This window comes from Amblyomma americanum, chromosome 3 (assembly GCF_052857255.1).
Source record: "Amblyomma americanum isolate KBUSLIRL-KWMA chromosome 3, ASM5285725v1, whole genome shotgun sequence".
Lineage (NCBI taxonomy): Eukaryota > Metazoa > Arthropoda > Arachnida > Ixodida > Ixodidae > Amblyomma > Amblyomma americanum.
In genome coordinates this window covers 51,717,256-51,861,434 of record NC_135499.1, presented here as the reverse complement: position 1 = coordinate 51,861,434, position 144,179 = coordinate 51,717,256, and the positions used below count along the sequence as shown (strand labels likewise).

The following is a 144,179-nucleotide window of genomic DNA, read 5'->3' as shown; positions in this document are numbered from 1 at the left end:
TTCTGAGGCCATAGCACTATGCATGAGATATGAACGGCGTCGTGTATAAAAAATTTCTACGCTGATTTTCTCTGCTTGGTAAAAAAAAGTTACACGTGCTAGACAAAAAATTGTGACCACGACTTCCCACTGCAGCGTTTTGATAGTCTATATGTGGGTTTGTTAAGTAAAGATCAATATTTTTATATTGATCGGCACCATGTTCGCACACTTATTGTAAGCCACAAAGTCCATTTCTAAAATGTCTAGTAGGCTGTGTAATTACGAGACCCTGTGTGCTAACAGACATCACTGGGCACAAATGACTAACGGGCACTTTACAAGCGGAATCACTTTTTGCTCATAACTGTCTAGTAGCGACAGGCCTTATTATGGCAAACGTGTATATAGCATGTGGTGCTTGGTTACTGACGGTGGATGAGGGCTGGGGATATTAAAAAAAATGCATCAAATTCAGTTTTATTCAGATTCTTTCCGCCATAATTCCTTTTTACACCCGTCAGTGGCGTCATTCTCCTACAGTTTACACACTAAAAAAAAAGGAAGAAAGAGAGTCGTATGAAATTTTATTAAAGGTCAGTACCGAGCAGATACACGGAAGGGCGTGTTTGGGGTGAAATCTGTGCAAAGGTCATGTTCATCTCGCACTTCTATTCGTAGTGTGCTGTCTGTTACGGACGCCTGGCAGAGGAAAACTGACAAGGTACTGTCTCAAAGTATATTGCGTTTGCGAAGGTTCTATCCTTTCTTGGCGCCATCTTTCTTTCTCGATTATTTCAGTTCGAGTCATACAGGCTCAAAGAGCAAATGCAGAGGGAATATCAGCAAACTAGCGCATAACGTTTGCTCCATAGTTGCCCTTAGTGGGGCCTCGATATTGGGAATTGCAGCTTCAACGCAGTACTTTTACCAGGACGTGTCCGGCAATCTGGGCAGAGAAAGCTCGCAGATACCAAGAAAGCAAAGGGACTTCCTTGTTTTAATTCTCTTTGTGACTGCATACTACAGCACCGTAAAGAGCTCCTGGGGCTGCGGCTAGAACATTCACGTCGGAGCAATACGAAGCGCTGCGCTGCTTGCTAGCTAAGACTTGACTGCGGGGAATGCCTTCTGCGCTCCGTGTTCACGGCAAGGGCGAGTCACGTTGCCGCAACTTCGATTCCTGAATGGTGCCGGTCGAAGGACATAAATCGAGGAAGTACTTAAAAAGAAACACCTTTACGGTAGTATTACCATCTCGGAGCAACAAGGACGGGCTGCCTAACCTTGAGCTGTGAACGCAGGTGAAAGATTAAAACAAATACACGAACTACCCACCACTTTCTGCTAGGCCCTTGAATAGACATGCCTAGAATACTAAGTGGACTATATCGTGGCTTTTTTTCTGATTCAGAACTTTGTGTTAGTAGCGGTGCGTATGCAAAGCGTACCGATTGTCCCCCGCAGTGCACTGTACTCAGCGCGTGGCGTCCCGAAAGCAGTAGTAGACACGATCATAGCCTACGGCTGCTTCTTTAAATGCTGTGTGGCCAACCGAATTACGCTGGGCGTAAACGTGACTGTTGTTAGTGCTGATAGGAAAAGTCTAAGGCATGAAAAGATAACAAGTGACAATACTGAGATCGTTTCTTTTTATCATAATGTTGTGTTCTGCATACGCCTGTTGACAAGCTGGAGAAGGCGAAAATAGCATGTTTTTTTTTTCGTAATGTCCCAGATTCTTGTACTGAGATTGAGATAGCCACACTTAAAGTAAAGCGCCTGCGGCGTTCCCTTCCTCCAGCAGCTGCAGCTCAGTTTAGCATCATCGGTTTCCTATTGACAGCAAGCAGAATGCGAATGTGAGATTATCTGAAATGCCCTAGAGATTTACGTTTTTGATAAAAAATGATTGCTGGGGCAACACAACCAGGGAGGCACGCAGAAAGCGGCCTGTTCACTCAAAAAGCTAAGTGGTTAAGACGTGCAACATTTGTAGAATGGTAGCCTGCATGAATGTCATTCACTCAAACCATGCACGGCCTAAAGTGGTTGCCGCCGTCACTGCATTCACTCGAACTTCACGCAGCTGCTAATTCCCATATAGAAAAGTGCGATAAGCAGACGAAAGAACTAACAAGCAGTTAACTTACATTTTACCCAGTTTCAGCTAGGACAAAACTAACTCACTCCTGTTCCCTGACTGACTCTTCCCTTTGATTGTCTCTTTACGTTGATCTTATTTTCGATCCTATAGTTTTCGGCATGGTCCTCAGCTGACTTATAAGACTCTTTGTTAGCCTCCACGTTTCTGCCCCGTACACGCAAGATGGAATTAATAATTGAATGCCTGCTTTTCGCCTACACTCCTAGTTATTTACGCTGTATTTTTATCGCATTGAAAGGTACCTCTGGTTACGAACCTAGTTCTAAAACTGTGTGTCATTTCGCATTTGCAAGCGCTGTATAACACACGTGTGGTCCAGTTCAAAGCGGTAGATCTTGTCGCTGCCGCTTGAATGACAAGTCTGTATTTAAACCGAGCTTTACCAAAAGCTTCCTTACAGGTGGGTGGCCCTGCAGCGCTGTTTGCCGAGTTTTGCCTGCCGCTGTGCACAGTGTACAATACTGCAACTTGTATGAAAAGCTTTAAGCTATCCTACCAACCGCCGCGTCGACTCGGACCAACGACGGCAGCGGCGGGAGATCTAGCTTGCGAGACACGAGAGAACGCCGCTGCCGGCGTCCAAACCATTGGTCACGGTCCTCAAAGCCAACACGGCATGTCATTGTGCCTGAGGCGTAAGTTGCTAGAACGCTTTGAGTGCTATGATACGCCAAGCTAGGAGTCAGTACACGCCACAGCGTCAAGCAGAGGGGCTCGCATGAGGAAAGAAACCTTCGCCGATTTAACTTTGACCTCGGTGCAGCGCAGAGCGTTTTAACGGGGTGCGCAGGAAAGTTTGAGCAGAGGCTGCCACGGTTCGGAGGATTTCGGTCACTGCGGCCGCAGCGTCCTTCTCACGACAGCCGCCGGCTGAGGCGGCACCGAAAGGAGCGCCGCGAGATCCGTAATCCCAGCTCTTAATATTTAAACGGCACCGCCTCGCCCTCATTGAGGGGCACGGTCGGGGCGCGAACACACTGTGGGCTGCTTGCACCGTACACAAGAAGAGTTACCAGATCGCGGAACTGCGTACTACGAGCAATCTGTCAAATTCGACACGTTAATAACGAAGTGTGAATGCTGTTTCAAATGTCCTATGTTACATTTAGCGAGAACACGTAATCACATTAAGAAAACAGCTCTCTCATAACACTGCAGCGTCAGCAGAGCTTGTCATTGTGGTGCACCTAATAGCCCTATTATAAATTGTCTTTATATATACAGCGGCGAAAGCATGTTCGATGCCACAATAACAGGCGTGTGGTTAGGGATCTTTTTTTTTCTGTGCCCAGGTTTGGTGGTACAGGGTGAGCTTGTAAAGAAAACATGGAAACAAAGTTTATGTACTGTAGGCTTGCTGCAGTGCTAAAGTTCTGTCTCCGGTTGATCTTGTGCAAAAACAAAAACTACAGAGAATGTTTACTACATTCAAATCAGCGCAAAAGCACGAATTTTTGCTACGTAGACTACAATAATGAGCGGGTGGTGCCGCGAGACGAAGCGCTAGCGGTAGGCCAGCTGCGAACAAACAACAAAACAGAGAATGGATGATTAACTCGGGGATGGTACCCATCGGATTAGTGCTTATACGCACTAATAACTTTAATAGCCGTCGTGAGTAACACTCCAGCCTTACTTAGAGCGAGTGTCATAGCGCCACGATGCCAAGTCGGGTTTAAAGCAATCTTTCATTGCAACAGTTAACGCACTTGTAACAAAAAGGCTATGGCGATTTTACTATCCCTTACAAAATTCTTACGATTAGGAGGTAAGGTCTGCAACAGCAGCTTTAGCTGCTCTTGTAAAGGACTCAGCTTCTAGGAGACCTTCATAAGAAGTGTTAAGCAAGTACGCTAAATACGAAAGAAAAAAATGGCTGTGATTTAGCTCTGGTTAAACATGTAGTGATGCGATAGCTACATCTGGCTGAGTGGAACTCACTGAGTTATGAAGAGAACACAAAAAACGTTCGTTAGAATTTCTTGACACACGCATAAATTTACACTTGTGAAGATTCAGTTCTATTAACCACAAATTATACCACGCAGAAACGGCGTTAAGGTCTGATTGGAGCCTCGTTACGTCGTCATCAAAAGTTATTTCGGTGTACATTACACAGTAATCAGCAAATTACTGAATCTGGGAGAAGATGCAGGTAGGTAAGTCATTAATGTAATTGAGAAATAAAAGAGGCCCAAGCACAGAGCCTTTTGGTGCACCCGAATGAACTTGGCATTGCTTCGAGGTTAACTCATTAGCTGAGACAAACTGAGCGGTTAGTCAGCAAAACTTCAAGCCAGCGCAGAATTTTGGTATCAATGTTTTGTTGATGCAGTTTGTAGATTAATAAACGATGACACACCTTATCGAATGCTTTTTAAAAATCTAAAAATATTATGTCAGCTACTGAACGTGATCAGGTATTAGGCGCAGTATATGCGTGGACGATACTAGCTGGGCTTCACATGAGTATTTTTTTGCGAAAGCCGAGCTGAAATTGTGAGAAAAATGAGTTCGCTTCTAAAAAGTTGGCGGTCTGAGAAAAGATATGTTAAAAAAATTGTGCATATATACTGGTCAAAGAGATGGGCCGATAATTAAGTGGGCAATGTTTCATGCCTGATTTCTAGAGTGGAATTACCTTCTCAACCTTCTATTCAGCAAAGCAGTGAACCTTTGTCAAGTGAACGCTGAAAAATCTTTGAAAGTATCTCGTAGTTATCTCGGTGAGCGCATGAAATTGACTGTATTTCGTACGTATCCTTTAGAATATGAAACTGAAAAGCCGACTTCTGTTATAAAAATCATCAACCTTTTGCAATAAGTCCTTCAATGCGCCGTACGTGCCTTCACACTGTTTTCTTCAGGTCGTTACGGTCAATTTTTGCACCCTCTAACTGTTGCATAGTCGGTTCTAAGCTCGCGGTCCCTTTTCTTAGGTAATCTGAAACTGCCCTACTTTCATCTTGCCTTGTTGCAAAGGCTTTGAGCATGGATTTCTTTTCCCTTTCTGTTCATCCAAAATCATTGCTAAAGTGTCCTGTCTATTGGGTGTAGGTTTGAAGTCGGTGTCGCCGCGCAAAAGAAAAATGGAAATTAAAAGCATAAACACACAGGAAAACAAAACGCCTCCGGGAAGTAGAATTTACACCAAGAAGCTGTGTAACAGTGAATACAATCTGGGGTACAACTGGCAGGACATACACATGAAATTGACAGTAATGACAGCAACTGAAATTGACAGTAAACAACCACCAACCTGCGCAAGAACAAATTGCGCGTAACACAGCAGCATGTCTGTGATGGATCAACGCCCGAAGTTGTCCCTTACGTCCTTTTGTATAGCTTCCTATATGGCGATGCTCTTGCCATTGTTCGTAGGACGACAGTGGAGACTTGCTGAACTTAGGTGTAGGAAATGTACGACCGACGCAACAGTTAAAAATTCAAGTCCACGGCCGGTAGCAGATGCTGTCGAAGTTTCCGACCACAGAGCGCATTTATTGCGGTCGACGAGAAGCGACCGACAGTGAACCCTCGTGCGTGGGCAAGCAGCAGAAATTGCCTATCACGCAAAGGCAAGACTGTTCTGGTTGCAAGCCCTAACAATGGATCCGAGAAAACTGCCGTCGTCGTCGGCGTCGTGGATGTGAAATTCGATGGGTGTGCGTGACTGTGCGTCGGTGTCTGTGCACTTATGCCTCGATTTGCACACTATCGTACGGTCTAACTGTTGTAGGTGGAGGCTTCGTAGTGCCAGGCATCCTGACGGTTTTGGAAGGTTGGCCAGCCAACACAAGGGGTGGTAGCCAGTGACCAATTTGAAATGGCGGCCAGAAAGGTAAGGCCAAAAACGCCGTTGGCCTTTCGATATCGAGCCCTTCCTTTCTATTGTAGGGCAGTTTGCTGGTGCGGCTGGTGTAAGGTATACCACTTTTTCGGAGCATCTTACCATTGTACGAGTACAGCGCCAACACCGATGCTGTTGGCGTCAATATGTATCTCCGAATGGGCTTGCTCGCTGAAGTCGGCAAGAATAGCAGGCGACTGAAGGCACAAATGTAGGTCAGTGAGAGCCGTGCTAGTGGCTGCACTGTTTAAGCACCCTTCAGTCATTTTCGGCTAACCGTCATTGAAAACCCTGACAATACATGGTTGTCACAGTTATTTTTACGGCGCATTTCACGTTTGTGATGTGGTCAGCATGAGAACGCAGGATCTGTGTCACATCGTTTATTCTGACTGTAACAAGATGAAGATCGCTTAAAATTTATTCCTCGCACAAACAGCAAAGCGGATTCTTGCGCAGTGGTCTGAAGTGTGATTAATGAGCACAACACACAGCAGGCGGGCACATTTTCGACGCGAGGTCAGTTATTCGGGTTCCCAAGCATGACGTAAGGATTGCAGGCGGCATGTGCCTTTCCTTCAAGGGCACCGCAGCAGGGTGTGGGATGGTGATTATATGAACTAGCATTATCACGTTAACACTAAATTTCCAATGAACGAAGCAGCCAGCATAACTCTGTACGGAGGAATAGCACTGCCCTCTGGAGTGTCCAAATGTCGACTCCTCCCGAGAAAATATAAATACTTTAAGAGCGAGATCTGACTTCAAATTGCAAAATACCTTATGCTGATGCTAGTCGAAGCAAATAACATATGTGGCACAGTGAACTGTTTCCACTATCAGCCCGTTGTGTCGCAAGACGGGGAGGGCAGGCCAATTGTTTTTTTTTCTTTATCACAATCTAACCTCTGTCGGAAGTCTTAACTGCAATAACGTGAGACCGAATCGCTCACACAATTGACTACAGGCGAGCTCTGTTCTCTGACAGTCTTTCCTACCGCTTTATAATAAGTTTTTTATTGTATATGCGTGGAAGCTTCAGAGATGTGACTAGTACAATATAACGTTTTTCTTTGTTCCATTCTGTTTCATCCTTATCGTAATCCCTGAGGACCGGCAAACCTAAGAACAATTCTAAGAACAAGAGATAACAAGGACATATTGTCAACTGTGCCAGTTATAAGTGTCAAAATAATAACACCAGACTTGGTGGAGAGGAGAAAAATTCTGTTTATGTCGTCCCAGCGCTCCCGCAGCTGTACCGCCATCATTGTATTTATCACTGTGGCGGTGTCATTAAAACAAACGACAATTTAAAAAAGGTAGAAGGAAGTGTGTTGCTAACAACTAGTCTCGGACTTCATTTTATTTCAATTTCGTTATATTTTTCTCTCTTTCTCTGATCGGCAGAAGCGACAAAACATCCCCGTGTTCCCGGCAAGCCCAGCACAAGGTTTGTTCTGTCACCGCTTGAGCCTATTGCAAACTGCAAAAAGAATCATTCGAGAATGCAGATTAAGTCATTGTATTGTGCTGAGCTCACACTTTTTGATACTGATGGTTCTGACTGCTATAGATGTGCGGCCCACCAATAGTATACATGCGCAGAACATAATACCACAAACGCAATTATGTCTCGAATCCATTGCAGTTCTGTTCTTTCCTTGAATTATTATTTTCACCCATCGTCATTGTATCAAACGATGTCCACTCTTCCACTCTGTCCACTCTTCCTGTGATCGGCTACTCGCCGCTGCGGCGATGGTAAATGAATAGCATAGAAGGAAAATAGTCTTGACTTTACATCAGCCTGCGTCTGTTGCCACTAACGCGGAGAATAAAATTTCTATGAACGCCTGGCACTCATATTTTCAGAAAGCCAGAGCTCCAAACACTACCTCATCATTGACAAGAAGTTTCTTTGGAAGTTTTCTCACCCCCGCCGCGGTGGTTCAGTGGTTAGGGCGCTCGACTACTGATCCGGAGTTCCCGGGTTCGAACCCGACCGCGGCGGCTGCGTGTTTATGGAGGAGAAACGCTAAGGCGCCAGTGTACTGTGCGATGTCAGTGCACGTTAAAGATCCCCAGGTGGACGAAATTATTCCGGAGCCCTCCACTACGGCACCTCTCTCTTCCTTTCTTCTTGCACTCCATCCTTTACCCTTCCCTTACGGCGCGGTTCAGGTGTCCAACGATATATGAGACAGATACTGCGCCATTTCCTTTCCCCAAAAAACCAATTATTATTATTATTATTAAGTTTTCTCAAACCACCCACCATAGTTCTAATAAGTGGCTCATAATATATACGCCGTCTGTACATAAGACTTGTCCATCGTTGTTTAAATGTGATGCCTTAAAGAAAATGTAAGCCTGCAGGATGATGCATAGCTGCAGTACTGTTGGGCGCAATGCCCTCTACGTGTTCCGTATTTGTACCTTTTATTTGTATTGCGTAGCATTACTTATTCTCAAGAAAATGATAACTAGACTACACCTAATCGAAAACAGGCAAGCTTTTTTGCGTATCCCAATAGGGCTATAGTTCGAGTCCAGCGCCGTTGATCTTTTTACTCCATTTCATACACTTCTTGTCAATCACTTAGCCAAGTGGCTGCTCCTGGTGAGAGCAGAAACGTGGAAGCATTTCAGCCAGTGTTTACCCGCCGCGGTGGCTCAGTGGTTAGGGCGCTCGGCTACTGATCCGGAGTTCCCGAGTTCGAACCCGACCGCGGCTGCTGCGTTTTTATGGAGGCAAGACGCTAAGGCGCACGTGTGCTGTGCGATGCCAGTGCACGTTGAAGATCACCAGGTGGTCGAAATTATTCCGGAGCCCTCCACTACGGCACCTTTTTCTTCCTTTCTTCTTTCACTCACTCCTTTATCCCTTCCCTTACGGCGCGGTTCTGGTGTCCGCCGATATGTTACAGATACTGCACATTTCCTTTCCCCCAAAACCAATTATTATTATTTCAGCCAATGAGAAATGCTAGGATAACATAAAATCTAAATCGAGTCAAACTACCTCATTCGGGATTTAAAAAGGCGAAAGGAGGTTCTCAGTTTTTGAAACACAAGACCATGGATGGTATCAATGGACCATCAGCAGAATGTACGCTGTTCGTTTATGAAAAAACGCGATCAACTTACGGTGCCATTGTTGCGCAACGACGAGCCGAAGGATTTCTTAGACTGAAAATACGACGCAGTACTTTAATTACCACTTCTTTGTTGCCTTCGCGAATCTGAACTACCACATCACTTCGGCTGTATGTACCTCATAATTTTAGTTTGAGAAGGAACGTCAGAAAATGTGTTCCCTAACGAAGAAGCTGCTCGACATAGAGGCCTTAGTTTTGCACAAAACATAGAATTGAATAATAGTGTAAAGGGGAATAGTTCGGCTACTTGGTACGTTTTCATGGTTAACAAGCGCTAAAAAAGCCGACGGTAGAGAAGATGACAACTCAACAAAGCCGTTTGAGTGGATGAAGCGCACAAAAGACGCGGCACATAGGCAAAGACGGACACGACACAGGCGCTACCAGTGCAGGTTGAGGTTGACTTGAAGAGACACATAGAAAAGGGCCCACTGTAGAAGAAAGGTATTGTAGTAGAACACGTTCTTGGGCAAGTTGGTTCATAGCTTGAGTGGATGAAGCGCACAAAAGACACGGCACATAGGCAAAGACCGACACGACACAGGCGCTACCAGTGCAGGTCGAGGTTGACTTCAAGAGACACATAGAAAAGGGCCCACTGTAGAAGAAAGGTATTGTAGTAGAAAACGTTCTTGGGCAAGTTGGTTCATAGCTTGAGTGGATAAAGCGCGCAAAAGACACGGCACATAGGCAAAGACGGACACGACACAGACTCTACCAGTGCAGGTAGAGGTTGACTTGAAGAGACACATAGAAAAGGGCCCACTGTAGAAGAAAGGTATTGTAGCATAACACGTTCTTGGGCAAGTTGGTTCGTAGCTTGAGTGGATGAAGCGCACAAAAGACACGGCACATAGGCAAAGACGGACACGACACAGGCGCTACCAGTGCAGGTTGAGGTTGACTTGAAGAAACAGATAGAAAAGGGCCCACTGTAGAAGAAAGGTATAGTAGTAGAACACGTTCTTGGGCAAGTTGGTTCATAACTTGAGTGGATGAAGCGCACAAAAGACACGGCACATAGGCAAAGACGGACATGACATAGGCGCTACCAGTGCAGGTTGAGGTTGACTTGAAGAGACACATAGAAAAGGGCCCACTGTAGAATAAAGGTATTGTAGTAGAACACGTTCTTGGGCAAGTTGGTTCATTGCTTTAGTGGATGAAGCGCACAAAAGACACGGCACATAGGCAAAGACGGACACGACACAGGCGCTACCAGTGCAGGTTGAGGTTGACTTGAAGAGACACATAGAAAAGGGCCCACTGTAGAAGAAAGGTATTGTAGTAGAACACGTTCTTGGGCAAGTTGGTTCATAGCTTGAGTGGATGAAGCGCACAAAAGACACGGCACATAGGCAAACACGGACACGACACAGGCGCTACCAGTGCAGGTTGAGGTTGACTTGAAGAGACACATAGAAAGGGGCCCACTGTAGAAGAAAGGTATTGTAGTAGAACACGTTCTTGGGCAAGTTGGTTCATAGCTTGAGTGGATGAAGTGCACAAAAGACACGGCACATAGGCAAACACGGACACGACACAGGCGCTACCAGTGCAGGTTGAGGTTGACTTGAAGAGACACATAGAAAAGGGCCCACTGTAGAAGAAAGGTATTGTAGTAGAACACGTTCTTGGGCAAGTTGGTTCATAGCTTGAGTGGATGAAGCGCACAAAAGACACGGCACATAGGCAAACACGGACACGACACAGGCGCTACTAGTGCAGGTTGAGGTTGACTTGAAGAGACACATAGAAAAGGGTCCACTGTAGAAGAAAGGTATTGTAGTAGAACACGTTCTTGGGCAAGTTGGTTCATAGCTTGAGTGGATGAAGTGCACAAAAGACACGGCACATAGGCAAAGACGGACACGACACAGGCGCTACCAGTGCAGGTTGAGGCTGACTTGAAGAGACACATAGAAAAGGGCCTACTGTAGAAGAAAGGTATTGTAGTAGAACACGTTCTTGGGCATGTTGGTTCGTAGCTTGAGTGAATGAAGCGCACAAAAGACACGGCACATAGGCAAAGACGGACACGACAGGGGCGCTACCAGTGCAGGTTGAGGTTGACTTGAAGAGACACATAGAAAAGGGCCCACTGTAGAAGAAAGGTATTGTAGTAGAACACGTTCTTGGGCAAGTTGGTTCATAGCTTGAGTGAATGAAGCGCACAAAAGACACGGCACATAGCCAAAGACGGACACGACACATGCGCTACCAGTGCAGGTTGAGGTTGACTTGAAGAGACACATAGAAAAGGGCCCACTGTAGAAGAAAGGTATTGTAATAGAACACGTTCTTGGGCAAGTTGGTTCATAGCTTGAGTGGATGAAGCGCACAAAAGACACGGCACATATTCAAAGACGGACACGACTCAGGCGCTACCAGTGCAGGTTGAGGTTGACTTGAAGAGACATATAGAAAAGGGCCCACTGTAGAAGAAAGGTATTGTAGTAGAACACGTTCTTGGGCAAGTTGGTTCATAGCTTGAGTGGATGAAGCGCACAAAAGACACGGCACATATTCAAAGACGGACACGACACATGCGCTACCAGTGCAGGTTGAGGTTGACTTGAAGAGACACATAGAAAAGGGCCCACTGTAGGGCCCCATGTGTCTCTTCAAGTCAACCTCAACCTGCACTGGTAGCGCCTGTGTCGTGTCCGTCTTTGTCTATGTGCCGTGTCTTTTGTGCGCTTCATCCACTCAAGCTATGAACCAACTTGCCCAAGAATGTGTTCTACTACAATACCTTTCTTCTACAGTGGGCCCTTTTCTATGTGTCCCTTCAAGTCAACCTCAACCTGCACTGGTAGCGCCTGTGTCGTGTCCGTCTTTGCCTATGTGGCGTGTCTTTTGTGCGCTTCATCCACTCAAGCTTTGAACCAACTTGCCCAAGAACGTGTTCTACTACAATACCTTTCTTCTACAGTGAGCCTTTTTCTGTGTGTCTCTTCAAGTCAACCTCAACCTGCACTGGTAGCGCCTGTGTCGTGTCCGTCTTTGCCTATGTGCCGTGTCTTTTGTGCGCTTCATCCACTCAAGCTATGAACCAACTTGCCCAAGAACGTGTTCTACTACAATACCTTTCTTCTACAGTGGGCCCTTTTCTATGTGTCTCTTCAAGTCAACCTCAACATGCACTGGTAGCGCCTGTGTCGTGTCCGTCTTTGCCTATGTGCCGTGTCTTTTGTGCGCTTCATCCACTCAAGCTATGAACCAACTTGCCCAAGAATGTGTTCTACTACAATACCTTTCTTCTACAGTGGGCCCTTTTCTATGTGTCCCTTCAAGTCAACCTCAACCTGCACTGGTAGCGCCTGTGTCGTGTCCGTCTTTGCCTATGTGCCGTGTCTTTTGTGCGCTTCATCCACTCAAGCTATGAACCATCTTGCCCAAGAACGTGTTCTACTACAATACCTTTCTTCTACAGTGGGCCTTTTTCTATGTGTCTCTTCAAGTCAACCTCAACCTGCACTGGTAGCGCCTGTGTCGTGTCCGTCTTTGCCTATGTGCCGTGTCTTTTGTGCGCTTCATCCACTCAAGCTATGAACCAACTTGCCAAAGAACGTGTTCTACTACAATACCTTTCTTCTACAGTGGGCCCTTTTCTATGTGTCTCTTCAAGTCAACCTCAACATGCACTGGTAGCGCCTGTGTCGTGTCCATCTTTGCCTATGTGCCGTGTCTTTTGTGCGCTTCATCCACTCAAGCTATGAACCATCTTGCCCAAGAACGTGTTCTACTACAATACCATTCTTCTGCAGTGGGCCCTTTTCTATGTGTCTCTTCAAGTCAACCCCAACCTGCACTGGTAGCGCCTTAGTCGTGTACGTCTATGCCTATGTGCTGTGTCTTTTGTGCGCTTCATCCACTCAAGCTATGAACCAACTTGCCCAAGAACGTGTTCTACTACAATACCTGTCTTCTACAGTGGGCCCTTTTCTATGTGTCTCTTCAAGTCAACCTCAACCTGCACTGGTAGCGCCTGTGTCGTGTCCGTCTTTGCCTATGTGCCGTGTCTTTTGTGCGCTTCATCCACTCAAACTATGAACCAACTTGCCCAAGAACGTGTTCTACTACAATACCTTTCTTCAACAGTGGGCCCTTTTCTATGTGTCTCTTCAAGTTAACCTCAACCTGCACTGGGAGCGCCTGTGTCGTGTCCGTCTTTGCCTATGTGCCGTGTCTTTTGCGCGCTTCATCCACTCAAGCTATGAACCAACTTGCCAAGGAACGTGTTCTACTACAATACCTTTCTTCTACAGTGGGCCCTTTTCTATGTGTCTCTTCAAGTCAACCTCAACCTGCACTGGTAGCGCCTGTGTCGTGTCCGTCTTTGCCTATGTGCCGTGTCTTTTGTGCGCTTCATCCACTCAAGCTATGAACCAACTTGCCCAAGAACGTGTTCTACTACAATACCTTTCTTCTACAGTGGGCCCTTTTCTATGCGTCTCTTCAAGTCAACCTCAACCTGCACTGGTAGCGCCTGTGTCGTGTCCGTCTTTGCCTATGTGCCGTGTCTTTTGTGCGCTTCATCCACTCAAGCTATGAACCAACTTGCCCAGGAACGTGTTCTACTACAATACCTTTCTTCTACAGTGGGCCTTTTTCTAAGTGTCTCTTCAAGTCAACCTCAACCTGCACTGGTAGCGCCTGTGTCGTGTCCGTCTTTGCCTATGTGCCATGTCTTTTGTGCGCTTCATCCACTCAAGCTATGAACCAACTTGCCCAGGAACGTGTTCTACTACAATACCTTTCTTCTACAGTGGGCCCTTTTCTATGTGTCTCTTCATGTCAGCCTCAACCTGCACTGGTAGCGCCTGTGTCGTGTCCGTCTTTGCCTATGTGCCGTGTCTTTTGTGCGCTTCATCCACTCAAGCTATGAACGAACTTGCCCAAAAACGTGTTCTACTACAATACCTTTCTTCTACAGTGGGCCCTTTTCTATGTCTCTTCAAGTCAACCTCAACCTGCACTGGTAGCGCCTGTGTCATGTCCGTCTTTGCCTAAGTGCCGTGTCTTTTGCGCGCTTCATCCACTCAAGCTATGAACCAACTTGCCCAGGAACGTGTTCTACTACACTACTTTTCTTCTACAGTGGGCCCTTTTCTATGTGTCTCTTCAAGTCAACCTCAACCTGCACTGGTAGCGCCTGTGTCGTGTCCGTCTTTGCCTATGTGCCGTGTCTTTTGTGCGCTTCATCCACTCAAGCTATGAACCAACTTGCCCAAGAACGTGTTCTACTACAATACCTTTCTTCTACAGTGGGCCCTTTTCTATGTGTCTCTTCAAGTTAACCTCAACCTGCACTGGGAGCGCCTGTGTCGTGTCCGTCTTTGCCTATGTGCCGTGTCTTTTGTGCGCTTCATCCACTCAAGCTATGAACCAACTTGCCCAAGAACGTGTTCTACTACAATACCTTTCTTCTACAGTGGGCCCTTTTCTATGCGTCTCTTCAAGTCAACCTCAACCTGCACTGGTAGCGCCTGTGTCGTGTCCGTCTTTGCCTATGTGCCGTGTCTTTTGTGCGCTTCATCCACTCAAGCTATGAACCAACTTGCCCAGGAACGTGTTCTACTACAATACCTTTCTTCTACAGTGGGCCTTTTTCTAAGTGTCTCTTCAAGTCAACCTCAACCTGCACTGGTAGCGCCTGTGTCGTGTCCGTCTTTGCCTATGTGCCGTGTCTTTTGTGCGCTTCATCCACTCAAGCTATGAACCAACTTGCCCAAGAACGTGTTCTACTACAATACCTTTCTTCTACAGTGGGCCCTTTTCTATGTGTCTCTTCAAGTTAACCTCAACCTGCACTGGGAGCGCCTGTGTCGTGTCCGTCTTTGCCTATGTGCCGTGTCTTTTGCGCGCTTCATCCACTCAAGCTATGAACCAACTTGCCCAGGAACGTGTTCTACTACAATACCTTTCTTCTACAGTGGGCCCTTTTCTATGTGTCTCTTCAAGTCAACCTCAACCTGCACTGGTAGCGCCTATGTCGTGTCCGTCTTTGCCTATGTGCCGTGTCTTTTGCGCGCTTCATCCACTCAAGCTATGAACCAACTTGCCCAGGAACGTGTTCTACTACACTACCTTTCTTCTACAGTGGGCCCTTTTCTATGTGTCTCTTCAAGTCAACCTCAACCTGCACTGGTAGCGCCTGTGTCGTGTCCGTCTTTGCCTATGTGCCGTGTCTTTTGTGCGCTTCATCCACTCAAGCTATGAACCAACTTGCCCAGGAACGTGTTCTACTACAATACCTTTCTTCTACAGTGGGCCCTTTTCTATGTGTCTCTTCATGTCAGCCTCAACCTGCACTGGTAGCGCCTGTGTCGTGTCCGTCTTTGCCTATGTGCCGTGTCTTTTGTGCGCTTCATCCACTCAAGCTATGAACACACTTGCCCAAGAACGTGTTCTACTACAATACCTTTCTTCTTCAGTGGGCCCTTTTCTATGTCTCTTCAAGTCAACCTCAACCTGCACTGGTAGCGCCTGTGTCATGTCCGTCTTTGCCTAAGTGCCGTGTCTTTTGCGCGCTTCATCCACTCAAGCTATGAACCAACTTGCCCAGGAACGTGTTCTACTACACTACCTTTCTTCTACAGTGGGCCCTTTTCTATGTGTATCTTCAAGTCAACCTCAACCTGCACTGGTAGCGCCTGTGTCGTGTCCGTCTTTGCCTATGTGCCATGTCTTTTGTGCGCTTCATCCACTCAAGCTATGAACCAACTTGCCCAAGAATGTGTTCTACTACAATACCTTTCTTCTACAGTGGGCCCTTTTCTATGTGTCCCTTCAAGTCAACCTCAACCTGCACTGGTAGCGCCTGTGTCGTGTCCGTCTTTGCCTATGTGCCGTGTCTTTTGTGCGCTTCATCCACTCAAGCTTTGAACCAACTTGCCCAAGAACGTGTTCTACTACAATACCTTTCTTCTACAGTGGGCCTTTTTCTATGTGTCTCTTCAAGTCAACCTCAACCTGCACTGGTAGCGCCTGTGTCGTGTCCGTCTTTGCCTATGTGCCGTGTCTTTTGTGCGCTTCATCCACTCAAGCTATGAACCAACTTGCCCAAGAACGTGTTCTACTACAATACCTTTCTTCTACATTGGGCCCTTTTCTATGTGTCTCTTCAAGTCAACCTCAACATGCACTGGTAGCGCCTGTGTCGTGTCCGTCTTTGCCTATGTGCCGTGTCTTTTGTGCGCTTCATCCACTCAAGCTATGAACCAACTTGCCCAAGAATGTGTTCTACTACAATACCTTTCTTCTACAGTGGGCCCTTTTTTATGTGTCCCTTCAAGTCAACCTCAACCTGCACTGGTAGCGCCTGTGTCGTGTCCGTCTTTGCCTATGTGCCGTGTCTTTTGTGCGCTTCATCCACTCAAGCTATGAACCATCTTGCCCAAGAACGTGTTCTACTACAATACCTTTCTTCTACAGTGGGCCTTTTTCTATGTGTCTCTTCAAGTCAACCTCAACCTGCACTGGTAGCGCCTGTGTCGTGTCCGTCTTTGCCTATGTGCCGTGTCTTTTGTGCGCTTCATCCACTCAAGCTATGAACCAACTTGCCCAAGAACGTGTTCTACTACAATACCTTTCTTCTACAGTGGGCCCTTTTCTATGTGTCTCTTCAAGTCAACCTCAACATGCACTGGTAGCGCCTGTGTCGTGTCCGTCTTTGCCTATGTGCCGTGTCTTTTGTGCGCTTCATCCACTCAAGCTATGAACCATCTTGCCCAAGAACGTGTTCTACTACAATACCATTCTTCTGCAGTGGGCCCTTTTCTATGTGTCTCTTCAAGTCAACCCCAACCTGCACTGGTAGCGCCTTAGTCGTGTACGTCTATGCCTATGTGCTGTGTCTTTTGTGCGCTTCATCCACTCAAGCTATGAACCAACTTGCCCAAGAACGTGTTCTACTACAATACCTGTCTTCTACAGTGGGCCCTTTTCTATGTGTCTCTTCAAGTCAACCTCAACCTGCACTGGTAGCGCCTGTGTCGTGTCCGTCTTTGCCTATGTGCCGTGTCTTTTGTGCGCTTCATCCACTCAAACTATGAACCAACTTGCCCAAGAACGTGTTCTACTACAATACCTTTCTTCAACAGTGGGCCCTTTTCTATGTGTCTCTTCAAGTTAACCTCAACCTGCACTGGGAGCGCCTGTGTCGTGTCCGTCTTTGCCTATGTGCCGTGTCTTTTGCGCGCTTCATCCACTCAAGCTATGAACCAACTTGCCAAGGAACGTGTTCTACTACAATACCTTTCTTCTACAGTGGGCCCTTTTCTATGTGTCTCTTCAAGTCAACCTCAACCTGCACTGGTAGCGCCTGTGTCGTGTCCGTCTTTGCCTATGTGCCGTGTCTTTTGTGCGCTTCATCCACTCAAGCTATGAACCAACTTGCCCAAGAACGTGTTCTACTACAATACCTTTCTTCTACAGTGGGCCCTTTTCTATGCGTCTCTTCAAGTCAACCTCAACCTGCACTGGTAGCGCCTGTGTCGTGTCCGTCTTTGCCTATGTGCCGTGTCTTTTGTGCGCTTCATCCACTCAAGCTATGAACCAACTTGCCCAGGAACGTGTTCTACTACAATACCTTTCTTCTACAGTGGGCCTTTTTCTAAGTGTCTCTTCAAGTCAACCTCAACCTGCACTGGTAGCGCCTGTGTCGTGTCCGTCTTTGCCTATGTGCCATGTCTTTTGTGCGCTTCATCCACTCAAGCTATGAACCAACTTGCCCAGGAACGTGTTCTACTACAATACCTTTCTTCTACAGTGGGCCCTTTTCTATGTGTCTCTTCATGTCAGCCTCAACCTGCACTGGTAGCGCCTGTGTCGTGTCCGTCTTTGCCTATGTGCCGTGTCTTTTGTGCGCTTCATCCACTCAAGCTATGAACGAACTTGCCCAAAAACGTGTTCTACTACAATACCTTTCTTCTACAGTGGGCCCTTTTCTATGTCTCTTCAAGTCAACCTCAACCTGCACTGGTAGCGCCTGTGTCATGTCCGTCTTTGCCTAAGTGCCGTGTCTTTTGCGCGCTTCATCCACTCAAGCTATGAACCAACTTGCCCAGGAACGTGTTCTACTACACTACTTTTCTTCTACAGTGGGCCCTTTTCTATGTGTCTCTTCAAGTCAACCTCAACCTGCACTGGTAGCGCCTGTGTCGTGTCCGTCTTTGCCTATGTGCCGTGTCTTTTGTGCGCTTCATCCACTCAAGCTATGAACCAACTTGCCCAAGAACGTGTTCTACTACAATACCTTTCTTCTACAGTGGGCCCTTTTCTATGTGTCTCTTCAAGTTAACCTCAACCTGCACTGGGAGCGCCTGTGTCGTGTCCGTCTTTGCCTATGTGCCGTGTCTTTTGCGCGCTTCATCCACTCAAGCTATGAACCAACTTGCCCAGGAACGTGTTCTACTACAATACCTTTCTTCTACAGTGGGCCCTTTTCTATGTGTCTCTTCAAGTCAACCTCAACCTGCACTGGTAGCGCCTATGTCGTGTCCGTCTTTGCCTATGTGCCGTGTCTTTTGTGCGCTTCATCCACTCAAGCTATGAACCAACTTGCCCAAGAACGTGTTCTACTACAATACCTTTCTTCTACAGTGGGCCCTTTTCTATGCGTCTCTTCAAGTCAACCTCAACCTGCACTGGTAGCGCCTGTGTCGTGTCCGTCTTTGCCTATGTGCCGTGTCTTTTGTGCGCTTCATCCACTCAAGCTATGAACCAACTTGCCCAGGAACGTGTTCTACTACAATACCTTTCTTCTACAGTGGGCCTTTTTCTAAGTGTCTCTTCAAGTCAACCTCAACCTGCACTGGTAGCGCCTGTGTCGTGTCCGTCTTTGCCTATGTGCCGTGTCTTTTGTGCGCTTCATCCACTCAAGCTATGAACCAACTTGCCCAAGAACGTGTTCTACTACAATACCTTTCTTCTACAGTGGGCCCTTTTCTATGTGTCTCTTCAAGTTAACCTCAACCTGCACTGGGAGCGCCTGTGTCGTGTCCGTCTTTGCCTATGTGCCGTGTCTTTTGCGCGCTTCATCCACTCAAGCTATGAACCAACTTGCCCAGGAACGTGTTCTACTACAATACCTTTCTTCTACAGTGGGCCCTTTTCTATGTGTCTCTTCAAGTCAACCTCAACCTGCACTGGTAGCGCCTATGTCGTGTCCGTCTTTGCCTATGTGCCGTGTCTTTTGCGCGCTTCATCCACTCAAGCTATGAACCAACTTGCCCAGGAACGTGTTCTACTACACTACCTTTCTTCTACAGTGGGCCCTTTTCTATGTGTCTCTTCAAGTCAACCTCAACCTGCACTGGTAGCGCCTGTGTCGTGTCCGTCTTTGCCTATGTGCCGTGTCTTTTGTGCGCTTCATCCACTCAAGCTATGAACGAACTTGCCCAAGAACGTGTTCTACTACAATACCTTTCTTCTACAGTGGGCCCTTTTCTATGTCTCTTCAAGTCAACCTCAACCTGCACTGGTAGCGCCTGTGTCATGTCCGTCTTTGCCTAAGTGCCGTGTCTTTTGCGCGCTTCATCCACTCAAGCTATGAACCAACTTGCCCAGGAACGTGTCCTACTACACTACCTTTCTTCTACAGTGGGCCCTTTTCTATGTGTCTCTTCAAGTCAACCTCAACCTGCACTGGTAGCGCCTGTGTCGTGTCCGTCTTTGCCTATGTGCCATGTCTTTTGTGCGCTTCATCCACTCAAGCTATGAACCAACTTGCCCAAGAACGTGTTCTACTACAATACCTTTCTTCTACAGTGGGCCCTTTTCTATGTGTCTCTTCATGTCAATCTCAACCTGCACTGGTAGCGCCTGTGTAGTGTCCGTCTTTGCCTATGTGCCGTGTCTTTTGTGCGCTTCATCCACTCAAGCTATGAACCAACTTGCCCAGGAACGTGTTCTACTACAATACCTTTCTTCTACAGTGGGCCCTTTTCTATGTGTCTCTTCATGTCAGCCTCAACCTGCACTGGTAGCGCCTGTGTCGTGTCCGTCTTTGCCTATGTGCCGTGTCTTTTGTGCGCTTCATCCACTCAAGCTATGAACGAACTTGCCCAAGAACGTGTTCTACTACAATACCTTTCTTCTACAGTGGGCCCTTTTCTATGTCTCTTCAAGTCAACCTCAACCTGCACTGGTAGCGCCTGTGTCATGTCCGTCTTTGCCTAAGTGCCGTGTCTTTTGCGCGCTTCATCCACTCAAGCTATGAACCAACTTGCCCAGGAACGTGTTCTACTACACTACCTTTCTTCTACAGTGGGCCCTTTTCTATGTGTCTCTTCAAGTCAACCTCAACCTGCACTGGTAGCGCCTGTGTCGTGTCCGTCTTTGCCTATGTGCCGTGTCTTTTGTGCGCTTCATCCACTCAAGCTATGAACCAACTTGCCCAAGAACGTGTTCTACTACAATACCTTTCTTCTACAGTGGGCCCTTTTCTATGTGTCTCTTCATGTCAATCTCAACCTGCACTGGTAGCGCCTGTGTCGTGTCCGTCTTTGCCTATGTGCCATGTCTTTTGTGCGCTTCATCCACTCAAGCTATGAACCAACTTGCCCAGGAACGTGTTCTACTACAATACCTTTCTTCTACAGTGGGCCCTTTTCTATGTGTCTCTTCATGTCAGCCTCAACCTGCACTGGTAGCGCCTGTGTCGTGTCCGTCTTTGCCTATGTGCCGTGTCTTTTGTGCGCTTCATCCACTCAAGCTATGAACCAACTTGCCCAGGAACGTGTTCTACTACACTACTTTTCTTCTACAGTGGGCCCTTTTCTATGTGTCTCTTCAAGTCAACCTCAACCTGCACTGGTAGCGCCTGTGTCGTGTCCGTCTTTGCCTATGTGCCGTGTCTTTTGTGCGCTTCATCCACTCAAGCTATGAACCAACTTGCCCAAGAACGTGTTCTACTACAATACCTTTCTTCTACAGTGGGCCCTTTTCTATGTGTCTCTTCAAGTTAACCTCAACCTGCACTGGGAGCGCCTGTGTCGTGTCCGTCTTTGCCTATGTGCCGTGTCTTTTGCGCGCTTCATCCACTCAAGCTATGAACCAACTTGCCCAGGAACGTGTTCTACTACAATACCTTTCTTCTACAGTGGGCCCTTTTCTATGTGTCTCTTCAAGTCAACCTCAACCTGCACTGGTAGCGCCTATGTCGTGTCCGTCTTTGCCTATGTGCCGTGTCTTTTGTGCGCTTCATCCACTCAAGCTATGAACCAACTTGCCCAAGAACGTGTTCTACTACAATACCTTTCTTCTACAGTGGGCCCTTTTCTATGCGTCTCTTCAAGTCAACCTCAACCTGCACTGGTAGCGCCTGTGTCGTGTCCGTCTTTGCCTATGTGCCGTGTCTTTTGTGCGCTTCATCCACTCAAGCTATGAACCAACTTGCCCAGGAACGTGTTCTACTACAATACCTTTCTTCTACAGTGGGCCTTTTTCTAAGTGTCTCTTCAAGTCAACCTCAACCTGCACTGGTAGCGCCTGTGTCGTGTCCGTCTTTGCCTATGTGCCGTGTCTTTTGTGCGCTTCATCCACTCAAGCTATGAACCAACTTGCCCAAGAACGTGTTCTACTACAATACCTTTCTTCTACAGTGGGCCCTTTTCTATGTGTCTCTTCAAGTTAACCTCAACCTGCACTGGGAGCGCCTGTGTCGTGTCCGTCTTTGCCTATGTGCCGTGTCTTTTGCGCGCTTCATCCACTCAAGCTATGAACCAACTTGCCCAGGAACGTGTTCTACTACAATACCTTTCTTCTACAGTGGGCCCTTTTCTATGTGTCTCTTCAAGTCAACCTCAACCTGCACTGGTAGCGCCTATGTCGTGTCCGTCTTTGCCTATGTGCCGTGTCTTTTGCGCGCTTCATCCACTCAAGCTATGAACCAACTTGCCCAGGAACGTGTTCTACTACACTACCTTTCTTCTACAGTGGGCCCTTTTCTATGTGTCTCTTCAAGTCAACCTCAACCTGCACTGGTAGCGCCTGTGTCGTGTCCGTCTTTGCCTATGTGCCGTGTCTTTTGTGCGCTTCATCCACTCAAGCTATGAACGAACTTGCCCAAGAACGTGTTCTACTACAATACCTTTCTTCTACAGTGGGCCCTTTTCTATGTCTCTTCAAGTCAACCTCAACCTGCACTGGTAGCGCCTGTGTCATGTCCGTCTTTGCCTAAGTGCCGTGTCTTTTGCGCGCTTCATCCACTCAAGCTATGAACCAACTTGCCCAGGAACGTGTCCTACTACACTACCTTTCTTCTACAGTGGGCCCTTTTCTATGTGTCTCTTCAAGTCAACCTCAACCTGCACTGGTAGCGCCTGTGTCGTGTCCGTCTTTGCCTATGTGCCATGTCTTTTGTGCGCTTCATCCACTCAAGCTATGAACCAACTTGCCCAAGAACGTGTTCTACTACAATACCTTTCTTCTACAGTGGGCCCTTTTCTATGTGTCTCTTCATGTCAATCTCAACCTGCACTGGTAGCGCCTGTGTAGTGTCCGTCTTTGCCTATGTGCCGTGTCTTTTGTGCGCTTCATCCACTCAAGCTATGAACCAACTTGCCCAGGAACGTGTTCTACTACAATACCTTTCTTCTACAGTGGGCCCTTTTCTATGTGTCTCTTCATGTCAGCCTCAACCTGCACTGGTAGCGCCTGTGTCGTGTCCGTCTTTGCCTATGTGCCGTGTCTTTTGTGCGCTTCATCCACTCAAGCTATGAACGAACTTGCCCAAGAACGTGTTCTACTACAATACCTTTCTTCTACAGTGGGCCCTTTTCTATGTCTCTTCAAGTCAACCTCAACCTGCACTGGTAGCGCCTGTGTCATGTCCGTCTTTGCCTAAGTGCCGTGTCTTTTGCGCGCTTCATCCACTCAAGCTATGAACCAACTTGCCCAGGAACGTGTTCTACTACACTACCTTTCTTCTACAGTGGGCCCTTTTCTATGTGTCTCTTCAAGTCAACCTCAACCTGCACTGGTAGCGCCTGTGTCGTGTCCGTCTTTGCCTATGTGCCGTGTCTTTTGTGCGCTTCATCCACTCAAGCTATGAACCAACTTGCCCAAGAACGTGTTCTACTACAATACCTTTCTTCTACAGTGGGCCCTTTTCTATGTGTCTCTTCATGTCAATCTCAACCTGCACTGGTAGCGCCTGTGTCGTGTCCGTCTTTGCCTATGTGCCGTGTCTTTTGTGCGCTTCATCCACTCAAGCTATGAACCAACTTGCCCAGGAACGTGTTCTACTACAATACCTTTCTTCTACAGTGGGCCTTTTTCTATGTGTCTCTTCAAGTCAACCTCAACCTGCACTGGTAGCGCCTGTGTCGTGTCCGTCTTTGCCTATGTGCCGTGTCTTTTGTGCGCTTCATCCACTCAAGCTATGAACCAACTTGCCCAAGAACGTGTTCTACTACAATACCTTTCTTCTACAGTGGGCCCTTTTCTATGTGTCTCTTCATGTCAATCTCAACCTGCACTGGTAGCGCCTGTGTCGTGTCCGTCTTTGCCTATGTGCCATGTCTTTTGTGCGCTTCATCCACTCAAGCTATGAACCAACTTGCCCAGGAACGTGTTCTACTACAATACCTTTCTTCTACAGTGGGCCCTTTTCTATGTGTCTCTTCATGTCAGCCTCAACCTGCACTGGTAGCGCCTGTGTCGTGTCCGTCTTTGCCTATGTGCCGTGTCTTTTGAGCGCTTCATCCACTCAAGCTATGAACCAACTTGCCCAGGAACGTGTTCTACTACAATACCTTTCTTCTACAGTGGGCCTTTTTCTAAGTGTCTCTTCAAGTCAACCTCAACCTGCACTGGTAGCGCCTGTGTCGTGTCCGTCTTTGCCTATGTGCCGTGTCTTTTGCGCGCTTCTTCCACTCAAGTTATGAACCAACTTGCCCAGGAACGTGTTCTACTACAATACCTTTCTTCTACAGTGGGCCCTTTTCTATGTGTCTCTTCAAGTCAACCTCAACCTGCACTGGTAGCGCCTGTGTCGTGTCCGTCTTTGCCTATGTGCCGTGTCTTTTGTGCGCTTCATCCACTCAAGTAATGAACCAACTTGCCCAAGAACGTGTTCTACAACAATACCTTTCTTCTACAGTGGGCCCTTTTCTATGCGTCTCTTCAAGTCAACCTCAACCTGCACTGGTAGCGCCTGTGTCGTGTCCGTCTTTGCCTATGTGCCGTGTCTTTTGTGCGCTTCATCCACTCAAGCTATGAACCAACTTGCCCAGGAACGTGTTCTACTACAATACCTTTCTTCTACAGTGGGCCTTTTTCTAAGTGTCTCTTCAAGTCAACCTCAACCTGCACTGGTAGCGCCTGTGTCGTGTCCGTCTTTGCCTATGTGCCATGTCTTTTGTGCGCTTCATCCACTCAAGCTATGAACCAACTTGCCCAGGAACGTGTTCTACTACAATACCTTTCTTCTACAGTGGGCCCTTTTCTATGTGTCTCTTCATGTCAGCCTCAACCTGCACTGGTAGCGCCTGTGTCGTGTCCGTCTTTGCCTATGTGCCGTGTCTTTTGTGCGCTTCATCCACTCAAGCTATGAACGAACTTGCCCAAGAACGTGTTCTACTACAATACCTTTCTTCTACAGTGGGCCCTTTTCTATGTCTCTTCAAGTCAACCTCAACCTGCACTGGTAGCGCCTGTGTCATGTCCGTCTTTGCCTAAGTGCCGTGTCTTTTGCGCGCTTCATCCACTCAAGCTATGAACCAACTTGCCCAGGAACGTGTTCTATTACAATACCTTTCTTCTACAGTGGGCCCTTTTCTATGTGTCTCTTCAAGTCAACCTCAACCTGCACTGGTAGCGCCTGTGTCGTGTCCGTCTTTGCCTATGTGCCGTGTCTTTTGTGCGCTTCATCCACTCAAGCTATGAACCAACTTGCCCAAGAACGTGTTCTACTACAATACCTTTCTTCTACAGTGGGCCCTTTTCTATGTGTCTCTTCATGTCAATCTCAACCTGCACTGGTAGCGCCTGTGTCGTGTCCGTCTTTGCCTATGTGCCATGTCTTTTGTGCGCTTCATCCACTCAAGCTATGAACCAACTTGCCCAGGAACGTGTTCTACTACAATACCTTTCTTCTACAGTGGGCCCTTTTCTATGTGTCTCTTCATGTCAGCCTCAACCTGCACTGGTAGCGCCTGTGTCGTGTCCGTCTTTGCCTATGTGCCGTGTCCTTTGTGCGCTTCATCCACTCAAGCTATGAACGAACTTGCCCAAGAACGTGTTCTACTACAATACCTTTCTTCTACAGTGGGCCCTTTTCTATGTCTCTTCAAGTCAACCTCAACCTGCACTGGTAGCGCCTGTGTCATGTCCGTCTTTGCCTAAGTGCCGTGTCTTTTGCGCGCTTCATCCACTCAAGCTATGAACCAACTTGCCCAGGAACGTGTTCTACTACACTACCTTTCTTCTACAGTGGGCCCTTTTCTATGTGTCTCTTCAAGTCAACCTCAACCTGCACTGGTAGCGCCTGTGTCGTGTCCGTCTTTGCCTATGTGCCGTGTCTTTTGTGCGCTTCATCCACTCAAGCTATGAACCAACTTGCCCAAGAACGTGTTCTACTACAATACCTTTCTTCTACAGTGGGCCCTTTTCTATGTGTCTCTTCATGTCAATCTCAACCTGCACTGGTAGCGCCTGTGTCGTGTCCGTCTTTGCCTATGTGCCGTGTCTTTTGTGCGCTTCATCCACTCAAGCTATGAACCAACTTGCCCAAGAACGTGTTCTACTACAATACCTTTCTTCTACAGTGGGCCCTTTTTTATGTGTCTCTTCAAGTAAACCTCAACCTGCACTGGTAGCGCCTGTGTCGTGTCCGTCTTTGCCTATGTGCCGTGTCTTTTGTGCCCTTCATCCACTCAAGCTATGAACCAACTTGCCCAAGAACGTGTTGTACTACAATACCTTTCTTCTACAGTGGGCCCTTTTCTATGCGTCTCTTCAAGTCAACCTCAACCTGCACTGGTAGCGCCTGTGTCGTGTCCGTCTTTGCCTATGTGCCGTGTCTTTTGTGCGCTTCATCCACTCAAGCTATGAACCAACTTGCCCAGGAACGTGTTCTACTACAATACCTTTCTTCTACCGTGGGCCTTTTTCTAAGTGTCTCTTCAAGTCAACCTCAACCTGCACTGGTAGCGCCTGTGTCGTGTCCGTCTTTGCCTATGTGCCGTGTCTTTTGCGCGCTTCTTCCACTCAAGCTATGAACCAACTTGCCCAGGAACGTGTTCTACTACAATACCTTTCTTCTACAGTGGGCCCTTTTCTATGTGTCTCTTCAAGTCAACCTCAACCTGCACTGGTAGCGCCTGTGTCGTGTCCGTCTTTGCCTATGTGCCGTGTCTTTTGGCGCTTCATCCACTCAAGCTATGAACCAACTTGCCCAAGAACGTGTTCTACTACAATACCTTTCTTCTACAGTGGGCCCTTTTCTATGCGTCTCTTCAAGTCAACCTCAACCTGCACTGGTAGCGCCTGTGTCGTGTCCGTCTTTGCCTATGTGCCGTGTCTTTTGTGCGCTTCATCCACTCAAGCTATGAACCAACTTGCCCAAGAACGTGTTCTACTACAATACCTTTCTTCTACAGTGGGCCCTTTTTTATGTGTCTCTTCAAGTCAACCTGAACCTGCACTGGTAGCGCCTGTGTCGTGTCGGTCTTTGCCTATGTGCCGTGTCTTTTGTGCGCTTCATCCACTCAAGCTATGAACCAACTTGCCCAAGAACGTGTTCTACTACAATACCTTTCGTCTACAGTGGGCCCTTTTCTATGTGTCTCTTCAAGTCAACCTCAACCTGCACTGGTAGCGCCTGTGTCGTGTCCGTCTTTGCCTATGTGCCGTGTCTTTTGTGCGTTTCATCCACTCAAGCTATGAACCATCTTGCCCAAGAACGTGTTCTACTACAATACCTTTCTTCTACAGTGGGCCCTTTTCTATGCGTCTCTTCATGTCAGCCTCAACCTGCACTGGTAGCGCCTGTGTCGTGTCCGTCTTTGCCTATGTGCCGTGTCTTTTGTGCGCTTCATCCACTCAAGCTATGAACCAACTTGCCCAAGAACGTGTTCTACTACAATACCTTTCTATTACAGTGGGCCCTTTTCTATGTGTCTCTTCAAGTCAACCTCAACCTGCACTGGTAGCGCCTGTGTCGTGTCCGTCTTTGCCTATGTTTCGTGTCTTTTGTGCGCTTCATCCACTCAAGCTATGAACCAACTTGCCCAAGAACGTGTTCTACTACAATACCTTTCTTCTACAGTGGGCCCTTTTTTATGTGTCTCTTCAAGTCAACCTCAACCTGCACTGGTAGCGCCTGTGTCGTGTCCGTCTTTGCCTATGTGCCGTGGCTTTTGTGCGCTTCATCCACTCAAGCTATGAACCAACTTGCCCAAGAACATGTTCTACTACAATACCTTTCTTCTACAGTGGGCCCTTTTCTATGCGTCGCTTCAAGTCAACCTCAACCTGCACTGGTAGCGCCTGTGTCGTGTCCGTCTTTGCCTATGTGCCGTGTCTTTTGTGCGCTTCATCCACTCAAGCTATGAACCAACTTGCCCAGGAACGTGTTCTACTACAATACCTTTCTTCTACAGTGGGCCTTTTTCTAAGTGTCTCTTCAAGTCAACCTCAACCTGCACTGGTAGCGCCTGTATCGTGTCCGTCTTTGCCTATGTGCCGTGTCTTTTGCGCGCTTCATCCACTCAAGCTATGAACCAACTTGCCCAGGAACGTGTTCTACTACAATACCTTTCTTCTACAGTGGGCCCTTTTCTATGTGTCTCTTCAAGTCAACCTCAACCTGCACTGGTAGCGCCTGTGTCGTGTCCGTCTTTGCCTATGTGCCGTGTCTTTTGTGCGCTTCATCCACTCAAGCTATGAACCAACTTGCCCAAGAACGTGTTCTACTACAATACCTTTCTTCTACAGTGGGCCCTTTTCTATGCGTCTCTTCAAGTCAACCTCAACCTGCACTGGTAGCGCCTGTGTCGTGTCCGTCTTTGCCTATGTGCCGTGTCTTTTGTGCGCTTCATCCACTCAAGCTATGAACCAACTTGCCCAGGAACGTGTTCTACTACAATACCTTTCTTCTACAGTGGGCCTTTTTCTAAGTGTCTCTTCAAGTCAACCTCAACCTGCACTGGTAGCGCCTTTGTCGTGTCCGTCTTTGCCTATGTGCCGTGTCTTTTGTGCGTTTCATCCACTCAAGCTATGAACCATCTTGCCCAAGAACGTGTTCTACTACAATACCTTTCTATTACAGTGGGCCCTTTCCTATGTGTCTCTTCAAGTCAACCTCAACCTGCACTGGTAGCGCCTGTGTCGTGTCCGTCTTTGCCTATGTGCCGTGTCTTTTGGGCGCTTCATCCACTCAAGCTATGAACCAACTTGCCCAAGAACGTGTTCTACTACAATACCTTTCTTCTACAGTGGGCCCTTTTAATGTGTCTCTTCAAGTCAACCTCAACCTGCACTGGTAGCGCCTGTGTCGTGTCCGTCTTTGCCTATGTGCCGTGTCTTTTATGCGCTTCATCCACTCAAGCTATGAACCAACTTGCCCAAGAACGTGTTCTACTACAATACCTTTCTTCTACAGTGGGCCCTTTTCTTTGCGTCTCTTCAAGTCAACCTCAACCTGCACTGGTAGCGCCTGTGTCGTGTCCGTCTTTGCCTATGTGCCGTGTCTTTTGTGCGCTTCATCCACTCAAGCTATGAACCAACTTGCCCAGGAACGTGTTCTACTACAATACCTTTCTTCTACAGTGGGCCTTTTTCTAAGTGTCTCTTCAAGTCAACCTCAACCTGCACTGGTAGCGCCTGTGTGTGTCCGTCTTTGCCTATGTGCCGTGTCTTTTGCGCGCTTCATCCACTCAAGCTATGAACCAACTTGCCCAGGAACATGTTCTACTACAATGCGTTTCTTCTACAGTGGGCCCTTTTCTATGTGTCTCTTCAAGTCAACCTCAACCTGCACTGGTAGCGCCTGTGTCGTGTCCGTCTTTGCCTATGTGCCGTGTCTTTTGTGCGCTTCATCCACTCAAGCTATGAACCAACTTGCCCAAGAACATGTTCTACTACAATACCTTTCTTCTACAGTGGGCCCTTTTCTATGCGTCTCTTCAAGTCAACCTCAACCGGCACTGGTAGCGCCCGTGTCGTGTCCGTCTTTGCCTATGTACCGTGTCTTTTGTGCGCTTCATCCGCTCAAACTATGAACCAACTTGCCCAAGAACGTGTTCTACTACAATACCTTTCTTCTACAGTGGGCCCTTTTCTATGTGTCTCTTCAAGTCAACCTCAACCTGCACTGGTAGCGCCTGTGTCGTGTCCGTCTTTGCCTATGTGCCGTGTCTTTTGTGCGCTTCATCCACTCAAGCTATGAACCAACTTGCCCAAGAACGTGTTCTACTACAATACCTTTCTTCTACAGTGGGCCCTTTTCTATGTGTCTCTTCAAGTCAACCTGAACCTGCACTGGTAGCGCCTGTGTCGTGTCGGTCTTTGCCTATGTGCCGTGTCTTTTGTGCGCTTCATCCACTCAAGCTATGAACCAACTTGCCCAAGAACGTGTTCTACTACAATACCTTTCGTCTACAGTGGGCCCTTTTCTATGTGTCTCTTCAAGTCAACCTCAACCTGCACTGGTAGCGCCTGTGTCGTGTCCGTCTTTGCCTATGTGCCGTGTCTTTTGTGCGTTTCATCCACTCAAGCTATGAACCATCTTGCCCAAGAACGTGTTCTACTACAATACCTTTCTATTACAGTGGGCCCTTTTCTATGTGTCTCTTCAAGTCAACCTCAACCTGCACTGGTAGCGCCTGTGTCGTGTCCGTCTTTGCCTATGTGCCGTGTCTTTTGTGCGCTTCATCCACTCAAGCTATGAACCAACTTGCCCAAGAACGTGTTCTACTACAATACCTTTCTTCTACAGTGGGCCCTTTTTTATGTGTCTCTTCAAGTCAACCTCAACCTGCACTGGTAGCGCCTGTTTCGTGTCCGTCTTTGCCTATGTGCCGTGTCTTTTATGCGCTTCATCCACTCAAGCTATGAACCAACTTGCCCAAGAACGTGTTCTACTACAATACCTTTCTTCTACAGTGGGCCCTTTTCTATGCGTCTCTTCAAGTCAACCTCAACCTGCACTGGTAGCGCCTGTGTCGTGTCCGTCTTTGCCTATGTGCCGTGTCTTTTGTGCGCTTCATCCACTCAAGCTATGAACCAACTTGCCCAGGAACGTGTTCTACTACAATACCTTTCTTCTACAGTGGGCCTTTTTCTAAGTGCCTCTTCAAGTCAACCTCAACCTGCACTGGTAGCGCCTGTGTCGTGTCCGTCTTTGCCTATGTGCCGTGTCTTTTGCGCGCTTCATCCACTCTAGCTATGAACCAACTTGCCCAGGAACGTGTTCTACTACAATACCTTTCTTCTACAGTGGGCCCTTTTCTATGTGTCTCTTCAAGTCAACCTCAACCTGCACTGGTAGCGCCTGTGTCGTGTCCGTCTTTGCCTATGTGCCGTGTCTTTTGTGCGCTTCATCCACTCAAGCTATGAACCAACTTGCCCAAGAACGTGTTCTACTACAATACCTTTCTTCTACAGTGGGCCCTTTTCTATGCGTCTCTTCAAGTCAACCTCAACCTGCACTGGTAGCGCCTGTGTCGTGTCCGTCTTTGCCTATGTGCCGTGTCTTTTGTGCGCTTCATCCACTCAAGCTATGAACCAACTTGCCCAGGAACGTGTTCTGCTACAATGCCTTTCTTCTACAGTGGGCCCTTTTCTAAGCGTCTCTTCAAGTCAACCTCAACCGGCACTGGTAGCGCCCGTGTCGTGTCCGTCTTTGCCTATGTACCGTGTCTTTTGTGCGCTTCATCCGCTCAAACTATGAACCAACTTGCCCAAGAACGTGTTCTACTACAATACCTTTCTTCTACAGTGGGCCCTTTTCTATGTGTCTCTTCAAGTCAACCTCAACCTGCACTGGTAGCGCCTGTGTCGTGTCCGTCTTTGCCTATGTGCCGTGTCTTTTGTGCGCTTCATCCACTCAAGCTATGAACCAACTTGCCCAAGAACGTGTTCTACTACAATACCTTTCTTCTACAGTGGGTCCTTTTCTATGTGTCCCTTCAAGTCAACCTCAACCTGCACTGGTAGCGCCTGTGTCGTGTCCGTCTTTGCCTATGTGCCGTGTCTTTTGTGCGCTTCATCCACTGAAGCTATGAACCAACTTGCCCAAGAACGTGTTCTACTACAATACCTTTCTTCTACAGTGGGCCCTTTTCTATGTGTCTCTTCAAGTCAACCTGAACCTGCACTGGTAGCGCCTGTGTCGTGTCGGTCTTTGCCTATGTGCCGTGTCTTTTGTGCGCTTCATCCACTCAAGCTATGAACCAACTTGCCCAAGAACGTGTTCTACTACAATACCTTTCGTCTACAGTGGGCCCTTTTCTATGTGTCTCTTCAAGTCAACCTCAACCTGCACTGGTAGCGCCTGTGTCGTGTCCGTCTTTGCCTATGTGCCGTGTCTTTTGTGCGTTTCATCCACTCAAGCTATGAACCATCTTGCCCAAGAACGTGTTCTACTACAATACCTTTCTATTACAGTGGGCCCTTTTCTATGTGTCTCTTCAAGTCAACCTCAACCTGCACTGGTAGCGCCTGTGTCGTGTCCGTCTTTGCCTATGTGCCGTGTCTTTTGTGCGCTTCATCCACTCAAGCTATGAACCAACTTGCCCAAGAACGTGTTCTACTACAATACCTGTCTTCTACAGTGGGCCCTTTTCTATGTGTCTCTTCAAGTCAACCTCAACCTGCACTGGTAGCGCCTGTGTCGTGTCCGTCTTTGCCTATGTGCCGTGTCTTTTGTGCGCTTCATCCACTCAAGCTATGCAACAACTTGCCCAAGAACGTGTTCTACTACAATACCTTTCTTCTACAGTGGGCCCTTTTCTATGTGTCTCTTCAAGTCAACCTCAACCTGCACTGGTAGCGCCTGTGTGTGTCCGTCTTTGCCTATGTGCCGTGTCTTTTGCGCGCTTCATCCACTCAAGCTATGAACCAACTTGCCCAGGAACATGTTCTACTACAATACCTTTCTTCTACAGTGGGCCCTTTTCTATGTGTCTCTTCAAGTCAACCTCAACCTGCACTGGTAGCGCCTGTGTCGTGTCCGTCTTTGCCTATGTGCCGTGTCTTTTGTGCGCTTCATCCACTCAAGCTATGAACCAACTTGCCCAAGAACGTGTTCTACTACAATACCTTTCTTCTTCAGTGGGCCCTTTTCTATGCGTCTCTTCAAGTCAACCTCAACCTGCACTGGTAGCGCCTGTGTCGTGTCCGTCTTTGCCTATGTGCCGTGTCTTTTGTGCGCTTCATCCACTCAAGCTATGAACCAACTTGCCCAGGAACGTGCTCTACTACAATACCTTTCTTCTACAGTGGGCCTTTTTCTATGTGTCTCTTCAAGTCAACCTCAACCTGCACTGGTAGCGCCTGTGTCGTGTCCGTCTTTGCCTATGTGCCATGTCTTTTGTGCGCTTCATCCACTCAAGCTATGAACCAACTTGCCCAGGAACGTGTTCTACTACAATACCTTTCTTCTACAGTGGGCCCCTTTCTATGTGTCTCTTCAAGTCAACCTCAACCTGCACTGGTAGCGCCTGTGTCGTGTCCGTCTTTGCCTATGTGCCGTGTCTTTTGTGCGCTTCATAAACTCAAGCTATGAACCAACTTGCCCAAGAACGTGTTCTACTACAATAACTTTCTTCTACAGTGAGCCCTTTTCTATGTTTCTGTTCAAGTCAACCTCAACCTGCACTAGTAGCGCCTGTGTCGTGTCCGTCTTTGCCTATGTGCCGTGTCTTTTGTGCGCTTCATCCACTCAAGCTATGAACCAACTTGCCCAAGAACGTGTTCTACTACAATACCTTTCTTCTACAGTGGGCCCTTTTCTATGTGTCTCTTCAAGTCAACCTGAACCTGCACTGGTAGCGCCTGTGTCGTGTCGGTCTTTTGTGCGCTTCATCCACTCAAGCTATGAACCAACTTGCCCAAGAGCGTGTTCTACTACAATACCTTTCGTCTACAGTGGGCCCTTTTCTATGTGTCTCTTCAAGTCAACCTCAACCTGCACTGGTAGCGCCTGTGTCGTGTCCGTCTTTGCCTATGTGCCGTGTCTTTTGTGCGCTTCATCCACTCAAGCTATGCACCAACTTGCCCAAGAACGTGTTCTACTACAATACCTTTCTTCTACAGTGGGCCCTTTTCTATGTGTCTCTTCAAGTCAACCTCAACCTGCACTGGTAGCGCCTGTGTGTGTCCGTCTTTGCCTATGTGCCGTGTCTTTTGCGCGCTTCATCCACTCAAGCTATGAACCAACTTGCCCAGGAACATGTTCTACTACAATACCTTTCTTCTACAGTGGGCCCTTTTCTATGTGCCTCCTCAAGTTAACCTCAACCTGCACTGGTAGCGCCTGTGTCGTGTCCGTCTTTGCCTATGTGCCGTGTCTTTTGTGCGCTTCATCCACTCAAGCTATGAACCAACTTGCCCAAGAACGTGTTCTACTACAATACCTTTCTTCTACAGTGGGCCCTTTTCTATGCGTCTCTTCAAGTCAACCTCAACCTGCACTGGTAGCGCCTGTGTCGTGTCCGTCTTTGCCTATGTGCCGTGTCTTTTGTGCGCTTCATCCACTCAAGCTATGAACCAACTTGCCCAGGAACGTGTTCTACTACAATACCTTTCTTCTACAGTGGGCCTTTTTTCTATGTGTCGCTTAGAGTCAACCTCAACCTGCACTGGTAGCGCCTGTGTCGTGTCCGTCTTTGCCTATGTGCCATGTCTTTTGTGCGCTTCATCCACTCAAGCTATGAACCAACTTGCCCAGGAACGTGTTCTACTACAATACCTTTCTTCTACAGTGGGCCCCCTTTCTATGTGGTCTCATCAAGTCAACCTCAACCTGCACTGGTAGCGCCTGTGTCGTGTCCGTCTTTGCCTATGTACCGTGTCTTTTGTGCGCTTCATAAACTCAAGCTATGAACCAACTTGCCCCAAGAACGTGTTCTACTACAATACCTTACTGCTACAGTGGGCCCTTTTTGTATGTGTCTCTTCAAGTCAACCTCAACCGGCACTGGTAGCGCCCGTGTCGTGTCCGTCTTTGCCTATGTACCGTGTCTTTTGAGCGCTTCATCCGCTCAAGCTATGATACAACTTGCCAAGAACGTGTTCTACTACAATACCTTTCTTCTACAGTGGGCCCTTTTCTATGTGTCTCTTCATGTCAGCCTCAACCTGCACTGGTAGCGCCTGTGTGTCGTGTCCGTCTTTGCCTATGTGCCGTGTCTTTTGTGCGCTTCATCCACTCAAGCTATGAACCAACTTGCCCAAGAACGTGTTCTACTACAATACCTTTCTATTACAGTGGGCCCTTTTCTATGTGTCTCTTCAAGTCGACCTCAACCTGCACTGGTAGCGCCTGTGTCGTGTCCGTCTTTGCCATGTGCCGTGTCTTTTGTGCGCTTCATCCACTCAATCTATGAACCAACTTGCCCAAGAACGTGTTCTACTACAATACCTTTCTTCTACAGTGGGCCCTTTTTTATGTGTCTCTTCAAGTCAACCTCTACCTGCACTGGTAGCGCCTGTGTCGTGTCCGTCTTTGCCTATGTGCCGTGTCTTTTGTGCGCTTCATCCACTCAAGCTATGAACCAACTTGCCCAAGAACGTGTTCTACTACAATACCTTTCTTCTACAGTGGGCCCTTTTCTATGTGTCTCTTCATGTCAATCTCAACCTGCACTGGTAGCGCCTGTGTCGTGTCCGTCTTTGCCTATGTGCCATGTCTTTTGTGCGCTTCATCCACTCAAGCTATGAACCAACTTGCCCAGGAACGTGTTCTACTACAATACCTTTCTTCTACAGTGGGCCCTTTTCTATGTGTCTCTTCATGTCAGCCTCAACCTGCACTGGTAGCGCCTGTGTCGTGTCCGTCTTTGCCTATGTGCCGTGTCCTTTGTGCGCTTCATCCACTCAAGCTATGAACGAACTTGCCCAAGAACGTGTTCTACTACAATACCTTTCTTCTACAGTGGGCCCTTTTCTATGTCTCTTCAAGTCAACCTCAACCTGCACTGGTAGCGCCTGTGTCATGTCCGTCTTTGCCTAAGTGCCGTGTCTTTTGTGCGCTTCATCCACTGAAGCTATGAACCAACTTGCCCAAGAACGTGTTCTACTACAATACCTTTCTTCTACAGTGGGCCCTTTTCTATGTGTCTCTTCAAGTCAACCTGAACCTGCACTGGTAGCGCCTGTGTCGTGTCGGTCTTTGCCTATGTGCCGTGTCTTTTGTGCGCTTCATCCACTCAAGCTATGAACCAACTTGCCCAGGAACGTGTTCTACTACACTACCTTTCTTCTACAGTGGGCCCTTTTCTATGTGTCTCTTCAAGTCAACCTCAACCTGCACTGGTAGCGCCTGTGTCGTGTCCGTCTTTGCCTATGTGCCGTGTCTTTTGTGCGCTTCATCCACTCAAGCTATGAACCAACTTGCCCAAGAACGTGTTCTACTACAATACCTTTCTTCTACAGTGGGCCCTTTTCTATGTGTCTCTTCATGTCAATCTCAACCTGCACTGGTAGCGCCTGTGTCGTGTCCGTCTTTGCCTATGTGCCGTGTCTTTTATGCGCTTCATCCACTCAAGCTATGAACCAACTTGCCCAAGAACGTGTTCTACTACAATACCTTTCTTCTACAGTGGGCCCTTTTCTTTGCGTCTCTTCAAGTCAACCCCTGCACTGGTAGCGCCTGTGTCGTGTCCGTCTTTGGCCTATGTGCCGTGTCTTTTGTGCGCTTCATCCACTCAAGCTATGAACCAACTTGCCCAGGAACGTGTTCTACTACAATACCTTTCTTCTACAGTGGGCCTTTTTCTAAGTGTCTCTTCAAGTCAACCTCAACCTGCACTGGTAGCGCCTGTGTGTGTCCGTCTTTGCCTATGTGCCGTGTCTTTTGCGCGCTTCATCCACTCAAGCTATGAACCAACTTGCCCAGGAACATGTTCTACTACAATGCGTTTCTTCTACAGTGGGCCCTTTTCTATGTGTCTCTTCAAGTCAACCTCAACCTGCACTGGTAGCGCCTGTGTCGTGTCCGTCTTTGCCTATGTGCCGTGTCTTTTGTGCGCTTCATCCACTCAAGCTATGAACCAACTTGCCAAGAACATGTTTCTACTACAATACCTTTCTTCTACAGTGGGCCCTTTTCTATGCGTCTCTTCAAGTCAACCTCAACCGGCACTGGTAGCGCCCGTGTCGTGTCCGTCTTTGCCTATGTACCGTGTCTTTTGTGCGCTTCATCCGCTCAAACTATGAACCAACTTGCCCAAGAACGTGTTCTACTACAATACCTTTCTTCTACAGTGGGCCCTTTTCTATGTGTCTCTTCAAGTCAACCTCAACCTGCACTGGTAGCGCCTGTGTCGTGTCCGTCTTTGCCTATGTGCCGTGTCTTTTGTGCGCTTCATCCACTCAAGCTATGAACCAACTTGCCCAAGAACGTGTTCTACTACAATACCTTTCTTCTACAGTGGGCCCTTTTCTATGTGTCTCTTCAAGTCAACCTGAACCTGCACTGGTAGCGCCTGTGTCGTGTCGGTCTTTGCCTATGTGCCGTGTCTTTTGTGCGCTTCATCCACTCAAGCTATGAACCAACTTGCCCAAGAACGTGTTCTACTACAATACCTTTCGTCTACAGTGGGCCCTTTTCTATGTGTCTCTTCAAGTCAACCTCAACCTGCACTGGTAGCGCCTGTGTCGTGTCCGTCTTTGCCTATGTGCCGTGTCTTTTGTGCGTTTCATCCACTCAAGCTATGAACCATCTTGCCCAAGAACGTGTTCTACTACAATACCTTTCTATTACAGTGGGCCCTTTTCTATGTGTCTCTTCAAGTCAACCTCAACCTGCACTGGTAGCGCCCTGTGTCGTGTCCGTCTTTGCCTATGTGCCGTGTCTTTTGTGCGCTTCATCCACTCAAGCTATGAACCAACTTGCCCAAGAACGTGTTCTACTACAATACCTTTCTTCTACAGTGGGCCTTTTTTATGTGTCTCTTCAAGTCAACCTCAACCTGCACTGGTAGCGCCTGTGTCGTGTCCGTCTTTGCCTATGTGCCGTGTCTTTTATGCGCTTCATCCACTCAAGCTATGAACCAACTTGCCCAAGAACGTGTTCTACTACAATACCTTTCTTCTACAGTGGGCCCTTTTCTATGCGTCTCCTTCAAGTCAACCTCAACCTGCACTGGTAGCGCCTGTGTCGTGTCCGTCTTTGCCTATGTGCCGTGTCTTTTGTGCGCTTCATCCACTCAAGCTATGAACCAACTTGCCCAGGAACGTGTTCTACTACAATACCTTTCTTCTACAGTGGGCCTTTTTCTAAGTGCCTCTTCAAGTCAACCTCAACCTGCACTGGTAGCGCCTGTGTCGTGTCCGTCTTTGCTATGTGCCGTGTCTTTTGCGCGCTTCATCCACTCTAGCTATGAACCAACTTGCCCAGGAACGTGTTCTACTACAATACCTTTCTTCTACAGTGGGCCCTTTTCTATGTGTCTCTTCAAGTCAACCTCAACCTGCACTGGTAGCGCCTGTGTCGTGTCCGTCTTTGCCTATGTGCCGTGTCTTTTGTGCGCTTCATCCACTCAAGCTATGAACCAACTTGCCCAAGAACGTGTTCTACTACAATACCTTTCTTCTACAGTGGGCCCTTTTCTATGCGTCTCTTCAAGTCAACCTCAACCTGCACTGGTAGCGCCTGTGTCGTGTCCGTCTTTGCCTATGTGCCGTGTCTTTTGTGCGCTTCATCCACTCAAGCTATGAACCAACTTGCCCAGGAACGTGTTCTGCTACAATGCCTTTCTTCTACAGTGGGCCCTTTTCTAAGCGTCTCTTCAAGTCAACCTCAACCGGCACTGGTAGCGCCCGTATCGTGTCCGTCTTTGCCTATGTACCGTGTCTTTTGTGCGCTTCATCCGCTCAAACTATGAACCAACTTGCCCAAGAACGTGTTCTACTACAATACCTTTCTTCTACAGTGGGCCCTTTTCTATGTGTCTCTTCAAGTCAACCTCAACCTGCACTGGTAGCGCCTGTGTCGTGTCCGTCTTTGCCTATGTGCCGTGTCTTTTGTGCGCTTCATCCACTCAAGCTATGAACCAACTTGCCCAAGAACGTGTTCTACTACAATACCTTTCTTCTACAGTGGGTCCTTTTCTATGTGTCCCCTTCAAGTCAACCTCAACCTGCACTGGTAGCGCCTGTGTCGTGTCCGTCTTTGCCTATGTGCCGTGTCTTTTGTGCGCTTCATCCACTGAAGCTATGAACCAACTTGCCCAAGAACGTGTTCTACTACAATACCTTTCTTCTACAGTGGGCCCTTTTCTATGTGTCTCTTCAAGTCAACTGAACCTGCACTGGTAGCGCCTGTGTCGTGTCGGTCTTTGCCTATGTGCCGTGTCTTTTGTGCGCTTCATCCACTCAAGCTATGAACCAACTTGCCCAAGAACGTGTTCTACTACAATACCTTTCGTCTACAGTGGGCCCTTTTCTATGTGTCTCTTCAAGTCAACCTCAACCTGCACTGGTAGCGCCTGTGTCGTGTCCGTCTTTGCCTATGTGCCGTGTCTTTTGTGCGTTTCATCCACTCAAGCTATGAACCATCTTGCCCAAGAACGTGTTCTACTACAATACCTTTCTATTACAGTGGGCCCTTTTCTATGTGTCTCTTCAAGTCAACCTCAACCTGCACTGGTAGCGCCTGTGTCGTGTCCGTCTTTGCCTATGTGCCGTGTCTTTTGTGCGCTTCATCCACTCAAGCTATGAACCAACTTGCCCAAGAACGTGTTCTACTACAATACCTGTCTTCTACAGTGGGCCCTTTTCTATGTGTCTCTTCAAGTCAACCTCAACCTGCACTGGTAGCGCCTGTGTCGTGTCCGTCTTTGCCTATGTGCCGTGTCTTTTGTGCGCTTCATCCACTCAAGCTATGCAACAACTTGCCCAAGAACGTGTTCTACTACAATACCTTTCTTCTACAGTGGGCCCTTTTCTATGTGTCTCTTCAAGTCAACCTCAACCTGCACTGGTAGCGCCTGTGTGTGTCCGTCTTTGCCTATGTGCCGTGTCTTTTGCGCGCTTCATCCACTCAAGCTATGAACCAACTTGCCCAGGAACATGTTCTACTACAATACCTTTCTTCTACAGTGGGCCCTTTTCTATGTGTCTCTTCAAGTCAACCTCAACCTGCACTGGTAGCGCCTGTGTCGTGTCCGTCTTTGCCTATGTGCCGTGTCTTTTGTGCGCTTCATCCACTCAAGCTATGAACCAACTTGCCCAAGAACGTGTTCTACTACAATACCTTTCTTCTTCAGTGGGCCCTTTTCTATGCGTCTCTTCAAGTCAACCTCAACCTGCACTGGTAGCGCCTGTGTCGTGTCCCGTCTTTGCCTATGTGCCGTGTCTTTTGTGCGCTTCATCCACTCAAGCTATGAACCAACTTGCCCAGGAACGTGCTTCTACTACAATACCTTTCTTCTACAGTGGGCCTTTTTCTATGTGTCTCTTCAAGTCAACCTCAACCTGCACTGGTAGCGCCTGTGTCGTGTCCGTCTTTGCCTATGTGCCATGTCTTTTGTGCGCTTCATCCACTCAAGCTATGAACCAACTTGCCCAGGAACGTGTTCTACTACAATACCTTTCTTCTACAGTGGGCCCCTTTCTATGTGTCTCTTCAAGTCAACCTCACCTGCACTGGTAGCGCCTGTGTCGTGTCCGTCTTTGCCTATGTGCCGTGTCTTTTGTGCGCTTCATAAACTCAAGCTATGAACCAACTTGCCCAAGAACGTGTTCTACTACAATAACTTTCTTCTACAGTGAGCCCTTTTCTATGTTTCTGTCAAGTCAACCTCAACCTGCACTAGTAGCGCCTGTGTCGTGTCCGTCTTTGCCTATGTGCCGTGTCTTTTGTGCGCTTCATCCACTCAAGCTATGAACCAACTTGCCCAAGAACGTGTTCTACTACAATACCTTTCTTCTACAGTGGGCCCTTTTCTATGTGTCTCTTCAAGTCAACCTGAACCTGCACTGGTAGCGCCTGTGTCGTGTCGGTCTTTTGTGCGCTTCATCCACTCAAGCTATGAACCAACTTGCCCAAGAGCGTGTTCTACTACAATACCTTTCGTCTACAGTGGGCCCTTTTCTATGTGTCTCTTCAAGTCAACCTCAACCTGCACTGGTAGCGCCTGTGTCGTGTCCGTCTTTGCCTATGTGCCGTGTCTTTTGTGCGCTTCATCCACTCAAGCTATGCACCAACTTGCCCAAGAACGTGTTCTACTACAATACCTTTCTTCTACAGTGGGCCCTTTTCTATGTGTCTCTTCAAGTCAACCTCAACCTGCACTGGTAGCGCCTGTGTGTGTCCGTCTTTGCCTATGTGCCGTGTCTTTTGCGCGCTTCATCCACTCAAGCTATGAACCAACTTGCCCAGGAACATGTTCTACTACAATACCTTTCTTCTACAGTGGGCCCTTTTCTATGTGCCTCCTCAAGTTAACCTCAACCTGCACTGGTAGCGCCTGTGTCGTGTCCGTCTTTGCCTATGTGCCGTGTCTTTTGTGCGCTTCATCCACTCAAGCTATGAACCAACTTGCCCAAGAACGTGTTCTACTACAATACCTTTCTTCTACAGTGGGCCCTTTTCTATGCGTCTCTTCAAGTCAACCTCAACCTGCACTGGTAGCGCCTGTGTCGTGTCCGTCTTTGCCTATGTGCCGTGTCTTTTGTGCGCTTCATCCACTCAAGCTATGAACCAACTTGCCCAGGAACGTGTTCTACTACAATACCTTTCTTCTACAGTGGGCCTTTTTCTATGTGTCTCTTAGAGTCAACCTCAACCTGCACTGGTAGCGCCTGTGTCGTGTCCGTCTTTGCCTATGTGCCATGTCTTTTGTGCGCTTCATCCACTCAAGCTATGAACCAACTTGCCCAGGAACGTGTTCTACTACAATACCTTTCTTCTACAGTGGGCCCCTTTCTATGTGTCTCATCAAGTCAACCTCAACCTGCACTGGTAGCGCCTGTGTCGTGTCCGTCTTTGCCTATGTACCGTGTCTTTTGTGCGCTTCATAAACTCAAGCTATGAACCAACTTGCCCAAGAACGTGTTCTACTACAATACCTTACTGCTACAGTGGGCCCTTTTTGTATGTGTCTCTTCAAGTCAACCTCAACCGGCACTGGTAGCGCCCGTGTCGTGTCCGTCTTTGCCTATGTACCGTGTCTTTTGAGCGCTTCATCCGCTCAAGCTATGATACAACTTGCCCAAGAACGTGTTCTACTACAATACCTTTCTTCTACAGTGGGCCCTTTTCTATGTGTCTCTTCATGTCAGCCTCAACCTGCACTGGTAGCGCCTGTGTCGTGTCCGTCTTTGCCTATGTGCCGTGTCTTTTGTGCGCTTCATCCACTCAAGCTATGAACCAACTTGCCCAAGAACGTGTTCTACTACAATACCTTTCTATTACAGTGGGCCCTTTTCTATGTGTCTCTTCAAGTCGACCTCAACCTGCACTGGTAGCGCCTGTGTCGTGTCCGTCTTTGCCCATGTGCCGTGTCTTTTGTGCGCTTCATCCACTCAATCTATGAACCAACTTGCCCAAGAACGTGTTCTACTACAATACCTTTCTTCTACAGTGGGCCCTTTTTTATGTGTCTCTTCAAGTCAACCTCTACCTGCACTTGTAGCGCCTGTGTCGTGTCCGTCTTTGCCTATGTGCCGTGTCTTTTGTGCGCTTCATCCACTCAAGCTATGAACCAACTTGCCCAAGAACGTGTTCTACTACAATACCTTTCTTCTACAGTGGGCCCTTTTCTATGTGTCTCTTCATGTCAATCTCAACCTGCACTGGTAGCGCCTGTGTCGTGTCCGTCTTTGCCTATGTGCCATGTCTTTTGTGCGCTTCATCCACTCAAGCTATGAACCAACTTGCCCAGGAACGTGTTCTACTACAATACCTTTCTTCTACAGTGGGCCCTTTTCTATGTGTCTCTTCATGTCAGCCTCAACCTGCACTGGTAGCGCCTGTGTCGTGTCCGTCTTTGCCTATGTGCCGTGTCCTTTGTGCGCTTCATCCACTCAAGCTATGAACGAACTTGCCCAAGAACGTGTTCTACTACAATACCTTTCTTCTACAGTGGGCCCTTTTCTATGTCTCTTCAAGTCAACCTCAACCTGCACTGGTAGCGCCTGTGTCATGTCCGTCTTTGCCTAAGTGCCGTGTCTTTTGCGCGCTTCATCCACTCAAGCTATGAACCAACTTGCCCAGGAACGTGTTCTACTACACTACCTTTCTTCTACAGTGGGCCCTTTTCTATGTGTCTCTTCAAGTCAACCTCAACCTGCACTGGTAGCGCCTGTGTCGTGTCCGTCTTTGCCTATGTGCCGTGTCTTTTGTGCGCTTCATCCACTCAAGCTATGAACCAACTTGCCCAAGAACGTGTTCTACTACAATACCTTTCTTCTACAGTGGGCCCTTTTCTATGTGTCTCTTCATGTCAATCTCAACCTGCACTGGTAGCGCCTGTGTCGTGTCCGTCTTTGCCTATGTGCCGTGTCTTTTGTGCGCTTCATCCACTCAAGCTATGAACCAACTTGCCCAAGAACGTGTTCTACTACAATACCTTTCTTCTACAGTGGGCCCTTTTTTATGTGTCTCTTCAAGTAAACCTCAACCTGCACTGGTAGCGCCTGTGTCGTGTCCGTCTTTGCCTATGTGCCGTGTCTTTTGTGCGCTTCATCCACTCAAGCTATGAACCAACTTGCCCAAGAACGTGTTGTACTACAATACCTTTCTTCTACAGTGGGCCCTTTTCTATGCGTCTCTTCAAGTCAACCTCAACCTGCACTGGTAGCGCCTGTGTCGTGTCCGTCTCTTTGCCTATGTGCCATGTCTTTTGTGCGCTTCATCCACTCAAGCTATGAACCAACTTGCCCAAGAACGTGTTCTACTACAATACATTACTTCTACAGTGGGCCCTTTTTGTATGTGTCTCTTCAAGTCAACCTCAACCTGCACTGGTAGCGCCCGTTGTCGTGTCCGTCTTTGCCTATGTGCCGTGTCTTTTGTGCGCTTCATCCACTCAAGCTATGAACCAACTTGCCCAAGAACGTGTTCTACTACAATACCTTTCTATTACAGTGGGCACTTTTCCATATGTCTCTTCAAGTCAACCTCAACCTGCACTGGTAGCGCCTGTGTCGTGTCTGTCTGCCTATGTGCCGTGTCTTTTGTGCGCTTCATCCACTCAAGCTATGAACCAACTTGCCCAAGAACGTGTTCTACTACAATACCTTTCTTCTACAGTGGGCCCTTTTCTATGTGTCTCTTCAAGTCAACCTCAACCTGCACTGGTAGCGCCTGTGTCGTGTCCGTCTTTGCCTACGTGCTGTGTTTTTGTGCGCTTCATCCACTCAAGCTATCAACCAACTTGCCCAAGAAGGTGTTCTACTACAATACCTTTCTTCTACAGTGGGCCCTTTTCTGTGTGTCCCTTCAAGTCAACCTCAACCTGCATTGGTAGCGCTTGTGTCGTGTCCGTCTCTGCCTATGTGCCGTGTCTTTTGTGCGCTTCAGCCACTCAAGCTATGAACCAACTTGCCCAAGAACGTGTTCTACTACAATAACTTTCTTCTACAGTGAGCCCTTTTCTATGTGTCTGTTCAAGTCAACCTCAACCTGCACTGGTAGCGCCTGTGTCGTGTCCGTCTTTGCCTATCTGCCGTGTCTTTTGTGCGCTTCATTAACTCAAGCTATGAACCAGCTTGCCCAGGAACGTGTTCTACTACAATACCTTTCTTCTACAGTGGGCCCTTTTCTATGTGTCTCTTCAAGTCAACCTCAACCTGCACTGGTAGCGCCTGTGTCGTGTCCGTCTTTGCCTATGTGCCGTGTCTTTTGTGCGCTTCAACCACTCAAGCTATGAACCAGCTTGCCCAAGAACGTGTTCTACTACAATACCTTTCTTCTACAGTGGCCCTTTTCTATGTGTCTCTTCAAGTCAACCTCAACCTGCACTGGTAGCGCCTGTGTCGTGTCCGTCTTTGCCTATGTGCCGTGTCTTTTGTGCGCTTCATCCACTCAAGCTATGAACCAACTTGCCCAAGAACGTGTTCTACTACAATACATTTCTTCTACAGTGGGCCCTTTTATATGTGTCTCTTCAAGTCAACCTCAACCTGCACTGGTAGCGCCTGTGTCGTGTCCGTCTTTGCCTATGTGCCGTGTCTTTTGTGCGCTTCATCCACTCAAGCTATGAACCATCTTGCCCAAGAACGTGTTCTACTACAATACCTTTCTTCTGCAGTGGGCCCTTTTCTATGTGTCTCTTCAAGTCAACCTCAACCTGCACTGGTAGCGCCTTAGTCGTGTACGTCTATGCCTATGTGCTGTGTCTTTTGTGCGCTTCATCCACTCAAGCTATGAACCAACTTGCCCAAGAACGTGTTCTACTACAATACCTGTCTTCTACAGTGGGCCCTTTTCTATGTGTCTCTTCAAGTCAACCTCAACCTGCACTGGTAGCGCCTGTGTCGTGTCCGTCTTTGCCTATGTGCCGTGTCTTTTGTGCGCTTCATCCACTCAAGCTATGAACCAACTTGCCCAAGAACGTGTTCTACTACAATACCTGTCTTCTACAGTGGGCCCTTTTCTATGTGTCTCTTCAAGTCAACCTCAACCTGCACTGGTAGCGCCTGTGTCGTGTCCGTCTTTGCCTATGTGCCGTGTCTTTTGTGCGCTTCATCCACTCAAGCTATGCAACAACTTGCCCAAGAACGTGTTCTACTACAATACCTTTCTTCTACAGTGGGCCCTTTTCTATGTGTCTCTTCAAGTCAACCTCAACCTGCACTGGTAGCGCCTGTGTGTGTCCGTCTTTGCCTATGTGCCGTGTCTTTTGCGCGCTTCATCCACTCAAGCTATGAACCAACTTGCCCAGGAACATGTTCTACTACAATACCTTTCTTCTACAGTGGGCCCTTTTCTATGTGTCTCTTCAAGTCAACCTCAACCTGCACTGGTAGCGCCTGTGTCGTGTCCGTCTTTGCCTATGTGCCGTGTCTTTTGTGCGCTTCATCCACTCAAGCTATGAACCAACTTGCCCAAGAACGTGTTCTACTACAATACCTTTCTTCTTCAGTGGGCCCTTTTCTATGCGTCTCTTCAAGTCAGCCTCAACCTGCACTGGTAGCGCCTGTGTCGTGTCCGTCTTTGCCTATGTGCCGTGTCTTTTGTGCGCTTCAACCACTCAAGCTATGAACCAGCTTGCCCAAGAACGTGTTCTACTTCAAATCCATTCTTCTACAGTGGGCCCTTTTCTATGTGTGTCTTCATGTAAGTCTCTACCTGCACTGGTAGCGCCTGTGTCGTGTCCGTCTTTGCCTATGTGCCGTGTCTTTTGTGCGCTTCATCCACTCAAGCTATGAACCAACTTGCCCAGGAACGTGTTCTACTACAATACCTTTCTTCTACAGTGAGCCCTTTTCTATGTGTCTGTTCAAGTCAACCTCAACCTGCACTGGTAGCGCCTGTGTCGTGTCCGTCTTTGCCTATCTGCCGTGTCTTTTGTGCGCTTCATTAACTCAAGCTATGAACCAACTTGCCCAAGAAGCTGTTCTACTACAATACCTTTCTTCTACAGTGGGCCCTTTTCTATGTGTCTCTTCAAGTCAACCTCAACCTGCACTGGTAGCGCCTGTGTCGTGTCCGTCTTTGCCTATGTGCCGTGTCTTTTGTGCGCTTCAGCCACTCAAGCTATGAACCAACTTGCCCAAGAACGTGTTCTACTACAATAACTTTCTTCTACAGTGAGCCCTTTTCTATGTGTCTGTTCAAGTCAACCTCAACCTGCACTGGTAGCGCCTGTGTCGTGTCCGTCTTTGCCTATCTGCCGTGTCTTTTGTGCGCTTCATTAACTCAAGCTATGAACCAGCTTGCCCAGGAACGTGTTCTACTACAATACCTTTCTTCTACAGTGGGCCCTTTTCTATGTGTCTCTTCAAGTCAACCTCAACCTGCACTGGTAGCGCCTGTGTCATGTCCGTCTTTGCCTATGTGCCGTGTCTTTTGTGCGCTTCAACCACTCAAGCTATGAACCAGCTTGCCCAAGAACGTGTTCTACTTCAAAACCATTCTTCTACAGTGGGCCCTTTTCTATATGTCTCTTCAAGTCAACTTCAACCTGCACTGGTAGCGCCTGTGTCGTGTCCGTCTTTGCCTATGTGCCGTGTCTTTTGTGCGCTTCATCCACTCAAGCTATGAACCAACTTGCCCAAGAACGTGTTCTACTACAATACCTTTCTTCTACAGTGGGCCCTTTTCTATGTGTCTCTTCAAGTCAACCTCAACCTGCACTGGTAGCGCCTGTGTCGTGTCCGTCTTTGCCTATGTGCCGTGTCTTTTGTGCGCTTCATCCACTCAAGCTATGAACCAACTTGCCCAAGAAGGTGTTCTACTACAATACCTTTCTTCTACAGTGGGCCCTTTTCTATGTGTCTCTTCAAGTCAACCTCAACCTGCACTGGTAGCGCCTGTGTCGTGTCCGTCTTTGAATGTGTGCCGTGCCTTTGTGCGCTTCATCCACTCAAGCTATGAACCAACTTGCCCAAGAACGTGTTCTACTTCAACACAAGCGCTCGCTCGCAACTGAAGGTTTACTGAGAGAATCAGCATCATATGCACACATAGGCGATGATACAAAGAAAACAAGCAAATAAAATTGATTGAAGACGCACTACGGGTCGCTATCATGAATCAGTTACACCCCCATGAACAAAAAGCTTAAAGTAATGCTGTGAACATCGGCACAAAAAAAATACATGAGGCAAAATCAAGTTTGATCAATGAAAGCTGTTTCATGGCGTATTAAGGTGACTGAAGAGGGGCTAATCCACGTGTCGATTGATCACCTCGTTTCCAACAAACTCCGTAGAATCACTTCTGACAAATGGCTTTTTTTTTGTCGCAATGCTTGCTGTTTTTTTTTCTCTTTAAAGGCCTGTACACCTCTTAGAAAAACTTCAAGGCTATTTCTGTTCAGCCTAATAAGGTGCAAGAACGTACCGTAGACATGCTAAATGATTTAAATGTGCTCTCGCTGTCGCGTGCCGTTATCAAGTAAAAAAACGCGCCCATTCGTAAATATTTTTCACGATTAAGATTTATAAATCTGAAATCTGGAGTGCCTTTTCGAGCTATCGTCTCTGAGAGCGGAACGTACAAGCACACCCAGTCCTGCTACCTTCAGCTACATCTTTCTTCGTTGCAAATGGTCACCCCTGTCTTGAGCGGAATTCTGATCATTTTGTGCGATTTCTAAAGGATGAAAACCCAGGTGAATGTCTCGCCTTTGGCATAGACACTGAAGATGTATTCTATTCTCTCCCACACAATGCCCTGCTGGAATGCGTACGGGGCCGCATCGTTAAGGACAATGATGAAATCAAGTTCAGACCTAATTGTGGCACGTTGGTTGAACAATTCCTTGCATTACTTTATTTTTATTTGCATTTTATCGTTATGGGTAGCTGCAGTAACTTGTATGCTCAAAGTTCTGGTGTATGTATAGGCTCTAAAGTTGCGCCCACTCTTTGCGATATTGGAGAAACAGAAATGAAAATATGAGTCAGCTTCATCCTCGCATATTTAGATATGTGGGCGATTTTCTGGTTTTCATAAAAAAAAAAACGTCAATAGGTGCGCTGCTGATATCATAAGTGCTTTCAAAGAAAATAGCTCTGGCCTGTCCTTCACTTTCAAGCTTCCAAAACAACAAATATTCCGTATTTATATATGAACTTGCACTTTTCGCCTGGTCATTTCTGCTGGTGTTTTCCTCCCACGAGTTCCAACCGTTGATCAATTACTCTTCTGCGCAATCAAAAACAACCATACATGGTGTAGCCGTTTCTTCCCTGAGATCACCCTCGTAAAATCATCCCGGCACTATGCTCAAAAAGCTTTTCATAAACAGGTAACTAGGCTGAGAGCATCGAGGTTCCTTGAAGCGGCCCTCTCAAGTCTATGCAAGAGGCATGCAAGTTCCTTCAGGCCCTGCACGGCCAGCAGCTGGCGCCAGCATGAGAAAAGGCCGCTGTAATCCTTTACATTCATAAGAATTTCACAGTGACTGAAAAAAAATAGGCGGACGTTATGATGTTGAAGTCGTTATCTCCGCCCCCGCCAAGCTGCACACGGCCGCACACAGACGGGAAGTCTGTGTGCGGCCGTCACCCGTTCCGTCAGTAAAGTATGCGGCGTCAGGCAAGTTAACAAATATGTTGTATGCTGTTAACATGTAGTGTACCAAATTGCGAAGACCTACGGTCATGCTTACATTGACCAAGCCGGCAGCTGCTAAAGATACGCCTTATGGAGCATAAGAATTCTTTAGTCAAGACCGCTCTAACGTGGAAGACCTTTGCCGGCAATGTGTACGGCTAAAAAATACGTGAGCGACGCGGGCCTAAATATAAAAAAACACTATTCTCTTTTGACACCATAAGCAATTTACGCGTGAATTATAGGGGTACTGATGCACTTGACACGTGCATCAGTACCCCTTCCGTCACCCTAACACACCATGGAATAACTTGCCTTGATGAGGCTTGATTTTGCCTTGTGTATTTCCTTTTTTTGCCGACGTACACTGCTTTGCTTTAGGTTTTTGTTCATGCGCGTGTAACCGATTCGTCATTAGGACCACTGGTGCGGCTGCAATGAATTTAATTTCTTGTTTTCTTTGTATGTTCGAATTTTTGTTCATACACTGCTGTTTTTTCACAATAAACCTTCAGTTGCTAATGAGCGCTTGTGTTGCGCTCTTGTTGTTGGCCTCAGGTAAAGTGGCACATACCTACCGCGTGGGTGTTGTGTTGTTGCGTTCTTCTCTGCCGTCTTTTTTTTTGCGCAATTTGACCATGGATTACTTAATAAGCACTTTCTCCGCGTTCTGCATCCTATAGCGGCATTATGGAACGATAATGTGGTCAATCACAAAACATAAATGGCCGTGAAGACTTGACCGACCGCGAAAGACCTTGCTAAACTTTCTTGGTGACGTTAAAACAACTGTTAGTAATGCAAAGCTGAATACTACGTTAAATCTTCCAGCTGTGCAAGCAAGAACGCCAGCTCGGAGCCCTGCCATTTAGATTCATATATATTCGCATGACCGTCACTAGCTGGATTGTAATCCCTTGGATAGGAAAGTTAACAGACCTGATAAGATCTCCTGGGCAATGGTGAATTTTTTGACAAGAATTTGTCTGAACATGTAGCTAAGAGTACAATGCGGGCGGTTGAAAGACAATTGAAATCACAATGAATGATGCATGAAAATGTTCTGAGGAATCTCTTACCTTAATCATGATAGCACACGCAGTCTCACGGTCGCTTAGGCATCACTCCATATTAAAGATAACCAATCAGGCCGCACACAAAAGAAGGAAGAACAGGTGTTTTAATGACCACGCACCACTTTCTAGGACCCACTATCACACCTCAACCGCGCAAAACGTAAAGCCGTGGCTGCTTATTTACTGCTGAGACTGCCCTGATCTTCTCCACTCACTGACAATAAGTAACTCTTCAGGAGCCAGCCTGAGATTCTTTCAATAGCTTTTCTTCACATTTTGCGTCGCTAGGGCAAGATCTGTGACACCTCTCACATTTGCCATATTCCTGACAAACGTCGCTGTGCGAGTGCGCAGCACTGCCAGTGAGAACCGCGAGTTAATTGACTGTAATAAAGCGAAGAATTACTCATAAAATGTGATTATGAATGACAGTGTCACTTGTAGCCTGAAAAAGCGTTTAACATGTGCGAAAGCCAGACAAACTGGGACTTTCTGGTTGATGAAAACCACTAGCCTTGCGGGTAGATTTTCCTATCATGGGAGCATTCTGCGAGTAATTTTTTGAAAACTACGAAAATATCAGCTTCCTAGTATTGAGTTATACCTAATATGGGGCACCTTCAGCGATCCAGAGACGGCCAAGAACTAATGTCGGCTTACCGTGTCAAGAGAAGAAAACGGCACTTCTAACATTTGACGGCATAATGTTAGGAGAAAGTCAACTAGTACATTTTTCAGGCGACTATTGTGTGAATCAATGACTGCAGAACTCCCTGTGGCTATAACTTTACAAGAAACCAAGGATGTAGTCGCGATGAGAATCCGGTGATCTGAGATGGGTAAGGAGGTGACAAAGTGCACACTGCATCCTGCACATTGCTCAATGACAACTATTTGCAATATGCGCTGTAAGTGTGCAGAACCACTAACATGTATCCTTATGAATGAAGAAATTGCTATGAATGGAGTGATATTTTAGCTCTAGTTGTTTTGCGATTAGGATACATTCGGTTATTTGGCTGTGTGTAGGATTGAGCTTGGTATGTGTGACGTGGGTGAAGAATCTTTTAAAACAAGTGTGTCTCAGCACTTGAAAGAAAATAATGCTGCCATCAGTTTTACGCCGATTACGATGCAATAGGTAAATTGTCTCCAAGGAATGGATCTTCACATAGAAGTTGAAAGGCAACGCAGTTTAAAGCAACTTTTTCGGCAGTTTTTTGTGGGTGCTTTCGTTTGAACATTGAGCTTTTAAAATCAGTAACCGGCGATGAATTCACACTGGCAGCACTATGGTGCGCACCTTTCTAACAAACCCGATGGTGCCACGCCCTGAGTGAGAGTTTCCTGTTGTAGCGGGGACAAATGAAACAACACAGCAAGGGTCAGAAATCTGCTACACAACAACTGCGCTCCACTTCAGGCCCGACTGTTTCCCGGCCCAAACCTAGCCTGCGAAGTGCACAGGCTAGCCTTTGAGACTTGTTAGGTTGCTAGGAGAGCAACACAGTTCGCTAAAAATAGGAAAGCTCTCTCTACGGAAAATCAGGCAGCATCTGAACCAGAAAAAAACAGTACGCTGTTTCCGCAATCATTGCCGAAGCATTCAAATGTTTGCCATGAAAATAACTGGCCGCTCCCACCTGTGAAGCCGGAGAACCCAGTGTCACTATCCTGCAGCTTTCATGGAACTTTGTGATGAGCGAGATTACCTCAACTTGTGGCACCGTATTTACATATGTACCGTAAGAAGGCCTGCTTCAGAGTAAGGCGGATGAGCGTTTCTGAGAAGCGCCGACGTGCCGTGTGGTCCAGATCGCCTTTGTCGTGCTGGAAGGCAATACACGCTTTTGTTCTGGACCACTGCAGGTCGCTCGATGTCGGTGAAGTGCTTCTAGTGCCGAGGTCGTGCACTGTCTATCCTTCCAGTCGGCTCTTGAGAACTTCGCGAGGCGCGTACGGACAGCGTGCATAGATGTGAGCGCAGTCCTTGTGACCGAGTCCGTGACGGGCCGCCTTGAGAAGCTCCCGGGCCATAGCCTTGGTTCCTGGGCCAAAGCTCGACCGCTCGATACGCTGCTCCACTCTGCGTCGTAGAGACATACGAGGAAATAGAGCAGGGCAAGATAAATGCGCAGGTTACGATTCATGACTGCAACGAAATGATGGGGTCACACTCGCTGAGCCATTCTGTTATATTCCTTTTCTTTTAGTTCGAGATTCCTCATATGGGGCTATCAATACACTAATTAAAGCCGTGGAGGCTATGTTATGCATTTAGTTGGAGCACTTGCGTTCATTGCTCCCTAGCTTAGATTCCTAACGAGGCAGAGAGGGGCCTTATTTAGGAATGAATCTTACTCATCATTTTTAAGATTGGTTTCCAACACAATTAGCTTTAGGGGAACAAAAAGCGCAAAGTAATGGCAAAAAAGGTCTAGGGTTTTGCTGCCCTAAATGACGCAATGCATTACCTACGAGGCAATATTCTTGCGCTAAATTTAATTCTTCCTCGGAAACATGCTTTTCACTCTCAACAAAAGCTTATTTTCACCTTACAAATATTTGATTTTAGGCTCGAAAAACACAGAACAGCCAGCCCAAGAACCTGCCATGTGCCTGAAGCTAACGGAACCGTGCACGTCTGCAAACAATGTTTTGCATTTAATTTGTGGCCAAATTATCGTATTTTAAAATCTATTTGGTAACCTTAAAGCAGATCATACCGCGTTCAGGGTTTTCCTGTCATACGAGTGATTAATATTTTCTTAGCTGTGTGATGACGATCATGAAAATATTTTCATTGGCACTAAAACTGGTTGTCGGTCCCCCTACTTCGGGAGTCCTTTGGATCTTGCAGTCACTCTAACCCGTTCTGTCAGCTCCTGCGGAACTTTCGGTTCTGAGCTGGACAGAATTTCCTCTCACTGCTCAGATGTCGCTTCTTTTATCCTTTCAATTTCTGTGTTGTCTTGACGGGCCCATACTATGTCGTATAGGTCAGCCTATATTCCACACAGGCCGCATTGTGGCTCATGGTCCTCTGGGTAGGTTGCGTGGAGTCTTTTTTCGGCTTGAGTATGTGTTTCTTTTTATGCGTGTGCTTAAAGAGGTAAATGAGCTGTAAATTCACATGAATAGTAAAAGCCACGGTTGGCGGCGAGTCACATGGCATCGTTAAGTGTAAACTGGTGCCCTTACTTTTACTCTCAGCGCAGCAAAACCAAACCGAAGAGATGGCGAGAGGGAGAAAAGGCAAAGGGTAAACACTCGATAATCCTAATTGTTGCACATGCTTCAGCAGCCTAAGCTGCTTTTTTTAATGGGCGGTAGATGTTATCTCTTTCGTGCTATTCGTGCGTTGTACAGCCTTAAGAGACAGCAGGCGAATAACAGCAAGTGTAGCTGCAAGCTAAGGGCGTCAGGAGGCGCAGGCTAATAGGTAAGCCGACATTGGAAATTATGAAGGTGCCATGAAGATACCAGTTTCCTCCTCATTCTAGAACCCACTGCAAGCTTAAACAAGTAAAGCACCCTTTCTATTTGCAAAATCAAGCTACCAAAGCACCAGCGTACCACATAAGAACCAGTCTACAAAATACCAGTCAATGCATCACACAAGAATCAGGCATCTTTCAGTAAACATTTGTTCCCGACTTGAGGTTAAGGCGCTAGCAAAGCTCTTATTGTCGTAGTTTATTTGTCTGCAAACCAAGCAACCGCTTTTGCGCCGGTTTTCAATGGCGTGTTTCGAACATGCTGTTATCGTGCCAAGGATCACAGCCAAAGACGGTTATTCATGGCAAGCCAAAAGTAAGAGCTAACCTTGATGAAGTAGAAGCCCCCAATTTGTACCGAGTCCAATTGGCGTTTTCCCGGCCACTCCAATACCACATACGCTGACGTGAAATCGCTCACAAAATGTCTTCGCAACACGAAATCTAGCAAAAAAGATTCATTGCTTGGTTGTCAGAGTAAGCAGCCATGAACTGAAGCGTCTGCTCTGCACTTCTCTGTGCAACATGCACAGTGCACCCCTCAATACCTGGCCGGGGCTTCAGGCTGCGGAGAAATTCAGCTTTTTCATGCTGTTGATGTTCTGAAAACTTTTCTGTACTGTACTTTTCAAAATGGCTCATATAGGCTTGTCCAGAAGGCGCCTCGAAGCAGGCGCCCGGTGTGTCTACTCACCCGAATAACCGCACCAGCTTATCGGCGACCGAGGCGACCGGTGGGCTAAGCCCGTCCCGGTGCAGTTCGCAGGCGAGCCGCAGGCGGCAGTCGGGCTCAGTGACGTCGTACTTCTGGAGCACCTCGTCAAAGCGCGACATGATGGTCACCAGTGCTGGCGCGCTGCCTAGCAGACTGGCTGCTGTAGAAGCCGCGGCAGCGGTCTGCTTCGGAGACAACTGGGAGGAGTCCGCGGAGCGCTTGACCAGCATGCCTGCGCGTAGGTGAACGTACCGACGGGGATAAACACGCGCGCTTTGGTACCAGCAGCGACACTGTGTGACGGTAACATGCTAGAAACAAAGTTCTTGGCATAGTTTCGGATTAGATTTGAATACACACTTGGCATGTAAACTTGCTGTAACACCTTGCACATTTTGGGCTCATTAAAACGGTGAGGAAATCAGAAAAGTATACTAGTGTCGAAGCACAGTTTTGCTGCATAGAAATGAACAATTTTGTTCACCGTTTCTTTCGGCAGACATGTTGCATCTGAGTGCTTTTCTCTTGGTAAAGTTCCTCCTACTAAGATTATAATGCGGGACACGTAAACAGTAGCCAAAATTTGCTCGACGTCGTTTGTTTCTAGAGTGTCAAAACTGTCACGCGGGCAAATAGGGGGAGTTATTCAGTCCCGCGCTTGGTTTTCCTGCCCTTCACGTTGTTCTGCTCTGTTGGTCGGTAAGCTAGGTAAATTACCCGTGCAATGTGCGTCTGACCGCCACAACTTATATTTGCTTTAAATGGAGCATTTTGCGTCGAAAGGTATACTCGGGACAGCCTCTTGAGCTGATGTACAATATGTGTTCACTGGAACTGATGGCTCTCGCTAGGTTCAGAGAGAAAGCGCAGCCACTGCCATGTTGTGATGTAAGAACGGTGACTGGAGTTAACTGCGTTGAGCAGCAGCAATATTCACGCCTTCTGGGCAAAGTAGACCCCGAAGCACGCGCAGGAGGCATCATCGACTGCCTACAAATATTCTACCACCCGAAAGGGACATTACTAACACCACGGAAGTTTCAATAAGAGATGTGTAAAAATACTATCTCTTCTCCCCTCTCTCTTTCAATCTCAGAAATAAAGAAAAATAGGCCCGACACGATCCCTTATTCATCTCTGCCACAGTTTTTTAGCAAGAGTTTTGCGCAGCGTGCTGCCTTTTCGCATTTTGTGACATCAGCGAAACAACGTGAATGGGGACTGCTATTCATTTTAATTCTTATTGATAGTTGACTTTTCTTTGCAGAAAGCACACTTTCAATGTTGGAAGGGGGACGAGGAGGCGTTGGCTCAAGGTCAGTGCGCCATGCACAGGTTACCCGGGTTGAGGTTGAGTGCGTTGATGGCGTGCCCGGTGCCTGCCAGGCTCGCGGGGCCCGTGAACACCAGCGGCAGCAAGGGCAGCGCCATGAGCGAGATGGCCAGCGCGATGGGCGAGTAGCGAGTCAGGCTCTGCCACAGGCTCTCGTGCGCCGGCTGGTGCTGCTGGCGACGGGTGCCGCCGGGCGCGGCTCCCACCAGCAGACAGCTGCACAGAGCCGCCGCCAGGAGCGCCACGGGAATGCTGGGTCGCATCGTGGCTTTGCCCTTCGTTCTTGCAGTGCGAGGAGGAAAATAACAAGAACACGTTTCGAAATTAATCGCCATGCTTTCAAAATTGGCTGCGCAACGCTATCAATACGACACTTTCATTTGTTCCGGGTTGCAATGAAAGGGTTGCTCAGTCGCAATCCTGGGTATTGAAATGGACATCTTGGACCAACCTCTCACCTTTAAACATCCAGACGTGTTAAGACATGGCGAGGAAAAAAGTACACGGTGCGGGGGGCGTTCGAATTCATGACGCATGGTCAGTGACGGCAACGCAGCGAGAAAGGACTAAGGCCCAAGCGCGTTCTAGCTTTTACTGCGATACTCCAGAACATCCAGAGCCCGCAGTACATGCGGCTTACAAACCGGCAAACGATGTTCGATGCTTGGACCCAAAACAGAACTTTTTGGCATTACGGAGTCGGCTTTCAAAACGCTGTCAGGCGAAATTATCTGAGCTCACACTCAGTTTCTTGCTCGTGCGACTAGTTCGAACAGAACTTTGCCTTAAGCTTTGTATTCATTTTTCAACGGCACAACATATCTTTGAAATTCAAGCAGATTTCTAATTATTCCAAGTTTAAGTTAAAATGGATCTGTCTGTCCTTGTAGATGCGGGGAGCTTTTCTCGCAATGCTTGTGCCTCTCGTGTGCATGGCACAGCTCGTAATAGTACGGCTCTTAGAGGTGCTAGTTGGCACCTGGCTTAAATTTTGGCCACAACTAGTTAGGTAATGAATCTTGCGCTTAAAACGTCCGATCGATTAACTATAACTTGTGAACGGGGCAGCACTAGCACGGCTACCTAACTAGGGTCAGCGCTTCCATAGTTGCCTTCCATCATTGCTGGTAAGCAAAAGTTTATTTGGTATTGCCACTTCTCACATCACAGGTTTATAATCTCGTTCGTCCGGTAATAATTCGGCAAAGAAATTTGCATAAGCACACAGTAGGAATTCGAATTCTGTGGATGTTCGTTACAGTCGGCAACACTGCCCTAAAAGTGGAACAGGTGGAATAGATAACGGTTTCTTGCTGGCCGGCGCTTTGTCGCACATTGTTCTGCCATCTCTACATCAGCGGGCGCACTCCACGTGCTAATCAGCACCACACAAAAGCCGAACAAATCCTTCGGCATTCTATAAGCCGTATCGAATATATATTTTATTGACATCTGACATCTCGGCCTTCCTTCTTCCTCTTTATCTCTCTCTCCCTCAATATCTTTGTTAGCGCCTTCGCTGAAGACGCAATTGATCCTGCTGCTCCTTTGCCTCTGATTTTCTTCCTCTAACAAACTGCAACGACGCTAGGCACAAGGCTTCCACCGTGTTCTCACGAAACCGCATCTGTGATTTTGCCCGTATGCGCAAATTCAGGGCTTGATCCCTGGGGCTTTCGGCTACCACCGGTTCTCCATTGGGTAATATCTTTCCCGAGGCCTGATGCTCGGTTTCTTTTAGGCTAAAATAGTTGAGGATGTGGGCCTTCGACCACCTCCCTATGTAGACCAAAGACGCAGGCCATAGCATTCTTTTGCGAAATTTCGTTGGCGCCATCAAAATGATCCCTTCATCACCATTTTCAGTATTGTTCTCGGCCCAAAGCTATGACAGTTCACCGCGCGCAACTTGCCACCATTATTTCCACATTGTGCATTGTTTGTGGCCAGCGTGAAATATGAATGCGAAAACTTGGCGGCTTCTCAGCCGTACTTGCAATGTGCTAAAACGCACAAAACCAGAATCGCTGCTGAATCCACGTGTACTGACAAATGCGCACGCGCTACGCACTTGTGCTGCTATAATCAGAAGAAATGATTGCGCCACGCTGCAGGCAAAAGCAGTTCTCTAGAACTGTGTGACTCTCCGCTGTTTTTATGGCGCACCTTGTCACGAATCTACGATACATCTTGATCAACATCGTTAGCCTGACTACGCTCACTGCAGGACAGAGGCCTCTCTGAAATCTCTCTATTTAACCATTTCCTGCGCTAGCCGCCGTCACCTTATCATCGCAATCTTCTCAATCTCATCCGCCCACCTAACTTTGTACCGCCCTCTGCTACGCTTGCCTTCTCCTGGTTACCCGTTCGTTACAATTACCAACCGCCAGTTATCTTGCCTTCGCATTAAATGCCCTGTCCAAGGCCATTTATTCTTCTTGATTTTGACTAGGATTTTATTAACCCTCACTTGTTTTCTGACCTACTCTGCCCACTTCCTGTCTTTTACGTTACACCTATCATTTTCCTTTTTTTATCTAGCTGCGTTGGCCTCAATTTAAGGTGAACCCTTTTCGTTAGCTTCCACGTTTTTTGCCCCAAAGGTGAGTACCGGTACGATACAGGTTTTATGTATTTTTGTCTTGAGGGACACTGCAAAAACTGCCATTTATGTTCTGAAAGTACGTGTCACGGGCGCTACACACGACTCTGATGCTAGTTGTTTCACTCTCGTAGTTCGGACTTGCGCGTACGCTACACTACCGCACAACTTTCTCCTGTTTGAACGTGGACGTCACTTCACAGCTGCTAGAGGCTGAGCAAAGCTACATTAAGGCAATAATGGGAAAGATGCTGCTGGCATTTAAGCACATTTGTCTGTATTATTTTCTCTTTTCTTTAATGTTTGCCGTCCTTTAAATTCCTGCACTACTTCTGTGTGCTCTTTTTTGAGAGCGCGCGGACTCTTATGCGTCTGCTTGCTTTCGAGCGCCAATTACTTGGAACATGTGTTGTCGCTTGTCTTATTCGTTCGTCCCTGTGTTATCCGACTATTTCATGCTTCTGTCTAGAACGGAACACGACTTCAAAACAAAGCGTTTAAACTGAATGTGTTGGGAGTTGGAAGAACGAAGTACGGCAGATAACGAAGTAGAAGTGAAGCTAATGCTGGAATAATTCAGAATATAAAATTTCAGCAAAAGCACTGCAGTGTGTTTCGCGAAGATCGGCGAAAGTACTAGCAGAGATTTGATAAGTGTTATGCATGCACTGCCGTATTGAAGCCGCCCAATACACTGAATAGGAGTAAAAATAAATAAAAGCTTGCAATTCGCAGCATTAAATGCAGTAGTAAGACTGGTTTGGCTTATAGGTGTTTATCGCCCAAAGCGACTCAGGCTATAAGGGACGCCGTAGTGAAGGGCTCCGGACATTTCGACCAACTGGGGTTCTTTAACGTGCACCGACATCGCACCGTACACGGGCCTCTAGGATTTCGCCTCCATCTAAATTTGACCACCACTGCCGGGATCGAACCCACAATCTTTCGGGCCAGCAGCCGAGTGCAGTAACCACTCAGCCACCGCGGTGGCGTAGTAGTAAAAGCGTTTCACGGGCTAGTTAGTTCATGTTCTTTGAAATACGTGCGCACTTAATCGACGAAGACAGATGCAGAAAATAACGGAAACGACGGGGCAAAGGCTTCGTGCATTAAGCGGACACTTATTTCAAAGTACATTGAATGAAATTTAAATCACTGCTGTACAAGGAGTTAATGACGTCAGTAAGGAGCATACATGCACGGAGAACTGCGATAAGGGCGAAGAAAATACAGCACTATCGGTCTATTTGCGAGATGCTTCTGTTTTCAGAAAAAAGAAACAACGCAATGAAATCGACGCTGTCTATAACAGGAGGAAGCTGCAGGCACTGAATTCCAGAGCGATTTAGAACCAGAGCCGCCAACTTTGGGTATAGGAATGGACACATGGCATGTTTGTAGGGTGGTGTTTCTATTCAAGCGCCACGCCGCTTTTTGCAGCCACTAGTGATTGTCCTCATCCTTCCAAGACAAGGAAAAGCGTTGGTAAGATTCGCGCACCTGTGCTATCTGCGGTTCGCCCTGTTTTTGACTAGCATCTCTGAAAAGCATTTTGGAATAATAAGAAGAATAAAACCTCGAAAGCTAAAAAAAGGAAACATGGCGAGGTTTCAATGCTACCCTATGTGTGATTTATTATTGCTATTCTATTTTACTTTTACAATACAAGACTGTCTCATCACTAAAGGATCATGTTAGCCCCCCTTTCAGTACAGTTAACACAAGTGAAATGCCGAGTCTCTGTTTTTTGTCTCCGGCCTCACTTGACTCAGTGGAACTGGATAGCACAGCTTGGACCAATTCAGTCCTTTATGTCCCGTTGTTCGATCTTAGGTAACGAACGGTCATCGAGGTGCGATGAACGGCCAGCACATTGTGGTCTCAGCGGCGGAAAACCTCACGAATAAACTAAAAACGCACAAGGTACAAGTGTCTAAAAATGGTATTCAGGAAAGATTTTTCAGCCTGTCTTGAAGTGTGAGATGAAAGTGCTCTTAAAGCGCTGTTCTTGTTGAAAGTCTGGGCAAGCAAGTTGTTTTTCTTTTTTGGGGGTAGGGGGGTGGGCAAAGCCACACGCATTTCAGTACCTAAGCTTCCTCCAATATCTCGTGTAAACGCGTGTGGAGAGCTACAGGAGCAACTGAGAACAAGCTTGTGTGCTGCGCGATTTCACTGCACGTTATAGAACCCCAGGTGATGTGCGGGTTAGGTGCTCTAAACCCCACACACTATACCAATGGTGTGTAAGCTTACAGTGTAAGATGAGAAGGTGAGGAAGCAATGCGCAATCGTGAAGAACAAAGGAGCGTAGCTTTTACTGCCAACATGATCTGAGCCTTGCAGCCGTTTATCTGGATTTGGGGAAATCCACCTCTAAAATGCATTTTTTTTTGCATCTGCTGCCTCAGCACAGCAATGAAAAAACATGTTTTCAGCACAGATATAAGCTTGCCGCTCAAAGTGACAGTTCTTTAAGTGAGACATGCGACGAAAACTTCAACTGCAGTCAAACCTCGATATATCTAATTATTGCGTATATCAAACACTTTCTGTAACACGTGGAAAATCGCATGGATCTTTAATTTTTTATTTTGAACGGGGCCGGATATAAAATGGACATATCGAACTCCGCCACCCCAGACCACGAGCGTTCTGTTTACAGGAGGCGAGCTTTCCCGCAACATCCTCGAAGATAGCGGCGCCGTGATGGGCGTTCCTGACTGCTGGGCACGATATCTGCACACATCGATCGCGCCGAGAGAGCCGTTTGAACGTAGCGGCGTACGCAGACGGAGGCTTGGCTTCTTTGACAACGTCACAGGAAAAAGTCAACAACACATTGCATTTGCCACACAGACACCTCGGCACCGCCGCTTGTGCTACACCAGTCCTTGTTATCGTGCGTTAGTGTGTAGTTGGTGTGATCGCCTAGGCGGTTCTTTATTCTAAGGCTTAAGCCTGTCGGGGCGTGGTTGGTGTTGTGATGGCTGCTAACGCGAGGAAGCGGACGTCCCTGAGATTTTCCGCGAAATTGTAAGTAATCCATCGCTTTGAGAATGGCGAAAAAAAGTCAAGCGTCGCCGAAGCTTTCGACATACCAAGGAGCACTTTGAGGAGTCTACTGAAAGACAAGAGTGACATAAAGGCCAAGGCAGAACAAAACAAGCACTCAGGCGCGGGGCGGGTGCGCAGACTTTCCTTTGAAGACGTTGAGAAGACGCTGCCGAGGTTGACGCCGCAAGCGCTGATGTTGCCCCGCTCCCGATTGCAAGTGAGGCTGTAGCTGCTTTGGCCCTTGTACGCTGATACTGTGGCGCAATAGAAGGCACCGGACTATCGCGCGTGTATTGTTTAGACTATGTTGAGGACGCCGTGGTTAAGCACGCGGTTGCCAATATGAAGCAGGCTACGCTGGTACACTACTTTCAGGCAAAGAAACAAATACTTTGCTTGAAGCTTCAAGTGAGGATCTGTTTCGCCACGATTGGTTCATTGATTGATTTGTGCTTGTTTTTGGCGCGTTTTCTACTGTATTTTATATGTCGAATTCTGGCTATATCGAACTATTTGCGATCACAGCGCTGTTTCATATATCGAGGTTCGACTATAGATTGAGCACGTCGAGCTGCCAGCATTGGTACCCAAAGGTATGAATTTGCGCGTATAGGAATGACACTGTATGGTTTTTGTGGCAGTGCTTTGAAACCAATAAGAAAGGAGGAGTGATGACATTGCCAATAGTCTTGCACTTTTCCTCCTGCAAGCGCTACCGCGCAATAAATGTTTTAGTTTGGCAGCCGCACGGGTCAGTGTTTTCCCCTTAGGGCCTGTACTAAACACTAAAATTATATCAAACGTTTTTTTTCTTTAGTAGTAGCTGCAGCGTTCGGCGCTTTTTCGAGAAACAACTGGCACAGCGTGCTTCTCAGACGGTTACGCTCAGCTTGGATAATCTAGATTGACCGCTGTGTCAAGTCGAACTCGCTTCGCCGCATGCGTATCGTCGACGAGGAAGGCGAATGAAGGTCGCCGCGCGGCGCGCCCTCCGAGGGCGGGGCCGCGGAACGAAGCACGCGTGCTAGGCGGCTCCTTCCGCGTGGCCCAGCCTGGAGGGCATCGTGCACACGAGCAGGCGCAGAATCTGCTTCCAGAGTGCACTTCGCTGTCTGCCAGATGCGCATCGAATTCAAGGAAAACTGCGGACGCGAACTTGCAATTAAAAAGAGAGAACACTGACGAGATTTATTTCATTAATGGGCTTCGGCAGGGCGTGCGGAGTGCAAAGGCAAGATGACCGATGGTCATTTACGGTAATAGACGGGATACCAAGAGAAGGTAAGTTTGGCGGTGAGCGGATGAGATGAAGAATTTTTCGGGAATAGGGTGGCCGCAGCTGCCACAAAACAGGGTTAAAATTGGAGAGATATGGGAGAGTTCCTTGCCCTGCGGTTGGCACAGTCAGGCCCATGGCGATGCTGATGACGACATGATATCGTACTTCCTCTCCGCGTCCCGCGGTGCTCTACCGCTCTCCTGCACAAACGCTGCCCTGGAGCATCGTCGTCTTTTGAACCTTATTACACTATCTGCAGCATTGATCATAAATCTCCCTCTGCAATCCTGGAGTGCCTTGTTGCCGTCAGCTGAGCCAGAATGGCAGGTGGCCTTGGTGATTCATGCCATGTTGATTTTGGGCCCTTATGCTTTGTTTTTTAATGAACTGAATTCTTGCGGTCTCAATGGGACAGGGCTTGTCTACTTGCTTCAGAGTACTTACTTGCCAGAGTGTGGCTTTACAGAACCTTTGGCGACAACTGAAATGAAATATCTGTAGCGGGCAGTATCTTTTTCTGCAACTCCCATTTTTAGTCATTGGTATTCTCTCCACCACAGCAACGAAGCGGCTGGGCTTTTGGCGCTGTACCAGTAAAGCAAAAGTCAGCGCACAGAAATTTGTGCCCATTTTTCGCTAGTTATTGAAGGAGCTTCTTCTCGAAAGTCATGCTGACATTTTTCAACATGCCAGACACCAGGCCATTTGTTAATTCCTGCTTAACAATTTTTCCGTACGAGTCCCCACTACCGTAGGCAATTGCAAAGTCGTACCACACGTGTACAAGTTTGTCTTTGTAGCTTACATCGCTGGGCTAATGACATGAATTCGCGACAGGCTCCCGTCACTCTATGGAGTACGCCACGTTTCCGCTTGTTATCTGATAATTTTTGGAAGCACGAAAACAGGGCTTAATGCGAAAGTTTTGGCTCAGAAATCTAGCAGCAAAAATTCACGTGCTTGTCACGTGAGATCGGTGCAGTGGGATGTTCACGAGTTGGTGTGGACGTGGCTCTTTTCTAGCCATCTCACGCTTGGGATGACAAGTTTGCGAAAAAAATAAGAGAACTCAAACCATTCACCAGAGTTAGAAAGAGTGATAAGCTGCGTGACATCGGCGTCTACCATGAGTGCGAAAGGGGGGTGTTGATGGTATGCAGGCATGTGAACAATGATGAGGTGATATAGCTTTTAAGTTGTAAAAATTATCTATTTTCCTAATGACATTAGTTAACGTTGAGGAGCGAACATGACACATATAAAACCTAGCTCACTAGTCAGTGAAATCTAGCTTCCAACAGCCGTCGTTTAAGTAATATCATCATTCTATGCCGTATGCGTGATCGTGATAGGCGTATTGCCTTGTTGTTATAACTCTGTTCGTCGGGATTTTTCAGTAAAGACAGCTTTGTTCTTTAGCGAGGAAGCTATATGGAAAGAAAGAACCTTCAGATAGCACTGGCTATAAATTCACTCCCAAAATGTTTGCGTTTGGATTCAGGCTATCCAGAACTCCAAATGTATGGCACTCGGTCGAAGTAATATATCTAAGCATATTGATGTACTGGTGAACTGGAATATAGGCTTGCAATCTTTACTGTTGTGCGCAGTAATAAGGTTGGCAGCTCTCCGAAAGTGTACCTTGCTTATACGCCTCACACGACAACAACATCGTGCAGAGCACAGCATTAAGGCGAGAAAATCGCTCACCGTTCTTGCAGAAATTGTTTAGGGGTGCCAACGTCTGGTTAAAGGATTTCACAGATGAAATACAATCTAATCGCTTTATATGGTCGCGCTCCTTGAGAGTGCACCACTTTACATGCACTTCTTGAAAACAAGAGCTACGGCTACTGCGATAAGTCGGGAATAACGAAAGAATTGGGTTCACTAAGCTTAGGTGCTCAAATTGATTTATAACAGAAGCGCAGATAGTACGCCCCCTTGGTCAATGTACGTGACTTACGGATTTTGCGCACTTAAAGGTCATTTAAAAAGGGCAAGGAGCTCTGTTTCGAAAGCAGGGTGTTGAGAGTGGACGAAATTGATGGCCTCGCCGGTCGTGATGGAATACATGAGCGGGAGCTCTGTTATAGTGAGAAATTATGATAGAAACGAGCTACTGAAAACGTAAACTGTTAATTTATTAAGTGCAGTAAATAACCTTCAATAGTTTTCATCCCACCACACTCAGCATCAAGTCTTCCTTGGAGCTCGTGCTGGAGACCAATTGTCACTGCCCAGCCAGAGGGTCACGCGGCCTGTGTATGAACGCATAGTAAGTGAATATAATCACCCGTTTAAGGCACTCACCAATGAAAACCTTCACGCTCCAGTTCCGATCCGAGGTCTGCAAGCAGCGCTTTGCACGGAGGACAGGGCCTTGCGACCGCAGCTGCGTAAGCTTGAACCACAGCGAGACCAGCGGGGAACCGATGAGCAGCCGAGCACCGTTCCTCCTTCTGTCAGTCGCAGGCGCGTCCAAGTGAATCCCGGTATGCCGAAGCAGGCCGTCCCATCGGAGGCGTCTCTCCCCTTGCTCCACTGGGAACCTACTTCTCCCCCTTTGACTCTTTTTTTATTTTTCTGTCGATCTCTAGCCGTCTACGCGGCTTCTTTGCGTGTTTAATTTTTTGTACCCGTTTTTATTGCTCCGCATAACGGTGTGAGCAGGCCTGCTCCCCGCGCCGGCCGTGGCCGAATGACTCCTCGGGGCAGCAGCAGCGGTAACCACCGTTGGATCCGGTCGGCCCTCGCCCCCTCCCTCGCCGGATGACGCGGAAGCCAAGACGGTGCTTCGTGCCATCGTACCGTGACCGCCGCTACGCGAGCCTTGCTTGCCTAGGCATGCGCACACAGCACTTAGTGTTCGCCGCTGCTTCTGTCGACGACCCCTGCACGAGGACCAGCGTGGTCCACCTGGCCCCTTTCTCCCGCCGGGGTCTACCCTCCCCGCACTTCCTTGAGTGGCTGCTTCCTCAAGTTCACTCGGACAGGGTCACGGTGGGCGCTGCTGGGCGGCATCTCTCCCTTCCCTTGACGTCGCTGATAAGAGTGCGCGGTAACCTTGAACTTAGGTCCGGCCTTTTCAGTAGCCGGCGGCAATCCGAGAGCAGTGTGTCAGAAGGCCCGTGTGAAGATGCGTCTGACGTGTACGCCTGCCGTCTATGCATGCCGTCTAAAATCCGAATTGGCTCAATAGCTGAGAAGCAAGAAATCATTGCTACGTTTTCTGGCCGCGGATTGTGTGGGCTTTTCGGCATTGCTGTGCAAGGCCTACAGGTATAATGAAAATTTGTAGAGTAAGAAAAGTTTTGAGGAAATCATGCAACACGGAGGCCAGTGTGCTGTTTCTATTAATAGCCACCTAAGCCGCGCATGAATATGGCGATGAAAATGATTCCTGAAGATGTGTTTACATATAATTCCGCCTCTCTTTTCTCTTTATCATCACCCACCGTAACCTTCTTTCGCTCTCCACCTCTCCCTGCGCAGACAACCAGGCCAGAGAAATATATTACAGCTCCGGCCTCGGTAAATAAACCTCCCTCTTATTAGCGACCATGATGCCTTAGCACACGTGTGGCTCTGGAAAGCTGCATGTTTGTTCTCCGGTTTCTACTCTATTAATTCTCAAAGGCATCCTCACAGCACTGATATAGATGTTAATAAATAATGAAGCGTTTGGGAAGAGCACGTAATAAATGACAAATCAAACTTGTATATTTTCCTTCAACACTACAAATCAAGAAAGCTACGCCCGCAGCTTTCGCAGGCACCTATTAACGAAATTATATAAGCTTCTGCGATCGAAAATTCTGAAAATGTGCTAAAAAGAAGATTGAAAACATTTCGAGACTAATGAAGAATGGACAACGTTGAAGGTTTGCGTTGCAGAAATTTGTTACTGAATCTTCGCCTTTCATAACTAAGAAGGGGCGGTGGCTGCTTCTCTATTTTCTTTCCTTATATTATGGTGCATGCCGAAATGAAAGCTGTAAAACTTTAAGATATCCAGATCTTACAATGAAGACTTTTTAGCGCGTTGAGAACAATGCCGTTAACAGTGCGTATACCGCTCCGCAAATACTACATTGACAGGCAGGCCCGAAACGCGACCACTGTCGACGAGAGAGCTTGCTGATCACGTAGTGTTCATTATTCAAACTCTTCAACTTGAGCAACCGCACAAGAGCGCGGCAGTGTTTCTCTGTTTCAGCATCAGCGAAGCTCTCTCTTCAAGCCTTCAGGTACGGCCGCGATGCAAGAGTGGCCGTCACAGACAGCGAAATGTAAACAACGTCGTGCAGCTGTCACGACCGACGGTCACGTCGAGACGGCGGTAGGCACATTGTGCGTGTTCGCAAGACAGCTTACGTGACGCGTTACGTGAAGCATCGCTCAAGCCCGCAGCGGCCATCAGGTTACACCACAGGGTCGATGAACGCTGAAGCGGGACACACGCGCAGCTGTCGGAGATTTACATTTGTCCTTTCTGCGAGCTGTCCTCTCTGTTGCGTCACGACTTCGGTCGACATCACAGAGAAAGCAAGATCATGGACGCCGCACGCCTCTGCGATCTGTGCGTCCCGGTGAGTGAGGTGCCATGTCCCTTTTGGGCACCCGTGTAGTCTACGCTGGCAGCGTGTTGATTGCTTTCGGCCGCCGTGACTTGGGAGCGTGCGCTGACGTGGCGGGTTCGTGCTGTCTTGCTGATTCAGCGCAACTCGCCCGTCGCGAACTGGACTTAGGTGTAGCACCGCGGAGAGCGGCAGACCTCTAGCAGTGCGCCACATTGCACGGGGCCATAGGACGTGAAAACAACCACAAAGAGCATGAAGTAGTCGCCTCTCTTTTTAAAGAAGCTCTTTCTTAAATGCGGAAGGTGGGAGCTGAACGACTGCAATCGTTACTTCAGGTAAAGTCGCATCCGTAAGGGAGCGGTAGGCCATTTTTACACATTTGCCAAGTACTGGTCTCCCAACCAAGTGCTAATCGTAGAGATAAGTTTTTCGCGAACCATGCTATATTAAGGAAAAGTAACTATAATATTCTTAGTGCGCTGAGGATGTTCTGATTTATGCCGGATAAATCATATACGTTGCATATTAATGCTACCGTGCTTGAGGTCCTGTGCACGAGGAAAGCCGCGGCGTCCGTCCATCCGTGTCACGAAAAAAGCTGGTGGCAACCTGCCCTGAATGGTGGATTGCAATGAAAATTATTAAAATAAATTCACTGCAGTTGCTACCAGAACACCATGGAGCTGTGAATCAGCTCGGTGGTCGACAGACAAATAGATCTGCCTTAGCCGAATTCGCGAAGAGTGCCTTGTGTCCCAAAGCCCCACCCAGTGGCTTTGTTGGAAACAGTGCCCCGGCAGGTGACTGTGCTTGAAACAGCTACCTGCCGGGCACTAGAGGATCTCTCAACCGCTGCAACACTGCGCCAGTAGTGGTATGAGCTGTGGGAGATGAAGCTGACCAGCACACGCTTCGACGACCTGGAAGCACTCCTTCTAATCGCCAGAAGGTTGGCAGAAGCCTCCGGAGCCCAGGACTGAGGGCCCACACAGATGTGCTCCAGCTGTCATTCTCTTCAATAAAACTCACACCTCTAAACTGACAGACTTGTTTTTCTGTTCTAAGTCACTAAACTTGCTACACTGTCAATTTTATTGCAAACCTTCCGAGATTTAGTACCGGCCTATTCTCTCATGCCGTTTTGAAAGTGACAACAGGAATTTTATCTATTCTTTCAGACTCTACGAAACGCTCGTCTTCTTTACGTGGGTATGCTCTGTCTCTACATAGGACAGCAACAACAGCGATAAAGATTGCTCCTTCGGTCAGCATAGTACGCTTTCACGGCGTTACATTTATAAGTGCAGTAGCTGTTTTGAACAGTACAAACGCTATGTGCACAGGACGAGAAACGGTGACTTCCGTCAGGGCAGCAACCGTAAGAACTTCTCAAGAAAACGGCGCTGCACGAAACGCATCACGAGGAGACTAACGAAAACATCTAGCAGCGATCAATTGCACTGACGCGGAAGAATTACGTCAGCATTCTTCTTGCATCGCCAATTTATTCAAAGTCTGATTCTACTCCAATTCAGAATCTGTTGTTTCCCATTGATAAATCTACTCTACTTCTGATTGTATTGCCATTCCAATTATAATATTCTTATTTTCTTATGCCATTGCTGCTCGGAATCGCTTCTCGCAATGTGTAGAAGCGATTGTGGATAAGGGACAACTCTCGCGAAGCTCATTTTTGCACAGGCATTTTTTCGGCAGGTTGTCTAAATTATACGTAGGCCTTCTGTTGTCTGAGTGATTTTACTTGTAATCATTTTCATTTTTTCTGAGGAATTGTGTCCTGCGCCCTCTTCCTGTCGCCTCCAAGTGGAGAGGTGGAAGTGGAAATCCTCGATAAACACCACCTGCCACCGTAGGCAGGTTGAAGCGTCACACCGACGCCGGGCAGTCTCCCTCCTCACAGCCCACGCAGTGCTATCGCAATAAAAGCCACGGTGCGCGTCAGCGCATCATAAGAACATTACACTCGTGAATATACTTAACATACGAGTTGTACTTGGGAAAGCAGCTGCACATGAGCGGCGACTGCCATCTCCCGGTAGCACTCTGCAAATCCGGAGTAGCACTTTGTACAGCAGCAGTTTCTTTCGGCTGACGAGTCAATCAATGCGACGAGAGGTACATGAACTGACAAGTACTCGCCCGCTTGTGGTATCTGAGGAGTTTCTAGCGGTGTCCAGGACAAAGATGTATTTTTGCGGTGGTAGTTTTATGAGGCACTTTTTCCGTGCCTGAAAGGAATCGAGTTAGTCGCAGCTGAAAGTTCACATGCTGCGAAGGACAACGTTAGCCAAGTGGCCTCCAGGCCTATAAGAAACACATGTGCCTAAGAACGGCCACTCTAAAATTTGCGCCATAGGTGGGCTTGTGTCACATGGGGAGCGTTGGTTGCAGTGCAAACTTCAGCCATCGCTTTCTTGTCCCCCCCCCCCCCCCCCACCCGCCGCGGTGGCTTAGTGGTTATTGTGCTCGACTGCTGACCCGAAAAACGCGGCCGCGGCGGTAAAATTTCAATGAAGGTGAAATTCTGACAAGCTTCATCATCCAGAGACAAGATTCTTGGTCGGTCTTCGTAATCGCGTATGAGCGCTTTCGCACTAGAAACTCCAAACGGCAGAGCATTTACGAGCACGACAATCACTGGGATTGGCTTATTTCAATGCACACACAAATGTGCGCTTCTAGTTTTGTATCCGCCCGCTCTACAGGAGTCGTCATTGCCTTCCTCATCGATCTAATTTTTTTTCCAGCCATGCGTGGAGGGTCTACCGTTCTGCTCTCACGATGCACATTTTGAAAAACCAGCCAGCAATTTGTTCCTGGTCTCTCGTTTACTCCTTCTCACTCATTTGACACGAAGGCTGTCCGTTTGATAGGAGGTTGCCACCGTCCGCAAGAAAACCTGTAATTGAAAAAGCGTGACACTGCCTAGGCTAGCCATAGAAGCAGGTCACTATAACGCCGCTATATTGCATGAAGTGAGCTGGCCCCTCAAGGTTGTAGCAATCACGTATGTACCGCTACCCGCTCAGGAAGGCCCGGAAATTTGGTTTGTTTAAATAAATGGCTTCCCGCTTTCTTCATGAAGTGCTCTACTCCTGAAAACATAGTCTAATGTTCTTCGCGTTTTCAAGTAAGCAGTGCCGTCAAGCAGCGCAATGAACCCAAGTAACCTGCAATGCATAGGCATTGCGACCGTTTATTTGAGGAGAGGCATATACGTTTCTTCCTGGGCTCCTCAAGAATCGTACCAGGCGATGTGCTCTCTGAAACCTCCATCGCACGCGCATGAACTAGGACGCTTCGCTGGCAGGTCTTGAGGCCACCTCCCAGCGTACACAGGCAAGGACAAGGGGAGGCATAGACGATACACGGGTTATGTGCGTCTGCTATCGGCCTTGTATGTATGCGCTCACCCGTAGTCTGACGAAATGCAACCCCAACTAGCCCAACAGTCCGTTCTAATTCGCGGGCCTTTGGCATGGAAACTGGGCATCAGCGCCTTTGTTTCATGCAAGTGTAAGATGGTCACATGTGCCTTCCAAATACCTAGTTCCTTTCGACAGGTATCTAGATAACGATGAGTTTTGGAAGGTGAGAATTCAAGAACTGTCCACGCGTACAAAGAAATGGTTGGGAAAGGAACTGTCTATATTCAGAAAGAATTCAAAGCGCTACAGACGGGACAAGGTAAAAAAAGGAGACACAACACACCAGCGCTACTAACAACTGAAACAAATTTATTGCTACAAGAGCAATATATACGCTTTGGCACGCTCACTGCGTAAAAACATGAAAAATAGAAGGTAAAACAGTATCAAAATTCTGTGCATGATCAGTCATCGAGAAATCTAACCTCTTTTCTTTTTAGCGTTAAGGAGGGCGTGCTAACGCAGGTTAATCCTCTGCAATGAATAAGATAAGCTTCATACATTTCGCGCACACGCTGATGCTGGTATTTTCTCAAAACCGTGCTTTTGTCAATGTTAGCCGTGCACTTGCATAATGCCACGTGGTCAGGTAAGTTTTTCCTGGCGCCATCTTTTAAGTCTTTGCTATGCTCCCGTAGCCTATCGTTTAGCAGCGTCCTGTCTGCCCAATGTAAGATGACCCGCAAGATAGTGGTATCTGATACACGGCTTCTTTTTTGCAGTCAGCGAACTTTCTTTCATGTTTCTTTTCGCATAGTTATGACGCTGGGCGATCCTTGTTTACCAAGTTGCAAAGCTTTTCTAACTTTTTGGGGGCAGAAAAGACGAGCTTCACGTTGGCCCGGCCCATGACCTTTTTCAAAGGATGGCTTATCCCATGCATGTAGGGAATCACAGTACTTGCTTGGTCCACTTGCCACTGGGTAGCTGTGCAAGCTCGAGTTAAATCTTTCACCAACTTGTCACACACACTGCGTAGAACGGTATTCGGGAACCCCGCAATGCGAAGTCTTTGCAGTTGGCGCTTGAAGCTCTCATCAATACGATGATTGCATGACCGGTTAAGGCTATTCTTCAAGGCACTTGTGGCGATGGATCTTTTGACTAGCTTGGAGTGTGCTGAACTGTAAGGCATTGATGAGATTGATGAGAGCTTCAAGCACCAACTGCAAAGACTTCGCATTGCGGGGTTCCCGGATACCGTTCTACGCAGTGTGTGTGACAAGTTGGTGAAAGATTTAACTCGAGCTTGCACAGCTACCCAGAGGCAAGTGGACCAAGCAAGCACTGTGGTGATTCCCTACATGCATGGGATAAGCCATCCTTTGAAAAAGGTCATGGGCCGGGCCAACGTGAAGCTCGTCTTTTCTGCCCCCAACAAGTTAGAAAAGCTTTGCAACTTGGTAAACAAGGATCGCCCAGCGTCATAACTATGCGAAAAGAAACATGAAAGAAAGTTCGCTGACTGCAAAAAAGAAGCCGTGTATCAGATACCACTATCTTGCGGGTCATCTTACATTGGGCAGACAGGACGCTGCTAAACGATAGGCTACCGGAGCATAGCAAAGACTTAAAAGATGGCGCCAGGAAAAACTTACCTGACCACGTGGCATTATGCAAGTGCACGGCTAACATTGACAAAAGCACGGTTTTGAGAAAATACCAGCATCAGCGTGTGCGCGAAATGTATGAAACTTATCTTATTCATTGCAGAGGATTAACCTGCGTTAGCGCGCCCTCCTTAACGCTAAAAAGAAAAGAGGTTAGATTCCTCGATGACTGATCATGCACAGAATCTTGATACTGTTTTACCTTCTATTTTTCATGTTTTTACGCAGTGAGCGTGCCAAAGGGTATATATTGCTCTTGTAGCAATAAATTTCTTTCAGTTGTTAGTAGCGCTGGTGTGTTGTGTCTCCTTTTTTCACCTTGTCCCGTCTGTAGCGCTTTGAATTCTTTCTGTCATGAACCAACTGGCCCGGCTGACCCCCTCTTGTGTCTACATTCGCGCGCGCAAACATATGTAATGTATACCTGGTCTCAAAAGTGTGCTATTTGTTGCAGGTCCTTTCATGCTCTCGACTTAGCATTCAGAAGTTTCATCGTCTCTTCGCAGTTTTTGATTGGCAGTCCTCATGTGAGAAGACTAAACGTGATAATTTATTTCTGCGTTTTAGAAAAGGGTGTCTTTCCTTGTCGAACTTGTACCTGAGGCAGGTGGTGTCAAGATTTAAGTTTATTCGGGATCAACGCGACCCCTTCCTGCGGACTTTTATTCAAGTGAGGCTTTGTTCGTCTTTGCCTAACTATGTTGTTTCCACTGTAGACGGCATACAGTGCAAGCAGATTTTTGAAAGAAATGGTCTTTGCTTTCCGGTTTTTAAATGCTCGCTTCAGTTTGGAATACCTCTCAAATATCACGCGTAAGAAATTGTTAAAAGATCTCCTTAACTCTGTCTTCCCCTTGCCAATGTACCGATCTCTGCATAGTAGAGGCCAAGGAGGAATTGTTTTAAAAAAAGAGTACGGAAAATGGTGGCGCCAGCAGGTGTGAAGACATTTTCTTCAAGTTGCACACTGGTACGTTGCCGGTTAAAACACGGGTGGAGGAGAAGGGATTGTTTTTACTATGGGGTGCTGACTGATTGTTGTGTCAAAAACCAGAGTCAATTGAACGCGTCGTTATTGATCGCTGGGATGCGGTGCTCTTTTGGGACGTGCTGCAGCCGGCAATAGAGTAATACTTGCCATTAACGCCGTATGGGATACGATTCCTAGATGTTGTGCCGGATCTATATAAATACGATGTATTTTCTTCTTGGCCAGCACAGTATTTGGCGAAGCAGGATGGCTGTACGACACTGTGGTGAAGATGCGCGGTCTGTCGGAGATTAGTTTAAAGAAAACGTATATAAGCTGCGTGAGGTGTACAAGGAGCCATGTCTTGGAGATGAAGTTATCGATTTGATGGGAGAGCTGTGTTTTTTTAAACAGTTTTGATTTTCTCAAGGGAGTGAAACGCATGTCCGCTCTTGATGTTTCAGAATGTAGCGCAGAACAAATGTTTGTGATCTGTTGTCAACTGTGAAAACAGGCAATAAGGACGAAAAAGCCACGGTGGCTCTATGGTTGCGGAGCTCGGCAGCTGACACTAAAGACAGGGGTTCGATCCCGACCGCAGTGGTCGAAATCCGATAGAGGCCCGTGTACAGTTCTAGAGGCCCGTGTACAGTGCGATGTGAGTGCACGTTAAAGAGCCCCAGGTGCTTGAAATTTCCGGAGCCCTTCACAACGTCGTCCCTTATAGCCTGAGTCGCTTTGGGACGTTAAACCTGCATAAACCGTGAACCAAACCACTTCGTTCTGATTCGCTATCACAGTCGGCCAAAAAGACCTCATTTTAGTTTTTGTACTCCCGGATAGCATTTAAAATAGATGTTCCTCCCACGCCCTCATCCTAACTTTAAAATGTTTTCTGGCCGTCACACTCCCTTAGTTGTTTTCTTAACCCTCCCACACCGTCGGTTTGTAAAATACGAGAATGAACATCCGTACGACATCACTCCCAGCTCCATTACTTTAACTTTCAGTTATATTATTATATGGCTGACAAATCGTCACATTAAGGAGTAATAACCGCATAATGCACGTATGGCATGTGTTCTGTTCCTCATCGCGGTAATTTTGCTAGACGATTTCGAGCTAATTGTGCAAAGCTGCAAATTTTTGGTGTCATAAGTGCTTTGACGATTAAGACCACATCGCTTGGGTCTCTATGCTGCCCTGTGCGTACTTTTCATCAGGTTAATCCTATGACCTTCAGACACTCGTTAGGTAGTGCCCAGCCAAGAAAATATAAAGCAACCCTGGCCACTGCGTTTGTGGCCCAACGGGTTTAATCCAATTTAAATTAACTAATGAGGAAAGAGGCAATAATAAAAAATAAAACATTGCATAGCAGAAAAAATAAAAAGAAAAAAGATGCTAACGTACTCTTTGATTGTACAGTAGTTTTTAGGCCACGATAACTAATAAAACGTATTTTCAAGCTTTCAACTGAATATTTTATTGGATATGAGTGAAACCTGCAGGCTCTCAAACGTGCCGTGTTTGCTGCTTATCCCGCTGAAATCAGTCCACTTTTGCCGCTATAAGAGAGACAGACGAATTCGAGCGCCTGGCGCCAGAGTTCTTTTCATGTTGAGAACTGCCAACACAATAAAGGACAATAAAAACGCTCATGATTCATACGACAGATATTAATTTGGTAGCGCGGTTTATGAAACATGGTAACTTCAAGGAAACCGCTAAAACTTAATTCCATTCTCAGGCCCAGATGATTCCGTATACGCGTACACATTCCTAATTCGTTTGTGAAATTTTCTCTGCCTTCCCGAACTGCTCTTTTTTTGTAAAGCTAATACATTCAAGTGCGCACGGCGTTTGCTGATGGCTTCTGTTATATAATGATAAAAATTTTAGGGGTTTGGCATAAGCACAGTCTTTTAGCTTTTTTCGCTTCTGGCGCTCTGATTTTTAGCTGATTGCGATTTCAGGTCCTTTAAGCAAGTGTGATAAACTCCGTTGAGCTTTTGCGCTATAAAAATGGCTTCGTTTATAAGTCTCTACACACTGCGAGAAGCTAGCTTGTATAGCGCTAAACCAGCTTTTATTATTAGAGGTTTTGAAGGATAGACAGCGCCTATGCCCGTTTTCGTACATTTCGAAAGGCGGGAGCTATAAAACAGCAGTGCGCGTTAAGTTCATGAGACCTGTGTCTACGAAAGACCGGTGTCAGTTTTGAAGCTTAAAAGGTCTAAAAGCCTCTATCTTATCGCACTTGGAGATTTCGCTGGTGGATCTGAGTGAACTCGAGCTTGATATAAAGAAGCTGAACATTGAATATAGTTGTTGTTACTGGCTATTTATTATTAAAATAACAATGAAGGAAAAGATGTTGCCAGCCGCGGCATCTGCCATCGAAACCTGAAGCACCTGAGCTGCGGACAGCTTAGCGATGGTCTTGAGGTAGAGCATCCGCCTAGCATTCGGGAGGTGCTGAGTTCGATCTCCGGTGACACCGGGCACTCACCGGTTTTAGAATGCGCACAAGATTTGCGCCCGACCTGGAGCTGGTGGCTGGTGCCCGTTGTTCGGCTGTTCTGGGGTGAAATCCTTGGATTAAGGGCTTTACCATAGCCGTGACCTAGGGGCTTGGACGTCCGCCTCGGCTGCGGAAGGTGGTTGGTTCGAAACCCACCACCGGCAGCCCACCGGTAAAAATTGGTACAAGCATCCCCCGTACCGGCACCCGGATTCCACAAGAGTGTGCGATTCGAAGCGGCTCCGCAAACTCCACTGCGTCCTTATGGGGGCAAAACCAGTTTCGAACACCATCAGCCTGCAGAGGTGGTTCGTGATTCAGTAGAAAGTTGAGAGGTTCAGCGTGTTTCGAGAGTTAGATGAAGTTTAAATGAGTTCGCTCTACTCACGGCTTCGTAGAAGCACTGTGCAGTAAGAAAATTACATTCAAAACTTTTCTTAATATGCATTCCTACGGTCCGCACTCCCAGTTGTTACTCGCATTCGGCGATATCGGCGCCACCAATCCTACTTTCGTCACAGATTGGTTTTTGTCTCTAGAAAGTAATTAGGTTTGCTCTCTTGGTGGAAGAGGTCGCAGTCTTTGGATCTGGGAAAAAGTAGAGGAGCGGAAGGCGTGTATGCTGCTTCCGCCCCTTCATTTAAGCGCTCCTGCTGATGCTCAAGAAGCTACAAGTTTGAGCTTAGATAACATTGTTGCAAACAAAACAATGAGACATGTTCTTTTGTGTTCTTTTTCGCCTCCCTCTAGAGCCTTGTTTCAGGAGTTTTAAGAAAAATTGGGGAGGGAAGAATGGGGTTTTTCGTTCCTTCGATTTTTAAAAATATACTACATTGAAAAATACTTCACTTAGGGCCATACTTCCACTTCCCTTTATTATATAACAATGAAAGTCAGTACGCCTTTTTAGCACCTTGATGCTTATCTATTGTGCATATTTAAAGGAGATGTGCGTTATATTTGCGGATAAAAGAGTTCCTGAATATAGCTTGATTTGAGACGTGTCGCCCCAAGCGTTTTTCTATCAAGTCACAACTTCTTAACAATGGCGGAAGTAAGCCTGACGAACTCTATCTCACATATACTTTTAGCACGAAATATATATCCATCATGGCTTTCCTATCTCGATTCTTACGTCATTGCACAGTTTCGAAACTGAGCTGTGGGCGAAAGTGCTGCCTCTGCCATGACATCGTTTACAATTTTTTTCTCCTGAAATATTAGCATTCTGACAAAACAAGCTTCACTGTTGGCCTGCTGAATAATGTGTGCACACTATAGTGATTAATCAGAAAAATTAAAAATTTGAAATATTTGGACAGTTTGATCTTTCGTGGAACCACCCAGCTGGCTTTTTCGCACTCTTGGCAGGTGGCTGTTTCCACCCGCCAAGGTGCCTCAGCACCTTGCAGATGGAAAAGTGTGGCACCGCCGCTAGGTGCCGGGACATGGAGCTCTTATGCTGTAGCGTAATATCCTAGGTTCAGTAATGCTGTTCGTCTTTAGCAGGACCCAGACTTAAGGTTCTATTCCAGATCAGCCGTTCAATGCGAATCGCTACTTCACGGCCACGTGTAGAAAAACTGCGCTCACTCTGTAGCCTGTGGCCGTCGCGTCGCCTCAGAATCGGACAGATAAGGCCGCGACATTCTGTCCTCACCCGATGGCCCGAAATGCTCGAGGGAAGCACGCTTCGCAAGATTACTCCGTGAGGAGAGGCCAAAAAAAAAATGAAAGTGTGACTTTGAGAGGCGACGGCCTCCTCTGACGCCAAATTCCGCAGCGTGCTTCACAACCCGTATACACATTTCTCGAGCTCCGTTCGCGTGCTTTATCGCGCTGTGCTCATCGGGGCGAGTTTTCCTACTTCCTAATGTGGACAAAGAGCAGAATGATAGCCCCTACCCTTTTAGCGTTAGCTCTATCGTGGCGTAAATCGGATACCGAGACTTTTCGCACACACTAAAGCAAGATTGCTTGGTGTAGTATTTTGTTCTTTCGCGATAGCATCGGCAGACTCAACTCAAAATGATCGTGGCTTGAGGCGTTTAGCAACTGGTTTTTCGTGAGTCCTAAAGCGAGGTGTGCAGAACTTTAACTAGCGTAACATATGGTAAAAGTCTTACTACAAAATTCGCTCATCAAACTGTGTTCGGCTTCAGCAAGCTCTGATCATTGCTGTTTTTACAAAAGGAAGAAGTTTTATGCGATTTTACGCGTAGTAAAATATAGCACCTGTAATGAAGATAATGAAGTGCACACATACTCAAAGAGGCTCCTGAATTATGCAATATACCGGTCAGACAACCCCTCGTAGCTTCTGGAGTACTGATTTCTAGATGCTGCTTTCCATCCCAGAGGCTACATTAAGTCAAGGGCAGAAGAGTGTTTTAAAAAATTAATAACTAATGGTCGGTTAAGACAGCGCTAATCCAAGTATAAACTTTCCATTTTGCGCTATTTATTGCTGAAGCAAATCAAACCTCCTAATGCGCACATATATTATGTCATGCCATATCTTGTGCAATTGATTATTGAAAAACAAAAAACAGTAAATCAAAGTGCAGCGTGTTTTTAACAAATAGCACTGAACAAATCCACTTGACATTTTCAAGACATGATTCACATCTCGCCATCAAAAATGTAGGCATATTTCTGTGGGTTTTGACTTCATACGTTACCTGTTGATCATATAAACACAAAGTGCGCAAGGAAGGGAAAACCTCTGGGTGCTTGCCAACGTTTCGACAAGCGGACTTGTCTTCGTCTAAGCGAAGACAACCCCACGCGAAGAGAAGTCGTCTTGCTGAAACGTTGCCCAGCATCCTGAGGTTTTCCCTCTCTCGTTCACTTTGTGATTATCAAGAAACATCTGACCAACCTATCTCTTCCAAGACCAGTTGATTATATATCAGCAGTGCCACTCCTATGGGGAGCTCCAGACACCTTTATGTTCTTCCCATGCCAGAGCGCATATTCGCGGGAGTCTGCGACCGTAGTAAACGTTGTCGCAGCAAACGCTTAACCGAGAAATGAGACCGCCCCCCCCCCCCCCACACACACACACACAAGGGTGCGCATGGTGCTCAAGGGCAAGCCACGATGCCTCAAAACAACAAGTAGCCATTGACACTCTCACGCTATTTTGCAGAAAAGAAAACGCTCAGCCGCCTCCCCTGATCCAGCGTAAACGCTAGCCATCGCTGTGGCCATTGCGTTCACTTGACACTCCCCCTTCCGTACAAATTTCTTTGTACAGAATGAGAAAAACCTATCGTTGCTCCATCCATCCAGCCATTGAGCTATGTTCGCACTCTATTACACTTTGCCGGCCAACGACACCCATCCCGCCACCACTTCAGATTATAATTTACGCCAGGCTGACAGGGTACGTTAGGACACGCAAGAGCGCACGCCTTGTTCGACAATCAATGAATCCAGGACTTTCGACTCTTTGCTAAAAATCCAAGCATAGACGCTGACGCTAATTACACAAGGATCATAAAGTATTAAAGTGCGACCCATTGAAGATCACGCGCGATGATAAAGCTATCTTTCACCGTTCATAAATTAAGGTTATCAAAGCCTTCATATCAACTCAAATACAATCAAATCTGTTTTTAAGCGACATGGCACAATTTCCTACTTGGCTGGCAGGAGGGCACAGACATGGCTGACAAGTGTCTGCCCCCATCTCCCAATGAGGAGCTGAAATGGTATATCAAATGCAGCAAAGCCAGAAAAGAAAAAGCAAACCCTAAGTGAAGAAGCTAATGAACAACCTAAATGTGAAGCCATATAAAAAAGCACCAAAGATTATACAACCGCATTCAGGCAGAAAAGAACCAAGATGAAAACAGTGATAAATTAATACATGCAAAAATACACCGTACCGCTCTATAACTACATGTGTTGGAGCGATCAAGTAGAGCTTTCTCTGGCAAAAATTTCAAAAATTGAAAATTATAAGACACTGTCATGAAAATATTGAATGTAACAGTCGATAATTCTGATATGTAGCAAAATCATTCGTCTACAGTGTTTCCAGAAAAAGAATGGGGAGTGCTTTTGACGATAGCAAAAACGTGAAAAAAAAATACAAGACTGCCGACTAGTGATCTGCGCATAATTTGATTGTTATAGGGAGATCTTAGATTATCTGTAAAAATTGCGTTCATAAACAGTTTCCCACCCAAAGATGCTTTTGTCCAGAATAGCTGGGTGTCATAAATACACGAAAACATTGTTCCTAAAAGCTTGAAATGAAACACATTCTTTGAGCATGGTGAAGACAGCAAAGCTATTGTTTAGAAAAACAAAGATTTGATACGTCTGTTTCTGTGTGCTACACTTTGTGCGTACTTTTTTTTCGTGCATATTTCGTATTGGTGATAGCAGTTATGTTGTTTGTAGGGGTATTTCCGGTTAAAGGCAGCAGAGTATGACTGAAATTGTTTAAAAATGGCTTGTCCAAAGTTCTCAAAAAAAATTTGAAAATTGAAAAATTGTAAGATACTGTTATGGGAATATTGAAGGTAATGGTCCATTTTTCTCACATGTAGCAAAATCTTTTTTTTAAAGCGTTTCCATCGATGACATCGAAAAGTTAAGACTTGCATATGAAACCAAGGGGGAGCGTTTTTGCTAATAGCTAAAACGTTAACAGAAAAAATTCAAGACGGCCATCGGGTGATCTGCGGATACATACATTGTTGTTAACAAATCTTACAATGTATTAAGAAATTCTGTTCATAAAAGATTTCGCGCCCAAAAGTTCTTTTGTCCAGAAATATTGGGTATGTAAAAGCTAATGCATTTTTGATTACATTGGAAAGAGTTAGCGCTGGATGCTTGTTGAAAAGGGGAGCAGAGTGGCATAGATAATCTACGTTCTCAATACGGCGCCCAACCTTCTTCAGTAGGTTGTGTATATCTTGTATATTTGTGTTTGTCGTTGTTTTCCTCGCAAGAAGAAAAAAGTAGTTGGGAAAATAAACCAGCATATAAATATTACTTTTTTAACAAAACGACAAGAGTTTCCTTAGTTTAGAAATCAGTTCCATAGTCCACGAGGTCATTGATCTGAGGTCATCGTAGAGAGATTCCTTTTGGTTATTATGAAACAAAGCTGCGAGGAATTACGACACGCTACACGTTCACGGGTCACCTTGTAACTGGATTGCCTTTTCTCCTTCGATATGCTTGACTGGAGAAAAAAATTATATGCTTAGTTTTCTCAGTTTTCACTTCAAGTTAGTTAATCCGAAGCCATTGGGAAAGATCGGTTAGACATCGGTTTGCTTTCGTTTCAATATAACAAACTCTTTTGCACAAAAAATATCCTCTGTCAACACTGCCTCAATGTTCGACTTCAGAGCGTCAGCTATGGGAGTTTCAAATGTTTACATGGGTGTGCTCAGCAAACGTGGAGAAGACCAATTCCAAACATCCGCGGAAGTTTCCTTTCCGTATGCATCCCTTAGATGGATGGATGGATGGATGGATGGATGGATGGATGGATGGATGGATGGATGGATGGATGGATGGATGGACGGACGGACGGACGGACGGACGGACGGACGGACGGACGGACGGACGGACGGACGGACGGACGGACGGAAGGATGGATGGATGGATGGATGGATGGATGAATGGATGGATGGATGGATGGATGGACGGACGGACGGACGGACGGACGGACGGATGAATGGATGGATGGATGGATGGATGGATGGATGGATGGATGGATGGATGGATGGATGAATAGATGGATGGATGGATTAGGCTGAACCCTTTAAATCGGGCGGTGGTTCAAGCCACCTAGCCATGAATTGTGAAATTTTACTCTTGTCTTGATTTTAGCCACCAATCAGATAACCTTCGCTTGTTTACTTATACCCGCTTAAACCCTTCTTTCCCTTCACTGTCTTTAAACACCAATGCCTTGGATAAATCTGCCCCACTGCTTTCCACTGTAGGGTAGAGCCCTTTACAGAAAAGTATCTGGTGTTCAGCCGTTTCCTTTTCCTCTCCTCACGCAACGCACAACGTGTCTGTCTCGTGGTACCTGACTATATATGTCTTAGTCCGCAAAACTCCCGTCCTGACCTCAAATAACAAAGAGCTTTCCCTACAATTATCATAGATATTACCTTTGGCAATTTCCTGCTTAAAGATCCTATATGTTTCCAGTGCAGATTTCTTCAGCATCCCTTTTTTCCACAGAGTTCTTTCTGTTTCTTTAACCTTTTTCTAAACTGCCAATTGCTGATTCGCCCCTCTACTGCTGTACAAATATTTGCTTGTCAATTTTCTAGTTCGCTTTCTTCATTTCGTGTCAACATTCCTTAACTACAGGTATCTGAAAACTTTCCCAGCCCACTGCTTTTCCCCCATTTTTCTCAATGGCTCCTCAAATGCTAAAGACAAAAGCAGCGCCATCATGGATTTTGCACTACTATTGCGATTTGCAGGTACTTTCGCTATATCCGCAATCTTTCCTTGTTATATCAGTTAATAAATTTTATAAACGTGTGCATCACAACACGGCGATTAGTTTGACATCATCCGGAGCGCCCCTGTGACAAACGGTTCGGCCGTAATTGGCGTCTGAAGGTCCTCGGAATGCACGTTTTCGGGGGCGGAAATGTCGTCGGTGCGAATCCCACACATATTTTGGGCTCCCTCTCAATTACTAATTTTATCGTCTGGAGCATGCCAATTCATTTGACACCACTTCGGACATTCTGTGTCAGACAAGTGGCCCCCAAATTTTAAACAAATGGTATACACGGGGTGTCCCTCTTGGATGGCCGCTGTACTGGCACATAAGTAACACATCGAAAGCGTAGGTATCAATTCAGGCGCTACGCGCCCGCCATTCTAAGTGATACATTGCGGTCACGTCACAACTGTTATGGTCAATTTGACGTTAATTGGAGGCAGACGCGTCCTTGACAAACGTAATAAGTAAGAGCTATCGCGCATGAATGGGGACACTTGAGCTCCGCCTTAAGGGTGTAACGCGATAGCCCAATTTGTAAATTCGTATATATTCCGATTAGGCCATTCTCTACTTTTGCATTCATAATTACTGGTAGTCCTCATACCACTCCTGGCCCAGTGGTGCAGCGGTTAAGCGATGCTCCACTGCCCTGCGATGGCAGGTGCTCCCAGCGGTGGGCCTTGTGCGGCGCAGGTTGCTCTTAATCATTAATTTAGCTGCCAACGATGGGCAGTTTGTTCTCCGCCTGGTGAACTGTTGTGAAGACGCCGCAAGGTCATGTGACTTCGGTGCGTTCCAATTCTTTAGACGTCCGACAAGACATCTAGTGTGACGTCTAGGAAGCCGCCTACATGTCCACATATTGGAACTTGTCTACTGCTCGTGCCGCCTCAACAGAAGAGGCGGCGGAGTGGCAATTTTAATGAAATCATCATTTCAACTTTTCAGGATGCCTGATGTTCAAGGCATTGAAGCCCTATATTGCAAAACATACATCAACAAGGTTCGGTTTGCTCTTGGAGCTTTTTACAGGCCTCCCCACTCTTCTGTTACGGTCTTCGAAAACTTGAGCATATTTACAATGCCACGTAAGAAGAGAGGATAGATTAATACTGGCTGGTGATTTTAAATTGCCTAAAATGTACTACCACACCTTTTCATCATACTCTGTCCATAAAGCTAATACTGTAATGCTCGACATTGTGTTCACATTTGACGTGCTTTTACGAGAGTGCAAGGAGCCGCAGGATAAATTCTAGATGTTTTGTTTGTAAGGGTGCCATACGCAACGTTATCGCCTGTGACGTCACAAACGGAATATCTGATCACGAAGCTGTGCTGCTGAGCTTGTCAAATGTGTACCCAGATCGACAAACTAGCGTGCAAATTTTCCCAATTTTTCCCGTGCGGAAGACGAAGCTATTCTGGATATGCTTGTTTCATATTGTGATAATTTTGGGAATAGCAGTGATAATGTGAATGGCCTATGGCTGATTGTTTCCGATTATATTGCCCGTTTCGTCTCTAAAATTGCAAAAAAAATCTGTGTACTGTAATCCATGGTTTCTCGGGAGACGTTACGCTTGCAGCGAAGGCTTAACGGGTTAAAAATAAATCAAGCAGAAATTCAGCATTAAAACCAATTGTGGAAGCAATTTCAGAGCAACTTAAGCTGAAAATAATTTGGGATAAATAAAAACATTACGGAACGCTTTTGCGTTCATTAGTAGTAGTAGTCCTTAGACGTTGCTGGCACAAACCCACTGCTGGGGACTGGTCGTTCATTAGAATGTCTCCTGAGGAGACATTCGTTCATCAGAATGTCTCCTGAGAGATTCTTGCGCCAAATGACGCCCAAATCTTCTTCCATTAACGAATTCATAATAGACGGCAAATGTGTGTGTAAGCAGGCTGTTGTTTGTTCTGTGTTCAGCAAATTCCTTCAGTCGGTATACAGACGACAACGGTCCTCTGCCCAACTTTTCTGCACCACTAACTGCCCTATCTGATGTTATTTCAAAGACTGGTGTTTTTAACATGCTCTTAAACCTTGATGTCAAACATCACCAGGTCGCGATAGCCTACCAAACGCTTTTTTGAAGCGCTATGCGGAGTGGTGCGCAAAATACTTGACAGTAATATTCACCAGATCTTTATATGACGGTTCTTTACCGGATGACTGGACGACGGCCGCGAATAAACTTCTGCACAAAACTGAAAAAAAGGTACACATCGAGAATTACCAACCTATATCTCTCACGTCGACGTCATGTAAAATTTTAGAACATATTATTCATTATTATTATTATTCATTCAGCAGTGGTTATATTGCCACAAACAGCCGAACAATTTTGGCATAAATTTAGTCTTTAAAGTCCTTCAAGCACTTTTTTAGATAGCCAATAAGACGTTGGCGATAACAACGTACTGAGGATTGACAATATATTGTCGAAGTTTCCACAGCTTCACATCATGTATCAAATTTGCGCAAGGGAACAAAGCGCTGATATTCCTTTGAAGAGCTATCATTTCAATTCGCTATTGTTATGGCTGTCTGCGCCATCAACATCCTCATCAGTACCATTATGTCTTCTGCAGGCCACATCCCTCTCCGAAATTTTATTCTACAAACACTTACCTTCAATGTAAAACTAATGTAAGAACTGCTAAACGGACAGTATCTCAATCCTTGGTACATGCTGATGTTCCAGTTGACACACACAGACCACCACACATACTTCTCAGCGACGCTTGCACTTTCGAAATGAGTTGAGTCCATGCGATGTCGTTTCACGTTATCGCTATAAACAGGGCGAAGCTCTCAGCCGATGAAATACTCATTGTATGCAATGAATGCTGCCCTAAGCTGATGAATGCTGACCATAAGCGAAACGTCTAAACTGTCGAAGGTCTTCGTGAAACATTTTTCCTCCTTCAATCTTATTCCGCACTCTCAAAAATGCAGGAAAGGTTGGGTGCAAAATGGCTAACCTTTCTTACATATAATGTTCACCGTCGACGGAGGCGAATACCTAAGACGATCACGTTCCGTACGCAATTACAACAATATATAAATAACGAATTGACTGTGATGGCTTAGGAATTTATCCGGTTGAAGGGGAGCTTTTCGCTTATGGCAGTTATTGAGTTGAAGATGGGAAGACTGCTTTATTTAGATTCTCGACCAGCTGTTGCTTCGAGTAAACTCACATTGGTAACTTCAACCACAACTCGAAAAAACAGGATCGTTCCTGGCGACGTTTTTGAGAGAGATCTCTCTTCAATACACTGCAGCAAAGAGCATGCTTCGTCAGTTTTGCTGGCGCTTCTGAAGCCATGCCAACTACGTGCTGTCAGGCACGGAGGGACCCAGTCGTAGTAAGCGGCCGGTCAGAGGTCGCTGTATTTGGCCACAGCGACTAGTAGCTTCTCGAGCGTGGTGGCGACCACGTCCTCGAGCGGCTCGCCGAACACCTGGCGACGGCGCCTGCCCTGCGCCGCGTCGGTCGTCGCTGCGAGAGGCGGCAGAAACGCGGGTGGCACGGCGGGCACCAGAAGAGGGGTGCCCACCATCACCGAGATTATGATGAGCACCACGGGCAACATCAGGCCGATCAGCACCATCTGTGAACGGGAGGCGGAGATTGATTAGGTGCTGCAGACAACATCCAGAATTTTCTTTGACAAAAACATTTTTTCTGCATTTGAGTAATGAAGTGGAACTAATCCTAAAAAAAACGAGTAAAGGCGCAACACAGTTGAGCGCAACACCACCTTTAAAGAACAATCAAACCTTTGCGCACTACAAAACGGCTTCGATATGTAGCAAAAAAGGTGCTGTGAACGCCATCGTAATTCTAAACTTCTGCACTGAACTCATCCTAGCACCCTTCTTGTGCTTATCTTCAGTGAACGGGTGCCACAGCTACAAAGGAATTGGCAGTTAGGGGCATCAAATGGCGGTAGTCGACAGTTGCTAGGAGTGGCGAATAGATAGTGGATTGTTTAGTGCACGGCGCCATTCCGGAGGTAAAAAATGCAGAGCATTTGCCAAAAATGTTCAGACCAAAGGTATTACTCTTAACTCCTACCCATTTCATGGCTGCATTTTATCTTCGTTTTTTTTTCCACCTCTTCCACGCTGCTATTCATCAGTCTTTATCTCCCAAATTCCCCTCCCTACGCAGAGTAGCATGCCAGCGATATTGAAACGCCGGCTAAATTCTCTGTTTCTTCATTAAAGAGTCCCTCTCTCTCTCTCTCTCTCTGCAGCGGGATTCTTGTGCTACCCGTGGAAGCCCTAAGCTTCATGTGATGGAGAGGGGAGTTGCCAACTTCAAGAGATTGTGAATCCTATAGTAATGCAAAATGAGCCACACTAAACTAGATGAAGTTAATGACATAGCAAGAGCATTTTTGACAAAGGACGTGCGTTCAGTATACTAGACAGCAAACTGAATGGGGCTACCGGTTTTACGAAACGCAAGAATCTTGATGACTTATGCGGCCGAAAAATGATTTACCTGCCCACTTTGTGAAACGTTTTCTTCAACTCTTATCTGAATGATAACTGCGTGGCACAAAGCAAAGATTATCTAGTGACACTTTAATCTGGGGCCCAAAAAGGAGTAGGTACAATGTTGAAAGTACACAAAAAAAGAAGAGAAAGATTTTAATGGGGAAATAACGGCGATGTGGATCGCACAGCGCGTAAAAAAAAGCAGCTAGCCGTGGCAGCTAAGACTAGGTCAAGTGGTATAGGTCGTGAAATCAAGGCTTGAATGCGTTCTAAAACCAAGTTCCACTGAGGCCGGTTAGCAGCAGTGGAACTGAACCGCCAACATTAGGTGAGTGGACAAGCATTGTAATGAAAGCAATTATTCGAGCATACATTTTTTACCCTTAACCTGAAACATTAAAATAGTTATTCTTTTTAAAAATCTTCTGTACACGTCGTCTTCCTTTGTAAGAAGAAGGGTCTTCTTACCATAAAAGACAATTTTAATTTCTTATCGTGCACTCACAGAAACCCCGATTGTACAGCTAGCTGCCGGTCATGACCATCCTACGTAGGTCTCGCCATCTTGTTGCTTCTTTGCGTGCAGCTGTTGGCTGTTTACCAACTTTGATTTCATGTGCTTGGTTAATATTAATTCGGTGCCATTAAAGGCCCCGTTCTGCAGAAAACCCGCTGTCGATGTTGTCGGCGTTGTGAGCAAAACATCACGGGCATGGCTCTGGCATGTAGTTCCCAGAGCAACCTAGGAGGCAGGTGGTCACGTGACCTTGTGGCGTCATCACAACCTGGCTACCGTTGCAAGTGGCAGTTCAACTGACGAATGGCCTCTCGGGACGAGTAACGTGGGTCGCACAAGGCGCAACGCTGGGAGCACCTGCCATCGCAGGGCAGTGGCGCGTCGCTTAACCGCTGCACAACTGTGCCAGGAGGGATATCAGGACTCCCAGGGACCTATGAATGTAATGTAGAGAATTACCTTCTTCTGCATATATGACAACTAACGCATTACGCTATTACGAGACGATGGAGTACCTTTTTTCCCTGAAAACGACACCTAGGCTACGACGTCAGGTTTTTTTTCAGTTCTGACGCCATTGTTTAGTTGCTCACACACTCTCTTCGCCTTGTCTAGTTGTGAAATAAAGTCGTTTGATTTTTTATTGATTAATTGATTAATCGATTGAAAAGATCGCACTAGCTCGACGCCAAAAGTTGGTTTAGTAGTTTATTGGAGTTTAACGTCCCAAAGAGACTGAATCTACGAGGGACGGCGTAGTGAAGGGCTCCGCAAATTTTGGCCACATGGGGTTCTTCAACTTGCTCAGAAATCACGCAGTGCACAGGCCTCTAGGATTTCGCCTCCATCGTAAATCAACCGCCACTGCCGGTACTGAACCCGCGTCTTTCGGGTCAACAGCCGAGCACCATAACCATTGAGCCACCGCGGCGGCCCTCGACACCACAAGTCTCCATGTCTTGAACGTATGGGCTGCAATGGAAGCTGCTCAAATACTCTGTATGCATACATCTCTACCTTGAATAGAAACTAGACTTCCTCTTTTGCATTAGCTGCTCACTGAAACTATATAGTTTTCTTCAGGCGTTTGCCAAATGAGCAATTTTTGTGTCAGCCAAAGCTGGAAAATAAAAACAATACCAAATTGACCACAAATAACATGGAGCAGCTGCAAAATATCTGTATTTTTGAGTTAACGTTTTGTTTTTTATCGGTCGGCTTCTATCCATCACTCATACCACTCCTAAGTTTTGTCGTCTTTCTTTTACACTGTGTGCTTATTGTTTTACTTGCTGGTGACCCGGTTTGTAGTCCCATAGATAGTGCAGCCAATGGGGAAGATAACCATTTGAATCAGCTAGCGTGGAAATTCTTCCACTCGTTGCTCACATGATCACCATCATTTGTAGTACAAATATATGACTAGGGACTATCTGACTAGACGTCCGAATATGCTGAGGTCATGCTAATCTTGAGTGTATTGTTGATAATATTGTCACCGGCGAAAATACAGAGAACAAAGCTGTTCACTCGGGCGAGGTTTGCCAACACCGCCGCGCTCGTTCTGGACAAAGAAGACGTTCGGCCACGCGCTCGGGAACACAGTTCGACCTCCAGGTGGCGCCGGCAGAAAGTCAGCAGCGTGGCATTGCTCCTTTCATCTAAGAGGCATCGACTCGATGCCGCACGCGAGGGGAAGAAAAAAAAATAAGGCGAAAGGTAATGGCGGGGTTGGGTCCGGGGCTAACGGGAATAAAACGGCTTCATTCGCGCCACGTGGACGACCTCGGACGTCGTGTGTCGAGAGGACCGGACAGTTCCTTGAGGGAGCACCTCGTAGGTCACCGCGCTGAGGCGGCGTAACACCTGGTACGGACCAAAGTAACGACGAAGAAGCTTCTCGGAGCGCCCTCGCAAACGGATTGGGCTCCACACCCAGACTTGGTCACCGGGTGTGTAAATCACCTCCCTGCGGCGGAGGTTGTAACGCTCGGCGTCGCGTTGTTGTTGGCACCGGATTCGCTGTCGAGCAACTTGGCGAGCAACTTCGGCGTCACGGACAAATTGGTCGGCATCCACGACAGAAGAGGGAGTAGGATCCGGAAGAAGCATGGCGTCCAGCATGGTCAAGGCTTCGCGACCGTGCACCAAATGGAAAGGAGTGAAGCGCGTCGTTTCGTGAAGCGCAGTGTTGTACGCGAACGTTATGTAAGGAAGTATCCGGTCCCAGTTCGCGTGGTCATCGTCGACATACATAGAAAGCATATCGGCAATTGTCTTGTTAAGCCGCTCAGTCAGTCCGTTGGTTTACGGACGGTAAGCTGTTGTCTTTCGATGGCTGGTGTCACTGAGTCGAAGTACCTCGTTCGTAAGTGCCGACGTAAACGGGGTTCCCCTGTCAGTTAATACGACCGTTGGAGCTCCGTGACGAAGCACAATGTTATGAATGAAAAAACTTGCGACTTCGGCGGCGGTACCACGGGGAAGAGCCTTGGTCTCACAGTAGCGGCTGAGATAGCCAGTGGCAACAGCAATGTACCGGTTACCCATGGAAGACGCCGGAAACGAACCGAGTAAGTCCATGCCGACCTGTTGAAATGGGAGGCGCGGGGGATCGATAGGCTGCAGGAGCCCGGCTGGTTTAGTCGGTGGCGTCTTCCGGCGCTGACATTCTCGGCAGGTTCGGACGTAATGGCGGACAACCGCAGCAAGCTTGGGCCAGTAGTACTTGGTGCGTATGCGCGCCAACGTGCGGGAAAACCCGAGATGGCCCGAAGAAAGGTCGTCGTGGCACGCGCGCAGAACTTCGTCACGAAGCGCAGCTGGCACTGCAAGCAGATAGACAGTGTCCGTTGGGCCGTAGTTCTTTTTGTAGAGTACCCCATCGGGCAAGCAAAACGATGACAGTCCGCGCTTGAAGAGCCGAGGTGGAGATGGGGCGATTCCTTCAAGGTATTCTATGAGGGGCAGCAGGTCAGAATCGGCCCTTTGTTGTTGGGCAAGGGTGGACGTGGTGAGAGCACCAAGAAAAGCGGAATCGTCGTCGGACTCGTCAGTGGGGCACAGGATTGGGGCGCGGGATAGACAGTCAGCATCGCTGTGTTTCTGGCCAGACTTGTGCACGATGGTGACATCAAATTTTTGTAACCGAAGACTCCATCGAGCAAGCCGCCCCGAGGGATCCTTCAGGTTCGCCAACCAACAGAGTGAATGGTGGTCGCTCACGACCCGAAACGGGCGGCCATACAAGTACGGACGAAATTTCGTAACGGCCCACAACACAGCTAGACATTCCTTTTCCGTTGTGGAATAATTGACTTCTGAACGGGACAAAGTGCGACTGGCGTAAGCAATCACGCGTTCTAGACCATCCTGCCGCTGAACAAGGACCGCGCCGAGGCCAACGTTACTAGCATCAGTGTGCAGTTCAGTGTCGGCCTCTTCGTCGAAGTGGCCAAGCACAGGCGTACACTGCAGACGGGACTTGAGTTCTGTGAAGGCGCTGTCCTGGTCTTGGCCCCAGATGAAGGGTTCAGAATCCTTCGTCAGGCGGGTCAAAGGCTCTGCTAGCCGGGAGAAATTGGGAACAAACCGGCGATAGTACGCGCAGAGGCCCAAGAAACGACGCAGACTCCGTTTGTCTGTTGGCTTAGGGAAGGCAGCTACGGCGGCCGTCTTTTCGGGATCTGGACTAACACCTCGTGCGCTGACAATGTGACCAAGAAACTTCAGCTCTTGAAATGCAAAGTGACATTTCTCTGGCTTGAGAGAGAGACCAGCGGAACGTATGGCCTCGAAAACAGCACGCAAGCGTTTCAGGTGCTCATCAAACGTGTCAGAGAAGATCACGACATCGTCAAGATATACGAGGCATGTCTGCCACTTCAGACCGGACAGCACGGTGTCCATCATTCGTTGGAACGTGGCCGGGGCCGAGCACAAGCCAAAAGGGAGTACCTTAAACTCGTATAAACCGTCAGGCGTAATAAAGGCGGTCTTCTCTCGGTCGCGTTCGTCGACCTCTATTTGCCAATACCCACTGCGGAGGTCAAGAGATGAAAAGAAGGTGGCATGGCGCAGGCGGTCTAGGGAATCATCAATGCGGGGCAGAGGGTACACATCTTTTTTCGTGACGGTATTCAGGCGCCTGTAATCGACGCAGAACCTGAGGGTGCCATCTTTCTTCGTGACGAGAACAACAGGCGACGCCCAGGGGCTCGTGGAAGGTTGGATGACGTCGTCCTGGAGCATCTGTGTAACTTGGCGGCGGATGGCATCGCGTTCTTTGGAAGACACGCGATAAGGGCGCTGGCAAATGGGTCTTTGGTCGTCAGCAACGACAATTCGATGCTTGGTAAGCGGCGTCTGTCGGACCTTGGAAGTTTCCGCAAAACAGTCGCGGAAGGAATAGATTAGGCTTTGCACGCAGTTTTTCTGACTGGCCGAGAGGTGCGGGTTCACGTCAGTTGGAATGGCTGTAGCCGTCGCGTCGGCGAGGTCTGACGTGGTGGATAAAGAGCACTGCCTCGTACACTCTCCAAGCTCGTCAAAAGAAGCGACGACTTCTGACTTCGTCAAATGTTGCGGTTCACGAGTAAAGTTCGTGACTAAGATTTCGGTACGACCATTGGCAAGGTCTACTAGGCCTCGGGCGACACAAACTTGCCGAGCGAGTAGCAGGGACATGTTCGCTTCAGCAATGCCAAGAGCGCCGGTGCTGTCAGTACACTCGACTGTGACGAACTTGCTGGCTCGCGGAGGGATTGTTATGTGGTCGTCACATATGCGCAACATTACTTTACAGGGCTCGGTGGTTGTGTTAACGGCTCGCTGGGCGGAAAAAGATGCAATGAGTTCCTGAAGGTTTATGATCGCACCATACTCGTGAAGGAAATCCATGCCCAGTATGAGGTCCTTTGAACAGTCAGCTAACACGGCAAAGGAGCCGGTGAAAGTAAGACCACGGATTTGGATGCGGCAAGTGCAGACGCCGATTGGTGTCACGACATGGCCACCGGCAGTGCGGATCACGGGTCCACACCAAGGCGTCAGAATTTACGGAGTGTCATGGCTAGCTCCCTGCTCATCACAGAAAAATCAGCGCCGGTATCGACGAGTGCGGTCAGTTCATAACTGTCGACGGTTACTAAAATTTCAGCGGAAACTAATCGTTTGCAGCACGTCGGTGAGGTCGTCGGATCGGGTCGTTGACGCTCGGGCCGTCGCGTCCAATCGTCGGGTGGAGGCTGTTGACTTCGTGCAGCGGCGGCGGCCCTACCCCCGGAGGACGCCGTCTTCAGTTTTCCCGCCGAGGGGACGTGCCTCCGAACTGACCGGAGGTTGAGGGCCGACTGGGCGTAGCAAAGCGCCTCGGGGATGGCGATCGCGACTGTCGCCGCTGTGAGGTCGGGGGCGGCACTTGAGAGTTCAGGTACTCCTCTATGTCCCGCGGTCTTTCACCATAGCGCGGTCGAGGCGCGTCCGGTGGGAATCCTTTCAGACCCATCCGCCGGTACGGGCAATTCCGCAGAACATGGCCGGGCTCCCCGCAGTGGTAGCAGAGCGGAGGATCGTTGGACGTTCGCCACACGTACGCTTTACGGAATGGAGGGCACGGGTCCTGCTGCTGCTCGATGGGACGCACGTAATGATGGGGTGGTGGTTGTTCGGCAACGGGGCGAAACGCTTGCGGCGCCGAGGCAGGTCGGCGCAGGGCATCGCTGTAGGACATTACGTGCGGCTCCGAAAGGGGTGCTGGGGGTGGCTGCACCGCTCGCCAGATTTCGTCACGGAGAACATCGCCTGTCGAAGGTACGCTTTCTGACGGAGCACTCAAGTGGAGGTGTCGCAGTTCTTCGCGGACAATGCTCCGCACAAGCGCTCGCAGCGCCTCATCCCCGGGGCCTGGCAAGGACGTGGAGTACTGAGCGGCCGCTACATTTGCCTGACGGCCGTATTGGGCACTCCGTTCCTGCAAGGAACGTTCTCGGAGGGTCGCGCATGAGGCCAGCGAACAGCTGCTCCTTTACCCCACGCATAAGGTGCCTCACCTTTGTAGCTTCGGGCATGGCTGGGTCGGCCCGATTGAAGAGGCGGGTCATGTCCTCAATAAACATGGCCACGCTCTCGTTGGACTGCTGTGACCTGGAGCGAAGGGCAAGTTCGGCATTCTCCTTTCGCTCGCTCGAACTGAACGTGGCGAGCACCTCGCGGCGAAAAGCTGCCCAGTTAGAGAAGGACGCCTCGTGGTTCTCGAACCACGTTTTCGCCGAGTCTTGCAGTGCGAAGTACACGTTCAGCAGCTTTCGCTCGTCGTCCCATTGGTTGAACGCGGCCACACGGTCAAAACCGGCCAACCAATCTTCTACATCCTCGAACCGGTCGCCGTGGAAGGATGGTGGCGACCGAGGTGCAGGAAAGACGAACGGCGGGGCACTGCCGAAGGACTGACCTGTCTGGCTGCCAGTGGCGGAAGTCATGGCCCGAGCAGGAATCGTGAGTGGCTCAAATTCGGGTTGCAGGCCTCGCAGGCGACGGCTCGCTTTGTGGACAGGTGTGGCGTCTGCTCGTCGGGGAGAAGCGTCAGGGCTATCGTCCCGGTCAGCGTACATGGGATGATACCCAGCACGGCTCCACCAAAAATGTCACCGGCGAAAATACAGAGAACAAAGCTGTTCACTCGGGCGAGGTTTGCCAACACCGCCACGCTCGTTCTGGACAAAGAAGACGTTCGGCCACGCGCTCGGGAACACAGTTCGACCTCCAGGTGGCGCCGGCAGAAAGTCAGCAGCATGGCAATATTGTTACGGGGATGTTACGGCGGTAAGTCTATATTGGCGGCTGCTCTGAGATGGCCAGCACTCAGCTCAGAACCGAGCGCCCAGCTACCAACTGTCAACGTCGTCGTCGTTCACCGCACCGCCACTTCTTCGTTCATGATTCGTCCACTTGTAACACTATCCCCCTCGGCTGAAGGCAACGTCCCGGTGCGTGTTAGGCGTGCGATGTCGATGGTGGGTGATAGGGCTTGAGGCGAGCTACATGAACGACTTCGGACTTCAGTGGAGCGGACGTCGACTTTGGGTGCAGCGGCGTGATTTCATACGTTACGTCGGTCACTGCCCGTAATACACGATAAGGACCTGTGTAGCGCGGCAGAAGTTTTTCACATAACCCCACACGACGGGATGGGAGCCACAGCAAGACGAGAGATCCGGCAGGGTATCGCACATCACGGTGCAGGCCATCGTAGCGGTGTTTTTGGGCCTCTTGGGAGGCGGAGAGCTTGTGTCGAGCAACCTGGCGGGCGGCGTCTGCTCGGGCGATAGCGTCACGCGCATATGTAGTGACAGGGCCAGATGTGGGCAGCAGAGTGTCGAAGGGCAGTAAGGGGTCTCGTCCAAAGAGAAGATAGAAGGGCGAGTAACCAGCGGTATCATGTCGCGAAGAGTTGTAGGCGAAGGTGACAAAAGGCAAGCTTATGTCCCAGTCCCGGTGGTCGTCGGATACGTACATGGCGAGCATGTCTGTCAGCGTGCGGTTGAGATGCTCCGTAAGGCCGTTCGTCTGAGGATGATAAGCAGTGGTGAACTTGTGACGAACGGAGCACGAACGAAGGATTTCGTCAACAACTCGGGAAAGGAAGCAGCGGCCACGGTCGGCAAGGAGTTGACGGGGAGCGCCATGGTGTAATATGACGTCGTGCAGAAGGAAGTCAGCGACGTCAGTGGCGCAGCTGGTTGGAATGGCGCGAGTGATCACGTACCGCGTGGCATAATCGGTGGCGACGGCAATCCACTTGTTCCCCGTGGAGGACTCCGGGAAGGGCCCAAGTAAATCTAGCCCAACACGAGAAAACGGGTCGGTCGGGATGGGAATCGGCTGCAGGTGTCCAGACGGCAGGACAGCGGGCTTTTTTCGGCGCTGACAGACGTCGCAAGCGGCGACGTAGCGTTGGACGGAGTGGTACTGACCAGGCCAGAAGAAACGCCGGCGCGCGCGGTCGTACGTACGGGAGACACCAAGATGACCAGCCGTAGGTGCGTCATGCAGTTGTTCGAGGATAGTGGACCGTAGGTGGCGGGGAACAACGAGCAAGTGCTCAGCGCCATCAGGTCGCATGTTGCGGCGGTACAGCGTGTTCTCGTCCAGCAAAAACCGGGCCAGAGAAGTGTCGCGGCGGTCGGTGCTGAGGCGGTCGATGAGAGAGGTGAGGGTGGGATCCAAGCGCTGTTCGTCGGCAATGTGGGAGAGGTCGGAGATGGAGAGGACACAGGCATCCGACTCACAGTCTGTAGAAGGAGGATCGACGGGATAGCGGGACAGGCAGTCTATATCTTGATGGAGGCGACCGGACTTGTGAACCACGGAAAAGGTGTATTCTTGCAATCGCAATGCCCACCGGCCAAGACGGCCAGTAGGATCCTTGAGAGATGAGAGCCAACACAGGGCGTGGTGGTCGGTTATAACAGTGAATGGGCGGCCGAACAAGTATGTGCGGAATTTTCCAATGGCGCAAACAAGAGCCAGGCACTCGCGTTCTGTGATGGAGTAAATCTTCTCGGCGGAAGAAAGAAGACGGCTGGCGTATGCAATCACGCAGTGCTGGCCGCGTTGTCGCTGAGCAAGGATGGCGCCAATTCCGTGACCACTGGCATCGGTGCGAAATTCAGTCGGGGCAGACGGGTTGAAATGGGCCAATACAGGAGGGTTGGTGAGGACGGCGATAAGGCTGGAGAATGCAGTAGCCTGCTCTGGGCCCCAGGAAAAAGGAACGCCTTTCTGCAACAGATTGGTGAGAGGGCGAGTGACGGCTGCGAAGTTCGGGACGAACCGGCGAAAGTAGGAACAGAGACCGATGAAGCTGCGGACATCACTGGGCGAGCGGGGACAGGGAAAAGCACTGACGGCACGAACTTTATCAGGGTCAGGTTGTATGCCACTCGCATTCACCAAATCGCCGAGGACTTTGAGTTCGCGGCGGCCGAAAGTACATTTTTTTTAGTTGAGTTGAAGACCTGCGCGGCGGAAAAGTGCCAAGATGGACGAAAGGCGAAGCAGGTGGGTTTCAAAAGAGGGCGAGAAAACAATTACATCATCTAAGCAACAAAGGCAGGTCGTCCACTTGAAGCCCCGGAGTAACGAGTCCATCATCCGTTCAAATGTGGCAGGGGCGTTACAAAGGCCGAAGGGCATGACCTTAAAATGGTAAAGGCCATCAGGGGTGACGAAAGCTGTTTTCTCGCGGTCTCTTGCGTCAACAGAGATTTGCCAATACCCGCTACGAAGGTCGATGGAAGAAAAGTAGCGGGCGCCAATATTGTACTTGTAACTTGTAACAATACTTGTAACAATATTGATCCTTGTTCAATTAAAAAAAATGTTCCTCAAGGTCGTCCCCTGAGGATGGGCTCGGAAATTTTCTAATGTCTGGTCTGAAATACCAAAACGTATGTGTTATGGGCTAGCCGCCTAAATAATTTCATTTGATATCGCTATGCTTTGACATCAGAAAAAGATTGCAGGCGGAGCCCAGCGCACCAGACTCCAAAAGAAGGAGACAGAAAAGTGCAAGGCACTTGATATCTAAAATAACTAGATATCTAAAGACTATCCTAAAACGATGTTACGCAGCAACGGTATTAAAAGCTAGAAATCATAGCAATCAAAGATAAAGCTTAGCAAACACTACCAAAAATATGTATACCCGTAATAAGATGTCACGTCACATGTGAAAAGATTTGTGCACGCTAATGTAGAGATTGAATTTACGGGTCAGCAGCTCGCCCGACGCGCCGGGAAGTCGGGTGGGGCACGTATCATGATGTCGCGTGTTGTCAAGCGTTGAATGCGCTGACCTGTGACATGCCGGTTGGCGGATTAACGAATTCATCCTCCGCGGATCAAACCGCTTTGGCAGCCGAAGCGGAACGTAAGCGTGACGATACATTTTGTTTTTTTACTTATTCGTTATGTTTTGCCGCTAGCTTGCGTGATTATTCGAATTATCTCCACTGCTGTCTGAAATACTGGGTTAGCGGGCCAGTCAAGTTGCCCATGCGCAGGTTTCTTCCGCAGCCCTTTCATGAATTTGTTTACACATCTAAAATAAAGATTTCTACTAGTATTTGACTTATTGTACCGGGCCTCTCGAGTTGACGTAGAGCCTTGGGCAAGCATGTGACTATCTGTACCTTTTCTGTCGTGATGTGAGAGCAACTGTCCGTAATCGAACGGGAATACACCAATCCTTCGAAGCGGGCCACGCGAAAAGCACACGCCAGTGAGTGGCGGCATGAGGGGCGCAGTTTATTCGTTCCGCGCCTACGCCTCAGAAGGCAATGGCGTTCTCGGTGAAACATTGCGCTTATGTTGTTCCGGTCAATATGCTTAAAGATGGTTATTCTATACTAGAACGTCCAGTAGCCACGAGAGCAATATTCCGAAGCTAATGAGTGATACTATGGTGAAGCTACTGCCGAAGCATCTTGAGCTTCCATTACTGCAAAATATGCTATCGCTCATGAGGTGTGTAGATTAATAGCGCGTGTGTACAATGGGAAACAGTTTTTACAGTAGGCATGAAAATAATAAAAACACAACCTTTACAGCGTCTACCCATATCTGCATGACACTGACGTCCGCAGACATTCCCTTCGTTGAGGACATTCTGCTTTGTTGAGTCATAACTGCTGACCCAGATCCACATTCCTATTAGAACACACACACACACACACACACACACACGCACACGCACGCACACACACACACACACACACACACACACACACACACACACACACACACACACACACACACACACACACACACACACACACACACACACACACACACACACACACACACACACACACACACACACACACACACACGCACACACGCACACACGCACACGCACACACACACACACACACGCACGCACACACACACACACACACACACACACGGACGAACGCTGCCGCTCAAAAGTTCTACTCAGAACTCTACTACTCGAATGAACGCATACTCAAAGCTGCTACTGCGTACTGACCCAGTCTTCCGTCATCATTGTATAGTCGACACAAAGCAGCTGCGTCGCATCTAACACAGTTAATCTGTCCAATTCGAAATCTGCGCCATTGGGCCGTGGCGGGCCCAACCCATAATCGCTAGTTACGTTACCAGCACTATTGTCTTATTTTTTCTGTCATATAAACATACCGTAGGGTCCTTCTACCCCTCCCCGCGCCCCAAAAATCATAGAAAGGAGCAGCTATCAACAACAGAAGTCATACTGATGTCCAAGGGCCATAGACATCTTCTTAGGTCTAAATTCGAAATTTCAAAGTCAGTGACGATGCCGATTACGGATCGCACAGCGGATCAGTTAGCAAAAATTTAGCTACTACACTTTGTTAATAAACGTTGTCCAAATAAAGAGGTCGTGAAGACGAGCTTCTTCACCACAAGTACAGATGGAGTGGTTAGCACACGTTTACTTTTACAACTGTGCACAAAAAAAAAATCCCAGAACACACTGATATATTGTGCATAGTTCCTTAGCGACACACTTGATATTTTTCAGAGATTCCTGGCGATGATACTTTTGAGATGACTTTAAGAGTGCGGCCTATAAGTTTTTCGCCCTTCATTCAGAGCCTCCTCACCTGTATAGGCTTGCTCGCGAAAGGGTTATGCAGAGGTGCATGGCGACATGCTCGAAAGTTCTGAGCAACTTTCTCGGAATTTCGTTTGTGGTCCACGCAGTTCACCTCTGTCGTTACGATTACAATCCCAACATTCGGCAAAATAAACAGCTACCATTGTACATCAGGGCTGCCAACGTGGCAGGCAGTCACTTACCAATGGGACGATGAGAAGGATTCCCACCAGAACCGCTTCGAGACCACAACTCGAGCGGCCATGGCCGTGGCCATGGTGCAGGTGGTGGTGCTTGTGCGCCAGCAAGGTCTTGAAGCTATGAGAAGATTGGGTCATAAAAGGAGGACAGAGAACAAGACGGAAACACATGAAAAAGATGGGACCTGTTGAGACCAGCTTGCTTTAAGAGACATGTACAGTCGCAAGGAATATGGGAGGAACAGACGTTTTGCTGAGATTTAAAAATTTTCTGGTTAGTTCTCTTTTTTATTTGAAACTGGCTTTTGGATATTATGCGCCAAGAGGGAATCTACATTGAAAACAGAAAAGCTATGCGTCTCACATGTAAATATGAAGTAATAAATAATTGAATGCTGATACTCTGTTTCCACTCATGCTGCTCACGACTTTAGGTACAGTGTAGTGACTTGTAATGACCATGGTAAACTGTATCCAGCAATATGTGATGCAAAAAAAATGCTTACAACAAAGAAGTGGACAGAGTGAAATTCTTGAAGAATTGTTGACAAAACATATTTTATGTTTGAATAGAGGCATACTTTGGCGCCCATGCCGCTTAATATTATTGATCATCTATTTCTGGTTAAATATCGATTCAAATCTGTTATCTACCTTCTAGCCTAGCCTTTTCTCTGGTATCGCTTTTGCGCTGTCGGCAGAGACAGAACTGAGGCTAGGAATCTCTTCAGGTTTGGACTTTTTATTGATTTCCTTTAAACTCTGTTCAAGCTTCGAAGCTCTGTTTGGAGCATGCTTAGAATGGGCAAAAATATTTACCCAATTTTTGGCAGTGCGGGAGACACCGTGTATCTGCAAGAAGCAAATTGATTCTCAGAAAACTTGCATTCGTTCCTTATTGAAACGTCTGAGTTTTTAAAACTTGCGCAGCAGACTTCCGGAGGGTACGCAAAGCTCTGTTCTAGGAACCTTTGCACGAGCGGAAAGGCGCGTGATGGTTTGGCTTGTTTGTATCGATTACCTTGAGTCGTATGCGTAGGATAATGCAGGTATTCCTGTTCGCTGCTATAAAAAGTAACTCCAGCGGAAACTTCTTGAGCCATGCTGGAACCCAACACTGGTTCGGAAGCTTTTGAAAGCGACACGAATAAGCGAAAAAGAGCAAAAATACCGGTTTGTTCATACAGCTTATGAGCACGTACTTGTACCTGCCAATCTTGGCGGGCTCACTTGCAAAGCAAGCTTGCCATCTGATAGCTGTGCAGCTCTGCTTCCCCACAGTTGCATTAGGGAGACGAGCTGTAGAAACTTGTCATGAACGCCGGGGTGGCTCAGTGATTATGACGGTCGGCTGCTGACCCGAAAAACGCTGGTTTCATCCCGGGCGTGGCGGTCACATTTCGACGGAGGCGAAATGCTAGAGCCGCGTGTACTGTGTGATGTCAATGCACGTTAATCTTAGATAGACAGGTGGTCTTGAATTTGTGCAGCGCTCCACTACGGCTTCTTTCATAGCCACAGTCGCTTTGGGACGTTAAACCTCACGAAGCAAACTATGAAATCTGCACCTGAACGTATCTTTCGTGCGTTCCTGCTGCTACCGTATTTGATCTAGTCAAGAACGTAAAATGGTCACACTTTCAGCTTTCTTAAGTAACATCTGAAATGTTAACAATAAAATTGCAGCATTTCTCAAATTCCGCTGTGACTAGAAAGCCAAATATCTAAATTTCAAACTTTCAATTTTTTAAGTTTTACACCTGGTTCTTCCTGTGAAAAAGCTGTTGACGCCACGAACAAAAAAGAAATGTGGACGAAATTTTAAAGACGACCAGAGGAAACTATTCAGATAATAGAGCCAAGAGACCTGACTCTTCGCGCACAAGAAGAAAAATCTGGGCTTAAATTTATGTTTAGCAGTAGGGGCGCTTCTATGAAAAGAACACTGACGACAAATTGAAGTTGGCCGTATTGACTTGGTACAACGCTCTAATCACAAAAAGCTGTGCATACTAAGCTCGAAAATATTACAATACCAAACAAACTGCTGCCATCAATGGCCGATTTTGCCTGTAAAATGCTCATGTCGACATCACTTTTTGCGCTGGTTCGAAAGGCTACGCTACACTGCTTTACTTGAAAACAGTGGTAAACCACTCATTTTGTGTAAGCGTGTCATGAGTTTGAATCTGCTGGCGGGAATATTTCTAAATAAAAAGTTTATTGGTGGTAAATGCGTCTTTGGCTGCCGGAGAAACAACGGCAAAAAGTAGGAAGAGCCAAAGAAGTAATTTTAACGGAGAACAGTAACTAAATAGAGTTGTACTCAGTGTACATTTAAGCCTACAGGCCACGTTTCGGCCGCAGCCATTGGCACTTCTACTTCACATGTTTCATAGTTCTAAATTTCCTTGTGGCGGCTTTTAGGTTTTTTTATGCTACTTATAATGCGACCATGGAGGCGTGAAAGAACAGAACAACGTGGAGTACAAAATAACCCTCAATGACGGTAATGAGAAGGACAGGTGCTTGTTCCTTCGGTATAGGAGTCGCCCTGTGTAGAACCGCAACAATTAGTTGTTATGCATGCTCGTGTATACTAGACAGGAAGTCGATCCTTCAGCTGGCCCATTTGGGACGTCCGTAGTCTTGAAATTTTTTTGGAAATTTAGAGCGCCTAAGCGTGGCGCTCTAAACAAAGTCTATTAGCTTTCTCTGGCTTAGTTGCTCTAATTCTTGTCTCCGGCATCACAGCAACCCAAACTGCCGTAGTGCCGGCGGTACCCGTACAACATAGCCTCCACGATCCTCCAACAACAGGAGCAGACTCTACATTATCACCCATAAAAGTAGAATTTGGTGAACAGCCCGTCATTTCACTTGTTTCATGCCGCTTAAGGGTCCCGATGAGTCACAGGTTTCTATTTTCTTTCCTCGAAGTGCAAATAGTAGGTCCCAAAGCGAGCAAGGGTATTCCAGAGGAAATCTGTGCCGAAAAATTTGGCCCAGTTATTACATAAATTCTAATTAGGAGAACGAAGGCTGAGAAACTTCGCTTTTAAAATATTATTCAATTAGTGAAATTGCATTTTACCATTACAGGAATGCCATTGCGGGAAAAAGTTTGTTCACATGCTTACTATCTTCACCAAGGCGTTCATAAGTGCAGGTGAGGAGAAGAGCTATGTTTTTGTGCAAAAAAAAAATTGCCCTTTTCAGTCACACGTTATGTTTCCTCGCCTTGCTTCATGACGTGTTAAATAAAAGCGATACAGAGAAAGCAGCAAATACATATATACAAATATTCAACAAAGAGTGAGACACTTCCACGAGTTTAATCACCTGAAATTGCTCGTAATTAATACAAGGGCTCAAACATACTTCCAAAGAGCCGGGGCTTGCGAAGTTGAAGCTTCGTCGGTAGTATTTTTGTAAGCTGTACTTCGAAGTAGCGATGCTTGCAATAAAACAGGACCACCCATATTTCACTCGAACTACTTCTCTACTGTCTGCTGCCCTTTATTTATCTTGACGTAGTGGTGCAAGGCTTACCTCGAGCGAGAATGGGAAAGAAATGTACTGGCGTTGCTGGTGGTCTATCTCTCTATGTTTTGTGCCACGCGCTCAAGGATATTAACCAACTATTCTGAATGAAAACTTTGATGGGCCAGTTACTCATCTACTTTTTTTTGTGCAAAATCCCAGAAAAAATCTTCGTCGTCGGGTCCCGCTTCAGTCTTAAACAACTCTTGGCGTGTAAAGCTCGTGGCGCTGTTGTTTCAACTTGCGGGGCCTGTTAGCGCTTTGCCAGAAACTATTCTACTCTTTTTCCCCCAGCCGCCGCGGAAGCTCAGTGGCTTGTCTATTCCCTACATCCCTTCGACTTCACCCCCTTTCCTAGAGTTCCTGAGCCAGGCGCAAGATATACAGAGTGTTATATCTTTGCTCTTCAATAAAATAATTTCATTCCTCTCTCCACATAAGTGCGCTGAATATAGCAAAGCTATCTTATGCAGGAAGACGTACTTAACGCCCTTCCATGGCAGCCAGTCGTCGTAGGCGTCCTCCCACGAGCCGAACGATCGCCTGGTAAGGGTGTCCGGCCAGTGATGGTACCAGTGGCCCCGGTACTCAGCGGGCTGGTAGTAGTAGTAGGTGGCTTTCTTGGATGAGGAAGAAGACTTCCTGCGGGAGGCTGGCAGGACGCTGGCTGGTATCGCGACGAGCACCACGGCCACGAGGGACAGCCGCAGGACACCCCCGGAGGACCGGGGTCCCATTGCGGCCCGGCCGCTGGCCGCTGAGCCAGCTGAGAAACGGTGCAGATGAGCCTGCGGGCGAGCAGACAAATGACCGGCCATATGGCTCGAGCAAGCGCCCTTTCATACCTCTCTGCAAACAAGTAAGAAAGCAGCGTGATCAAAGCCGCAGCTTCATTGACTGCAAAGGGGAGCGCCGCACTGAAATGAGGCCATTGCTCAAAACAGCCCTGTGCTTTTCCACAAAATGGTAGCCGGTCGTGCTATGGAAATCAGTAAGTCCGTGTTTCACGCGCGAAATGATTCTTTTGTTCTGAATCTATACTTAGATCTTAAACACTGGGTCCATTTAAACAAATGCCATCGGTCTTTTTCTGTTTTTCAAGCCGAATTCTACAGCGAACCGTTCTTTGTCGATTGTTTTAGCGCATTAGTACTGGAGCCCCCAGCCAGCGATTTCGCCGATGTTTGTCTGAAGCCTGCTTGATCTCGGAGCAACCTACGTGGCCACCTTATGTGGCAGTTGGGCCACCTTGGTAACGTGACCCAGTGGCAGTGATAACCATCTGCCCAGCGGACTGTGAGCAAACTGCCCACCGTGGCCGGTTGTTCGTCAATAAATGATTGACCGCGAGACCTCGGCATTGCAAGCCCTACCACTAGCAGCACCTGTCATCGCGGGGCAGTGGCGCATCGCTTAGCCGATAAACCAATATGGCAGGATTGGCATGACAACTCCCAGCGATATATGACAACAAATTAGAGAACGGCGAATTCCACATATATGATCAATACCCATTGACGCTATCGTGTCATACCCTTAAGGCGAAGTTTAAGTATCCGCTACAGTTTTACAATGCTATCACTAATGCCCCCACTCGCTGATTCGGCGATCTTTGTCTGAAACCATGCTTAACCTTGCAAACCGAGCCTCCGACTTAAACTGAAACCGAAGTGCTACCGCACCTAATTAACAGTTGGCTGACTAGAAAAAAATGATCCGCCATTTTTTTAAATTGTCTCTGAGTGATCTCATGAATATTTGTCCTGCAACAAATTTTTTTTATGTTAATGCAGGAAGATCTTCACTATTCCGTAGTCACTAAATTCTTCACTTGCTTCTAGTGCAAAGAACTTTCCGAAAATCATAGAAACAGGTTCGTGATGAATATTCCCATCAAAAATAAGACACTATAATTGCATACTGATATTAATACATAATACGCGAGAAATGGCGTTCTTCCAGGCCCTTATATACTCTATGCTATTTCTGCACCACTCTTTTCTGCTGTATCTATCTGTAAAGTTTAGGAACACCTTTGCACTGAAACAGAAGTTTATTCATGATGCCAAGTTAATGAATTGAGCCGCGTGTGAATTGTGGTACTCTATTCTGTTAACTTTATTATATGATCGAATAATAAAGTTCTTACTTAAGTACCAAGCCAAATATGATTCGAATAATGAAACAAAGGAATCGAATGCGAATATCGGGCGAATATTCGTACAAAACGAATATTCATGCGAAACAGCAAAGAGCTCTAGGCAGCGTTGTAACTCACAGAGCAGAGTTGAAGCTGCAGCGGTCAGAAGGCGCAATAGTGATCGCCACTCTGAGGCATCGGCAAGAAGTCAGCTTAATAATTCTGTGACCAGCATATTAATTGTGTGACCAAGAACAAGGACGGAGCTTGTTGGACCTGACTGAACGCTTCCGCGTCGCCCAGACTTGGAGGACTACGTTTGGGCATTATGGATGCCGCCACACGAGTGGACAGCGTAGCAGCGATAAACGCGCAGAGCAGTCGCAGCAGAATGATGTGGGAGGTCGGAGTCGTCGATGAAAAGTGCTACGTGCCCGATTACAATCTGGTGTCTGTTACTCGAAGACAGTTTAAACTTCACAGATCGTATTCGACTCGTTTCGGTTATTTTCCAATGTGCAGCATTCGATATTTGACCCGTTAAGCGAATCGAATAGGAGGATATTCGATTCCATATTTGAAAATTTATAATATTCGGACACCCCTACATACAATAAAACCAGGTTAATTGTGCGCTCGTTTGTCGCATTAATTAACGCAACCTATTATGGACAAATACGGTCAAGCAACGTTAGTTAAAAGTTTGTTTGCAAAAGAAACTTCATTGTGGTAGGAACATTCCTCAGCGAGCTTTACAGGGAACTATTTCGATAGTATGATATAACAAAATGTCAACATTTATCGACTAAAATCTGCTAATCACACTAATATGTTTCCGAGCCTTGCCTATTTCAATATCTTCTATATACCTGCCAATCATATATGTGCCCTTCCTGCACTCACTCCGGGTGGGATTGGCAGTCTCTGTGAATAAATAAATAAAATAAAGAAATACGTAGCCGCTTTACGGGCAACTTCGACCTTGTTCTTACTGGATTTAACGCTGAAATCCATGAAGATGTAGTGGCGAAATTTAATTTTCACAGAATCCAGTGTTACAGCTTTTATGCCCTCAAAAACACTGAACGAGGCCATCAAACATTGAGGATCTTTGCGGCTACATACCACATATATGACGCATCAATATCTCTACGCGTAGCTAAGAACTCAGTTCAAATCTATGCGACCCTATAGACGTGGCTAGATAATATAGGTTATTTCTAACGCCAATACACGCTATCTGGCAACGAATCGGTGGCTGCATTAAAAGCGCAGAAAAATGCATATTTTTCTCGCTTTATTCCTAAGGTAAAATGCCGCAGTGGATGGACGTGAGAAAATCTAACGCTAGCTGTTCTTGTACAGACAGAATTAATCGTACTAGTATTAATAAAAGTAAGAAGTGGCTGCACAAAAAACATTAAGAGGAAAATGTATGATCCCGTCGTCTCGCACCAAGTGTGCCTTTATCACAGCCGTGCGTGGGTGGAAAAAGAGTAGAACGAGTGAAGAGTGACGAGGAAAAATTAGACATGCGTCGCAGCCACCTTGCGTGCTGAAGGTACGAAGATGACTGTGTGCGAGCCACTGTACCTTGAATATGAGTCTCTTCGGTGCTGTACCCGAAACTATACACGGCTTTCAGCTATCTGTCGTCGCTTCTATTCTGCAGGTTTTCTGGGAACCCCAGCCCAGCAGCTTGGCCTGGGTTGGCCTGCTGATCCTGTAATTTCATTTGGGACGAATATGCGTTTGGACAACCTAACGGGAATGAGCGCTCCGCTCTACAAACCTCTCTCACAGGTGAGACGGGTTCTTTCTAGAAATTTATTTACAACTCAAGGACACGACCAAATTCCTTCTCAGATCTTCCTATTTCGTGTATCTAATGTCCTCAGTTACTCGCTTGAGAGGAATCAATTCCCAGTTTATTTATTTATTTATAGAATACTGCAGACCCTATGATGGGCCCAAGAAGGAGCAGAAAAAAATACACATAAAAAGAAACGCGGCAAAGTACATCGCTGAAAACTGAGTAATAGCACAGAGTAAAGAACACGGAAAAACAACTCAGCAACTATCACTAAGCAATTTTGTCAATAGAATCGATGCTGTTTACAACCTCAGGAGGGAGTTCATTCCATTTAGTTACTGTGTGAGGAAACAATGGGTATTTATATGCATTTATTCGAGCGCTGTACGGTGTTAGTGATTCCGTATGACGATGTCGTGTTAGTCGCGTTGTGTTCGGCTTAAGGAATAAATCAGGGCTCATGGAGAGTGTTATTTTTGAGCAAGGAACGAAATTTCAATCTTTGAATTTTTAATCGTGCTTGCAGAGTCTGTATGCTGTGTTGTGCCATAAAAGTGGTTGGATAGTCACCAACATGTTGAGCCACCGGACCTGCAAAGTCAATGTTATTTTTCTTTGAAGCGATGTTTATTGCCTCAGGGCATAAAAACTATGAAGTGAAAGATAAGTAATGTGCTTAAATAAATGAAAAAAGGTGGACTGATTTGATGAAATGAAGAAGCGAACGATGATATGGACCCTGTGTCCAGGCAATATAGCAATCCGCATTGCCCTGTGAGAGTCCCCACTGCCGCCAGGTGCCGAATTCTAGTCGGCTTCAGCGCCGGGCAGTCCCACAACCGGTGGTGGATATCCGCCTCACAGTCTTTGTTCTTGCAGACTGGACGCCCGGGCGGGGATATAAATCTTTGAAATACGGCCACTTGCGTGTAGTAGCTGCAGTTAAGGCAACCCCGACCCGCATCCTCCGGAGCGCAACCTCCTCTGCACGGGTAAGACCACGGGGGAGGGTTACCGCACACGGAGGGATTAGAGCACGTAGGTATTCCTTTCTTGTCAAAATGAGGATGGTGTCATCCATAGTTAGGACTCGAGGCAAAGGCGACGTTGGGGTCGAAAGGCGGCTCGCAGAATCTGCGCGGCTTTGTGCGCTCAGGAGGTCACGCGGGACCCACTCAATACGGATTTGCTGCGGGATGCGTGCCGCTAGACGAAGGATGTCTTAGTAGATTTTTGGGTTGCGACTGACTCGTCGTAGTAGGCGTGCGACCTTAAGTGCGTCGGTGCGAATGACAATGCGGGCCATGGGTAGCATGGGAATGGCGGCCACAGAGCAAAGTGCCTCTTGAACCGCAAGCATCTCTGCACAGAAGGAGGCAGGAGGTTCTGAGAGGCGAAACCTTGACGTTTTGTTCAGAGCAGCCTTGCAAGGACAGTAAACTGCCGTTGTTGTTTCGCAGGCCTGGATGCTTGCGTCAACGTGGATGCGTCAACGTGGATGCTTGAGTCAATGTTATGTTCTCTGTAAGGGTCCTAGACGGTGCATGCGTACTCAAGTTTCGGTCTGATGATGGATGTGTAGGCTAAAAGCTTTGCACTAGAAGGGACACCTTTTAATATATGCCTAGGGAAGGAAAACTTCCGAAATGATGACGTACTACCCCGATGGAAAGATACATGAACAATCCGCCGCCAACACGCCCGGCTGTTGGAATTTATTTTCATCGCGCTTTTACCTGGGTGGTACGAAAAATACGTTAGAGCCGTCCTAGAATATATCATGTACGGGACTAGGGTCTTTTCGCTATCACCGAAGTAAAAGCGCGGTCAAAAAAAATTGAAACAGCGAAGCGTGTTGGTGCCGAGTTGTTCGCGTTTCTTTCCATCGAGGTAGTGCATATGTTGGTTATATGCTTATTCCAGCTAAGATTATTGGTTATAGGAACAGCTAAGTATTTGTGTTCTTTAACTTCCTCAAGCGGATGATTTGGAAGGGCATACGGAAACGATAGTCTAGTTTGTTTATTGGTCACTTTCATAAAGACTGTTTTGTCATTGTTAAGCTTCATCTCCCATCGACTGCACCATGATTTTACGTTCTGAAGGTTAGAATTAGGGCGCTCGACTACTGATCCGGAGTTCCCGGGTTCGAACCCGACCGCGGCGGCTGCGTTTTTATGGAGGAAAAACGCTAAGGCGCCCGTGTGCTGTGCGATGTCAGTGCACGTTAAAGATCCCCAGGTGGTCGAAATTATTCCGGAGCCCTCCACTACGGCACCTATTCTTCCTTTCTTCTTTCACTCCCTCCTTTATCCCTTCCTTACGGCGCGGTTCAGGTGTCCAACGATATATGAGACAGATACTGCGCCATTTCCTTTCCCAAAAAAACCAATTATTATTATTATTATTATTAGAATTAAGAATTACTTGGACTTCGTAGGATCTGATTGCATGAAACAAAACACAATAATCGACAAAAAGCCTAATTTGCACTGGTTTACTAATTACATCTAAATGTCTTTGATGTAAACCATGAATAATAAATGGTCCCGGTACACTTCCTTGCGGCACGCACGAAGTGACCGGAAGGCAGACTGGACAATGGGCATCACTACTGACGAACTGAATGTGGTTAGAAAGGTAAGCAGAAATACAGGTAATTATAAAGGAAGGAAGCCCGATATTTTCAAGCTTATGTATTAGTTCGGCATGTGAAACAAGGTCCAAAGCGTTTTTAAAATCTAGAAAAATGCTTTCTATCTACCCTGACTTCTTTAGAATGTCAGCAAAACTACGAACTAAAGATGTTAATTCAGTAGCGGTCGAAAAGCCTTTTCTAAATCCATATTAGTGTGACGACAGAATATCTGTGTCGCCGCCGCGGTGACCGAGTGGTTATGGTGCTCGGCTGCTGGCCCGAAAGACACGGGTTCGGTCCCGGCCACGGCGGTCGAATTTCAATGAAGTCAAAATTCTAGAGGCCCATGTACTGTGCGATGTTAATGCAAGCTAAAGAACCCCAGGTGGTCAAAATTCCCGGAGCCCTTCACCACGGCGTCTCTCATAGCCTGAGTCGCTTTAGGACGTTAAGCCCCATGAAATAAATCAAACCAGAATGTCTCTATCATTTAGAAAGGAAGTTATATAAGTGGCTACAATGTGTTCGATAACTTTAAAAGAATATGTAAGCGATATCGGACGAAAATTAGTGACAGATGAGTCTGTACCTTTTTTCAGCATTGGCACAATACGCGCAAATTTCCAATCTGAAAGAACAGTGCTGGTTGATAGGTTCGCATGGAATATTATGGCAAGAAATTGGGATAATACTTTACTATAACGGCGCAAGAACATATTTGGAATCCCGTCCTGACTAGGAGAAACTTTTGTTTTCAGATTCAACAAAATTGAAAACACACCAGCAGAAGATACAATGCTTAGTTCGGGATGACATGATACAGTAGGTTGACATAAGAGGGAACTTTATTTCGTGAAGACACTGTGCAAATATATATTAAAATGTTCAGCAATGCTTGTTTTATCGGTGATAAGAACACCATTGAATTTGGTCGACAGGTTTGTTTTTCCTGCACAAGTGTTTCCAAAACATCTGCGGGTCATTCGAAATGAAACTTGGTAGCGTGTGCTCAAAATAATGACGTTTTGATTGACCCACAGCCTGTCGTAGAGCACCTTGCGCTGCTTCAACAGCGTTTAGGTAGGCACGTGCTCATTTTATTCGCTTTAATTTTCATTTTAGATGCAAGATTTTACGCGAAATCCAGGGATTAGTTTTGCGTGTTTTCTTCACTTTGTTCGGAATAACATTTTTTAGGCACTACGTGCAGATTTCTTTAAATTTGTTTCATAGTACAGACACATCATTTCCTTGAAAATAACTCAGGCATAGACCAAGATAATCAAGTACGCTTTCATCCCTGGCATGCGAAAAGTCTTGAACACAACCGTGCTTAGCATGGGGAGAGTTGTGGGATTTTTAAATAGTGCTTGAAAAATACAACATACTGTGGTCAGAAAGGCCGTTTTCCACCGAGACGGAAACATTGCCAGTGGATCGGCTCACAAAAACAGGAGCAGGTATAGAGGCACAAGGGCACTGTTTATTCAAAACAAGTCAGCCTACAACTGTTGATTTCCTTATTGCGCAATATTTTTGACAAAACGATGCCATCAAATAAGTCCTGACCAAACTCCACAATATGTGCCTTTTGTCATTCTAGGGCTAAAGTAGGTGCAGCTACACCCCCCCCCCCCCCCCCCCCATTCTCCGCCCCAACCAACTTAATGCAGAGAAAAGCGTCTTGTTTAATTCAGCTTCCACAACAGAAACTTTAGCCGTATCCCGGCTACCGCCCCTTCTAGTCTTCTAGTTAAATGCATGAGTTCCGGTGCAATGACCACTGTCTTGTCTTGCAATATTGCAGCCAATTTAGGCTGTATTACACACCTTGTGGTGATAAAGAACATTTTAATAGCTTAATTTTAAGGTACAAGGTAACGTTGCTTATAACAAATATCAGCATCACAAACACCAATAGAAACCGCGAATTTGGTGCCTGAGCACCACAGTAAATGTCGCTCTCACTTGTAATTATATGGGTCAATTGTTTACGACCACTGGCTTTCAGATCTGTGAAAAAATTACACCTATAATTGAAATATTAATAAGTACCGTATAAATGGGAGAGGGACTCTGCTCTCCTTTAGCGTATAGCTGCATGCATTCTTGCATTGAAGTAAGAAACCATTATGACGTGCCATATGAATACAAACACCGCTGGATACAGAGCCTCGTTAATTACTTCGTGGCTAATCGACGCACTGCAGCAATGCATAAACAATACACACGACCATGGCAAATAACACAAACGAAAGCATGATTACTTGGAGTGCACCGAATGAGCGGTTCCATCACCAGAAGCGGCCGCTTAATATTTACATGATAAGCGTTAGCATGAATACTTTACAGTTTAGCATATTCAGCTGCACACGCTAACCATTCAACGCAGCTTACTAGACTTATTTACATCTGTGCTCACCACTCCACAATTTTCACATTTCAAAAGAAAAATTTGCCCTATATTTACGTAATTTTTCATCCGAGCACTCGTTTTATAGAACTAGTCTCTTAATCAGTGCAACAAACAGAATTTGTTATATGTTTGTCTCTACAACAAAATTGTGAGTGGCACTCCGTCACCAACTTCTAAGCAGTTCATTCTATTCATAATACACTTTTCGGAATAGAAATAAATTATCACACAAAATTTTATGGCCATAGTATCCTATTAACAAAGCAAGTTACTTCTCCAAAGCAGTTTTCGCTTTAGTGTTTCGACAATTGTGAATATTTACACTGGAGTCATACAAACTTCATTATCTGTTGCACCTCTTTACAGGGAAGTGCAGCTGCCTTCAACATGAGAGAAAACAAAAAGTTTGCAATAAAGTGCATTTTTTGTGTTATTTCTGTACTAAATTTGAAAGTTACTTTTCAATACTATACACAGAAAAAAATAGACAAAACAAGACCGGGCGCTTGTCACACATATTTAAGGCAACGTAGTGAAGGGCATGACAGAATCCTATCTCGCGAGGCGGAAACATAGTGATTGAATAAAACATAAACCCACCAAAAAATGGTTTTAAAACATGACGTTTCGGGACCCCTACGGGTCCCTTGTTCAAAATGACGGAATGGACTGAATGGGCCGCTTCTTATATGCGCACTTGACAGCGCAGTGAATGGGCGTAGTTATCCGGGAGGTTACCCTTTATCCTGTTAATGAATTTTTTTGTAGTATGTATATAAAAAGATTCTAAAAGCAGTCGTGACGATAAAGGCTTCATTGTGTCTGAGATTTCAAGTTTTCCCAGTCAGTGGTGTACTTCATTACTTGAACATGCTCTGCCAGCGGATTGGATGTCGTGCGACATTTGTTGACGTCGTTCTAGTACTCTCATAATCTTCTCTTAAAATCGCATGACTCGTCAATGTAGGAGGAATCGCAGTTTTTGCAAGGCATTTTGTACAGAGATCCGGGGTTTACGTGGGGGCTCCAGACGACCTTTAACGTGACAGAGCTGTTGTTTCAGTCTGCTGGACGGCACGTGCGAAATGTGCACGCCGTATTTCGCAAATATTCGTGCCAGAGCCTCACTTGTACCCCGGGCGTAAGGCACGCTCGCGCGCTTCTGTTGTCCGAACACCGCTCTCTACAACCTGCCGAGCCCCGACTCATGGTGTTTTTGTTTAGTTTTATGGCTCGTCTTTTCCTAGGTGCGATTACTTCGTCATGCTAAAGAATAGATCTTTAACGATGTTAAGTTTCAGCGGCTTTGGTGAAGTGCTATAAGAACTTAAGAACGAACAATATCCCTGCCGAATGCCAAGTTATTCATTCTGCCTAGTTAATACAGTACCTTACAGGCTCTGCATAGGGCATTAGACAAACGACTGAATTGTCAAAAAGATCAAAAAGCCACATAAAACGAGAAGGAATGGAAAACTGGAATAGTCATTATAATCATAAATTAGACAAGGGTAGGAAAAAGCATAATGCCAGCAAAAAAGGGACAGTCAGAAATTAACGAACAACACGAGCCACAGATGCTTTTTTTTATATGAGTTTAACGTCCCAAAGCGACTCAGGTTATGAGAGACGCCGTAGTTAAGGGCTCCGGAAATTTCGACCACTTGGGGTTCTTTAGCGTGCACTGACATCGCACAGTACACGGGCCTCTAGAATTTCGCCTCCATCGAAATTCGACCGCCGCGGCCGGGATCCAGCCCGCTTCTTTCGGGCCAGCAGCCGAGCGCCATAACCACTCAGCCACTGCGGCGGCAACAAGCCATAGATGCATCAAGTGGCGTGCGTTTCGTTGCGTTGATCAGGCTGATGTATTAGGTGGCGCTGTCAGGGGGAATTAAGACTTATGGAATAAATCAGGGCTCATGGAGAGTGTTATTTTTGAGCAAGGAACGAAATTTCAATCTTTGAATTTTTAATCGTGCTTGCAGAGTCTGTATGCTGTGTTGTGCCATAAAAGTGGTTGGATAGTCACCAACATGTTGAGCCACCGGACCTGCAAAGTCAATGTTATTTTTCTTTGAAGCGATGTTTATTGCCTCAGGGCATAAAAACTATGAAGTGAAAGATAAGTAATATGCTTAAATAAATGAAAAAAGGTGGGCTGATTTGATGAAATGAAGAAGCGAACGATGATATGGACCCTGTGTCCAGGCAATATAGCAATCCGCATTGTCCTGTGAGAGTCCCACTGCCGCCAGGTGCCGAATTCTAGTCGGCTTCAGCGCCGGGCAGTCCGACAACCGGTGGTGGATATCCGCCTCACAGTCTTTGTTCTTGCAGACTGGACGCCCGGGCGGGGATATAAATCTTTGAAATACGGCCACTTGCGTGTAGTAGCTGCAGTTAAGGCAACCCCGACCCGCATCCTCCGGAGCGCAACCTCCTCTGCACGGGTAAGACCACAGGGGAGGGTTACCGCACACGGAGGGATTAGAGCACGTAGGTGTTCCTTTCTTGTCAAAAGGAGGATGGTGTCATCCATAGTTAGGACTCGAGGTAAAGGCGACGTTGGGGTCGAAAGGCGGCTCGCAGAATCTGCGCGGCTTTGTGCGCTCAGGAGGTCACGCGGGACCCACTCAATACGGATTTGCTGCGGGATGCGTGCCGCTAGACGAAGGATGTCTTAGTAGATTTTTGGGTTGCGACTGACTCGTCGTAGTAGGCGTGCGACCTGAAGTGCGTCGGTGCGAATGACAATGCGGGCCATGGGTAGCATGGGAATGGCGGCCACAGAGCAAAGTGCCTCTTGAACCGCAAGCATCTCTGCACAGAAGGAGGCAGGAGGTTCTGAGAGGCGAAACCTTGACGTTTTGTTCAGAGCAGCCTTGCAAGGACAGTAAACTGCCGTTGTTGTTTCGCAGGCCTGGATGCTTGCGTCAACGTAGATGCGTCAACGTGGATGCGTCAACGTGGATGCGTCAACGTGGATGCTTGAGTCAATGTTATGTTCTCTGTAAGGGTCCTAGACGGTGCATGCGTACTCAAGTTTCGGTCTGATGATGGATGTGTAGGCTAAAAGCTTTGCACTAGAAGGGACACCTTTTAATATATGCCTAGGGAAGGAAAACTTCCGAAATGATGACGTACTACCCCGATGGAAAGATACATGAACAATCCGCCGCCAACACGCCCGGCTGTTGGAATTTATTTTCATCGCGCTTTTACCTGGGTGGTACGAAAAATACGTTAGAGCCGTCCTAGAATATATCATGTACGGGACTAGGGTCTTTTCGCTATCACCGAAGTAAAAGCGCGGTCAAAAAAAATTGAAACAGCGAAGCGTGTTGGTGCCGAGTTGTTCGCGTTTCTTTCCATCGAGGTAGTGCATATGTTGGTTATATGCTTATTCCAGCTAAGATTATTGGTTATAGGAACAGCTAAGTATTTGTGTTCTTTAACTTCCTCAAGCGGATGATTTGGAAGGGCATACGGAAACGATAGTCTAGTTTGTTTATTGGTCACTTTCATAAAGACTGTTTTGTCATTGTTAAGCTTCATCTCCCATCGACTGCACCATGATTTTACGTTCTGAAGGTTAGAATTAGGGCGCTCGACTACTGATCCGGAGTTCCCGGGTTCGAACCCGACCGCGGCGGCTGCGTTTTTATGGAGGAAAAACGCTAAGGCGCCCGTGTGCTGTGCGATGTCAGTGCACGTTAAAGATCCCCAGGTGGTCGAAATTATTCCGGAGCCCTCCACTACGGCACCTATTCTTCCTTTCTTCTTTCACTCCCTCCTTTATCCCTTCCTTACGGCGCGGTTCAGGTGTCCAACGATATATGAGACAGATACTGCGCCATTTCCTTTCCCAAAAAAACCAATTATTATTATTATTATTATTAGAATTAAGAATTACTTGGACTTCGTAGGATCTGATTGCATGAAACAAAACACAATAATCGACAAAAAGCCTAATTTGCACTGGTTTACTAATTACATCCTAAATGTCTTTCATGTAAACCATGAATAATAAATGGTCCCGGTACACTTCCTTGCGGCACGCAAGAAGTGACCGGAAGGCAGACTGGACAATGGGCATCACTACTGACGAACTGAATGTGGTTAGAAAGGTAAGCAGAAATACAGGTAATTATAAAGGAAGGAAGCCCGATATTTTCAAGCTTATGTATTAGTTCGGCATGTGAAACAAGGTCCAAAGCGTTTTTAAAATCTAGAAAAATGCTTTCTATCTACCCTGACTTCTTTAGAATGTCAGCAAAACTACGAACTATAGATGTTAATTCAGTAGCGGTCGAAAAGCCTTTTCTAAATCCATATTAGTGTGACGACAGAATATCTGTGTCGCCGCCGCGGTGACCGAGTGGTTATGGTGCTCGGCTGCTGGCCCGAAAGACACGGGTTCGGTCCCGGCCACGGTGGTCGAATTTCAATGAAGTCAAAATTCTAGAGGCCCATGTACTGTGCGATGTTAATGCAAGCTAAAGAACCCCAGGTGGTCAAAATTCCCGGAGCCCTTCACCACGGCGTCTCTCATAGCCTGAGTCGCTTTAGGACGTTAAGCCCCATGAAATAAATCAAACCAGAATGTCTCTATCATTTAGAAAGGAAGTTATATAAGTGGCTACAATGTGTTCGATAACTTTAAAAGAATATGTAAGCGATATCGGACGAAAATTAGTGACAGATGAGTCTGTACCTTTTTTCAGCATTGGCACAATACGCGCAAATTTCCAATCTGAAAGAACAGTGCTGGTTGATAGGTTCGCATGGAATATTATGGCAAGAAATTGGGATAATACTTTACTATAACGGCGCAAGAACATATTTGGAATCCCGTCCTGACTAGGAGAAACTTTTGTTTTCAGATTCAACAAAATTGAAAACACACCAGCAGAAGATACAATGCTTAGTTCGGGATGACATGATACAGTAGGTTGACATAAGAGGGAACTTTATTTCGTGAAGACACTGTGCAAATATCTATTAAAATGTTCAGCAATGCTTGTTTTATCGGTGATAAGAACACCATTGTGCGGAATTTGGTCGACAGGTTTGTTTTTCCTGCACAAGTGTTTCCAAAACATCTGCGGGTCATTCGAAATGAAACTTGGTAGCGTGTGCTCAAAATAATGACGTTTTGATTGACCCACAGCCTGTCGTAGAGCACCTTGCGCTGCTTCAACAGCGTTTAGGTAGGCACGTGCTCATTTTATTCGCTTTAATTTTCATTTTAGATGCAAGATTTTACGCGAAATCCAGGGATTAGTTTTGCGTGTTTTCTTCACTTTGTTCGGAATAACATTTTTTAGGCACTACGTGCAGATTTCTTTAAATTTGTTTCATAGTACAGACACATCATTTCCTTGAAAATAACTCAGGCATAGACCAAGATAATCAAGTACGCTTTCATCCCTGGCATGCGAAAAGTCTTGAACACAACCGTGCTTAGCATGGGGAGAGTTGTGGGATTTTTAAATAGTGCTTGAAAAATACAACATACTGTGGTCAGAAAGGCCGTTTTCCACCGAGACGGAAACATTGCCAGTGGATCGGCTCACAAAAACAGGAGCAGGTATAGAGGCACAAGGGCACTGTTTATTCAAAACAAGTCAGCCTACAACTGTTGATTTCCTTATTGCGCAATATTTTTGACAAAACGATGCCATCAAATAAGTCCTGACCAAACTCCACAATATGTGCCTTTTGTCATTCTAGGGCTAAAGTAGGTGCAGCTACACCCCCCCCCCCCATTCTCCGCCCCAACCAACTTAATGCAGAGAAAAGCGTCTTGTTTAATTCAGCTTCCACAACAGAAACTTTAGCCGTATCCCGGCTACCGCCCCTTCTAGTCTTCTAGTTAAATGCATGAGTTCCGGTGCAATGACCACTGTCTTGTCTTGCAATATTGCAGCCAATTTAGGCTGTATTACACACCTTGTGGTGATAGAGAACATTTTAATAGCTTAATTTTAAGGTACAAGGTAACGTTGCTTATAACAAATATCAGCATCACAAACACCAATAGAAACCGCGAATTTGGTGCCTGAGCACCACAGTAAATGTCGCTCTCACTTGTAATTATATGGGTCAATTCTTTACGACCACTGGCTTTCAGATCTGTGAAAAAATTACTTCACCTATAATTGAAATATTAATAAGTACCGTATAAATGGGAGAGGGACTCTGCTCTCCTTTAGCATATAGCTGCATGCATTCTTGCATTGAAGTAAGAAACCATTATGACGTGCCATATGTATACAAACACCGCTGGATACAGAGGCTCGTTAATTACTTCGTGGCTAATCGACGCACTGCAGCAATGCATAAACAATACACACGACCATGGCAAATAACACAAACGCAAGCATGATTACTTGGAGTGCACCGAATGAGCGGTTCCATCACCAGAAGCGGCCGCTTAATATTTACATGATAAGCGTTAGCATGAATACTTTACAGTTTAGCATATTCAGCTGCACACGCTAACCATTCAACGCAGCTTACTAGACTTATTTACATCTGTGCTCACCACTCCACAATTTTCACATTTCAAAAGAAAAATTTGCCCTATATTTACGTAAATTTTCATCCGAGCACTGGTTTTAGAGAACTAGTCTCTTAATCAGTGCAACAAACAGAATTTGTTATATGTTTGTCTCTACAACAAAATTGTGAGTGGCACTCCGTCACCAACTTCTAAACAGTTCATTCTATTCATAATACACTTTTCGGAATAGAATTAAATTATCACACAAAATTTTATGGCCATAGTATCCTATTAACAAAGCAAGTTACTTCTCCAAAGCAGTTTTCGCTTTAGTGTTTCGACAATTGTGAATATTTACACTGGAGTCATACAAACTTCATTATCTGTTGCACCTCTTTACAGGGAAGTGCAGCTGCCTTCAACATGAGAGAAAACAAAAAGTTTGCAATAAAGTGCATTTTTTGTGTTATTTCTGTACTAAATTTGAAAGTTACTTTTCAATACTATACACAGAAAAAAATAGACAAAACAAGACCGGGCGCATGTCACACATATTTAAGGCAACGTAGTGAAGGGCATGACAGAATCCTATCTCGCGAGGCGGAAACATAGTGATTGAATAAAACATAAACCCACCAAAAAATGGTTTTAAAACATGACGTTTCGGGACCCCTACGGGTCCCTTGTTCACAATGACGGAATGGACTGAATGGGCCGCTTCTTATATGCGCACTTGACAGCGCAGTGAATGGGCGTAGTTATCCGGGAGGTTGCCCTTTATCCTGTTAATGAATTTTTTTGTAGTATGTATATAAAAAGATTCTAAAAGCAGTCGTGACGATAAAGGCTTCATTGTGTCTGAGATTTCAAGTTTTCCCAGTCAGTGGTGTACTTCATTACTTGAACATGCTCTGCCAGCGGATTGGATGTCGTGCGACATTTGTTGACGTCGTTCTAGTACTCTCATAATCTTCTCTTAAAATCGCATGACTCGTCAATGTAGGAGGAATCGCAGTTTTTGCAAGGCATTTTGTACAGAGATCCGGGGTTTACGTGGGGGCTCCAGACGACCTTTAACGTGACAGAGCTGTTGTTTCAGTCTGCTGGACGGCACGTGCGAAATGTGCACGCCGTATTTCGCAAATATTCGTGCCAGAGCCTCACTTGTACCCCGGGCGTAAGGCACGCTCGCGCGCTTCTGTTGTCCGAACACCGCTCTCTACAACCTGCCGAGCCCCGACTCATGGTGTTTTTGTTTAGTTTTATGGCTCGTCTTTTCCTAGGTGCGATTACTTCGTCATGCTAAAGAATAGATCTTTAACGATGTTAAGTTTCAGCGGCTTTGGTGAAGTGCTATAAGAACTTAAGAACGAACAATATCCCTGCCGAATGCCAAGTTATTCATTCTGCCTAGTTAATACAGTACCTTACAGGCTCTGCATAGGGCATTAGACAAACGACTGAATTGTCAAAAAGATCAAAAAGCCACATAAAACGAGAAGGAATGGAAAACTGGAATAGTCATTATAATCATAAATTAGACAAGGGTAGGAAAAAGCATAATGCCAGCAAAAAAGGGACAGTCAGAAATTAACGAACAACACGAGCCACAGATGCTTTTTTTTATATGAGTTTAACGTCCCAAAGCGACTCAGGCTATGAGAGACGCCGTAGTTAAGGGCTCCGGAAATTTCGACCACTTGGGGTTCTTTAGCGTGCACTGACATCGCACAGTACACGGGCCTCTAGAATTTCGCCTCCATCGAAATTCGACCGCCGCGGCCGGGATCCAGCCCGCTTCTTTCGGGCCAGCAGCCGAGCGCCATAACCACTCAGCCACTGCGGCGGCAACAAGCCATAGATGCATCAAGTGGCGTGCGTTTCGTTGCGTTGATCAGGCTGATGTATTAGGTGGTGCTGTCAGGGGGAATTAAGACTGGATACGTTCCCGCCGCACGCGGCGAGGTCAATGGTGGTTGCGAATAGCACTGGAAAGTATATTTCCGCTGTGCTCCCCACATATGCACAAAGTTTTTTGAAGGTGTGAAAAACGAAATAGCTACTGCAATAACAAAACCTGCGAAGGACAGACCGGGAATTACACAAAGAATTTTTTTTTGGTAGAAATAAATTTTCTGGCCCAATTTTGATCACATGAGCATAACATCTGTAACAATCCGATATGAACTAGGCGGCTCTAATGGCGGTTAGTACCTTCACTAAGGAGACGGCATTTGACTGGCGAGCTACAGCCGAACTTCAGTTATATAACTAATTTTTAGACATTAGGTGGGATGTTTCTATATACGATCTGGAAAACGTGTTTTTAATGCCTTGGCGCTTATGTCTGTTAAGAGTGTAGTCCACGAGCGATTGAGTGCTATGCGAACGGCTAAACTGCATTACAGAAAATAGTTGATAGGCTTGCTGTTTAGGTTGAGCCCGCAGTACAGAACATAGCCCACTAAAAATAAAAAAAAAGTTTGTTGTGTTTCCCGCTTTTTCGTCACATTTTTTTTATAGCTTCCCGTGCGTACTATAGCATTATGGAAAAAGAAAACTATAGTGGAGGAGGGGTAGCTCTACGTGCTGGTGACCTTTAAAGGAAATGAATACGCGCCGCATTTTATTAGGTCTCCAAAAAACGCACCGTAATAGCCGAAAATGGACAGCTTCAACGTATCTATGCTACTTAAGAGTTGTGAAGGACACCGTAGAGGAAAGTCTGGAACTTTATTTCCACCACGTGCTTTTTAACTTAGGCAGACATCCAAGGGCACGAGCGCATTTGCTGACTGCTTGTATCAAAATATGTCTGCCGCAGCAGAGTGCTAAAGGTGCGGCGACTACCGCATGCTGCAGTCAGAGGCTGCTCTGTCTTCTATATACCGCTCACACTCCCGGACTGTTCTTCATATTCTTTTCCACTCACTGGTCTTCTGTTCCGGACTCGCATCTGAAGCTTCTTCCGGCTGTAACGCGGAAGTGATGGTGCGTATTATGCCGTTTTACGCTCGAAAATATGTTTTGCACGGACAGTTCTCTGCAATGGCTCCCAGTTTCTGCCGCTCTCGCGCAGCATGAAGAAGTGGAGAAAGGCTATTTTCTTTACTGCAAACTACTTCCGTTTACTCATTACAATAATGATTTTAATCAAATCAGAAGAAATTACCACGGCACATTTCTGGAAAACAAGATACCCCTCTCTATAATGATTTTCAACCGCCAGAGAGGTCAAAAGACGGGTCTCTAAAAAAAACGCATGCATAAAATCATGTGGGGAAACGCTGAAGTGCTGGTACATTTACAGGAAGCAAGGATACATGCACTGTACATAAAAAATCTGTTGACGTACTCACCTTTTCGGCAGTCCTGAAAAGCGAGAGGCAAGTCCTCCCAGTTAGCGGCAAGGGCCGCCGCTGAACGATCGAAAAGGCAAAAGACGGGTTGGTTTCCGATGCCCCGGCTAAGAGGCGCTCTAATGACGTCGCGCGACGGCAGCATTCGGTACAACTCAAGGACTACGGTTCTCTATTTCGAGGGGAAAGGGCAAGAGTCTTCGAGGCGAGAGAAGGGCGGCCAAGCGCGGCACATGCCGCACTAGGCGGCGAAGCGCAGGGGGCAGAGTAGGCGTGGTTCGTCTCACCACGCGCGACATACTCGCGACAGCGGTGTCATCGGAGTCGGTGGCGGTAACGGCAGCAGCGTCGGTGTCGTGCGGCTCGGCAGCCATATCTGTTCGTCGCGGTGTCCTGCTGCCGCGGGCGAAGCAGAGCAGTCCTTCCGGAAGACGTAGCGCCACGCTCTATCGACACCTCACACCTGGGCAGCCAGCCGTACCACAATCTCACAAAAGAAACCGCCCTCTCGGTGGGGGGGTGCCCGCCTTTACCGAGCTCTCTTCTTCCTTCCACCCCTTCCACCGGTCTTCGAGGACCGCTGTGGACCCTCCCCCCCTCCCCCCTCCCCTCTCCGCCCTTTAAGTTTTGGGGAGGGACATTGTTCAGTTAAGAGGACACAAAGAACGAAAACATACGCGCGGATACGTCGTGCTGCGCGTTTTGTGCGCCATGCGCCCTGAGCGGAAGGTCCATGTTGTGAACAAAACGTTTCCTAGGTCGCACGACGGGTCGCTTTCTTGATTCCACCGCCTTTTTCTACTCGGCAACGTCACGTGCGCGAGGAGCGTGAAGCAGGCTTTATTTTACTTCCGCGAACTGAACGCGGAGTAAAGGGAACGTCTTGTATCGGCCGGTATGTCCGGTCGCCGTAGCTGTCCTGGTTTAATGGTAGATGGACACGAAACTCGAAGGAAAATAGCGTGCAAGCAAGCTAATAGTTTCTTCATCGGGCGCACTCCAGCATGACAGCAGAAGCATCCGCATCAGAGCACAACGACCGTTTGATGGCTCTACCGAGTTTGTTCTCCGCCGAAGAGACCGTGAAAATAGCCTGGGATACGCGTTCATTCGCGCTTGGTAGAGCTTGTTGTATGTAATCTGATATGTTGACTCGTGGCATTGTGCGCGTACTCACACGAGCGTTGCAGCCTATCGTGTGAGTGTCGAGAGCAGAGTTCCCTGTCGGTGAATACCGTTGCTCTAGTGTGCCAGTTTCTGAAATCACTGCAAAGCGAATCGTAACCCACAGCAAATTAAGCGGATGCTACAGGACTACGTAAAAATGGGACATTTCTGAGCACCCAATGTATTTGAAATCAAATTATGCCGTTGGAAAAAATAGCAATCAAGTATTCATGTATTGCATTATTGATTTCACTACTGACTTGGAATTTTTGCATGGCAGCTTGTCCTTCTAAGTGAAAAGATTTATGCATGGACGCCGCATACGATCCGCTTTTACAACGATGATCATGTTTGCCTACGATTCTTGCCATGCGCAACGCATTTGCGGGCTATATTTAGAATAGTTGACTTTATGCAGCATGTCACAAGCTTTATCTTTCTGCTAATTGAAGCATCAGGGTTTACCAGTTTGCGTGAGCAGGAATGACGAAAAGGAGCCGTGACGTGTATGTATATATATATATATATATATATATATATATATATATATATATATATATATATATATATATATATATATATATATATATATATATATATATATATATATATATATATATATATATGTATCTGTATATGTATATATAGCAGACAAGGTAAAGGAAATGAGGGACTCGTTTAGACAAACTTAGGAAGGGGGCAAACAGTCATCGAAACCAAGGTGCGTAGGGGTATGTTTAGCATATATATATATATATATATATATATATATATATATATATATATATATATATATATATATATATATATATATATATATATATATATATATATTCAGGCTAAAGAAGAAGATGCGTCGGTTGATTTGAAAAGACGAAGACGAGGTGACTGTTCTCGAGAGTTTTTGCCAGCGCTACGCTTGTGTGTCTTGTGCCGATCTGATCCCAGACTGCTGCCGTTGCCGTTCCCGTCGCCCCAGTACCTCGTAACAAACCCCCCGTTACATTTGGTGGAGGTGCTGGGTAAAAACATCGGCCCTGGAGCTCCGTAGTCGTGCTCTCCCGGCGCGCACGATGCCTGAGGACGTCCAACACCAGGCCGTACAAGTGGGCCAGGCTGTCATCTGTGCCGGCTCTCTTCGTCAACGGGACCCGACCATTTTCAGCGGGACGGACGAGAACGATGTGGAAGATTGGCTCACATCGTACGAGCGGGTGAGCGTATACAACAAATGGGACGATGTGACGAAGCTAAACAACGTCATCTTTTATCTCGCCGGTGTGGCTAACCTCTGGTATCGCAACCATGAGGCAGATATTCAAACCTGGTCCATTTTTAAGACTAAATTTGCAGACGTATTTGGTCGACCGGCTGTCAGGCAACTCCGAGCCGAACAGCGATTGCGTGAACGATCTCAGCAGGGTAGTGAAAGCTTCACTAGCTACATTGAAGATGTCGTCGACTTGTGCAAGCGGGTCAACGCTCGTATGTCGGAAGCCGACAAGATCCAACACATCTTGAAAGGCATCGATGACGACGCTTTTCAGATGCTTCTAGCGCGCGACTTGCGTACCGTTGCTGAAGTCGTCACGCTGTGTCAAAGCTTTGATTAGTTGCGCAAGCAGCGGATTCTGACACGCCAGCGGCCACAGCAGGTTGAGTCGCTCGATGGGCTCACGCCTGCTCCTGACCCCTCGCTGCTACAGCAGATTAAAGACTTCGTGCGGGAAGAAGTGGCACGTCAACTTTCCTTTCTGCCGAGCGCTCACGACCGACCATCATATCTGACTCCAGCGCTCCGACATACAATTCAAGAGCAAGTTGCTGAGGCTCTTCCACCGGCTCATCCGTCACCACCTGTCACGGTTCCGCTGACATACGCTGACGTTGTCCCCAGACCACAACCTGTGGCGGCTCCGCTCACATATGCCGAAGCCGTCGCGAGACCGCCTCCTGTCGCGGCTCCAGTGACATATGCCGATGTCGTAGCAAGACCGCAGCCGCCAATCTATAGTGCGCCTCCGGCGCATTTGCGAGGGCCAGTGGCTTACCGACGACCTACTCCAAGGGTCAGCGATTCCTGGCGCACAACGGACAATCGGCCGATTTGCTTCTTTTGTGGTCTCCCAGGTCATGTAGCTCGGCATTGCCGCCGTCGTCTCCCGGACGCGGAAATTCCTCCCCAAGCTCCTGGGTACTGGCCCCCACCGAGTCAGTACTCTGTACCAGCTGCGCCGCCGCAAAGTCGTACTTCCTCGCCGGACCGTTCTACCCTCTCCAGCCGCCGGCCCTCTTCTCCACGACGCCGGTCTATTTCGCCTATGCGACGTCGCCCCACCGCTAACCAGGAGGAAAACTAGGCGCCGCAGTTCCTGAGGCGAGAACTGCGTCCACAACGAACTTCGAAAGGCCTCATCCGTCAGCCGCTAACCTCATTGAAATTTCCGTCGACGGCGTTTCTGTCATGGCGCTTGTCGACACTGGTGCTGCCGTTTCCGTCATGGACGCAAAGCTGTGTAGTTCTTTAAGAAAAGAAAGGACGCCAATTGCTGGACTCTCACTGCGCACCGCCAGCGCTCAGAACATCCAGCCGTCAGCAGCGTGTACCGCTCGCGTTGTAATCCAGGGGACCATTTATGCCGTCGAATTCGTCGTACTGCCCTGCTGTTCTCATGCTGTTATCCTGGGCTGGGATTTCCTATCGCGCCATGCTGCTATCATCGATTGTGCTCGAGCTGAAGTCGAGTTCTCTCACCTGCCCGAAGCTGTCTTGGACACTGCCCCTCCTGGTGCCTGTGTTAAGGCCCTAGTTGCCGAAGACATTGACCTGCCTCCCTGCTCTTCAGTCCTCGTACCCCTCTCTTGCGGCCCTCTTCGCGACGACACTGTCCTCTTCACTCCGTCCCCTATCTTTCTGCACCGCAAGTGTCTGCCTCTGCCATACGCTGTACTGACTATATCCGCTGGCCTCTCCGTACTGTTCGTGTCTAACCCATTCTCGTTCCCCAACGCCTTTCGCCTAGGTGAATGTCTCGGCACGGTACAACCATTCGCGTCTCTGCTCATCCGCGAAGAGACGGACGACGCGCCGCACCTCTCCATAGCCGCACTCAGCCCACCTACTGCTGCGCCCGATCCCTCCTCAACCGAAGCATTCCTTCGCTCCATCGACGACAACCTTCCAGCGCCGCAAAGGGCACAGCTTCTCACTTTACTTAATCAGTTTCGCTCATCATTTGACTCACATCAAAGTTCCTTGGGTCAAACTTCCACTGTCACCCATGCCATCGACACAGGTGACCACGCACCGCTGCGACAACGTCCCTATCGTGTGTCTGTCGCCGAGCGCCAAGTTATTGAAGACCAAGTCGACAAGATGCTCCAGAGCGGCGTCATTCAGCCCTCAAGCAGCCCATGGGCGTCGCCTGTGGTGCTCGTCAAAAAGAAGGATGGCTCCATACGCTTCTGTGTAGATTACCGCCGCCTTAATGAGATTACGCGCAAAGATGTCTATCCCCTCCCGCGCATAGACGACGCTCTGGACTCTTTGCAAGGGGCCGAACTCTTTTCATCTCTTGATTTGCGTTCCGGGTACTGGCAAGTTCCTATGAAAGAAGCCGATCGCCCCAAAACCGCCTTTGTGACACCGGATGGCTTGTATGAATTTACGGTGATGCCCTTCGGGCTTTGTAACGCCCCCGCGACTTTTGAGAGGATGATGGACACCATTTTGCGCGGACTTAAGTGGAAGACATGCCTTTGCTACCTCGACGACATTGTGGTCTTTTCCCCGGACTTTGACACCCACCACTCCCGTTTGAAGCACGTCTTGACCTGCCTCTCTGACGCCGGCCTGCAGCTGAACTTAAACAAATGCCGTTTTGCCGCTCGTCAATTAACCATCTTAGGTCATGTTGTCTCTAAGCAGGGCGTCAGTCCCGACCCAGCGAAACTTCGTGCTGTGGTTGACTTTCCCAAACCTACCTCCATCAAAGACCTGCGCAGCTTCCTGGGTTTGTGCTCATATTTCCGCCGGTTTATTCGCAACTTTGCGTCCATTGCTGCGCCTTTGACTCAACTGCTGTCTGGAAGTGCGGATTTATCACTGTGGTCTCCAGCGTGCGACGACGCATACACCACCTTGCGCCGTCTCCTCACGGCGCCGCCCATTCTGCGCCATTTCGACTCGGCCGCTCCTACCGAAGTGCACACGGACGCCAGCGGTGTTGGCCTCGGCGCTGTCCTCGCCCAACGAAAACCTGGCTTTGACGAATACGTCGTTGCTTATGCTAGCCGCACACTCACACCAGCAGAACGCAACTACTCCGTAACTGAAAAAGAGTGTTTGGCGATTGTATGGGCCCTCGCGAAGTTTCGACCGTACATTTATGGGCGCCCTTTTGACGTTGTGACCGACCACCATGCGCTCTGTTGGCTTTGCAACCTGAAAGACTCCTCCGGCCGCCTCGCTAGGTGGGCCCTTCGCTTGCAAGAATATGATATCCGCGTCGTGTATCGCACCGGCCGCAAGCATCAAGACGCCGATGCACTGTCACGCTGCCCCCTTCCAGCCGAGATCGCCAGCCTTTCCACCTCCGACGCTTCTCTGCCCTTGCTTCGCCTCAGCGACATGCCTTCAGCGCAACGCATGGATCCCTGGATCGCTTCCCTTCTCGACTTTCTCGCCAACCCGACGGCTGCTTCACCGTCACGTGCGCTCCGCAGCCAAGCTGCCCATTTTGCGATCCGTGACACCCTACTTTATCGCCGTAACTACAACTCCGAAGGTCGCAATTGGCTGCTCGTTATTCCACGTCACTTACGCTCGGAGATATGCGCATACTTCCATGCTGCCCCCCACAGCGGTCACGCGGGCGTTTTCAAGACCTACACCCGCATACGGCTGCGCTACTACTGGCGCGGAATGTACACCTTTATCATGAAGTACGTGCGCGCATGCATTCCCTGCCAACGTCGCAAGACACCTCCCCATCGTTCTGCTGTTGAGCTGCAGCCGTTACCATGCCCTCCACGCCCGTTCGACCGCGTTGGCATTGATTTATACGGTCCGCTTCCATACACTGCAGACGGCAACCGTTGGGCTATAGTAGCGGTGGATCACCTTACACGATATGCCGAAACCGCTGCCCTTCCGGCTGCCACAGCGACGGACGTCGCCTCCTTCATTTTGCACCGATTCATCCTTCGCCACGGTGCACCTCGTGAACTGCTCAGTGACCGAGGCCGCGTGTTCTTATCGGAGGTGGTGAAGGCGCTTCTCAAAGAGTGCAACACGATTCACCGAACTACCACCGCCTATCATCCGCAGACCAATCGCCTCACTGAGCGATTTAACCGCACACTCGGAGACATGCTCTCCAAGTACGTCGCTTCTGACCACACGAATTGGGATCTCGTCCTTCCGTACGTTACTTATGCGTACTATACCGCTACGCAGTCTACCACCGGATTCTCTCCTTTCTTCCTACTTTACGGCCGCCAACCCTCTGCTACTATCGACACTATCCTCCCTTACCGCCCTGATGAATCCGAATATCGGCCTGTTTCCGACGCCGCGCAACACGCCGAAGCCTGCCGCCAAATTGCCCGGTCACTCACCACTGACACCCAGCATCGCCAGCGCTCCCGCCTCGACCAAGACCAAACCCCACCGAACTACACTTCTGGTGCACTTGTGTGGCTCTGGATCCCTTCAGGAACTCCCGGTCTCTCCTCAAAATTTCTTGCGAAGTACCATGGTCCCTACCGTGTGCTGGAGCGCACCTCTCCGGTTAATTATATCGTGGAACCCCTCACGCCGTCTCCTGATCTCCGCCGCCGAGGACGGGAGACCGTTCATGTCCAGCGCCTCAAGCCCTACTACGACCCCGCCGTCTTGCCATCACCCTAAGTCGCCAGGATGGCTCCTCTTGTCCCCGGGGTGATTGTAAGGCTAAAGAAGAAGATGCGTCGGATGATTTGAAAAGACGAAGACGAGGTGACAGTGTTCTCGAGAGTTTTTGCCAGCGCTACGCTTGTGTGTCTTGTGCCGATCTGATCCCAGACTGCTGCCGTTGCCGTTCCCGTCGCCCCAGTACCTCGTAACAAACCCCCCGTTACAATATATATATATATATATATATAAAGTGTGGTACCCCCCAGTGAGAAAATAATACTTAGATTAATCTATCGAATTAAAGAAATTTACATATAAAGCAGCAGAAAAAAACAACCATGCCGCCGGTGGGATCCGAACCCACGACCTCCGAATATCGCGTCCGGTGCTCTTACCAACTGAGCTACGGCGACGGCTGTCCAATCTGTTGCTCTCGTGGGTATTTATGTTTATTGGGTGTAAGCGAACATTGAGAGTGTTCACCAGCGCCACCCGCGTCCATAGAGGCGGATGTAACACGTCCTGTATTACCGCAAGTGTGACGTGGAACGTCAACTAACGGCGAGGGCGGGAACTGTGCGAGAGCCCTCTTATGCTACCTATGGCATCAAGACTGGCAGAACCAAGACCGAGACCCACGTAACACTTGCGGTAATACAGGACGTGCTACGTCCGCCGCTATGGACGAGGGTGGCGCTGGTGAATACTATCCAGGTTCGCTTATACCCAATAAAGATAAATACCCACGAGGGCAGCAGATTGCACAACCGTCGCCGTAGCTCAGTTGGTAAGAGCACCGGACGCGATATTCGGGGTCGTGGGTTCGGATCCCACCGGCGGCATGGTTGTTTTTTCTGCTGCTTTATAAGTAATTTTCCTTAATTCGATAGATTAGTATAAGTATTATTATCCCACTGGTTAGCACTACAGATATATATATATATATATATATATATATATATATATATATATATATATATATATATATATTCAGAGATCGCCATGGCATGAGACTCGGCTAGAGTAGTTAAATAACCGTGTCAGGACAATATATCCTGGGAGCTGCGATGATGAGTCCTGCAATCCAAAATGCTTCCGTGTCAGATGCACAGCAATCTTCACTCCCATTAGCCACAGCGGCTGCAGTATTGAGAAATAGATATAATGTACACATGGTCAAAGCAGTTGGAATACATTTCGACATAGCGCAGCTCTTGTGTGCGGTGTCCACAAGCTTACCTTCAATTTAAATAGAAGCGCTGTCAGCCGAAAAACTCAGATTTCCCTTCTAACTCATTATTAGAAATGGAAATTTTCGTCTCACATCACTTTCGCCGGAAAAATATCCTCCGGTCATTGCATCAGCTATAGAGCTAAATGAGTTATTCGAGGTGCTCTTGTCTTGCTGTTCCGTTACTTCCAGAGCAAACGGAATCTTGTATAGTACGGAAAACTACAGTCAACCGTAAAATTATTCTCTGAGAGCTGTCATTCTGTACGTGTAGGACTGTAGCTGACTTTGCAGGTCACATAAGATGGCTGTTGTAACATGATTTATATAAATTCACTGGAGCGGGAAAAGTACCGCGTCTGTTTACTTTGTTGCATTGACGGTCCACGCTTGCACGCGCTCCGCATCGTCTATACTGGGTGCGACGGCTCCCAACCGCACGTCGCTAGTTATACTTCTTGCATTTCGTCAACGTGGTGCACAGTTCGCGTGCCCTTTACGGTCAGTGTGTGACAGGAAAGGTTGATCAGCGTTCAGGGTTTTGGGCGCTGATCTCGGCCGAAATTGGGAGGTCCTTTTTCGTGTTTCCAAGCGGCAAAAACGATGAAACGCGACGCGGCGCTTGTCTCCCCATAAGTTTATTTAATAAATTTCCTCACACGTATGAAGCGCAGCTGCACCAAGCAGAATGGCAGGTTCATTTCGAAAATCTTATGTGGGACGGAATTCTGTTCATGGTTATGCTAACCCTTCTTGTCTTAGTGCCGATATGAAGTGCAACAGCTCTTCCACTTACCTGCACTTCGAACAGCTCCTAAACTGCGGCTTAAGTCGCAGTGTAATATTTCGCAGCAATATATACCGTGAGGAAGAGTTCAAGCCTCTCAGTGCTCTCCTCGCAGTACCAATCGTTATTTTATAATGAATCCTTTTCAGAGTGATGTGGAGGAATAAAGGATTTACTGACCTTCTTAATTCGAACAACTGCTTAGTGCCGGAATCTCAGAAAGGATATATTCTTCCATTTATTTCGTAAACTCCCCTCGTTGAACACAAAAACAGAAGCCGCCAATTGCCCGGGTGTCTTTTCAGTTTATTTTTGGATTCTAGACGCTGCACGTAGAAAGTATGGCTAGACATAAAAATAGAAAGAGAACCAACTGAAACTCTACCGTAAATCAGGCTGGTTGCCCTTTGCTTACGTCCCTTGGAGCATCGACTCAATGGATCATCCATGTGCCGGAAAAAAGAGGGGACTTAGAAGCCGCTGTGCATTCTCTTCGGGAAGAGATGCCGAGCACGCGGATCTTCCGCCGCAACAAGAACAGGACGAACGTGCGGATCTTACAGACGTTTACCTGCGGAATTGTTGACTGTCACCAATTCGCGCACTTTTGCGTGCGCACCCAGACACCCTTATAGCGTGTAGGGGTAGCGGTCGCGGTCACGGAGATGCCCTCGACTCAGCGAGGCAAGCCCAGCCGGAGACCAGCTACCAAGCGACAAGGGGGTTGGTCGTTTGGTGCCCAGCTTTCGCCGGTCGCAAGCCAGAGAATGGGTCGGAGCCAAAGGTTCACTAAATAAAACAAAGTTTATACAGCAAAGAGACGATACAGAGGATATCACAATCACTCGTACGAGCAGGTACGAAGTGATCTAAATATACAATGCAACTCGTGCAAAGTAACAATAGAGAGAGATAACAATTCAACACAATTATTGCACCTAGAGTGCACTAACACAGAGAGAGACAAATAATCAAAACACAATTTGTTCACCGAGCACTGCGGCAGTCCGCAACCTGAGGAGCACGACGGGGCCTATCCGCAGACTGGCACCCGTTGCCTCGCTGTTCTGTGGCTGGGCGAGTGGTGTCGTCCCGGGAGTCGGGCGGGCGCGCCTCTCGGAAGCGTAAACGGCGGCTCGGGCTAACAGACAGTGGTTCAAGCCCCTCATTCATAGGCGCAGTCCGCGTCTGTTCTTCGCGCTCGGGCAGGCGCGCACTTTACACGCAGCTTCAACTACACAAACTCCTTCTCCTTCTTGCGCCGAGCGCGCGACCCCATTGGTCGAGCGCGGAAACCACCTTCTAGAACAATCTAGGTCATTCGCGGCACGCTGAGTCATCGGTGCAGGAGCGAAGGGGAGAGGGTATCACAAAGGCGCGGTCAAGGTTACCCCCTTTCCGCCGGCAACGAGCAAAACCTTCTCCGACATTCGAGAAGAATCGATGCCGCGCGCGGCCATGCTCCCTAGGCACCGCGCCGGCGAGCTGAGTTGCAGCAGTACGCAAAGCTACGTACTCTCCGGGGGTCCTTCCCCGCTGTTTTTTTTGTTTTATTTTACCGCGCGCGGACGCGATTGCTTAGGCGCAGCGCCGTTTTTTTTCGAAAATGCGCCGAATTATGTGACATTGACACTAGTACGCGATTCGCGAAAACCGCGAAAATATATTTGTTTGCATTCACGCCTAAATGCTACTTCAATTTCTGCACACTAGTTACACACGCGCAAGACAAAACAAGACACACAGACACACACAGCGCTTTCTGTGTGCAAGCGTGTTCTTTATTCTTACGTGTTGTTTGTGTGTGTCAGCAGCACGCACTACACAGAGATGGAGTACCAAATGGCACCTGTGTTCTTTATTCTTATGTGTTTGTGTGTCAGCAGCCCGCAGTAGTCACAGATGCAGTACCAACTGGCCCCTGTCTTATCAGTTCTTAAATGAAATCTTTCTCGTTAATTCCATACTGATGCTGCATACAATAAAGGATTCTTAGCTGAAAGTACGCACGCCAAAGCCTGGCAAAAGCATGGTTCTGCACTACTCGCCTATCGACACACTGTCGAGATCAAAACACGCTACCGCGTGAGGACAATGACAGCTGCGCACTGCTACCTAATTACTAGTAGAAAAATTGCATGTTCTAGGTGTGTACAAAATATTCACCCAAATCATTCTACACTCGTTATTCCGTCTAATATTCGGATCGGCCTACTTTAGTGTATGGGGCTCTTGCTGCGCTGGACAAAATAAGGCGGCTCTGCTGGTGCTCGGTCAACAGTCGCGGTACCTTTGCCACTCCAATTGCTGCAGATTTACGAGATTTACGACTTCTCATGTAGGTGGGGAACGGTGACACATAAGCCTAGTAGCCTTTGAGACAACTATTTCATTTCAGTCGCAGACATATATATATATATATATATATATATATATATATATATATATATATATATATATATATATATATATATATATATATATATATATATATATATATATATACGCAAAATACTGTAACCAGGGTTGCGGCCAGCAGGAACCAAGCATAGGTAGGCACGTTTCGAATAACTTGTTACCTTTTTCATGATAAACATCTCGGCGGCTAAAATGCGATATCCCACCGACAAGCACTCAATCTCAGCGAAACATGAGAACACCTTCAAATAAATTACAGCCGCCACTGCTCCGTTCCGCGCCTTCAGGCTCCTCGAGCTCGTCGCCCTACAGAGGAAAGTGCAACCTCTTATTTCAGACGGCAGCCATGTCTGAAAAGCGCACCGTAGACATATATTTGCAGCCCAATTTGCTGACCTGTGTGTGGCATAATGCATTTACGTGCTACCCTCTGCTGGGTATTCCCGTCATACCCCGACGTGAGTGTCAGAGTCCGCGGTGGCATTGGCGTGTGTGTCGGCACGAGTGCCCTTAATATCGCAACAGAAAAATGAAAAACGGAGCCGAGATGGAACGAATTGAAGAGAAGAGAAGGTGGACGGGCGGAAATCTTACATTGTGGTCAATTCGTCTTAAAGACGGCCGCCTGAAAGGTCTGTGGGTGATTCGCGGCTCACAAACTGGACCATTAACTAGGTGTAAACATTGCTCTTTGGGGACTGGTTTTTCTCCTTGTCCGCTGAGGGCGGCGACCTTCCTCACCAGCCCTCTGCCTTGGCCAACGTTGGCCGTGGCCTATTCTAAACCCCCTTTGCAGGCCTCCGTGAGATCAGCAATTGAGAACACGGAGGACGCGCCTCGCCGTCGTCTCGTTGACATGTCCGCCTTATCCCCTTCTCTTCTGTTCTTCGGTGCCGCGCAGACAGACCGTGCCATCCAGGAGTGTGCGGGGATAGACTGGCCATGCATGGGGGCGGTTTGCGACCACGCCGGGAGCCCCAGTGGTCTAGGTGACAGCGCTCCATTTGCATTGTTCGCCTGCCCGGTGCCTGCGCTGTCGACGAAGGCCAATAGTTGGGAGATACCAATAAACAACTTTACCTACTGGCTATTGCTCATTTTTGTGTGTTGTTTTTCGCGGCCACAGGTGCGGCACAAGATACCTGATATTTCTTGTCCCTGACTGCGATAGAAATCCACAACTTTATGAAAGCACCATGCAGTTACATCTCCTCAAGGACTTGATAATATACACAGCTATCAGCTTACTCTCCCTTGCGTACAACGTATTTACTAATGATCGATAATAGAGTAAGGACAGCCTTAGTCTTAAACAAACCAAATGATCAGGCAAGTTTTCGTTAAAGGCACTCGACAATAGCCATACTTACACTATCAACCAGGTGATAGAGAAATGCGCAGGGTATAACTAAATACTATGTATAACCTTCATACATTACCAGGATGCACTTGAATCAGTGGAAACATCAGTCGTTATGAAGGCATTGCGGAATCAGGCTGTAGATAATATGTAAATGTACAGGAAGACATCTATAGCTACTGCTCAGCTAGCATAATCCTCCATAAATCAGCACTAAAATTTCAATAACTAATGGTGTCGGGCAGGGAGACACGATCTCGCCAATGCTATTTGCCGCCTGTTTATAAGAGGTACTCCGAGGCCTGGATTAGAAACAGGGATAAAAGTCAATGTAGAATCCCTGAGAAATCTGCGAGTAGCTGATGCCATTGTCTTCATAAGTGACTCAGAAGATGCACTGCAAAGCATGATCAATGCTTTGGACAGGCAGAGGAGAATGGTTAGTTTAAAAAATAATATGCAGAAAACCGAAGTAACATTGAGCAGTCTGGGAAGGGAACAGTAGTTTATAATTTGTAGCGAGGTGATAGAAGTGGCGAGGGAATACATTTACTAAGGTCAGGTAGTGAGCACACATCCGGATCACAAGTCTGAAATAGCCAGAAGAATAACAATAAGGCGGATAGCATTTGGCAGGTTCTTTGAGATCATAAATGGCAGTTTACCAATATCCCTCAAAAGAAAGTATAAAAGAGCTGTATCTTACCTTTACTCAACCAAGGAGCAGAAACGTGGAGGCTAACGAAAAGGGTTAAACTTAAGTTAAGGACAGCGCAGCGCGCTATGGAAGGAGAATTTCTAGGTGTGACATTAAGAGACAGCAAGAGGGTGGAGAGGAAAATGAGCTGGGAAGAGCAGCGAAGATATCAGAGCAGCACGCGCGCACCCGATGCCACTCATTCATACAAGTGGTTGTGTTCGAGCTTCCCCTTAGACTATCACAGAATTGGCGTGCGATAACAAATCTGCTGAAATCTTTTAACTATATAAGCAGCCACGTTACCCAACACAGTGGCATGGTCCTAACTTTATACGACAAGCCACCTCCAGAACAGACTGTCGACAGAAACTGGCGATAAGACATAAAATATCAAAACCAGGTGCGCCCTACAGCAGCCAATTATTCATCCGCTCCTTTTGAATGACAGCCATTTCTGCGATAATAATTAGTAAACGGACTCCTTGAGCTGCCAAAAGGCTATGGTAAACTATAATTGGCTTTTGATCGCGCAAGAACAACACAGTATATCACCACAAAACCCAGCAACTCTATCCTTTAGAATAATATTCGCCTAAAAAAACAACAAACTACTTTTCCGAAATAAACATCGATTTTTCAACAATTGTTTCAACAATAAAAACCGAAAGCTCCAACCTTACTAGTTGCTGAACCTAACCGATAAATGAAACGATTGTGTGCGCCAGCTTTCAACCTTGGTAGTGTTTCAGTTCTTCGTGGTTACTGGCGCTCTAGTATTTCACACTATCCAAGGCGTTTGATCGCGTAAAACACCCAGAAATCATGACGCCTCTCTCACCCCTCGATGTAGACGCCCGCATGTGCGCCTGCATACAAGCCTTCCTGTTGGCACACACGGTCGAGGTTCACATGGGGCCCCCCAGCTTCCCCCCTACACCCTTAGCGGAGTAGGAACTCCACAAGGGTATGTACTCTCCCCTTTCCTCTTCAAGGCCACGCTCATTCGCACAGCTCATGCTCTTCAGAATATCCATATCCTTCGCCACGCCCTCCATGTGGACGACAACACCCTGTGGACCACCAACAGCAGTGATGGCATCATAGAGGAAACCTTACAAAGCGGCAAAAACACACAACACCCAAAACGTATAGCTCTCTCGCCTTCCCCGGAAAAGTCATAGCTGCACCTCGTACACCCCTCCACGTACCCATCCCACGGTCCCCACCACCGTTACTGTGGACTGGCACAGGGGCTGATCCAGAAGGGTTTCCGATGAGAGCGTGGAGTTGTGGAGGAGACGCGTAATATGGCGTTGTGACGGAGTGCGGGAGCGTGTACCTCATCCGCAGAGTTTCCAGAAAACACAGTCATGAAGGCTATTCTCAGGTTTTATCTGAAGTAGGCCTAGATTCGCGTCTATGACACTTGCGTGTGCTGTGGTGTGCGCGTATGCATGGTGTACAGTGCGCGCTGTGAGTGCACGCCCATTGTGCCGGGATGTGAGAGTGCGCAGAGCCCTTCCCTGCAACCGTGCGCGGTGTGCGTGCGCGCGGCGTGTGTGTGTGCGTACTTGTGAGGAAGACATGCGCTCCGTGTGCTACATGTCTTCACGCGAAATGAGTGCCGCCCAGTGCGCGCGCATCGTCTCCTCTAACCCAGACCACTCTACGCAATTTTTTGTAGCATGATCATCACCTTCACTCTCCTTGTACTTTCCCTTTTCCCTTTTCCACTGTGGAGTAGCAGGCCAGGGTCACCTTACCGCAGACCGACCTCTCTCCCTTTATTTTAATTAAGTTACTCTCTTTCTCTCTCTCTCTGTCATGGATCACGATTTGTGCCGGCTCGTTCACGCCTTCGTTGTCAGTTGTTTCCTCTACACAATCCCATACCTACGACAAGAATAAGTCGCCAACATAAATGCTGTGCTCCATAAAGCTTACAAGGCCCTTCCCCGCAGCGCCCGGAGCTGCTGACCACCCGGCAGGAATGGGAGACCCTATTGCACTCGACGGATCCGGCCAAACAGAAGATCGCCTATGATGGCCCACCCACGTCATGAACCTCATGAACGTATAGTGCAGTGGGGTTGTACGGGGACCCATTGTACCGTAAATCTCTTGGGCAAATAAAATTATTTCTCTCTCTCTAAGATTCATGAACCAGCCGCAGCACTACTCGCCACTTCTTCCATCAGCGCGCCATCTAATTTGTTTCGTACGCGTGATGGCGCTGAGTACTCCAGAATGCAGCAAACTTCCGCAAACAACTGGGATAGGCACTTTCGCGTGCCTTGGAGCGATAGCCACAGTTACCTGAGAGGTCAGATTGCAGAAGCTCTGCACACATTCCTAACTCATCGGTACAAATTCAGCCTGGTGCAGCGAAAGCAGAAGTTTGCAGGCTTAGGGCGGGCGCAGTTGGGAAAATACCGGGTTAATTGGAGAGACATGGCAGAGGCCTTTTCCCTGCGGTGGGTGTAGTCAGGCTGATGATGATTATGATTATGATGCATCGAGACATCTTTCAGAGCGCAGCTCATATGTACCGGTTCCCATGCTGAGCGGCGTCGGCCTCGGCGTCTTCCTCGTAACCGGACGAGCGAAAGAGGACCAAAGCGGCGGATTAAAGTTTCAGAGGACATTTAAGACTACTTACAAGACTTCATTTTAAAAGCATTATTTTTCTTACTTTTATTTCGCATTAATTCTATTTTTCTTTCGTTCTGATGACACATCTACTCACTTGCGTTCAGTCGTAAGGAAACGCATATACTGTAGGTTCACCTTTGTTCGCCAAGAACCAACGTGGTTTTGCGGCCTGAAGACACACCACCTTCCTGACCTCGGGCGTAATTTAGCTCAGCTACATAGAGAGTATTAGACCAGGTGCCTATGTCGAACCTATCACTACAGTAAAAGCCGAGGTTCAAAAGTTTGCAACCGAAATATACAAAACGGCCTTGATAAGGTCTAGGCCCCGCACGTTTCAGGGGCATTAACACTGAGCATTAAGGAATCCTCTACTAGGCTAACTGTGAACCAAGAGCTAAGAAAATCTATAGTAATGAAATCAGCTGTTCTCCAAGGCTGTTCATCGCCTTTGATGTTTGACCTATATCTTTAACCCCTTTGCCTCAGTGTTATTAGCAGTGGAACTATTCCCGGTTTCTCCATGGCTCAGAATGAGATTAAGATTTTTATTTATTGGTTTAGTAATACTGTGAGTGTTGTTCAGGCTCATACAGGATTAGGCAAAGTCACACGTACATATAAACAGCATAGCATGAATAAGAAGCGAAAACAGGAACACAGTGAAACTGGCGATAACAATCACTATCAACTAGCATCCTTTTCTTGGGCAAAATAAGTTTCAGCTTTCTGGAAATAGACCTCAGCGTTTGCAGCGTGAAAAATGTCACTTGGTAACGCATTCCACATTTCGACTGCCTTCGGAAAGAATGAGTATTTGAACGTGTAACAACGCGTCCAGTATGGCCTAATGAGTTTAGTATGGTTACCTTTGATAAAGTGATAGTGGGGCTTTTTCATGTGATCTTCCTTAATTATAATTATTACGTTATGATAAAGGTTGGAAAAGAATTTTATTGCGGCCGTTTATTGACGGAAAGACAAGGGCCGAATTTGTGCACTGATGCGTACGGCTGTTACGTTTTCATGACGAGAGTTCTTCGAATATGTAAACCGTAGTGCTTTGGACTGAATTTTTTTAACTGTTCTATAAGGGCGGTTGATGCGGGCCTCAGATTATTTATTTCAGTTATTTCCGAATACTGTCAATCTTGATTGGGAATATTACAGGAGTGGGCAAAGAAAAAACAGGTGCAACCAGGGCCATAGCGAAAGCAGGACTTGCGCTTGCGTCCCTTGAGAGCCTGTGAGTAGTACTGCTGTCAGACCATAGGGGTGTGGGATGAAGCCCACACTCGCACTTCCCGGTACGTAGGCGTTAGGTCCTGACTTAGTACACCAGGGCCGGCGTCAAAGCCAAGATGCTTAATAAAATTTGGTAGAATCGGGCTCTCGCTTGGAGAGCGGCACGAAGAGATTACCCGAAGTCAAGGGTGCTTCGACGTCTGGCAGGGGTGCGCAGCACGGAAGCGCACCACGGGGAGTATCGACCCCGCTTATTCGAAGCTCCTGTGTTGGACCCACACATGACCAACGGGGTGGCAGTAGTGGATGAGCCCGCCACGCTCGATGGGAGGGCTTTCGGGCCCGAGGATGACCAAACCTAAATTGGTACAAGAGCAGTCTCTGGTGTGGGGTCCACCAGTTGTCGAGCTTGCTCCAACTTATGGGACTTGCTTCTTAGGAAGTGGTCTGGCCCCGGCCTACTCCGTGTATGGCTGGGGGGGAACACTTGTGGCAGACCGAAAACATTTTACCGCAGTCGTGGCCTAGTGGTCTGGGCGTCCGCCTCGGCTGCGGGAGGTGGTTGGTTCGAAACGCACCGCCGGACACCCACCGGTAAAAATGGGTACAAGCCACCCCCGGTCCGGCGCCCGGCTTCTTCAGGGGTGTGTGCTTGGAGGAGGCTCCGCCAACCCCACTGCGCCCCTTCGGGGGCAAACCCAGTTTCGAACAACTCAGCCTGCAAAGGTGGTTCGTGTTTCCCTCCCCAGTGAAGAGTTCGACTCAAGACTCGTACGCTCTAACCAGCGTCAGGTTCAAACACTATGGTCCTTCGTCAGAAGCGATTCAGAGTATCACTACGGTCATGGGCTAGTCCGGCTTTTCGGCTGTCCGACTTTGTGAGAAAAAAAAATACATGTATGAAACCTGGCCCCTAAATGTACATTGAATAATACATTTATCGTCATAGTGGTTCTTCACAAAAGTTCGCGCCAAGCATATCATCACTTTCGGCTACAAGTGTTTGTTCTAGACCATTTGTGAATTTTTCTACTGCAAGCTGGGTAGTAATAGCATGGCTCAAAGAGTTCCATTTCCGCACAGCTCGCTTAAAGAAAGAGAAGTGAAAAGTATTGTTGTTACAAAAAATTCTTCTAGCGAAAAGGCGTGTTTGTGTAGTGTCGGTGTGGTGCTTTGATTCTTCTCGTAAGCGGCAGGGTTGAGCTTTAGCGCATTGTGTAAAATTAAATATAAGAATTTTAGACGCTAACCATTTGCTCAGATCTCGAGGAATGCAAGGCCAGCGCGAGAAACAAGTTCGGTTGGTGAATCCGAGCGCTTGTAGCGGTTATAGATAAAACGCACAGCTTTCCTTTGTATTGTTTCAAGTAGCTGAAAGTGGTTTTTGGTATGTGGGAACCATAGGAGGTTGGCATATTTGAGTACCGGTCTGGCTAGGCTGACGTAAGCAAGCTGTTTAGTTTGGCTGGTGAAATGCGAGAAGGTGCGTATGATATAGGACAGTTTGTTCAGGGCTTTCTTTAGCTACGTGTTCTACGTCCGCATTCCAGCGGAGATCGGATGAAATGATCACGCATAAGTTCTACTCAGTGATGTTTTAAAGACTAGTGCCATTAAAACCGTACGGGAACTGCAGACTTATTTTTTTCTTTTTTACCGACATGCAAGCAGTTCTGTCGGAGTTTATCACCATTTGCCGATTCGCACACCACCGAACTACTTTGTTTAGAGAATTTTTAAGTTTAATTTTGTCTTCGTGGTTTATTATCGTAAGGTAAAGCAGGCAGTCGTCTGCAAAAAGGCGAATGGTGACGTCGGCTTGGTTTGTTATATCATCTATCTACAACAGGAACAGAAGTGGGGCCAGAACTGATCCCTGTCTAACACCGGACTCAAGAACAGTATCAGAAACGTGATCATTGTATCCCTCGTAGTAGGAGCGGTTTGAGAGAAAATCACCGATCCAATGATCGAGAGGGCCGCCCAAAAGTAGACTTCTCGAGAAATTTAACATGGGAAAACGGTCGAATTCTTTATAAAAGTCCATAAAAGTGATGTCAACCTTAAATTGGTCATTAATATTTTAGCTAAGTCATGAAACTCTTCCACGAGTTGGGGGACTGTTGATACACTGCTTCGAAAATGTGCGGAGTTGGACGAAGTAGATTGCTTGATTCCGTATATTCCGTCAAGTGTTTAAAAATTATATGTTCGAGTATCTTGTAACACGTGTATGTTAGAGAAATGGGCCGGTATTTGGACAGGCAACACGGGCCGCCTGTTTTAAGTATGGGAAATATTTTTGCAACCTTCCACTCAGCAGGAAGGTGGCTTCCATGGAAAGATTTTGAGAAAATAAAATACACGAATTTGCTTACAAGTTTTGCGAACTTCTCTAAAAACGTACACCGCAGCGGTGGCCTAGTGGTTTGAGCAACTGCCTCCCATGCGGGAGGTGTGGAATTCGATCGCCAGTGCCGCCGGGTACCCAACGGTGATACAATGAGTACAAGCTTTCCACTGACTGGTGCTCGGCTTCTTTAAGGTGAAATGCTTGGGAACTGGGTCTCTGACCCCACCTTGTGCAATGAAAAACTACCTTGTGTCATGGCGCTCTTTGGCCAAAGCAGCCCTTGCGCCATAACAATTCATCATCATCATCTTCAAAAACGTGTTCGGGATTTGATCCGAACCGCAACTTTTCTCTCGTTCATATTCAACAAAAGGGATAATAGGCCGGCTGTGATATTTTTGCGGTGCCTAAAACACTGTTCTGGTTCTGGCTAAGTAGATAATAGCTGAAAGAACCGTTATCGACGGTGAAAATGGATTGTCTTTCTGAGCACTTAAGGAAGGTACGTTAGGACGTTTGGCACTTAAGTAGTGCCAGACTTTCTGAGGACACCTATTAATGAAGCTGTGTAATGAAAATTTAAGGAAATTATTTTTGGCAATGTGTAGTTTACTTTTTAATGACCTTGTTAGGAGTGTTATTTATGATAATTTTTCCTGCATGAACGCAATTTTCTGTTTTTCCCGCAGTCGCTTAATTTTACGCTTTACGTGGATTATGTCTCGACATATCAGAGGATTGTGTTTTTTAATTCTTATTTTTACTTGCGGAACGAAGGTAGTTAAATAGTGCATCACGATGAATTTGAACTCGGACTACACCGCTTCTATAGATGAATGTCCATCGGAAGCGAGATCTGAAAAGTTGTCATATTTGAAATGCAAGATGTGTCATGATAGCAGCGTCATCTGCATTGTTCAACGAGAGCACGCGCTTTGTAGGAGCGGATGTGCGCTCCGGATTTTAAAGTTGTAAAGAGCAGAAGATTATCTTATGATCGGATAAGCCTTCAAAAGGTTCGACATCAGCCGTGTTTTCAGGAAAATGATCGCTAATGAATGCAACGTCCAAAAGGGAACTGGAGCAACCGGCAATCCTGGTTGGGAAATCGACAATCTGTATATGGTTAAATGTGAAGAGGATATCAGATATGATGTCATGCGTAGCATTTCCTGTAATCATTAGATTCCAGTTTGTCAGCCATGTTGAAGTCGCCCGCCATTATTATTTTGCTGCCACAAGACATATGTCTTTCCATGTATTATGAGAGCAATTCCGTAAACCCTGGCACCGCATTCGGCGGTAAACTGCTCCGATATGAATGACATCAACTCTTAGGCAGACGGTACCCGCCTCGATGCCTGCAGCCTCATGTATGCAGCCTCAGGTATATTCTGGTGGTACGATTTCTTGGTTTAAAATGTTGGGGCGTAGCCATGTCTCTATAATGACGGCTATATCAGGCTCATAAGCGAGTAGAGCAGCTTCCAGTTTGGGAAATTTGTTGACGAGGCTAAGCACGTTTATGTTTACGATTGCTGCTGATTGCGGTTTCGAGTGCGGCATGTCCGTATACTGGTTCGTTCTTCATTTGTTTTCACATTATACGATATCGTTGGAATCGTTGGAAAGACGGCCATCAATGCGAACTTTGTCGTAGACTAGGAATAACTTTTCTTTGCGGTCGCGGTTTGTTTACTTATTTACCACAGCTTCTTCCTTATTTCTCGGATAGGCGCTCGGCTGCTGACCCGAAAGACGCGGGTTCGATCCCGACCGCGGCAGTCGAATTTCGATAGAGACGAAATTCTAGAGGCCTGTGTACTGTGCGATGTCAGTGCACGTTCAAGAACCCCAGGTGGTCGAAATTTTCTGAGCCCTCCACTACGGCGTCCCTCATAGCCAGAGTTTATTTGGGACGTAAAAACACCTTAAACTAAACTAAACTTATTTCTCGGATAGGTCGGGAAAAATCTTCAGTAATTGAATAGCCGAACCCTTTTAGCTTACAGCATCGCTTCAATATAGCGACTTCCCGCCACGGTGGCTGAGTGGTTATGGCCATCGGCGGCTGGCCCGAAAGGCGCGTGTTCGATCACGGCCGCGGCGGTCGAATTTCAATGGAGGCAAAATTCTAGAGGCCCGTGTGCTCTGCGAAGTCAGTGCACGTTAAAGAACCCCAGGTAGTCGAAATTTTCGGAGCCCTTCACTACGTCGTCCCTCATAGTCTGAGTCGCTTTGGGACGTTAAATCCTCATAAACCAAACCAATCAATATAGCGAATTAATCGCGGTGGTCAAGTATCTTCAGAATAACGGGCCTGCTTATGTCGTCATCGTCGTTCGGTTTCAGATTTTCGAGCCAGTAACTTCTTTCAATGCCTATGGCTTCAATGTCCAGAACCTCTCCGAAAACTTTCGAAACTGTTTCGTGTAGATTTTCTGAGGGTTCATCTTTTTATTCCTTTACCTCATAAATGGTAAGATTCGACCGCCAACTTCTGTTTCCTATTTCGTCGACTTTCCTGCGCGTGATTTCAAGGTCGCTTTCAAGGTTAAATTTTGTTTTTAGACAGTCAGAAACATCCTATTCGGGAGTGGTGATCTTTTATAGCTTTTTGTCGATAACGTACAACTTTTTATGAGTTTCAGCCTTGCCATTTTTATATCCTGGATGTCCTCGGCTATCAATTAAAGCTGTTCCGTCACAGACGGAAAGAGATTCATCTCGGCATCACCACTAAGCAGGAGTAATGACCCAACATAGGCACTAATGCTAGCAAGAATTTCACACAATGATTGAACAGATTGTGGGCACGGCAGCAGCAGCAAGCAAACGTTGTTACTGCGGTATGACTTCCCACAGTATTTTCTCACCTGTACAAACACGAGGAACGGGTTTGAGCCCTTCATCATGGCGCTGCCGCCTTGCCCACTACCAGCCGATCACCAGGAGGCGCCTTTTTTGACGATGATTCTCGATGTCCTTAGACTTGCCGGTTCCGTCAGATACATGGTCGCGCTGCCTTGAACATCGTTATCTGCCAGAACGAGTAGGGGCCACTGCGTCGCTGATGCCAGGAAGAAAGTCTCGTGTGCGTCCTATTCCGTGGCAAGCGCTGTCATGGGCAGCAAGCCAGCCGAGCATAGCCTGGACAAAGAAGAGGAATGGGTTTGAGCCCTTCATCTTGGCGTTACCGCCGTGCCCACTTATTATAATCGCATATTCAAGGACAGGTCGGACTAATGATTTGTAGGCAGTCAGCTTTAGGTACGATGGAGCCATTGCTAGT

The 144,179-nt window shown here is 47.3% G+C and overlaps 2 protein-coding genes across 2 annotated transcripts; both read right to left on the bottom strand.

The window, feature by feature from the left end:
- Positions 1-49,798: 49,798 nt before the first annotated feature.
- LOC144122949 (uncharacterized) lies at positions 49,799-64,570 on the bottom strand. The gene is made up of 4 exons (XM_077655898.1): positions 64,439-64,570; positions 55,195-55,469; positions 53,834-54,086; positions 49,799-51,728 (listed from the first exon to the last, which is right to left on the bottom strand). Exons 2-4 carry the CDS (start codon positions 55,448-55,450, stop codon positions 51,560-51,562), a joined length of 678 nt encoding a protein of 225 aa, XP_077512024.1. The 5' UTR covers positions 55,451-55,469; positions 64,439-64,570; the 3' UTR covers positions 49,799-51,559.
- A 20,363-nt stretch (positions 64,571-84,933) lies between these two features.
- On the bottom strand, positions 84,934-121,203 carry LOC144122948 (uncharacterized). Its single transcript, XM_077655897.1, has 5 exons — positions 121,079-121,203; positions 102,688-102,992; positions 99,481-99,513; positions 98,665-98,779; positions 84,934-85,390 (listed from the first exon to the last, which is right to left on the bottom strand). The coding sequence occupies exons 2-5, from the start codon at positions 102,939-102,941 to the stop codon at positions 85,157-85,159; spliced, it is 636 nt and encodes a 211-aa protein (XP_077512023.1). The 5' UTR covers positions 102,942-102,992; positions 121,079-121,203; the 3' UTR covers positions 84,934-85,156.
- Between the last annotated feature and the right edge of the window lie 22,976 nt (positions 121,204-144,179).

Bases quoted from the DNA above. Each gene is read 5' to 3' on its own strand.
- LOC144122949 (XM_077655898.1), bottom strand. From the start codon at position 55,450: ATGCGACCCAGCATTCCCGTGGCGCTCCTGGCGGCGGCTCTGTGCAGC. The intron at 54,087-55,194 runs GTAACCTGTGCA...ACCTACGCGCAG, and splicing joins CGCACTCAACCTCAACCCGG to GCATGCTGGTCAAGCGCTCC. The intron at 51,729-53,833 runs GTGAGTAGACAC...TCTACGACGCAG, and splicing joins AAGCTGGTGCGGTTATTCGG to AGTGGAGCAGCGTATCGAGC.
- LOC144122948 (XM_077655897.1), bottom strand. From the start codon at position 102,941: ATGGGACCCCGGTCCTCCGGGGGTGTCCTGCGGCTGTCCCTCGTGGCC. The intron at 99,514-102,687 runs GTACGTCTTCCT...TGCTTCTTGCAG, and splicing joins CTGCCATGGAAGGGCGTTAA to ATACACGGTGTCTCCCGCAC. The intron at 85,391-98,664 runs GTAAGTGACTGC...TCCCGTTCACAG, and splicing joins TCCTTCTCATCGTCCCATTG to ATGGTGCTGATCGGCCTGAT.